We start from the raw sequence: 144,179 nt of genomic DNA on the forward strand, positions 1-144,179 counted from the left end.
CACCTGGACTATTATCAATTACCTCTCGCACCTGTGGTGGCAGGCCAATTAGTTCCCCTGTGGGCTTTAAATACCAGGGCTCTTCCCCTCGTTTCGGCGTGGGGTCGTGTTGTATTCATGCTGAGTCATATTCTCTAACATCTAGACTCTTTCGGGAGATCCTCTGGTCTACCAATGCTGTATATGGATTTCTCCAGCCTTGAGATGTTTTGCTCCAGCCTTCGTCTGCTGTCGCCGTAGCCTGTGGAGGAGACTGTTCTGCGCTCCCTGTACTTCCACGGGAGGCACCCCAGCGCTCCACTGCAGACCCCAGCGCAGCTGTTCGTCCTGACGCACATCTAGACCAACGCGCATCTCCCGGACCCTCGGGCTTGGCACGCTCTCCAGTCACCAGCGCGCAACGCGCATCTGCAAGGGCTTGGCACGCTCTCCAGTCACCAGCGCGCAACGCGCATCTTCAAGGGCTTGGCACGCTCTCCAGTCTCCAGCGCGCAACGCGCATCTTCCAAGGATCCTCGTGCTTGGCACGCTCTCCAGTCACCAGCGCGCAACGCGCATCTGCAAGGGCTTGGCACGCTCTCCAGTCACCAGCGCGCAACGCGCATCTTCAAGGGCTTGGCACGCTCTCCAGTCTCCAGCGCGCAACGCGCATCTTCCAAGGATCCTCGTGCTTGGCACACTCCTCCTCGCAGACGCACCCCGATGCGTCTCTCGGTTCCGACGCGCACACCAAGGTGTGGCGCGCCACTCTGTTCCTCGGCTCCGACAGCGGCTACCCGGTGGACGACACCCTCGCCACCGCCACTGTTCCAGCACTCTGTTCCTCGGCTCCGACAGCGGCTACCCGGTGGACGACACCCTCGCCACCGCCACTGTTCCAGCACTCTGTTCCTCGGCTCCGACAGCGGCTACCCGGTGGACGACACCCTCGCCACCGCCACTGTTCCAGCACTCTGTTCCTCGGCTCCGACAGCGGCTACCCGGTGGACGACACCTCGCCACCGCCGCTGTTCCAGCACTCTGTTCCTCGGCTCCGACAGCGGCTACCCGGTGGACGACACCCTCGCCACCGCCACTGTTCCAGCACTCTGTTCCTCGGCTCCGACAGCGGCTACCCGGTGGACGACACCCTCGCCACCGCCGCTGTTCCAGCACTCTGTTCCTCGGCTCGGACAGCCAGCCACCCGGTGGCGATGCCCTCGCCCCGCTGCTGTCCCTGTACCATTACGCATACGCCTGGGTGAGTTTTGATTGTGATGTCACTCATCCAGCGTAATGCCTCTTGCCCCCGTCCCGCTGCTGTCCCTGTACCATTACGCATACGCCTGGGTGAGTTTTGATTGTGATGTCACTCATCCAGCGTAATGCCTCTTGCCCCCGTCCCGCTGCTGTTTCCTGTACCATTACGCATACGCCTGGGTGAGTTTTGATTGTGATGTCACTCATCCAGCGTAATGCCTCTTGCCCCCGTTCCCGCTGCTGTTCCTGTACCATTACGCATACGCCTGGGTGAGTTTTGATTGTGATGTCACTCACCCAGCGTAATGCCTCCTTTAGTTCTCACTTAGTTAGTAGTTTGGACATTTCATCTCCCACTCTGTTTTTGTTCTCACTTAGATAGTATTTTTGGACATTACATCTCCCCCTGTGTGTTTGTCACACGAAGATATTATTACTTTGTTTACTTTGTTTATTTGGACTGTTCTGCATCTGCTCTGTTTGTTCCCTTTTGAATATTAACCCTCTCCTCTGTTCTGCAGAGCGGCCCAGATGTTTTCCCACCAGTCCCCAGTTCCTCCCTGTCCCCAGCCCGCCTCCGCGGGCCTCAGTCCCCTCTGTCCCTAGTTCTCCCCTTCTAGTTCCACCTAGTTCCTGGTCCCAAGTTCTCCCCTTCTAGTTCCACCTAGTTCCTTGTCCCTAGTTCTCCTAGTCCCCAGTTCTCCTGTTCCCTAGCTCTCCTTGTCCCGACATCTCCTAGTCTCTAGTTCCTCTGTTTCCTTAACCTTCCCCTAGCGTTCCTTTAATGTTTCCCCTAGCGTTCATTAACCTTCCCTTAGTGTACCCTTTTCCTGCCCGCCTCTTAAAGGCACCTAGTTTTTCCCCTCTTGTTATATTCCTGTATTTGTGTTCTCCCTTAAAGGGACAGTGCCCTTTTTTCCCTGTCTCTCAATAAATATCTGTTTCTTGGCAAACCATCATACCTGTCTTGTGTTGTGCGATTGGGGTCGGTTACAAACCATAACACCTTGTCCACCTGGCGCATATTTCTAGCTGAAACATGCTGGCAGTGCGCCCGGTAGAATGGGGCGGGGCGCATGCGGTGAGAAAAAGTTGAGAACGTTTCAACTCTCTAGGCTGTATGCGGCCGCATAGAAAACTGAAAGGCGGTGAAAAAAAAAGCCGACCGCAGCGCACTTCCTATAGGCGGCCGCATACGCTCCCTTCCCATTGGAATACATTGAAAAAAGACGCGTGCGGTCATAAATGTGAGGCAGGTGGACGCGAGCCCTTAGGCATTTATTGCGTGTTTGTTTGCTATCTGTTCCAGCTTCTTTGTTTGTGATGGAACCAGCTAGAGGAGATTTTCCCTGCCTGGGAACATTTTGATCCGATTTCTCATAATAAGGTATGCACATAGTAATAACTAACTGAGCTGATCTCTCCAAGTATGCACATAGTAATAACTAACTGAGCTGATCTCTCCAAGTATGCACATAGTAATAACTAACTGAGCTGATCTCTCCAAGTATGCACATAGTAATAACTAACTGAGCTGATCTCTCCAAGTATGCACATAGTAATAACTAACTGAGCTGATCTCTCTAAGTATGCACATAGTAATAACTAACTGAGCTGATCTCTCCAAGTATGCACATAGTAATAACTAACTGAGCTGATCTCTCCAAGTATGCACATAGTAATAACTAACTGAGCTGATCTCTCCAAGTATGCACATAGTAATAACTAACTGAGCTGATCTATCTCCTAAGTATTCATATAGTAATAACTAACTGAGCTGATCTCTCCAAGTATGCACATAGTAATAACTAACTGAGCTGATCTCTCTAAGTATTCATATAGTAATAACTAACTGAGCTGATCTATCTCCTAAGTATTCACATAGTAATATTAATAAAAGTACCAACACAGCGTATCCCTTGTTCTAATTTATGTTACTTTAAAAGGTGATGCGTCTGTTGTGTTAAAAATAACTTGGATACGACAATAACACCTCACCGATGCTGAGGCATTATAGAGCAGTGGTTCTCAACTGATGGGTCGCGTGGCCATTTTGAGTGGGTCGCGGATGTGTGCGTGGAGAAGAAATTGAAGGGGAAAGGGTTTTATTTCGCAGTCTACAGAATTTCTGATATGATATGATACATTTATTTATATTGCGCACCCTCAACCAATAGTTACATCGGCCAGGGGCGCATCCCGGGAAAGAGAAACAAAAAAGACAGAAAAAATACATGCAGGCCAACCAAGCCGATAGAGAACGGACCGACATAATACACCAGTCATACTACAATACAAAACGAGCTCATGGATTGTTTATGGCGAAAAGGTGGGTTTTGAGCATGGCCTTAAAAGGTCCATAGAGTGCTTGCAGATTTTGCTGCACTTTTATTTTGAAGCACATACGTTTCCCATGACGCAGTGTGCGTGCAGTAGCAGTTTGCTGCCAGCGTTGAACGTTGTCATGACAGTAACACTAATGTCATCACAACAGTTACCGCCCATTGATTCAAGCATTTGTAAACATGGCGAAACACAAATACAACACAGACTACATTAAATATGGGTTTTCTTACATTGAGGACAAAAGAGGGACAAAAACCTCAGTATGTTGTCAGGCCTGTACACTGCGATGATATGATCGCGAATTGCCCCTTTAATTGGCCGTTGCGATTGGTAAATATTATCTGGGGGCGGGCTTGCGAGTAGTGCTTTCAAGCCTTGCATTCGCATTTCACTCCTAAATTATCCAAGGCGTGTGATGACGCCACTCACGCGAGCTGTCAGTGCGACACAATGTCGTGGTGCTATGAAAGAATCTGTCTGCAATGAATGAACTTACTGCGATCACCGATAGCCTGAGTGAAAAAAAAGATTTGCGTGTGGAGTGAATCTAGGTCACGCTATATACTTGGTACTTGTAGTCTATCGTGCGATTAAAGACCATGTCCCTATCTGCGTAGTCTATACATCCAACACCAAATCCCATAATTCCTAGCAAAACGAAACTGAATGTGGCCTCTCTTCCTTTCAATATGGACTATTGCATCGCCAAAGAAGCACCTCATTTCAATACATTTAAGATACAAATTTTGCTCTGCAAGAACAACGGAGTGGATATCAGTCCATCTTATGACAACCACGTCCGATGTGGAGAGATGATAAAATGATGATGATTGACGTGATGATGTGATGATTGATTGACGGGGACACGGACACTTCTAACGTTCAGGTTCAGCGATGCATTAGGTGAGTAGTAGTAGCCCACTATTAGGACGTGAAATACTGTCTACTTAAATTTATAAAATATCAACCTATCTATCTATCTAATAATGAGACAATATGCAAATAAGATAATACTAATAATTGTCACAGTGTCCCCGTATATGAAATGAAAGTGGCTTGCAACTTTACTGGCTGTCACAAACTGTTTATTTCTCGTTTAGCATATTACATTCCACTTCTATAACAATCAAAGTCCTACCGTAAGAGCCTCATACGGGTCAATTAAACCTTTTTGATTAGTCTTTCCTTCGAGCTAAGTTGGACTGAACATTTCACTGTCAAAAGCGCAAATGTAAATAAGGTTGCGTCGCAACACGGTTTTCAAAATAAAGGTCACATATACAAATACCTCTCAATTCTTACTAAAAAAAGTCCCGGATATACATAAACATTAATTGGCATAGATCTCTATAAACGGCCCAACACATTGATCACTTTAGGCACACACTGAAACCAGTAACATCACAAATATGAAGCAGGTAATTACCCATACAAATAATAAACCTTTCATGGGGTTATTTACAATAATAATTCATTTGATTTCTAAAGTACTTTTCATTGTGAAACAAATGTATGCAGAGTTTCTTGTCCTCCTGATTAATGCAATGGTGTGTGTGTTGTGGTGATCTCATTCAAGGAGCACTACACAAGTGCGCGCACACACACACACACAGTTTGTTGTTTTTGTTCTATTAGTGATTTACACACTTTCTCGGTTGGTTCATTATAAAAGATACAAACCTGAAAACAAACGCACTTAAATGTTAAATAAAAGGACCACAGTAATGAGGCAGGAGGAACATATTTTTTTAATAATGGTAAAATTGTTATTTAAAAATGTGCCCCTAAAAAATATTTTTTGCCCCTAAATGTCTCATTTAGGGGCAAGTGTGCCCCTAGTGAAAAAGCTTAGCGTACAGCCCTGGTTGTGTGCAGTGCAGTGTGTTAGCACATGAAAGCATGAAGCCATCAAAAATGAAACGCCATTTAGAAACAAAACACACTTATAATTCTTCATAATACAATGCTGTTCAGTATCCCCTGATCGGGTCATCTCTGCTACAGTTCAATTCAGATTCTTGAAACTTGATGAGCATCACCAGTTTAAACTTGTTTAAAAGGCATATATGCCTGTAATTCAAGATAAGGCTGCCTTTTTATTTCATACAGTTCAATTTAGATTCTTGAATCATGATGAGCATCACCAGTTTAAACATATGCCTGTAATTCAAGATACATCTGCCTTCTGTAGTTCTCTGTAGCTCACTTGGTAAAGCATGGCACTATCAAAGCTGAGGTTGTGGGTTCGATCCCATGGGACTACATATACTGAAAATCTATGCACTTGTGTACTGTACGTTGCTATGGATAAAAGTGTCTGCTAAGAAGCTTTTTTTTTATTGGGTTTGTAGCCCTAGTTGCACTTGTTTATTTTTGTTTCATGTTTTAACATTGCATGAAGGATTGTGTATTACTGCACATTTTGGTTAAGAAATTTGGGTCGCAACTTAATGATAGTGATGCACGATATATCGGCCGCCGATATAATATCGGCCGATATGGCAGTTTTTTTACACATCTGTATCGGTCCGATATCAAGATAGGGCCGATATGGGCAGATATAAATCTTTTTTTATTTTATTTTTTACATGTTTTGACCTTATAGTTTCAAAATATCAGTAATTTCTGAAAATAAGTTACAAAAGAAAAAAAAATTATGCGTTTTGGAAAATAGCTCTTTATTTGATTATCATAAAAAAGTGTTTTCTATACAGAGATATCGACATCGGTAAATATCGGTATCGGCCAGAACAGCAATATTAATATCGGTTATCGGTTCGGTATCGGCCACAATTTTCACATCGGTGCATCACTGCTTAATGACTAAGGAAAAATGTGGGTCCTGAGGCTAGACCAGTTGAGAACCAGTGTATATAGAGCCTTGCATGAGAACAAGGAGACCAAGGCCTAAACAAATTAATTGTTTGGTTCCTGTTGGTTGTCAGTTAAGGCCATGGGTAGGTAGGGAATTTATTTTATTTCTTCCCACGGCGACTATGGATAGGGAATTTCTTTATTTAATTAAAATGTTCACGACAACATGGATGCATGTACTCTGCCAGCATGTTTAATATCCATAATACTAAAGGTTTGACTAAGATTTGTATGAAACTTTATTGTAAAACATTTTTTATATATATATATATATATATTTTTACTCATAAAATAAATTGGGTCGCACCTAAATCGGCATGGTCGGTTGGCAACCGGAACCAAACCATTTATTTTGATAAGCCCAACCAGGGTGGACCAAGCTCAGGTAAGCCATTTTAGGATGCAAATGTAACCGGTGTGTTACGTCTGGTTGTGTTCTGGTGTGTGTGGCGACATTAATCAGGCATGAGGCAGTACTGGGTATCAGGCTCATTTACTGGCAGTCTCTGTGTGACACACATCAGATGCACAATCATTAGGTTTGGTGTGCACTTCATAGGCATCTGAAAATACTGTTACAAATTACACTATTATATATATTCTGTTTGGCAAAAACTAAATTAAATTCCATAAACAATCTTAACAAAAATATTAAATATATGACCCATATTCACTTCTATAACAAATGTGAAAAGGCTTCAGTAAGATAAGAACAACATGTAACTCTTGTCAGACCTTGTTACTCAGCTGATAGAGTTGTACCCTTCCTGCTGTCTTGTAGTACAAAACTTGTAAGTCGCTTTGGATAAAAGCGTCAGCTAAATGACTAAATGTAAAAATGTACATGGGTATCTTTGTGGTGTAGTGTATCTTGTAAACCAGGCCGATTGCAAGTTGCTGTACTCTGTCGTCTAATCTAAGCCGTCCTAGATTGGTTTTTAAGAGTAAGGCCAAGCAGTAGCCTGACCAGTTTGTTTTGTGATGTTTGGAGCCTTGTTTTTAGGGTCTTTGAGGTGCTTTGGTACCATGAGGACGTGCAAGCATAGTCGTAGAAACCTTGAATGAGTGCTCCTGTTAGCCTTCAAGGTATTCTTATTTACCAGAGAGGAGATCCTGTACAAAAATCGTGTTTGTTGGTTGCCATTTTGTCACAGGAAAGATTTGCCTCTAGGATGGAACCCAGGTAGGTAATTTCATCTTTTCCTTGTGACAATATTGTCACCCACTGTATAGGGATGCCCCCCGGACTAGGGCTGCACGATTAATCGTTTTTTAATCGAAATCGCTATTTGGAATGATGCAATTATCAAATCGCCAAGCCTGCAATTAAAGAAAAAAAAGAAGAAATTTTATTTTTTTAGCCAGGAAGTCCCATTGAGATACAAGATCTCCTTTGCAAGGGATACCTGGCCAAGAACACAGCAATAAAATGTGCGATACATCACACAAGAACATAATAACTGTGCATGTATATACAATATACAATACATCACATGTAAACACAAAAACACAAAGCAAAATAGTCTACATGATAGTAAAAGTGTATAATACAGGGTAATACAGTAATTTTGCAGTTGGGACCCGACTACAGAAAGCAGCAACATTCTTCTTGTAGGAAGTTATGTAATACAGATTTAAATTCACCAAGAGAGACCGGGGTGTCTAAGTGGATAATGGTCCTGTAGCCCATTCCATGCCCAAGGTGCGAAGCTTGAGAAAGCTGTTCCTAGCTAACCCTGCTAAAGACAGAGAAAACATCTGAGCTGAGTAAGGAAAGGGTGGGGGGAGCGGGGCATCTCTCTACTGGTTCAATTAATGTAGAAAAGTAGAAAAACGTTGCACTATACAAACAAACTGGATAGTTGATGATAATAAACATTTAACTTCATTAGCTGAAGTATTCTAAAATCATTTAAGCCATTCTCCTTTTCTGTGTGTGTGTGCACGCGTCTCATATCTGGTCTGACATCAGGAGTTTGATAGTATTTACTGAGGATTGCCAGATAATGTTGATATTTAAACACAAAAAAAATTATAATACAAACTAAATATACATGATCATGCAACATAAAAAAATTGTTGTAGGAACAGTTTGGGAGAGGGAGGTAAGGGGTTTTAGATTGTGTGTTGTGAAGTTTACTTCAGAGAGGGAGAGTGAAGTACAGAAAAAAAGGTACCGTTGGGTACCGTACCGGTATCGATTCCCAGGTAAAAAGAAACATTTTCAGACTCGGTGTCCCGAACAGACTCACCGCGTAGGCCAGATGCAAGCCACATTTGACAATAAACCTCTGTGGGGCTGCTTCAAAAAAATTATAATCGCAAATGTAATCGCAATATCTGTCAGAAAAATCGCAATTAGATTATTTCCCAAAATCATGCAGCCCTACCCCGGACCCCGGTTCTAAATGGGAACCGTACAAAATTAGAAAAAAACTGAGTATTGATAAGCTCCGACGTTATCGGTACTGCTATCGATACTCTAGAAATTATTATGAGTTTTTTTTCGAGGAATTTAAACGTTGCGAACTATCTCTCCTCTCTCTGTCTCTGCACGAGAAGCGAGGCGCAGCGAGCCATTATTACACACACTCGTCGCGAGCCACTCACACTCACACATACACATACGGGTACTTAAGGGAGGTGCCTGTCCGTGGCTCCGTGCTGCTGAAGCGCGCTGCACACAGACAGCTCTGCATGCGCTCGTCATGGCAGAGAGAGCGAAGCGCTCGAAAGTATGGGTATACTTTACGAGAGTCGATGCCGACAACGCACGTTGCCACAAGTGCAACAAAATATTTGGCAGTAAGGGTGGCAATACGAGCAATTTATCAAAACATCTGTTGGCAAAACATAATATTAGTGTGCAGAAATGCACCGTTTTTGACTGCTTTGCTCACAGTGTTCCATCTGCATCCACATCCACTGCAGGTAAGCCAAGATACGGAGTTAGCTAGGCTAATAACGAATTATTACAAATAGGCTAATAAATAAAATATAATTGCTTAGCTAATTGTTTAGCTACAAATATATTTGAAAGAGGCCAACTTTTTATAGATAGTCAGCAGGGGAGGAAATTAGGCCACTTTACTCGCCAAATGTGAGTATTTTTTACGTTTGGCGAGTAATTCATGAAGAGCACTCGCCAGTCTGGCGAGTACTAGTAATCAGGGAACAAAATAAGTACCAGCCAACCGCCAATGGCTGGTAAAAAATCTGCCTGGCTGGTAGTTTTTAAAATCTACCAGCCAAATGGCTGGTAAGTCAAAAAGTTACGTTTGTTCCCTGAGAGCAGAGCTACACAGCAGTGCGCCTATTTTGCGAGCCGAAATAAGTCTGTGGTTTTTTCTTCTTCTCACAACGGGTCAAATGCATCTAACATGCATTGCATCGTCGCCATTCCTTTATGCCCACATCGCCCGAAATGAACGTTATGTTAGCGTAAGCTAACAAGCTAATCCTGATCAGCGGCAGAGCCATAGAGAACAGCAGACAGTGTGGACTGGGGAAAGGGAAATGGGGGGGGGGGGCACTCTCCCTTTCTCGGTGTGTGTACGTGCGTTTTGGAAAGACGATAAAGTCACTAGTCAGGACTCAGGAGAGGAGTATATTGTAGTAAACTGAGGATTACTGAGGATGCACAGATAATGTTGATATTCAAATATAAAAAGGTTTCGAGAGGAGTGGAAGTTTGAAGACAGACTAGACTACAATATGATGCGGGGGTGATGAGTTGAAACAGTGTATGTGTCCCCGACCCCACTTCTATGTTTCAATAAATTATTTGCATTTAAAACTATTAACGCTGACTCATTCCTTCAGTCCACTAAAAATTATGCTAATATTCCTTATGTTGTTTATGATATTAATTGAAAATAGCATATGAGAGTATTATATAGTAATAATAACACATGGCGATATACTAAAAAGCTATTTTTAATTTTTGGCTGGTAAAAAATCTGCCTGGCTGGTAGTTTTTAAAATCTCAAAAAGTAAATTTTGTTCCCTGCTAGTAATTACAAAACAAAACAAAAAAATCATTCTGCAATCTGCTGATTCGCTCACTGGCACAAGCCGAACTCTGACTCCCCCCTTGATTCCTCCCATTTGCGCCTCATAATAATCCAACCATAACCAATGAACATCATCGTTGTACAGATGCGCTCTAAGCTCCTCCAATGAACACTCATTTTCTAGAAGATGCCGGCCATCTAGGGGAAGTGGACAGATCACTGCGCGCGGACCTACAGACTCCTGCCACCGGCTTGACAACGTAGACAAACTTAGACAAAAACACATCAGTGGATGAAAATAATTGCATGTAGAGTCGTCGCTTTCGGATATCAGTGCGGTCTGACATGGGGGCGAACAACAGCATGCGACACGTCTCCTTCGAGTCGGATGAGAATGACAAGTCAACCAGCATTAGCCGGCTAGCTACCTAGCATGTAACAAGCTACCATAACGCACATTCAACATAGTGGATGACTATACTGAGCGGCTTTGCTTAAATGCAGCCGAGTGACATTTTATTATTACCGGGTTTCCCCCCATATCACCACTCGCCCATATGCCCTTCAGAACGGTGATCAGGGTTTCCGTTAGAATTTTTTTTTGCAGGTCTGAGTGTCCGGTAGATTTCAATCTACCGGACAAATGGGATAAATTCCGGTCAGAGTTTATTGAGCTTAAAAACAATTGATAGGCCTATATAAAGAATGACATCATCAAGGCATTTATAATATTTTAACTTAAAACTAGGCTACTTTTGCGTATATAGTCATTAATATATTCCAAATAAAATAAGTCCCGCAAGACTTCGTGCTGCTGCAGTCTGTTATAATCACATTTTTATGAGCTAACGAATTCCGTTATATTGGACATTTGTATTAATTATATCAAGCGAAGAACTGAGAAATTTGGCAGAGAGAGACGGCAACATTATCGTGGGTTTGCGCCGTGATGTATATCTCCACCTCCCAACGACTTGGTGCTGCTCATAATGTCCGGTGAAAATAATTCCCTCTAAGCACAATTTGATTATTTGAATTGTATTAAAATAGGCTAAAATTAAATAGCCTATGCGATGACCGAAACAATCATTACATTTGTCGTTGCTTCACCAAGCAGCCGGTCTAATAATGACATCCTGTTGTCAGCGCAAGCTGGCTGCTGATATATTTACGTGAAGCATGGAGCAGGCAGAGTGGTGTTTTTAGGTCCGGTCTGGAAACCGCTCAGCAGCGCCCCCACCCAACAGCTGAATTGCCAATGGCTGAATTGGAGTACTGCACCCTGCCAAGCCATGCTTCTCGCAAATATATCAGCAGCCAGCTCGCGCTGACAACAGGATGTCATTATTAGACCGGCTGCTTGGTGAAGCAACGACAAATGTAATGATTGTTTCGTTCATCGCATAGGCTATTTAATTTTAGCCTATTTTAATACAATTCAAATAATCTAATTGTGTTTAGAGGGAATTCCCATTCTGTACAATTGCTGCATAATAATAAATATTCTAAATGATATTTCTTTGTCACCGTGCCGTATTATTCTGAGTGTCTGCCATATTATAACTGTACTTTCTGGCAAGTAATAATAATAATTAGCAGTGGTTTAATCTATCACAATCTTTAATACAGTCAGGGTTTCGTAACCCCTCAGTTACAATACGTTTCGAACAACAGTTTGTTACAATCATTTTCATATAACGCTACTTGGGACAGCTCTGCTGTAAACACTGGTGTAGCTGGCTCTGCTCTCTCTACCCCGCGGTCTGCCGTGAACATGGGAAATAATTGCGACAGCGCTGCTGTAAACACTGGGAATAACCTCGGTTGCTATGCCCACACGCAACCGCAAAACTTCACCCTGGCCACCGGTTTTCAAGACCGCGGTTGTAGTGTAGCAAATCCCCGGTTGTGTGTGGCCGAACAGTGCAACTGCGCACATACAATCATGGTTATATTAAATCCAGCGCTCGTGTAGACAGCCCCTGAGTCATCTGAAAATGTGCATATCTGTGATGTCAGAGATTTCTCAGCTGCATACAGGGAGCGAAATTAACTTTTTGACTCACCGGCCAGTGGCGGGTAGATGGGAAGAATCTACCCGCCAAGCATATTTCTTACCCGCCAACTTTTCTTTGATAAATTTTTTTTTTATTATTATTTTATATAGATTTTTTTTTAATAAAATATATATATTATATAATCATACTTGTGATTGTGTTATCTGCGAGACATCGCCACCTCGCTGTCTGCAAACAGCTCCACTGTCTGTGTGTATACTTGAGTGGCCTCCAGCTCCAGCAAGGATTCTCCGGGGGTGCAGCTGGACCCTAAACGCTACATTCAGCATGCAAAAAAATTCTCCGGCGCTGCACCTGGACCCTAGTCAGCAGCCCTCACTCATGCGATGTAAACCAGGGACTCGAATACGCATGTTGTTGTTGTTGTAGGACTTTGATGCCAAGAGCTATCTGTAGCTACTGCTGGATGGCATTGGGACAACGCCTCAGTGAACTATTTAGTTTACTGCGACATTTCGTAGTGACTAGTTACCTAGCCAACGGAGGTATTATGCACTGGACTATTGCTGGAGGATTTGTTGATGTCGGGAGCTATCCGTAGCTAGCCGGCTGGATAACGTTACACAATGCCTCGTGTATTAAACTAAGTGAATAGTTGACTGGGTCATTTTGTAACGGTAGCTAACGTTATCTCACGAAGGTCCCACACTGACTAGACTAACGTCACGGTGAGGCAATAGCCTCTGTTTACATGCAGGCATACAGGGGTAGGAGCAGCAGTGCTAACTAACGTCACGGTGACTCGGAGGCAATAGCCTCTGTTTACATGCAGTCATACAGAAACAGGTGGGGAGGGGGTAGCAGCAGCAGTGTGCGGTGCGCGCTTCATGTCTGCTGAGACAGCGAGTGAGAACTCCGCTAAAGAATTGGATCATGATTTTCGGTTTTCACATGACTATTTGATTGCCCGTCACACGGCGCTCAGACGTCTCAGTGGGAGGCGCCAAACGTAAAAACTGAGCGCAAATGGCAGGTGGCGCTCTCTAGTTTCGGTCCCTGGCTGCATAATAATGTGGCAGTTGATGTGGCAGTTGGCACCAGGCCACACAGTGGTTGGAGCCCAGCCTCAAAACGGCTTAAGATCTTGAGGTCGAAAAATGCGTTTTTTTTAGTACTTGATTAGAAATACAAAACAATGCGTTTTTTTTTTTTAACCTATGTGTTCCATAGACTCACAGGAATTGTGTAAAAGTGCCCAAATAGTGAAAGAAATAGTAAAATAGTTCCCCTTTAACATTTTTTAAATAAACATTCTTTTTTTAAATGGCTAAAAGTGATTTTGTAATTTTGCAACCGTGGGTCTCACAGGGTACTTTTAACCCTGTGAGGCCCAAATAAAAAAGACATTAGCAACTTCAGAGGCCAGAGGGTGAGACCTACAGATGAAGCTTTTAGTATTCCTGGGCGCTTTGCCGCGACGTGCGCACGGTTATATCACGTCGTTTTAATTAATTGTGACCCAGGCTGCTGTTCTGTTTTATGCCGCCAGGAGGCGCAAAGTCGCCCGGCGCGGCGGCGGTCTATTGATTCCTCATTCAACACTGCCTTTGTTTCAATAACACGAGCCACTGTCAACGTTGGAACTGCGCGAGACAGAGAACGTTATTACTTTGGTAACGTTTATTTCTGACTACAGTACAGTATGTATTAATCTATTACTACCTACTATGGGCCAGCCGTGTATAGGTGTAACAGAGTTATAATAGTTCAATGGTTGTGATGTCGGAGTTACTGTACAGTAGCGATGCGTCAGGTACTACTTTGTATCACAAACAGTACTGTATTTGCAAAACTGATATGTCATAAATGTATAGATGTACAGTAGCAGTACTGTCTACCTGTATGTCATGTATGTCATTATGAATTGAAAATGGGGGACCCTGATGTAAACAAGACGAAAGTATTTTGCACTGTACAGTATGTCACAGGTGAGCTTGCTAGCCATTTGATTGTTAACGTGATATAAAAAAAATAATCAATACTTGATTGATTGATTGAAAAGTTTATTAACAGATTGCAGAATGGGTACATTACAGTACAGCTCAATACATACAATTGTTAAGGGGATGCAGACCAGAGAAAGACTTTCGTCTTGTTTACATCAGGGTCCCCCATTTTCAATTCATCATAACATATATGACATACATGACATACAGATAGACAGTACTGCTACATCTATGACATACCAGATTTGCAAATACAGTACTGTTTGTGATACGAAAAGAGTCCAGAAAAGAGAGTATATACATTTGACATAGAAACTGTACATTGGAGGATGTTGGGGGGAGGTTGGGTAGGAAGAGTGGGTGGGGGACACTGTACAACTGAACAAGCAAAACTGTACATTGGAATATCACCCCAAAGCACTTCAGAGATGGGAAGCCATCTCCCAAGAACGGAGAATGGATCTGACTGGAACGCTAGCTGGATTATACATTGCAACATGACAGTAAATACTATTGTAATAAAACGTTCAAAACTATGTTCAATTTGTGTATTGTTTTGTTACTATAAGATTGCATTTCGCACTGTACCGACGTCACAGATGAGCTCTATAAAAAAACGATTGAATTGCTCAGAATTTAAAATTGTGTCCCCAAAAGGACATAATAATATTAATATTATTCCCCAGTATGACACAATAAACACAGAATGAATGCTACCAAAGAGAATGCTATATGCAATTTGCTCATATACATAACATAGCCCACAGGAAGGCAAAGTTGACAAGGTTTGTACCAAAATGCTATTTATTTTAAACATAATGATACATGATTATGTGTATTAATCCTGTAACATGAGTCAAGGTCAGATCTAGCCTGGAATAGAGAACAGAATGTTGATTTTTTGATGTTCAAGTTTCTTTATTAGTTGTCATACAGAAGTACAGAATACTTTTATATAAAATGCTAATATTAAAAAAAGGCAGATGCCCTCTGCAGATGTCTGCCTAACAAAGAAAGCAGGCTACTCTCTCATGATTCCATCTGCTTCTATCATGAGAGAGTAGCTTGCTTCCATCATGAGAGTAGTAAATACTATTAGCATTTCAATGGTGTGTGGGGGTTGCAGCCAGCGCATTCCAACGGCAGCGTGTCAAAGTGTCCTTGAGCAAGACGCTTAACCCCCAATTGCTCCTGATGAGCAGGTTGGCACCTCTGCCGTCTGTGAGTGAATGTGAGGTGGCAGGGTATCTGCAGGTTTAGCCCAGTCATATTTAATGCTTTTTAAGACTTTTTAATGCCACTCGGAATTAAATTTAATACCAATTTCACAATAACAAAAATCATGCAACGACACCAATTAGTTTAAGTTTAGGGACACATTGGTCCAAAGATGTTTATTAAAACATAACTTGGAAACTTAAAAATCTTGAACTTAAAGGAGTAACTGGATTGGATGAATTTCAACAAAGGGGTGACCAAACATAAATAGCAAATATATCTATACAAAATATACCAGGGGCCAAGCAGCAAGTGCAACAGCCACTGTCAGAACACATAACTATTACCACCCTCCCCAGGGTATCAAAAAAGTCAACCAACAAACAAGATTCTTGTGCCGGATCTCCTCTGGTAAACAAGAATACCCTTAAGACTCTAACAGGAGCACTCATTCAAGGGTACTACGACTATGCTTGCACCTCATGGTACCAAAACACCTCAAAGGCCCTAAAAACAAGATTACAAACATCACAAAACAAACTGGTCAGACTACTGCTTAACCTCACTCCTAAAACCCACTTTACCCCTGCCCACATTCAAAACCGCTCTTAAAGAGCACCTACGGGAGGCTGCAATTAGAAACTGGGCACCGTAAATGTCCAAACCCCCCCCCTCCTAATGTACAATCTCCTCCCCATCATATGTATATATTTTCTGTTAGGATCTCTGGGTAACAGTACTGTATATTTGCATATCGTATATGTTACAATTGTAACACTACAGTACTATATAGTATACCTGTATGTCATGTATGTCCCTATGCCATAAATGTCATGATGTCATGTATGTTGAGTATGTCATAAATGTCATGTCACTATAATTGAAAATGGGGGACCCTGATGTAAACAAGACACACGTCTTTCTCTGGTCTGCATCCCCTTAACAATTGTGTGTATTGAGCCGTACTGTATTGTACCCATTCTGCAATCTGTTAAATAAAGTTTTCATTCATTCATCCAGTTGTTTTGTTTTTGTGGTTTTGGTTGAATGAATGAATACTTTGTTTAACAGATTGCAGAATGGGTACAATACAGTACGGCTCAATACACACAATTGTTAAGGGGATGCAGACCAGAGAAAGACGTTTGTCTTGTTTACATCAGGGTCCCCCATTTTCAATTCATAGTGACATTTATGACACTCAACATACATGACATTTATCAGGGGTGTAAAAAGTACCCAGAAATTATACTTAAGTGAAAGTATGGGTACCATCTCAAAATCTGACTCAAGTAAAAGTCAAAAGTATCTGGCTAAAAACACACTTGAGTAAAAGTCAAAAAGTCCTACTTTTAAATGTACTTAAGTACTAAAAAGTAAAAGTACATTTAAAAAAAAAGGGGATACACCAGGGGTCTCAAACTCAATCCATCGTGGGCCAAGTTTTCATTTTAACTATACATTGCACCAGGTGAGTTAGTTGAAGAGGTGAGCCAATTAGTGAAATCATCAGCTGGTGTTTAGGCAAGGCTGGAATGAAACCAAGCATACACTCTGCCCACAATGGAATGTGTTCTGCGATAGACAATGCTGAAATGAAAGAACAGAGGACACTTTTTTTGCATTAAAATTATTTAATGCACTTCTCCATTGAAGGTAAACTAACATGGACGGCATTCACATCACAGCATGAATATATCACAATATTAACCACAGCATACTGGATTATCCTGAATAAAATCACAATATTAAAGGCAGAATACTGGAGTACCATGAATAATATCACAATATTAAAGACAGAATCCTGGAGTACCCTGAATAATATCACAATATTAAAGACAGAATACTGGAGTACCCTGAATAATATCACAATATTAACCACAGCATAATGCGGATCTGACTGTCTATTCTTCTGATAGCAGGTGTTTAATCAAAGATCCCCGCTTTCTAGTGTTGCACAAGGACCAATCAGCATGGGTATGGGCGGGTTCATTTTCCATTGATGGGGATTTGATTGGCTGTTTACCTGTGGTAGCAGGATTAATAACGTTAATGTTAGTTCGGCCAGATAAACAATTAAAATGGTTGGACCTGTGAGATTTGTACTTTGTACTTTGTAGGTCTGCATTTTAAATGTAAGGAGTAAAAAGTATGTTTTTTCCCCCTGAAATGTAATGGAGTAAAAGTACAAAGTATACAAACCTAATAATACTCGAGTAAAGTACAAATCCCCCAAAACAGTACTTAAGTATTGTAACGAAGTACAATTACTCAAGTACTTTACACCCCTGCATTTATGGCATAGGGACATACAGGTATATAGTACTGTACCGTTACATTTGTGACATATACGATATGCAAATATACAGTACTGTTACCCATAGATCCTAACATACATGGGAGGATACTGTACGTCATTAGGAGGGGGTGGGTGGGAGGAAAAAATACATAGTGGGTGAAGCTCTCATCGAACATAAACACAAACGTGTCCTTGTTTACATCCGTGAATAGATTATTTTCAAGTTAAGACCTCAGCTTCAAGCTTTGGCGTGGAGCCGAATGTTATCCGGACTTCTGTTGGTGCAGATGTTATAGTCCTACCTGAGATGGCGCAGCTGGTGTGGAGGCAGGGGCCGAAAATAAATGCGAAATAGTCGTTTGCAGGCGGTTTTTGCAGAGCGCTGAGCATGTGCGACGCGACTGCTCTTTTTTTTTTGTTGCAGCGGGGCTTGTAATGGTCTTTGACTGGGACCAACCATCGCGCAAACAGTGGATTGTCAAGCCAGTTCTCGTTAAATTGGCACTTTCCCATATTAACAAGTGCAAATGCTAAACTAAACTAAACGTAACGTTAGTGTTGTGAAGGATCAGATTAAACCGAATATATATATTTATTTATGGATATATATTTAATAGTATTTGTATATCGTTTGATATCCCCTGTATATTCCTTGTACAATATGCACTGAATATCCCTTTAGTCTACTAACAGCCCATAATAGTTTCATTCTACCATTGGACGAGAACCTGGCGCCAGCAGCCATGCCCCTTGGTTCAAGTTCAATCGTGCCGACAAACATGTCGTTACAAGCCCGGTTCCGCGTAGGAATACGTCTGGCGAAATACGAATGGTACTATTTGTTCACAGCGCATATATATATGGCGCAAGTAAAGTAGAACTTTCTTTTAGTCCATTAGTCCTTTACCCTCCAACCTAGTAACAGACGCGAAGCCTCACCCACGACGCACGTGTGGTGCAGTAAGGCCTACTTGGCCTCAGAATAGGCATTGAGACATCGTGTGGATTAATAGTTGAATTGTCATAGTTTGGCACTATACCGTCGAGTTGGACGTATTTCTATTAAGTTAATAATAGTTTATTACGTATGGTGCATCGTTCGGTTAGAGTTATAAAGTGAGCAGTACCCCCATCGTTCCTGACGTTATCTGGAGTCTTAACCAGGCTGGGCAGACCACGTGTGGTGCTTGCATCCGAGGAGCTCCGGGCCAGGACGAGTGGACCTGTACATTGGATTACTTTACCCGGACGACGGCGAGCCTTCCACGGCTTGGATTATCTACATGCTTTGGGTGCTTTGATTATGCCATGGATAACGGCCAACACTGCTGAGTGTTGGAACTACCCCCCGGAGAGGAGTCCAGGTGAGACGGCGCTCTACCCCAAGTGAGGTCGCCTCACGTCTCTTCGTTGTGGACCGGCAGCTACCGTCCACCAGAGGGTCCAGCTGTATTCATCTGTGGACCGAGGTTCTGTGGGCACCGTGTTCAGCACTCTGAATTCTCCCAAGAAATCGTCGGCCAGATGGGATACCGCCAGCGGCTCTTCTAACCCCCCCCCCTTTAGTGTATCCAGCTATAATCATTTAAGTACCATCGCTATAGTTCCCTAAAGAACCAGGTTGTATACTTGCTCCCTGCGTAACCAGAGATTGGACATTCAATGTTGATTTACCTACGAATACTCATTTGCCTTACAAGTGCATTTCAAATCATAAATGTCATTAAGTGAACGTTGTATATACCCTTTGCTATATAAAATATTCGATTTATACATTTGTGTGGACTTCGTTTCATCAGGTGGGAAAGTGTTCATCATATCTATATCATGTACTGGATGGCCAGAAGTTAAAGTACAAGCGGTAGTGGTTTAATAATACCATACTTATCAATACAGTCAGGGAATTGTACCCCTCAGTTACAGTTAGCGTTATCGCTTCGCCTTGCTAACGTTAGCTAGACTCCGTTGTTGAAATGGTTCCCCGGCCAACACATTACACAAGGAGTTGTGTTGGTTCCGCCCCGTTCCGGTCTGCGTGATTCTACAATGAAAAGTCAAACTTTATCTCCCGTTAACCGTTTTCCCCCCAGATTTCATAATAAAACATAAGATGACATGGCATTTTATCTTTCCTTTCTATGGCATTTTTAAGACCTCTGAAAATGGATTTAAGACATTTTAAGACAAACTAAGGCCTTAATTATTGATAAACAAATTTAAGACCTTTTAAGACTTTTTAAGGATCCGCGGACACCCTGGGTGGGTTCTAGGGGTAAGGTCAAGTAGAAGTCTGACCAGTTTGTTTTGTGATGTTTGTAATCTTGTTTTTAGCGCCTTTGAGGTGCTTTGGTACCATGAGGTGCAAGCATAGTCGTAGTACAAATATACAGCACTGTTGGGGGGGGGGGGGCTCTCTCGCATATAGTAATAATAGAGTATATACATTTGAGGGGGAATAAACTGTACATATACAGCACTGTTTGTGATACAAAAATAGTAGAGTACATTAACCTGGCACACAACATACTTGTTCACATGTCATTTTCAAGTACAGTTTATTCCCCCTCAAATGTATATACTCTATTATTACTATATACTATTTTTGTATCACAAACAGTGCTGTATATTTGTAGACCTCTTCCAATGTACAGTTTATATGTCTGAGGAGAAGACTGGTACTCATCATCTTCGTCTCCACAAAGTAGGCTACTGGGGGGTCTACTGTATGTGAGACATATTTCCTTTAGAGTGGAAGAAAAATGACATGTGAACAAGTATGTTGTGTGCCAGGTTAATGTACTCTACTATTTTTGTATCACAAACAGTGCTGTATATGTACAGTTTATTCCCCCTCAAATGTATATACTCTATTATTACCAGTGATGCCGGTAACGCGTTACTAAGTAACGCGTTATTGTAATCTGATTACTTTCCCCCGAAAATAGTAATCTAACGCGTTAATCTTTAAAAGCCAGTAATCTGATTGCAGTTACTTGTCCAAGTGGCTGTGCATTACTATTTCGTTACTATCTCATCATAAATTCATAATGCAGGCGGAATGCAGTATTTTATTTCGTTTTCGACAGTCAAAAATACATTTTTGAGCTGTTTTTCTTATTTGGGAGTGACGTGGTGTGGCAGTGAAAGGGTTACACAAGAATGTGTCCTCGCGGCGTGACTGGACTCTGTCTGTGAGTGACTCTGCTTTGGCCCAATCACATTCCCCATCCACAGTCTGCGAATCAGAGGCAGAGTAGGGCGGGTCTTCACAGCACGTCATGTGACATATGCGCCAATCGTGTGACAGCAGTGCTCCGTTGCATTCGTCTGAGAATTCCACCCCAAAACGCTTGTCTAAACGAAGTGAAACCGCAAGAAGACTAGAGAGACATTTATAAAAACAATTTAATAGTTACAGTTGATATAATTGAATAGTTCAGCCTGCATTTGTTAGATGTGAATGGATACACTGGTTTTGTAAAACCACTGGCTGGCTGCTCTAATGCTTTCCCACAGTTCTCCAGGTGGGAGAACACGAGTGACAGAGGGAGGGGAGAGAGACACACACACACACACACACACACACACACACAAGCACAAGCACACGCACGCGCACACACACACACATACACACAGAGAGGGAGAGAAGGGATTATATTATAATAATAATAATAATAATTATTATTATTATTATTATTATTATTATTATTATTATTATTATTATATTAGAGATGTAGGCTGTCTGGGTGGGGTTGGAGAGAAAGAGGCATGGGGTGAGAGAGAGAGAGAGAGAGAGAGAGAGGGGTGAGAGAGAGAGAGAGAGAGAGAGAGAGAGAGAGAGGGTGAGAGAGAGAGAGAGAGAGAGAGAGGGGTGAGAGAGAGAGAGAGAGAGAGAGAGAGAGAGAGAGAGAAAAGCTCTTATTTGCCAGATTTACAGTTAATTTACATGTTAAAGAGAGACTGATTGTATGTTTATAGAGAGACATTTATAAAAACAATTTAATAGTTACAGTTGATATAATTGAATAGTTCAGCCTGCATTTGTTAGATGTGAATGGATACACTGGTTTTGTAAAACCACTGGCTGGCTGCTGTAATGCTGTGAGCATCATAGACTGTTGCTTTACCATACTTGATGGTACAGAAGCTGAAGCACTAGTTTAACAATTTACGTTATGTGCAGAGAAACAAGTTAAAAACAATTTATGCACTTTCAATAAAGCGTTTAAAAAAAACTGTTGGGGGAACGACGACGACTTCGTAACCTAGTTACTTTCAAAGTAACTAAGTTACTCTGATAATCAAGTAATCAGTAAAGTAACTTGGATTACTTTTTAAAGGAGTAATCAGTAATCGGATTACTTTTACAAGTAATCTGTGGCATCACTGATTATTACTATATGCGAGAGAGCCCCCCCCCCCCCAACAATGCTGTATATTTGTAGACCTCTTCCAATGTACAGTTTATATGTCCTTGATGCTGCTCTCCAGGACCGAGATCATGGCGTTCTTCTGCTCCAGGTCCCGCAGCAGCTCTGTGTTCTCCTTCAGCTCCTCGCACCTCTTGGCAGCCAGATATGGACACATGGAACGTAAACACTATTATTAGTACAATACATATGATAGGAGCTGGAGCACATAAGTACACACACACACACACAATCACATGCACAAGTACACAAACATAAACACAATGACCATCAGTCCATTAGTACATTAAAACCAGACACTGTCCGCAGACTCTTTACATCTTTACTACCGTAGGCTCCATCACCTTGGAACAGATAATACTTGTGCAGGCTCTATCACAACATTATAGAAAGATGTGTTTGTTATTAATCAAGCAGGCTTGGATCCCATACATGTAGGTTTAACAATAGAGATCAGACTCAAAACAGTTTTCTGCTCTGTTGTGAGTCCTGTTTGTTTAAACGGAGAAAGATTTTAACCTCACACCTAAGTTTGGTTTATATACTAAAATTGCTAACAGATTAGGGGAATAGCTACAATTTAAATCTTGTTCGGTCCCGGCGTGTGGCTCACAGCACCATCGGCCTCTGCAGGTTCAGCTTGGGCCTCTCCCTCATGAAGTACTGCCCGCCGAATATGATGGCGGCATACAGGCCGCAGAACATGAAGGACTTGCTCCTGAAGTGGGACAGAATACACACAGAACATGGAAGATTTACTACGGTACGGCTCAATACACACAATTGTTAAGGGGATGCAGACCTGAGAAAGACGTTTGTCTTGTTTACATCAGGGTCCCCTATTTTCAATTCATAGTGACATTTATGACACACAACATACATGACATTTATGACGTAGGGACATACATGACATACAGGTATATAGTACTGTTACATTTGTGACATATACGATATGCAATATGATATGATTGATCGATTGAAAACTTTATTAACAGATTGCAGAATGGGTACAATACAATAGCTTAAAGATGTGTTTTCACCATGTTAAGGCTAGACGAGGCATGATACAATACATACAATACAATACTATATATTTTAGCCAAAACATGTGGTCAGAACACAGTGCATTTAGTCCATTCGCTCTCATTCTCTCTCGGGACATCCCTATTGATTACCAATAACCGCGTTAGCCTCAGTAGCCACATACGCTGATCGGAGTGTCATTCATAGTGTAACACCCAACAAGAATGTGAAACAACTTATTAGTATTGGGTTAGAGTTGTTTGATTTCCACTAACGTAATGTTAGATTGCTATCTGAGAAAGTTACGTAACGTTACTCTACTGTATGTGAGCTGGCTGGCTACACCATTTGCGGCATTTGCCATGTATAATCTGTAGGCAAAACGGACTGCATATATAAACGGCTGATGACTCATAACTTCCTATCACGTTTGAATAATGCTGTAAAGTTAAGTAAAAATGCATTTCAATAGTAATGTATATAAATTAAGAGCTTACCGATTGCAATCCACTGCCGACAGAAGAGACGCAATATTTACTTCCTAGTCCATGACGGCACTCTCTCTCTGCCTCTCTCTCATTTTGCCGAGGGCGGAGCTCGTCCAGCACGTTGTCACCAGCTGTATGAGAGCGCCCCCGCTGGTCATTGTTAACATTAACCACACCAAAACGACTTCATAACGGCAGGCAAACAGCTGTTCCAGGACTTTTCCCAGCTGTATCTGTATAAACACATGAAGGGTGCCGTGACTGAAAAAAAAAAGGTTGAGAAACGCTGGTATATGGTGTGGCTCTTTGTGGTACCACAGTAATTTTTGTGGCTCTTAGGGGCCTTTCTCACTCACGTATTGGGATCGAATCAGTGCTCCCGGGAACGGGGGGGGAGTGTTCTCACTCAGACGGACACACCCCTTTTGGGATCGAACCGGCGCTGATTCGTTTTACCCCCCGCTGAACCTGGGACACCTGGATTAGGTGGTTTCGGTTGCGGGCCAGTGGGAGCGGGGGGCGTGACACACACAACGTCGTTACTGTCATGCTTGCTTGAAAAACTATATTTATGGGCAATTTGAGAGTTCAGACCTCAACCAAAAACAAGCATTGTGGAGCCTCACAGCTCAGTGGATGAAAACATGAAGCCACGTAACAAAGCACAGCACTTCTGGCTCGCATTAGGCATGGCAATTTTTGTTTGCCATGCTATTTCTATACATTGGTTTCTTGTTTGAATGCATTTATTTCTATTAGACAAGTGGTGCCCAACCAGTCGGCCGTGGTCGACCAGTAGATCAATGACATGTAATATAATTGCCAGGAGTGATGGGATAATGTTAGCTGCTGGACAGGCTAAGCTAACTAGCGTTAGCCATTAGCTTAGCGTTAGCCATTGCTGTATACTATACTTTCTTGTTTGAATGCATTTATTTCTATTAGACCAGTGGTGCCCAACCAGTCGGCCGTGGTCGACCAGTAGATCAATGACATTCAATATAATCGATGCAGCAATGTTACTAGTAAAAGGCTAAGATAACTAGCGTTAGCCGTTAGCTTAGCGTTATAGTTAACCCTGCAAAACGCTCAAAAGCGGACGCTACAACACCATCCATTCGTGATAAAATGGGGTGGGTTATATTGACAAGGCTTGACAACAGAGGTTCAAATATAACTTCATATTTATTGGTTATTTGTTCATTTTATATCAGCATCTCCGCCGTCGTGTTAAGACACTTCCTGTTTACATTTTCGAACGTGACATCATCGCCTACGGCAAGCGTAAACGCTCAAAAGGCAAACCGTAAACAGAACCCGGAGCGAACCAAGACTGCAGTGTGTACACAAACTAGAGGGGGGAGAGGGAGGGGGGAAGTTCGCATTAAATCTCGGAACGGACTAGAACGGAATGGAATGGAAACGAATAAAGTGAGTGAGAAAGGCCCCTTCTGACTGGTTGGCCACCCCTGAGCTAGAGGAAGGATGACAGAGGATTAGAGCTGCCGCGGTATTGATATTTTCCTTACCGCACGAATTTGCGAAATATTTCCTACCGCCGCGGTTATTACCGCACAGTGCGCACAAAAAAAAAAGGTTTGAATGCATTTTTTTTTTTTTTTAGTAGTCTACTCTTATAGCCTGCCTCTAGTCTAATGGCGCTTTTCCACTGCATAGTACCTACTCGACTCGACCCGCTTTAGGCACCTGGTACTTCGTTCCTTTTCCACTGCAGCCAGGTACTACTCCGTTTGTCTCCGTGTGGGGATGCAGGCGGGGCTGCTCGCTTGTGTACACTGAAAGCTCCGTGGGCATAGATGTCCGAGGGCTTGCAGCAAGCCAGAGTTTAACACAGTTTCAATCAATCTATCAATAACAACATTAACCCAGGGGTGTACAGTGCGACATATATCTCGCACGTGCTACAGCAACAGCTGTCTGTGCGATGGATGGATTTACTTCACTAGCACTGGTGCGATAGGGATTCGGTTCATATAGATACTCTTATTTTGAAAATCCTGTAGCGGGTCTCATTTCTGCCCACGCGCAGCTCCAGCTATAATAACTAGGATCGACAGCTAGCAACATTCAGGTGCATATGATACTCTTATTTTGAAAAAACTCCGTGACAACTCGACGAGTCATATCCGCCCTATCCGTGCTTGCAAGCAGAGCAGCGTGTTGGTGCGCACACAGCAGTGCGCCTACACGTCCCGAAATAAGTCCGGTGTGTTTTTTTTTTCTCGCAACGGGTCAAATGCATCTACATGCTTTGCACCGTCGCCATTCCTTTATGCGCACATCGCCCGAAATTAACGTTTATGTACCATTACAATCACTACAACGTTAGCAAGCTAACAAGCTAATCCTGATCAGGCAGAGCCAGCAGACACAGTGTGGAAAGGGAAATGGGGGGCACTCTCTCCCCTTCCCTGTGTGTGTGCGTGCGTGCGGAAAGACGATGAAGTCACTAGTCAGGACCAGGGGAGGAAACTAACTTTTTGGCTTACCAGCCAACTGGCGAGTATCTGATTTTTTTTACCAGACAAACTGATTTTTTACCAGCCCAAAAAAATCGCTAATTGTGATAATTACTTCTTTGTATGTCTTTGTCTAAATTGATTTTCAATCATAGTAAAAATCACACCGTGTCTCTACTCTTTAAAATATTTATTAGCATAAAACATTAATAACAGTCTCTACTCTTCACAATATTAGCATACAACATGTATTAATCACACTGTCTCTACTCTTCAAAATATTAGGATATCACATATTAACATGAAAGAGGGAACTATTCTGGACTGGGTTGGGCTGAACTAGGCAGTGAAAGATGCTGGGCTGGACTGGACTAGGTTGGACTGGTCTAGGTTGGACTGAGTTGGGCAGTGAAAGAACCAAGCATTTCACTGTAATGTAATAGCTAAATAAAACAACTTGACTTGTTACATTTGCACTCTGGTTGTATGCCAAATGTATTCTGGTTGTACTGTACTTGTGCTGTAAGATGACAATACATTGGAACCGAATCGACAACGCTAGGGGTTCAGCAGGTGTATTCTGAATGCCAAGTATGACAACATCACCGTTGTGAAGGGCATATAGGCGAGTGGTGATATTGGGGGAAACCCGGTAATAATAAAATGTCACTCGGCTGCATTTAAGCAAAGCCGCTCAGTATAGTCGTCCACTATGTTGAACGCGCGTTATGGTAGCTTGTTACATGCTAGGTAGCTAGCCGGCTAATGCTGGTGCCTGGTTGACTTGTCATTCTCATCCGACTCGAAGGAGACGCGTCGCATGCTATTGTTCGCCCCCATGTCAGACCGCACTGATATCCGAAAGCGACGACACTACATGCAATTATTTTCATCCACTGATGTGTTTTTGTCTAAGTTTGTCTACGTTGTCAAGCCGGTGGCAGGAGTCTGTAGGTCCGCGCGCAGTGATCTGTCCACTTCCCCTAGATGGGCGGCATCTTCTAGAAAATGAGTGTTCATTGGAGGAGCTTAGAGCGCATCTGTACAACGATGATGTTCATTGGTTATGGTTGGATTGAGGCGCAAATGGGAGGAATCAAGGGGGGAGTCAGAGTTCGGCTTGTGCCAGTGAGCGAATCAGCAGATTGCAGAATGATTTTTTGTTTGTTTTGTAATTACAAGTACTCGCCAGACTGGCGAGTGCTCTTCATGAATTACTCGCCAAACGTAAAAAATACTCGCATTTGGCGAGTAAAGTGGCCTAATTTCCTCCCCTGGTCAGGACTCAGGACAGGAGTATATTATAGTAAACTGAGGATCGACAGATAATGTTGATATTCAAATATAAAAAATTTCGAGAGGAGTGGAAGTTTGAAGACTAGACTACAATATGATGCGGGGGTGGTGAGTTGAAACAGTGTGTGTGAATGAATGAATGTAAACTTTATTTAACAGATTGCAGAATGGGTACAGTACAGTACGGCTCAATACACACAATTGTTAAGGGGATGCAGACCAGAGAAAGACGTTTGTCTTGTTTACATCAGGGTCCCCCATTGTGTGTGTGTCCCAACCGACCCCACTTCTATGTTTCAATAAATTATTTGCATTTAAAACTATTAACGCTGACTCATTCCTTCAGTCCACTCAAAATTATGCTAATATTCCTTATGTTGTTTATGATATTAATTGAAAATAGCATATGAGAGTATTACTATTATAGTAATAATAACACATGGCGATATACTAAATGACAGCCAAACATGGCACTGCAACTAAATAACACAAATACAATAGGCACATTTGTGACTGTTACAAATATAACACGTTTTATACTTGTGCTACAAGATTTTGGCCTGTGCTACAAAACTATCAACCTCTGTAGCACCAGTGCTATGTGCAAAAAAAGTTAACGTACAGCCCTGCATTAACCAGACTCTCGTTGCGTCTATTCTGCCAAAGCTAACGTTACCTCTCATTGTGTATTCTACCAAGCAAACCCGGGTTTAACGTTACCTAGAGCTGCCGCGATTACCGCATTACCGCAGTATCGCTGTTACATCACGGCCACCGCAGAGTAGGCTGAATACCGCGTCACCGCTGTTTTTTATAATAATAATAATAAATTACCCTCCTCTCGTTGGGCTTGCGGCTCTGCAGATATACCCTACTCCTCTATCGAGGTTCCAAGCGACCCTATTGGGTACCAGAAAAGTCACGTGAAACATTGCAGACCACTGATTGGTCAGAAGAGAGACACGTCACACGTTGTAGCGTCATGCAGTGTGTTACCACCAATCGGCAAGCGCGTATTAGTTTTTTACGTCCTGAATGTCAGCTCATCACAACACTGCTAATAACGTTAGCTTTAACTCTCCGCCGGAGTGGACTACCATCGCGCCTCAGGAGTACTAAACGAGACATAATGATTTTACTGTCTGCAACGAATGTTATAATAAAAGCCCTTCGTTCTATACACTTGTCTGATTGAAAACTTTATTAACAGACCGCAGAATGGGACAACTCAGCATGCTCTGAGCAAAGAAAGGAACTGAGATATGAATAGAGTATTGCTTGCTATGGTCCGGTAAATACGCTGATGTTATTGAACGTATAACTATATAATGTCAATGCCACAAAACGAATGCCTTTATAAAGTAGTAACTTTATAGTAATAATAATAAGAAAGGGTCGGGGGGGTTAGGGGTAACCACCCCTGCCCGCGACACCGAGTGAACTGCGCACGACCGGAGGGGAAACTTCGAATCCGTGTTTCACTTTCAATAACTAATGCGTGCTTGCCGAATCCCAAACAATATTCATGCTGCAAAGTCATCCTCTAAAGATAGACATTTAGACTAGAGGCAGGCTATAATTATGCTATAAAGAGTAGACTACTACTAAAAAAAAAAAATACATTCAAACTTTTTTTTTTTTTTTGTGTGCGGTAATAACCGCGGCGGTAGGAAATATTTTGCAAATTTGTGCGGTAAGGAAATAATCAATACCGCGGCAGCTCTAACGTTACCTCTCGTGTATATCGGCTGACGGTAGTATTAGGCTAATATTACAACAACAAACTTAACACATCAGCGATCTTGTTGTGACACTAAACTCTCCGCTCGGTGGTAAATTGGGTTGATGTCGGTTTTGTTTCATCAATAAATAAGGCAGAATACACAGTGAATCCATTCTTTTTTGTTTATTGCACTTGGTTCTGTCGCAAAGACGCAAACAAATCCTGAATGAAATGCATCCTTAGCGAGGCAGTAAAGATGGCGGCGCCGGCGTTCTGTTTTTGTTCAGAGGCTACAAAGTGTGACGCGTCTCTCTTCTGACCAGTCAGTGGTCTGCAATGTTTCACATGACTTTTCTGGTACCACTTCTACCCAATAGGGTCGCTTGGAACCGAGTAGGGTATATCTGCAGAGCCGCAAGCCAACTTTATTATTATGATAAAAAACAGCGGTGACGCGGTATTCAGCCTAACTCTGCGGTGAGCGTGATGCAACAGCGATACCGCGGTAATGCGGTTATCGCGGCAGCTCTACAGAAGATAGGGTGAAATAGTGTCACAGCCTCTACTAATAAAATGGAGTATTGAACCGTTTTTAACAGCTGGGTATTGGGTGGGACATTCTGATTCAAGTACTTTGTAAATAAAATAGAAAGTCCCAAAATAGTTAATTTATCTGACTGCTTGTATTAATTGATCAAAAAGTAGCCATGTGCAGTAATATCGAATATAGTTATATAAAAGAATAATAAAGCAATGTCGATTATGTTCTTAATAATTTTTGTGTGTGTGCAAAATACTCAAAAAGAACCGATAAGAGTATCGATAAATTCCCGAACCGTTAAGCAGTATCGATAAGAGTAGTAGTATCGATAAAATCCTACCACTGTAACAGATAAGACATTGGCCTTGCTGAGTTTGCAATTTGATCCAAAGAGAATGGATTCCGTTTTACCCAGGTGCAATGGAAGTTTGTTATCAGCGACGATGTACATGTCAAAATACTTCCAAAGGGTCAGTGAATACCACAAACACAACACAAGAGGGAGCTCCACAAATCATGTTAAACCCAGATTCGGCTCAAACAAGGCACTAAACACGTTTCGCAACTATGCAACAACAATGTGGAACGCCCTACCCACAGCTGTGAAGGAATGTGAATCTACCCACCTTCAAAACCTCAACCCCCTCCAATGTACAGTCCCCCCCCCCCCCCCCCACCTACCCAACCCCCTCCCCACCTACCCAACCTCCTCCAATGTACAGTTTCTTCCCCCTCAAATGTATATACTCTTTTTGTATCACAAACAGTACTGTATTTGTAAATCTGGTGTGTCATAAATGTATAGATGTAGCAGTACTGTCTATCTGTATGTCATGTAACCCCCCCTCCACCCCACCTACCCAACCTCCTCCAATGTACAGTTTCTTCATCAAATGTATATACTCTCTTTTTTAGACAATTTGTGTATCACAAACAGTACTGTATTTGTAAATCTGGTGTGTCATAAATGTATAGATGTAGCAGTACTGTCTATCTGTATGTCATACTATGAATTGAAAATGGGGGACCCTGATGTAAACAAGACGAAAGTCTTTCTCTGGTCTGCATCCCCTTAACAATTGTGTGTATTGAGCTGTACTGTACCCATTCTGCAATCTGTTAATAAAATGTCCAATCAATATATGCTGACATCTACCTTGTCTGCCTTTTTTTTACCCATATACCTGTACTAACAGTCAGTAAAAAAAAGTATAATGTTACTGACAACAATTAAAACCGATGTATTGATTCCTGCAGTTATTTTGTTACTATGTCTAAACCCTTAGGCTCTTGTTGATAGGATCAGCCGTTATTGGTTACGGCTCGAGGGTCAGTAATTTATCTCATAAGAGACAGGGTCGCAGGGCAGATGCCCTGATATAAAAAGCCTTGTATCTTTACCCTGAGGGCACTAACCCTGAGGGTTTATCAAAGCCAGCTGCAGATTCTGCCGAGTTCAAAGCCGAGGGCTTTTACTAGCAAGCTAGTAATATCCAACAGCTAGTAATATCCAACAGCTAGTAATATCCAACAGCTAGTAATATCCAACAGCTAGTAATATCCAACAGCTAGTAATAGCCAACAGCTAGTAATAGCCAACAGCTAGTAGCAAGCTATACAGGAGCTATGTAAGCTAGCAAGGAGCTAGCAAACAGGAGCTAGCAAACAGGCGGTCTCGTTGTTAGCATTAGCCTACTTTCTCCGAGACTAAACTAACACAAAGGTGGGTTAGTGATCTTGGATCCGAACAGAATGTACACAGGATGAGTGGAATATTTTACGGAACATGTAGCAACAAGTAGATAACGTTTAAAACACGAATTACAACTTTTATAAGCGTTTATCAGACGGAGTAACACAACGCAGCTCACCTGGCTCGTAGGCGTCCGGAAATACTGTGCAGACAGTGCAGCAGCCGCGCGCAAACTCGGTTTCACTGTGCTGGGCGCGTCTATACTTTCCGTAGCCGCATTTCTGGCAGACGCTCTCTGATTGGCCGACGCCAGTTTCTACACTGGTTAAGCTTAGGCAATCTTCGAAGTTGGTTATGGTTAGAGTTTGTCTTAGAGCATGGCGATAGAACGCCAGGTAGTTTGCAGGCTGTTTGACGTGGAAATGGGCAAAGACACAGCTCGAGTCGTCAGCGTCACGCTATTGGGCGCACATGTCACATGACCAGAAACGACTGCCAGAAATGCGGCTACCTTTGGTAATCACGCTCCTGGGCGGTACCAACCGATTTCCGCGTTCGCGACGCTGCTGGGCGTCGGGGCGTGTACCTTGTTTTGCACTACTGCGCATGCGGATGAGGGGGGGGCTCTCTCGCTCTCTCTGAATGAATGAAGAATGTAAACTTTATTTAACAGATTGCAGAATGGGTACAATACAGTACGGCTCAATACACACAATTGTTAAGGGGATGCAGACCAGAGAAAGACGTTTGTCTTGTTTCCATCAGGGTCCCCCATTTTCAATTCATATAGACATTTATGACATACACAACATACATGCCATTTATGGCATAGGGACATACAGCCAGGTATTTAGTACTGATACATTTGTGGCATAAACGGTATTCAAATATACAGTACTGTTACTCATAGATCCTGACAGAATATACATAGGAGGGGACTGTACATTAGGAGGGGGTGGGTGGGTGGGAGAGAAATATACATACTGTGGGGAGGAGACTGTACATTTGGAGGGGGTGGGTGGGTGGGAGAGAAATATACATACGGCGGGGAGAGTATATATATACATGCGTGGGGAGGAGACTGTCTATTAGAAGGGGGTGGGTGGTTTGGACATTTACGGTGGCCAGTTTAGAATTGCAGCCTCCCGTAGGTGCTCTTTAAGAGCGGTTTTGAATGTGGGTAGGGATTCACATTCCTTTACAGCTGTGGGTAGGGCGTTCCACATTGATGTGGCATAATTGCGAAACGTGTTTAGTCCCTTGTTTGAGCCGCATCTGGGTTTAACATGATTTGTTGAGCTTCCTCTGGTGTTGTGGTCGTGGTATTCACTGACCTTTGGGAAGTATTTTGACATGTACATGGGTACCTTAGTCGTATAGTGTATCTTGTAGACCAGGCCCATTGCAAGTTGCTGTACTCTGTCGTCTACTCTAAGCCATCCTAGGTTGTCAAAGTGGGCAGGGGTGAGGTGGGTTCTAGGGGTAAGGTCAAGTAGTAGTCTGACCAGTTTGTTTTGTGATGTTTGTAATCTTGTTTTTAGCGCATTTGAGGTGCTTTGGTACCATGAGGTGCAAGCATAGTCGTAGTACCCTTGAATGAGTGCTCCTGCCAGAGTCTTCAGGGTATTCTTGTTTAAAGATCCGGTACAAGAATCTAGTTCGTTGGTTGACTTTTTTTATTACATTGGATGCCATTTTGTCACAGGAAAGATTTGCCTCTAGGATGGAACCCAGGTAGGTAATTTCATCTTTCATCTCTCTCTCTCTCTCTCTCTCTCTCTCTCTCTCTCTCTCTCTCTCTCTCTCTCTCTCTCTCTCTCTCTCTCTCTCTCTCTCTCTCTCTCTCTCTCTCTCTCTCTCTCTATCTCTCCCTACGTGTTACTAGTGCAACAGACACGTGTTAGCCAATTGATTGTTTGGACATTTTATTAACAGATTGCAGAATGGGTACAATACAGTACAGCTCAATACACACAATTGGGGGATGCAGACCAGAGAAAGACTTTCGAAATACTTTCGTCTTGTTTACATCAGGGTCCCACATTTTCAATGCATCATAACAGACATACATGACATACAGATAGACAGTACTGTTACATCTAGACATTTATGACACACCAGATCTACAAATATACAGCACTGTTTGTGATACAAAAAGAGTCTAAAAAGAGAGTATATACATTTGAGGGGGAAGAAACTGTACATTGGAAGAGGTTGGGTCGGTGGGGAAAACTAGGGCGTTCCACATTGATGTGGCATAATTGTGAAACATGTTTAGTCCCTTGTTTGAGCCGAATCTGGGTTTAACATGATTTGTGGAGCTCCCTCTGGTGTTGTGGTATTTGTGGTATTCACTGACCTTTGGGAAGTATTTTGACATGTACATCGGTACCTTGGTCGTGTAGTGTATCTTGTAGACCAGGCCCATTGCAAGTTGCTGTACTCTGTCGTCTACTCTAAGCCATCCTAGGTTGTCAAAGTGGGCAGGGGTGAGGTGGGTTCTAGGAGTCAGGTCAAGCAGTAGTCTGACCAGTTTGTTTTGAGATGTTTGTAATTTTGTTTTTAGCGCCTTTGAGGTGCTTTGGTACCATGAGGTGCAAGCATAGTCGTAGTACCCTTGTGTGAGTGCTCCTGGATGCGTGTATGCTTTACCCAACGCAGTTGTGTTTCCGGGTTCCTCTGATTGGCCGCTGACCTATGCTATTACGCCCCCCTTTACACTCTTGCCTGGGACGCGCTGTGAAGCTCCAGCGGGGCGAGGCGGTGGTTTCTCCCCGGCTCCGTGTGCCGCGCTGCCGCCGGCTTGTCTCACATGACTCGGTCCAGCTCCAGCAGCAGCCGCCGTCTTCCGCCTGCGGTATCCTCCCTCCGAGCGTAGCGTAGGGGAGTGACACCGTGCCTATTGTATTTGGCATGCATAGAAACTGATGGCAAGAACACTCAGGGTTGCCACCTTTCATGCAGGACAATAAAGGATCCAAGGGGTGGGGTGGGGTGCCAGTGGTAGTAAATCAAGAAAACATTTTGAAGTGCTTTATTAAAGCAGGGTCCACACTTCAGAAATGGTCCTTTCAATTTAAGGTGTTCTATGCAGTTTTAGAAGAGACATATATATATATTCATAACTGGAAAATTGGGTCCCTGCAGCAGGTTTGAAACTAGAATACAATGTCATACAATATCAACCTTGATAGTCTCATTACTTGTGGAGTGTGTTATAAGTCTTGTCCACTAGATGTCGTCCTTTACACATCAAACAATCTCTTGGTGAAAACGTGAACAAAACACATTTCCCAAACCAGAGAAGTAAGACTCAAACCTGTGATGTCAATATCATTCAGAGGATAAAATCTACAGCCTCCTAGACTCCACTGCGTACCGACCCACCTGCGAAAGTGGAGGCTTTCCTTTGTCCTCTTTTTCTCTGTCTTCCAGCGCATGATTTATCATGCAGACTCCCTTCTTTGTTCTTTATTAAATCTCAGAGAGGTACATGAGGATGGGCACTCAGTGAGTGACACACATAGACACAGTTCTGTGATACTGCCTGCATAGACAATAAGAGCTAGTAGGCAATGCTGGAAACGAGAACCCATGTTTAAAACCCCAAAGTGAAAGGTTGGCTACAGTGACACAAGTAAGGACAATAGGGCACATCTGATTTTTTGGCTGTTCATGCATGTTCATGAGATTGAGAGAGAACTAAGTTATTCATATAGTCCTAAATGTAAATGTAAATGTAGTCCTCAACTCTTCTAATATTGACTAATAGCAAACCAACATTTATCATAAAGGAAAAGTTAAATGAGTTTCCTGGTGTAGCACAATGAAGGTATAAAAGACGTGTTGAAAGAACATTGCATGGTCTTTACTAGTGTGGGTGACCTGGTAGATGATATTATTCTTCTGCTTTATTCTGATGTTTCTTTTGTTTGGCTACTGCTCCCTGAGCTTTCTCACTACACACACGTGTCAGGTTTCAAAACGACCGGCCTGCTCCAACTTGAGTTGCTATTGCTTTGTGGAATGTTTCACCACATTGTTTGGGAAAAATAGACTTTAAACGAGCAATCTTGCTCCATAGGAATTAATGGTGGAATGTTGAAAACTGTCGACAACTGATTTAATTTTGTTTTTACAAGATGTTTTTTTAAATTGCGACATTGGCCTACATTTTGCACCTAGATATAAAAACAAGACATCAAAATGATGCCACGACTGTCCCCTCAGTCATAAAATAAATTCATGGAATTGGACATGTCAATAATTTTGTAGCCATTTGTTTGACAGTCACACTCCACCTACACACTAATGGACTCTCCACTCCTTTTTCACATGTATTTAGATCGCCACAGAGGCCACAATTGTTGAATGAATATAATTGCACATAAAGCTTCATCAACTCCCTCATATTAAATATCTAAGCTTTATCTCGTATGGTTTTGCTTTTATTGTACTCTAAAAAGTGAGAGAAGCGCCGCCTCATTGAAATGCATTGAGGATGGATGTGTGTCTTAAGATTTGAATCAATTAAGGCTGGCAGTGAGGTCACATGCACACAAAAAAAAATACTTAAAGGGACAGACACATGAATGAGCCTCTTACACTTTCACTGGAAAAAACACACACACACAAATAACTGTTTGTCGTAGAGTAGTATATAGTTCTACATTAATGGGTCTATATTAACCTCTTAAGCCTTATTTCACATTGCACAAATACATCAATACAGTCCGTATTAAGTGATGTTGTGTTTCTTTTTCAATTGTAGCCAAGAGTAAAGACCCTAAACCTATCAAAACAGCAGTCAAAGTGTATATTTTCAAAAAACAATTATTTAAAAAAAATTGATTGATTGGATACTTTATTGACACAACAGTAAAAAAACAACATTTGAAACAACAATGTCAAGCGCTGGTCAAATGGATAGGACAGATCAATTCCGTGCACATCAGATAATCCAACGCAGTTTTCAAAGCGGTTTATTAGAATGCTATGATCGAGTGTGTCGAATGCAGCGCTCAAGTCCAAAAGAAGAGACTCTGCCGGCATCAGTATTAACCCTGTCACTACCACACTACAGAATGTTAACCCTTTGTCGTGTGGCAGTGAAAGGGTTAACCTTCTGTATTGTCGCAGTGAAAGGGTTAACCCTTTGGTAGTGTGGTAGTGAAAGGGTTAATCCTGAGATAATTTGTTATTTTAACCAGAGCTGTCTCCGTCCTATCTAAAGCCAGACTGGAATTTCTCTAATATACCATTTTCATTAAAAAAAAGTATTCAATTGATTAAAAACAGTTTTTTCTAGTAATTTACTCATAAAAGGTCATTTGGAAATAGGCCTATAGTTGCTTAGGACATTTGATTTATTCAGTAATGGTTTTACAACAGCAGTTTTGTAAGCATTGGGAAAAACTCCAGTCTCAAGAGATGTATTAAAGGTGTCATGCAGTGCTATTCCTAGCACTATTTGGGCAACTTTACACACTTCCTGTGAGTCTATGTAACACATGTGTAATTTTTATTCCAAAAATAATCATTGTTTTATATTTCTAATCTTGTACTCAAAACCAGCATTTTTCAGCCTCATGAAATCAGGCTATTATTGGCTTGGCTACACCCACACTTTGAGTGACAGCCACCCACCAAATAGCTCCGCCCATCTCCCCGTCATTCCATCCAGGTAGAGGTCTGAGGTCTTAGGTTTCAGGTTTTTATTTCGACACGCAAAAACATATACCGATTTTACTAACTAATACAACATGGCTGTACATTATGTTTGGGATCCAGAGAGCGACCCACAGTTTGATCCCGAAGAAGAAGAAGAAGGCGATTTGCTACAGCGAGGCTTACATTACATCGTTTCCGATTGGTAAGTTGATTAATTGCACTATTAGTTACTTACTGTTATATAATAGTTGTGTACTTCTGTCGCGCGCGGCCCGTCGAAAACACACACTCACTAACGTTAGATTTGTACTGACACTAACCCCCAAACAACAGCGATCGAGGCTTACGTTACATCGTTTCCGATTGGTAAGTTGATTAATTGCACTATTAGTTACTTACTGTTATATAATAGTTGTGTACTTCTGTCGCGCGCGGTCCGTCGAAAACACACACTCACTAACGTTAGATTGTACTGACACTAACCCCCAAACAACAGCGATCGAGGCTTACGTTACATCGTTTCCGATTGGTAAGTTGATTAATTGCACTATTAGTTACTTACTGTTATATAATAGTTGTGTACTTCTGTCGCGCGCGGCCCGTCGAAAACACACACTCACTAACGTTAGATTGTACTGACTGACACTAACTGTACTTGACGATTGAAATTGGGGGACCCTGATGTAAACAAGACGAAAGTCTTTCTCTGGCCTCCATCATAACAGTTGTTGGTATTGAGCAATACTGTAGCAATAGAAATATAGTATGTCATAAATATAGAGATGTAGCAGTACTGTCTATCTATATGTTACCATGACGATTGAAATTGGGGGACCCTGATGTAAACAAGACGAAAGTCTTTCTCTGGCCTCCATCATAACAGTTGTTGGTATTGAGCAATACTGTAGCAATAGAAATATAGTATGTCATAAATATAGAGATGTAGCAGTACTGTCTATCTATATGTTACCATGACGATTGAAATTGGGGGACCCTGATGTAAACAAGACGAAAGTCTTTCTCTGGCCTCCATCATAACAGTTGTTGGTATTGAGCAATACTGTAGCAATAGAAATATAGTATGTCATAAATATAGAGATGTAGCAGTACTGTCTATCTATATGTTACCATGACGATTGAAATTGGGGGACCCTGATGTAAACAAGACGAAAGTCTTTCTCTGGCCTCCATCATAACAGTTGTTGGTATTGAGCAATACTGTAGCAATAGAAATATAGTATGTCATAAATATAGAGATGTAGCAGTACTGTCTATCTATATGTTACCATGACGATTGAAATTGGGGGACCCTGATGTAAACAAGACGAAAGTCTTTCTCTGGCCTCCATTGATTGATAATTTCATTCACCCTCAAATCTACTAGGTGCACGTGCGGAAATTGTGAACGGATGCCAACAGAGACTGAGAATGTATGCTGCATGGAAGTTCCACAGGTAAAGTAGTAACACAAACTTGCATCTTGGTAGCACTGAAAACCATGCATATGGCTAACGATTTAATTTTCTATATATATAGGTCAGACGTCGAATTAACCAGGAACCAACTGGACTACTGTGCATGGTTGATCATCCGGGATTGGATCCAGTGTGCTTCAACCCCTATACCATCCAAATGGCAACTAATATCTACAAGGCAGATTTTGGCCGGATACCAGAAAGCGGAATCAATAAGTAAATAATATTTATTACAGATTTATATATTTTTTTACAGGTGTTTCTCCATCTTGCATCTCTCAGACTATACTAATCTTTCTTGCAAACACAATCTAATCCTTATTGCACATCACATATAATCAATGCTTGCTACTGTCCAATGACATGACATGACAAATGGTTATTTCCCAGCTTTTTTTTTTATTTTATTTGTGCATAAATATAATACTTGATTTTCTTCAGCCGTTTCAGATATATCGCGTACAGATGCTTTGTCGCGTGGTGCTTCGGCTACTTAGGCCGCAGAGTGAGAGTAGTAATCCCATCCTGTGTCGTGGTTCGAATCCGCACAGAATTTCCGGATGTTGATGGTGTCTATACTGGCTTCAGACCGGTACAGGATTGAATCGTGACACATAGCCGGCAACCGCTTCTTCCATGGAAGGCCTGTCGAACTGTGCGCACAAAGGTTCTGGGATGGCAATCGCCTCTACCACCTGGATATATTGTTGGGGGTCACGAAGGACGAAGTCAAAGAGTAGCGCCATCAGCTGGTTGACATAGTCTGTAAATGAGAAATTGTTATTTGTTTTGTCATGTTAAAAAGGTTATTATTTATTCAATTTATTGTATTCCACTGTAAGTGGAAATATTTTTCTATTTATATAGGTCATGTGTGTGCAATAATAAATGTTGATATTTTTACTTACTGAATGTCGCTGGGATTTTCCTTGGTTTTATTGTGTGTCCACCTTTTTTGGCCTTTGGAAAACTCATCTTGTACGCCGGCTCTCCAGAAGCGTTTATGGCTTGCTGGCGATTTGAGTTTTCATTGAAATGCATGGCAGCTAGGTATAGTCTGAAAGGAAAATTTCAATAAGCACAAGCAATATATTTGTAGTTGATCTGAGGTTATCTAATGCAACATAATGAGTTATTTGACAAATCAGGAGTCCATAATTAGTCATTTGTACACAATATAAAATACCTGCAAAGCATTCCTATGTACGAAAAAACCACGTTTTTTGGGGCAAAACGTAAAATCACACTGTGATAGGACTCCAATGAAGACGTTTGATGGTGTGGACTCAATTTGGCGACATCTTTGATGATCCTTGTGTTTAGCAAAACCTTCTCGAGCTGGTGGGCCGGTTTTGAGTCTAAAGTAAAAAAGAAATTGCATTCAGATATTTCATTAGAGTATATTACAGTAGATTAGAATTATTCAAGCAAGTATACATTTGTAAATCACACCAATCTAGAATGAGGACATAAATAAATATGTTGAGTTAGGTTGATATAAATAAATAAATAATAAATAAATAAATAAATATAAATAAATATGTTGAGTCCATATGGTAGCTGCCTCCCACCTCATTGCTCTGGAACAAGGAAGGGAAGATCAATGAAATAGCCTTTTCAAAATTCCACAATTAACATTTCCTAACCCCCGCTCACACACACAGCCAGCCAGACCACTTCACACCCCGCTCACACACACAGCCAGCCAGACCACTTCACACCTACAGCGATTCAAGATTCAAGACCGAGAGCTTTGTGTTCGTTTGAGCACAATGAAGGGTGCAGTGTCTCTTCAGACTTGTTAATTACCTGAATTAGTTGGACGTCTATGACATGATTGGTGGCGAGTTCCATCACAGAGTAACTTCCGTACTTAGCACTGTGGCCTGTTGAAAATAATAATAACAATTTCAATCAATGTAGTGCAATATTAAAAATGTATTCATAAAGTAGGAATTTGTCATTGGGGAGCTTTTTCTAACCTGGACTATCGGCTCGCATGTCACCGCCGATTATCACGCTTTCTTTCTCGCTTAATCTGGCGAGGGTAACGTCTTGGTCCTTGGTCCACAAACTTAGAACAGCAGGTTCCAAGAACTTCTTGGCGTGTTCCCGAAACGCTCTGTACTTTATTGTGGAGACGTGTAACGCATTTAGGACCTAAAAGAATAAATGAATAACGCTTTGTTAATATGCACGTGTGAATCACAAACAAAAACATAATGTATATCTGACTTGTCAATCAAATCAATCAAATCAAATACCTTCTCCATTTGGGTGAAAGATGAGCCAGTGAAAAATACTGCTGCAGAAAGCTGAATATTTCCAGCTGGTGTGATGCCGATGAGAGGCTGACTCGCCCATTTACGGCTGTATTTACAACCGGGGCAAACTTGGGAGACAGCCAAGAAGGTCCCTCGCGTAGTTTTGGTGATATGACATTGAGCATTGCACACCGGACACTGTTGAAATAATTCCAGTAGACTGTCTTCGTAAACGATGTATTTCTGGACCTCATAGATTGGTTTTGACGGTTCCCTGCTCGAGAAAAACACAAATAAATAACACGGCACAACTATATAGCTTTTGTATTTTTACGGGCCATGGAGATGTTTGTAACAACTAACTTACGCTAGAATCGAGGGCTCGCTAATCAAAGAGTCAATGTTGAAAGTGGAATCCTGCGGCGGCTCTGGAACATCGATCGAGCTGTCGGTCACTCCATCGTCATCGTCATCAGACTCCAGTCGTGGTCTTTTACTGGGTCTAAACCCCTTCACAGGTGTTGACGTGGATGGTCCCTGTTGATTAGACCAGTATCCAGTATTTTGTGTCCCCACCGAGACCGACACGACTTTCGCCTGAACACCTATTTACAAAACATAGTTTAGTCAAACAAGGGATTTATTGATAACTTTGCTCACTCACTCACTCACTCACTCACACACTCACACATTGTGACCTGCTCTGGCGTAACAGCAACATGGTCACCACACTAGAGCTAAATTTGATTTGCAAATACAGTACTGTTTGTGATACTGAAGGAGTCAAGAAAAGGGAGTATATACATTTGACTGTATATACTGTATATATACTGTATATTGACAACCATACTGGGTAATTTACATTGGAGGTGGGGGGGGGGGGGGGACACTATACAAACAATCCACATTCCTTTACAGCTTTGGGTGAAAGCGGTGGGTGAAGGGGGCCAATCTAAACAATTCTGGGTCACATTATTACACATTATTACATTACATCACACTGAGTTACAAACCTACCTTGACTCTTGACATGCGAACGAAGTGTTTTCATAGAAAGCTGTGTACCAACAGAACGAATCTTTGGGTTGTCTGTCTGGCAACTGAAGTCCCTTGAAGCAGGAGAAAGGCGTACATTGCCGCTGGAACTTGTGGTGGCCTAAGAGTTACCAAATCGTAAATCAATTACAATATAATACAAGCCACTAAATATAACGTTACCTTGTTTACCTCTCACTAGTTGTGTTCTTTTATTTAGAAGTTATGACTAGCTTGCTTCAATAGTTTTCTATAACGTTACTTTATAAAGAGCAGCAGTTACTATAACGTTAGATGGTATTTATGATAACATATCTCACACGACATATCTACTTACTATTTCTTGTGTCGGGTCGCGTATTGAAGGCACAGCTCTTTTGGTTAGCACCAACATGGAGACCACTCCAGCATAAAAAATACCTTGATTGGTGACGTCGTCGGCGGAGAAATGTGCAGTACAAACCCGAGTATTAGACGTTGCAACGGAACTTGGAGGGTCACCAAAAAGGAACTTGTTCCATTGTTGGCGAAGTTCGGCATCAACGGGGAAACTGTGCAAAGACTTCTCGGTAGCTCTACAACCAGGAACATTACATCTGCGGGGTTTGCTGCTCATCGTGAAATTGAGGCGAGTGACGGCAATTTCTGTTTCCAGGTTGTATCGGCTCCAGGTACCAAGAATGGAGGCGGGCATTAGGTAAAACCACACAGCCAATCACATCACCTTGCGCTATAAACAGCGCCCTGTGACGTTGCCCAGCTCGTCAAATCAACATGACCTGATTTACTAGAGGCAAACAGGGGATGGGCTGTAGCTGAGGAATTCGTCAATATAGTATTTAGGCCCAAAAACACATTGATACGAACTCCTATTACTATAATACAATGCTAGAGACTGAAAAATGACATTTATAACGCATAGCCCCTTTAATTATTTTTCGAAATTATTCAGAGAGACATTGAAGACATTCTTAAAAAAGGTTGTGGGAACGTTGTCAAGATTGCAGGTTGAAGATTTATTCTGCATTACAATTTTATGAAGTTCCGCCTCAGAGATGTTGCAAACTGTCTTCAGAGTTGGCGGTTTGTTACTAGGTAAACTGTGTATATCATTGGTATGTCTGCCAATGCCAGCCCTAGTAGTTACTTTATTGGTAAAAAACTGAGCAAAGACCTCACATCAAAAGACACATGACACAGGTTCAAATTATATTAATTTTAATAGGCATCACATTGATTACTCTTGAAGCAGTTTCCACACCAATGATGTGTCTGATGTGAATGTATTTATCCAAGGCATGATTCACGTTCATTTATAGTATCCAAAAGCAGCCTCAACTGCAGCGACAGCTCCTACTTCTATTGCACCTACAACTACTCCTACTCCTGCACCCACTACTGCACCCTTTTGTTTTGCAATTACTCAAAGCTCCAAGCGCCTAAAAAATGCAGCTACTGCATCTACAGCTCCTCATACTCCTGCAGCTACTGCTCCTCCTACTACTGCGCCCACTTTTCTTTTCCATTTTTTTTCATTTTATTATCATTTTACCTACTAAAAGTGCTCCTGTTCCAACAACACTTGTAGTAATCACAATCCAATTGTTGCGTCTCTCAGCTCTTTCTCTGGCTTCTCTGACTTCATCTTCTCTCACCTTCTTCAATTCTGCCTCATGCTTCCTCTGCATCTCTTCTTTCCCCTCCTCCCGAGCGCCCCTTAGCTCTTCCACAAGCTATCTCTTAATTCTCTCCTCCTCTCTGCGTATCTGCTCCTCCCTCTCGTTCAGAATCCTCTGCTTCTCCTCCTCTATGGCTCTCTCAGCCTCTTGGAACATGTCATTGGTGTGTAGTGGCTTCCTCCATTCTCCGTCACCGTCTTCTTGATCTTCTCAAGCAGCTCAGTGACCTGAGAGCGGTCCTCCTCGTCTTTATTGTTGAAGACGTGATACCGGTTGTTACATTTGGAAACTAATCCATTGAGATCTGGACTGCCACACACAAACTCTTCAATTGACTGATCTTTATCAAGCTGGTCACGGTTAGTGAAGAGAACCATGGTGTACTTGTCTGCCTGATCACCATAGATCTTCTGAATCATCTCCACTGCGTTCTTCTCTTCTTCCGTGAATCTTCCCATCTTGATCACAACCAGGGACACATGAGGACCAGGAGAAGCTAAACAAATGGCCTTTTTGATCTCCTTCGTGTTTTCCTCCTCTCCAAATCTGTTGTCAAAGTTGCCTGGAGTGTCGACAACAGCAACATTTTGTCCATTCACCACTCCTCTATGCTTACCGCACCTTTCTGTCAAAGACGTAGCTGAAAACTTGGATAGGAAAGCTTTTCTTCCCAGGATGGTGTTTCCTGTGGCACTCTTCCCAGCTCCAGTCTTCCCCAATAAAATAATGCGGAGTTCTTCATTGTTTAGAATGGTCCTAATGGAAGAAAACAATACTGTTATTAGGGGTGGGAGTCGAAAATATAATCAAGATCAAGATTACATTATTCTAATATTATGTAACACTGAGACCATGATTATCATTCAACTTCCAAAAATCTATTTCTTGAGTTTTCAGTCTTGTGATACAGTTTCAACTTTCTCATTACCTTCTCTACAAACCCAGCAGATTGTCTAGATTATCCAAGCAGAAAGGCTCACAAGGTTTGTGAAGAGGAAAAATATGTATTAATAATTTTACTCTATAATCATCATTGTATGTAGCCTCCATGTTTTTGTACCTCAGCACAGGTGTGAAAGAGACAGAGCGAGACAGAGAGAAAGAGAGCGAGAGAGAGAGAGAGAGAGAGAGAGAGAGAGAGAGAGAGAGAGAGAGAGAGAGAGAGAGAGAGAGAGAGAGAGAGAGAGAGAGAGAGAGAGAGCCGTTGCCTAGGTCAGTGGTTCCCAAAGTCGGGGTCGCGACCCAAAGGTGGGCCGCGAGCAGCCACGGGTGGGCCGCGAGATGATTTAAAAAATATATAAAAAAAAAAAAAAATATAAAAAGATTTTATTTTTTTATTTTAATTTTTAATTTTTTAATTTTAATTTTTTTTGTCAGGCCACTGAACTTAGAAGCAGGCCAGGACAGTGTTTCTAGTTGTATTCTAAAATGTGACTATATGGTTTTATATTAACTTAATAAATAAACAAAAACGAAAAATCTACTTATTTCAACGAACATTTCAAACTAAATAACAGATTATGCACATAAAACGCTGAAAACAACCGAAGCAACAATAGTATTTTAATGAGGCTATTATTATTATCATTATTATTTTGCAACAAGTTAGCCCTCTCATAAATAGCACATATAAATGAATAACTAACTTGAACTAACTTAATAGGATTGAAGTGATATTTGGCTTAAAAAATCGGTCGCATGGCAAAAAAAAAAAAAAAAAAAAGCCAGACGATGTGCATTGGGCCGCGGCTCTCTGACGCCTTATTTTCTGGGCCCCGGCCTGAAAAGTTTGGGAACCCCTGGCCTAGGTGATGAGACGGTTAGATAGCAAATTACAGAAAGACAGTGGTAGATCGCTTATTAGACCAGTTGTGTTTCTGGAGAAGACAGAGAGAGAGAGCCAGCCTCTGAATGGAGGCTGGTGGAGGGGAGACCACAAGGAGAGAGAGAGAGCTAGCGAGCTAGATAGGCCGCACAACCAAGGAGAAATAGAATGTACTTAGGTTCTTAACCTTAAATACTTTCAATGTGTTTCATTCTGTACAAGATGCTATCATATGTTTAAGGAAATAAACACCATGCTGATAGGACGACGACAAGTACATTATTTTCCTGATGCCTGTCGGTACAAGTACAGTGTTTTAGCCTGTCGGTGCGTGGGACAGAATTCCACAGAACGATTGCAGCCATGGACGACAAAACAATACACAATGCAGATGCATCACGGAAGAGGAGATGGAGGCTAATTGGATCAACAACAGGCTAATTACCCTGAAATCTAACAGGTGGAAGTCATTACTTTGAAAACTCGTTCTCTGTACCTCTGTGGTTTAAAGGAACATGCCAACATTATGGGAAATGTGCTTTCCATCTGCAGAGTCAGACAAGAAGATTTATATCAATTTCCTCTCTGTGCATTCAGTAGAAAGCTAGCTGGCTGAAAGCCTAGCTTAGTACAAATGAAGGGAAGAGGATATGGACTAGCTAGCCTAGCTGTAGACCAACAATACCTCTCTCTTGAGTTCTAAGCTACACCGTAAGAAAAAAAGCTGCAAGAAAATGGTAAATATCTGGCATCAATGGTTTCCAAATACTTACTGTCAAATTACAGTAAAATCAAATACATTTACAGATTACAACCTTTATTTAATGGTTAATATTTTGATAAAAGGTCATTTACTGTATTTTTATGGTATTTACACTTGAAGTAGAAAAACAAAGGTAATCTGTAAAATAATACAGTGTAGGCTAGTGGTCCATATCTGCTGCCATTCAGTTGTGCTAAGCTAGGCTAGCTTGCAGTTTATTATCTATCTTCTTGTCTGACTCTAGAGAAGATGGTGAGCACATTTCCCATAATGTTGGTGTGTTCCTTTAGGATAAATCACTGCCCCGTGTTATGGTTTCACAAGAGAATGGAAACATCTTTCTTTTTATATATTTCATATTGTATCTATAGTGTATATAGATACTGGACTGCATAGGACTGTGAAGCTCTGTACCCCCCCCCCCCATGACACCTGGATCCAAGGGGATTAATAAAGGATCATCTTATCTTAATTGTATCTTCAAAGTAACTGGAAAAACATGAATAGAGTGAGACAGACACAGCTTCACTCTAGGAGACATGAACAGCATTCACTTGCTGGCAATGACCCACTGAATGTGAACCATTTGTAGAGGCTTGCGTCCACCCTCTCCTATAGACCACACCTTGTGGGTAGATTACTAAGTCTACTAACTACAATATGAGTTAACCTCAGGATGGCTCATTAACTAAGCATTTCGCTGTAATGTATGCACCATAATGTGACAAATACAACCCAACTTAAACTTGAACTTCAGGAATTGATCCTGAAACACCAAACACAATTGTTTATTTTGATCAAAGTTTACTGAAAATATAAAAAATAATTCCCAACAGTCATAGCAGTTACTGGTGCATCAGGGAGAATCTGTTCAAAAGTGCAACTATGCGTTCCTTGAGCAAATCTTATTCTACACGTTTATAAATGTTTATGATTTACTGACTTTTTCTGCATTTATTTCCACAAATGGCTATAGAACAGACAGAAACCGCATGACTGAACCCACTAGACCTCATTGTTCGTCGGGCCTGGGCAAGGTTGCAGTGCACTACTCTCAATGAGCGTTGGAATTTCAAAAAACTACAGTACCCAGTGATAGGGGTGGGAATCACCAGTTTTATCACGATACGATATCGATTCTTTGGACAATGATACGATATTTTCCGATATCACAAGGTCTGCCACGATACGATGCAATTCGATTCAGGTGCCTGCGATCGATATGAGACGATATTATATGCCCATTTAACACAATCGGTAACATTTAAATCAACAAAAAAAAAGACAATGGAAATATCATTTGACATTTTTATTTTTTAGCTCTTCCAGACATTTAAATGAAAAACAATCTATTGTTTTTAATACAAATAGACCTCCTGTTCACTGTTTTTGGTTCGTTTTTCTTTTTTTCCGATATTAATATCCTATTCACTGTAGCTGTATTTTGGCTGGAAAAGGCATATTGGCAGTACCGGCCAGATCCTGGTAGTGGCGCTGTCTTGAGAATGCACCCTCCTTCCCAGTCCCCACCTCTCTCTGCCTATGGCTCTGGGTTAGCTTGTTGTTAGCTTACGCTAACATAATGTTAATTTCGATCTTTAACGCGATGTGGGAATGGCGAGGATTGCAAAGCAGGTTAGATGCATTGGACCCGTTGCGGAATAAAACAGCAGGGACATGTTTTGGGTCGCAGAATAGGCACACTAGCCTTGCTCTAGTGACGCTTGTGCTGTGTGCTCTTGATCTGAGCCGAGCGGATATGACAATCCATGGGATTTTCAAAATAAGAGTATCGCAATATGGGATTTTCAAAATAAGTATCGCAATATGAATCGATCTTTTTACGTTGCATCGATCCTATTTGATTATTGATAATAGATCGATATATCGTCCCACCCCTACTCAGTGAATTCTAGCTTCCTGCAAGCAAAAAAATTATTTCTCTTATTTCTCAGGATACTCTATCACAAAATGGAATGTTATTGGCATAGAGCGCAGTTAGTGTGTCTACCTTCTGTTAACATTTAGCAACCATCTGTGTTGACATCCGATCCAAAATGGCGGAGCCATATCCATTCTAAGAATCGAACTGTACATACAGTAGATTTCATTCTTCATTCTCGATGCAGGCCTGGCGATACTAAATCCAAATTGAACTCTGCCATTTGAAAGAGGAGATTTGGCCCGATCCATAGATGTGCGAGTTGGCTATAATAAGGTAATTTATAGGCCTCATATTCTATATTCTATAATAATATTTCAAATTGCATGGGTCCCAATGGCAGAATTCAGTATTGTACAGATGAAGCTTTTAGTATTCCTGGGCGCTTTGCCGCGACGCGCGCACGTTTATATCACGTCGTTTTAATTAATTGGGAACCCAGGCTGCTGTTCTGTTTTATGCCGCCAGGAGGCGCAAAGTCGCCTGGCGCGGCGGCGGTCTATTGATTATTGACTTCCTCATTCAACACTGCCTTTGTGTCAATAACACGAGCCACTGTCAACGTTGGGACGGCGCGAGACAGAGAGACTTTATTGTGAATTTAAAATATGCTGGTAAAGTGGGGAGGGAGATTGTTCATTCAAGTAAGCTATAATATATTATGAAATTCGTATTATGAAACAGGAAACACCTCGACCATTGTCTTCAACTTATCTCACTACGATTCAACCTATTGCATGGCACAACAGAGAGACGTTGTAGTATCCGCGTCTGTGATTTGCCTAAACGTTATTATTTTGCTAACGTTTATTTCTGACTACAGTACAGTATGTATTACTATCTATTACTACCTACTATGGGCCAGCCGTGTATAGGTGTAACAGAGTTATAATAGTTCAATGGTTGTGATGGCGGAGTTACTGTACAGTAGCGACGCGTCAGGTTCCTTTGCATATCGTTTTATTTACTACTACCTACTACAGTATGCTGCTATGTCTATATACTACTATCTACTACTACTTTGTATCACAAACAGTACTGTATTTGCAAAACTGATATGTCATAAATGTATAGATGTACAGTAGCAGTACTGTCTACCTGTATGTCATGTATGTCATTATGAATTGAAAATGGGGGACCCTGATGTAAACAAGACGAAAGTATTTTGCACTGTACAGTATGTCACAGGTGAGCTTGCTAGCCATTTGATTGTTAACGTGATATAAAAAAAATAATCAATACTTGATTGATTGATTGAAACGTTTATTAACAGATTGCAGAATGGGTACAGTACAGTACAGCTCAATACATACAATTGTTAAGGGGATGCAGACCAGAGAAAGACTTTCGTCTTGTTTACATCAGGGTCCCCCATTTTCAATTCATCATAACATATATGACATACATGACATACAGATAGACAGTACTGCTACATCTATACATTTATGACATATCAGATTTGCAAATACAGTACTGTTTGTGATACAAAAGTGTCCAGAAAAGGAGTGTATATACATTTGGTTGGGTAGGGGACACACACACATTTTACACTGTACATTGGGATACTGACAAAGCCTTACTTGGTCATTTACTGTACAACTAGGTTAGGACATGTGTAGGGTTTGTACATTACAAAATGCAATGGGCCTGGTCTACAAGATACACTACACGACCAAAGTACCCATGTACATGTCAAAATACTTCCCACTTTCAAAAACACTCTCAAAAAACACCTACGGGAGACTGCAATTCTAAACTGGCCCCTGTAAATGTCCTAACACAACCCCCCCCCCAATGTACAGTAAATGACCAAGTATAATAATAATAATAATAATAACTTCGTTTTATATAGCGCCTTTCAGAGGACCCAAGGTCGCTTTACATAGGGGGGGGGGGGGGGGAGATGATAAATTAACAAACATAGTGGACAGACACAACATATACATATAAAGTGAGAAAGTTAGGGGTTGAAGGCCAAGTTGAAGAGGTGGGTTTTGAGCAGTTTTTTAAATTAGTCCAGAGTTGGGGTGGTGCGGAGTTCTGCTGGGAGGGAGTCAATATTCCAATGTACAGTTTTGCTTGTTCAGTTGTACAGTGTCCCCCACCCACTCTTCCTACCCAACCTCCCCCCCAACATCCTCCAATGTACAGTTTCTATGTCAAATGTATATACTCTCTTTTCTGGACTCTTTTCGTATCACAAACAGTACTGTATTTGCAAATCTGGTATGTCATAGATGTAGCAGTACTGTCTATCTGTATGTCATGTATGTCATATATGTTATGATGAATTGAAAATGGGGGACCCTGATGTAAACAAGACGAAAGTCTTTCTCTGGTCTGCATCCCCTTAACAATTGTATGTATTGAGCTGTACTGTACCCATTCTGCAATCTGTTAATAAAATGTTCAATCAATCAATCAATCTCCCCGTACTATGGTTTCTTCTCAACCTTGGGGGGAATGGAAATGCCCCAACAATTAGCATTTCAATGGTGTGTTTGTGTGTGTGGGGGCCGCATTCCATGTCACACCTACAATCAATCAATCAAATCCTTTATTTAACCAGAACCTACAGTACATACACAGTATAGTCACTCTACTACCCCCACCCCACTACCTCCACTCTACACTCTACTACCCCCCCCGATGGAGGGAGAGACGAGACAGACTGAATGAAAACTTGTTTTCAAGTTTAATGTACATTAAGTTGTAAAGCACTTTGGATAAAAGCTCTATATAAATGCTGTACTCTGTCGTCTACTCTAAGCCATCCTAGGTTGTCAAAGTGGGCAGGGGTGAGGTGGGTTCTAGGGGTAAGGTCAAGTAGAAGTTTGACCAGTTTGTTTTGTGATGTTTGTAATCTTGTTTTTAGCACCTTTGAGGTGCTTTGGTACCATGAGGTGCAAGCGTAGTTGTAGTACCCTTGAATGAGTGCTCCTGCCAGAGTCTTCAGGGTATTCTTGTTTACCAGAGAGGAGATCCGGTACAAGAATCTAGTTCATTGGTTGACTTTTTGTATTACCTTGGATGCCATTTTGTCACAGGAAAGACGACAAGCACAACACCAGCCTCTGCCACAGCGAGTTATGTTATGTAAATGAGAGATTATATTGTTGTTAATGCTGCTATTTATGCAATTTTTATTGGTGTGTTTTGTTATTGTTATTAAACACAACGTTACATACAAAACTGTCTCTTCTGTTATTCAAGTGTTCTGATGGGAATGGTGTATTGTACCACACATAAAAATAGGGAAACAATGTCCAGGCACGCACTCCAGGTTTTTCCAAATGTATTGGCAGCCTGAAATCATATCATGACGTAAAAAAAATTATTCTGATTGGACAAGAGATAACAATTATTTGCATCTTTATTGTAACAAATGTATGAACAGTCAGCAATAGATGTCAAATGATTTACAGTAATATCAAGTAACAAGTGACTTATATCTCGACCATTAGCCAATGGAAATGCATCTTCAGAAATAAGATCAGATAAACAAGACTGACACAAAACTGATGAATGATGAAATGAGCACATAAAGTGCAGACATACTATAAAATCCTATCTACATGGGTGTTCCAGGTTAGTGTGTTATCGACAAAAATCCCAAGATATTTATATGAAGAGACCTGTGAGATGGACTGTGTGTGGATGACCACAGGCCTGTGGTCCCCAACACCTCTGGGGTCAAACACCATCTCCCACAAACCTCTGGATTTCCAAATAATAGTCAGCTAGGTCACTGTCATTCTTAATTAGAGCTAAAATGGCAGTGTCATCAGAAAATGTAAATACTATTGTAATAAAACGTTCAAAACTATGTTCAATTTGTGTATTGTTTTGTTACTATAAGATTGTACAGTACAGTAACAGCAGTTGTCAGTCAAGTCAAGAGTTCAGAATTGTATTCAAACACACACACACAAATTACAAGGTTACACGTTAACTGGCTTATTTACCATCTTGACCTCCATTATTTGCTATGACTAGTGGCAACACTTTTGCCAAGCCAGCTATGAGATTGTTACATACATCCACTGTTAGTTTATTGCGCCAGAAAAACCTTATGGCCGCTACTAAAGCATCTTTCGTGAAAGGTTTCGCCTCTCTGCGAATATAGTCTTTCATCAGGTGCCACACAATTTCAATGGGGTTCAAATCGGGAGACTCAGCGGGGGTTTTGACCCAATTGATTCCCTCTGCTTCAATGCAAACTCTGGCAGCGCTGTGTTTCGGGTCGTTATCCTGGAAGAAACGATGGCTCTCCCCAAAAGTAGCTTGTATGTACGGACCAGCGGCTGCTTTGATGATCGATTCTTCAAAAAAGACACGGTCCATTATTCCATCGAAAATAACAAGCGGGCCTGGACCGAGCTTGGAAATCGCGCCCCCAAACATGCACTTTTAATGGGTGTTTAGGTGCCGGTTTACCTTGACGGTAGCCTTTTTTCGTAAAGCTTTGTCTTGCAAAGTGTTCGAGTGCGACAGTGCTTTCATCTGTAAATATGACGTCATGCCACGTTTCACATGTATCGATCCACTGGTGCGCCTGTAGATGAATGAATGAAAACTTTATTTAACAGATTGCAGAATGGGTACAATACAGTACGGCTCATAGATAGATAGATAGATAGATAGATAGATAGATAGATAGATAGATAGATAGATAGATAGATAGATAGATAGATAGATAGATAGATAGATAGATAGATAGATAGATAGATAGATAGATAGATAGAAGAAAAACAAACCTGTGCGAGTCTTAATTCTTTATTTTTGTCACGGATCATTGGCCAGAACTTAGTTTGACCATATTTCCAGCCGAGGCCCCTACGTGCTCTACGGATAGCAGTCAGGCTGAGATGAGATTTCAAAATAAAAGAGCGACGTCTATAGCAGCGGGAAACGTTTATTTTGTACATTATCTAACGTTAACACGAACCTAAACTAACTTTAGGTTAGTTATAACGTTAGTTTAGGTTCGTGTTAACGTTAGATAATGTACAAAACAAACGTTTCCCGCTGCTATAGACGTCGCTCTTTTATTTTGAAACCCCCCAGAAAGGTAGTCATTTCTCTCGTTATCTGCTTGATTGTCCGATTGCTGGTTAGCTCCGAGCGTTAGTAGTACTGTATATTATCAATACCAGCCATTGGATTACTGTTTTCTAAATTGGGGAGGCTTTTAATCGTCAAGGTAAGAGGATTTCAAGTCATGGTATCTATAAACTTCAATCGGTTCGGATCTTTTGAATGAATGAGAATGTAAACGCCGTCACGTTGAAATCACTGGCAGCGCTCATACAGTAGTGGTTGGGCAAGTATATTTGCTTATAAAACGTAATTGTCTAATTCAATTATTTTTTATTTCTCCACGTGGTGAATACACAGGTCACAACATGTTTACATGAACGTTTTGGAGTTGTATTTGGAGTGTATTCTGCAATCTGTTAATAAACTTTTCAATCAATCAATCAAACTATACACAGTAAGGGAACGTCGGGCTCCGGCCCCTACTCACTTCCAGTTACGGGAATACCTTTCTCCAGTTACCGGGAATGCTTTACAGATACCTCTCTCTCTCTCTCTCGATGTCCCCGACATTTGAATTATTTATTTATGCATAATTTTTCTATTCTAGACATCCATCCCGAGTGTTGATCGACCAGGAATAACTCAAGTAAAGGCACCTCAAAGTCGCAAAAGAACAGGAGGTCCCGTGATCCCCCCCAAAGCAAAACACCGTATGGTCAAAAAGAAAGCAGTAAGTAAAAAAAATTGTATTGCATTTTCCATTATTCAGACAATCTTTTTCCATGGGTCCTCCCCACCTCCAATGTACACCCCCACCCAACCTCCTCCAATGTACAGTTTCTATGTCAAATGTATGTCAGTATTCAAATGTACAGTGTGTCCCCCCTTGTTTACATCATGATCTAAACAAGACGAAAGTCTTTCTCTGGTCTGCATCCCCTTAACAATTGTATGTATTGAGCCGTACTGTTTTCCACATCACATCACTGTGACACAAATCTTATCTTAACTTTCCCTCCCTTATTGCAGGCCGCTGTTATTGTTATGGACATCATGCCACTCCCAGCAGTAACGACAGAGATGAGAGATGAGGAGACAGCGGAAACACCAACTCCAACCATTAATAACATTTGCAATACGATTATCATGACAACGGTGGCTATTGTTATTGAACAAAAAATAAACAAGCATGTTGCCAGGCTGCTTAAACAATTGGCGGAGACTGAGAAACGCCTGGGGGACCGTCTGGAGGCGAGTGAGAATCGACACAAGGCGAGTGAGAATCTATTGAAGGCGACTGAGAAACGCCTGGGGGACCTTCTGGAGGCGAGTGAGTACACCCTCCTCTCCACAACCTGCGGCTCAGCCATTCAATAGGCAGCTTTTGTTTTACACACCAACGAGAGATGAGAATGTACCATGGCGGGCTCTATCACCCTCTCTGTCCAGTCCCTACCCATCCCAAGTGGGCGATGAGAATGTACGACCATGGTTGGCTCTATCACCCTCTCTGTCCCAAACGCCCCAGAATGATGATAATGATGATGATGAAGATGATGCATGTTTTTCGCCGCAACCACTTTCTCCTCAAACGTCACCCTTCCGAACGCCTCTGCCAGTACCTGCAGTTCCAGTGGCAAAACCACAGAAAAAAGCACAGCGACAGCGTCCAGCCCTACCCAACATAGAACTGGAAAGTATTTCAGCAGACGACGAGCAAAAGGCGTTCGATCATGCTCATGACGCACAAGGCAAACCACGGCCTGACGACTACGCAGGGCGAATGTTCATGCTGCTAGTGGACTTTGAAACCTACCAAAAGTGGGCTCACAAAATCAATTGGAATGGCAAACGGGGGAAACATGCTTTACCTAAGAACCTCAGATTGATGTTGATTGCTAAAGTTAAAGAACGCTATAGTGTAGTCCCCTGGGAGAAAGTTCGTGATCGAGTGAATGTACATTTGCGGAACCCACGATCAGAGGATCCAAGGAAAAGGCTACCATACAGTTTGAGTGAGTTTTGTATCTGAACCAGCATTCAGATACAAACCCTGATGTAAACAAGACGAAAGTCTTTCTCTGGTCTGCATCCCCTTAACAATTGTATGTATTGAGCTGTACTGTACCCATTCTGCAATCTGTTAATAAAGTTTTCAATCAATCAATTCAAAACCATGTATTATTTTGGCCATATAGTGGCGCTGTCAACATTCTAACCGTCATGCAACGCGCTATGTGTCGCTCTGTTTAGCTGGGGGTGTTTCCCCCCGGGAGATATAGGAGGACGGACCGCCGGCCGGGACCGGACGTTAGTTTGTCGTGAAGCGAGCGTATATATAATTAGCAGGTCTGTGTTGTGCGTTACGAGAGAGTATTAACCTGTAAAACCCATATTGAGCTGGAATTAAACCATCATATACGAATACAACCTCTCCTCATTCTTCCTGACATTACTGCATGCCTGATCGCTACGATACGTTCACTACCACCGATTGGACAAGTTGAAATGCATTTTTACTTAACTTTACAGCATTATTCAAACGTGATAGGAAGTTTCACATTCTTGTACAAAATAAATATACTGTCTCATAAATATACTCTTACAATATATAAATAAAATGATAAAAAAAAAGAACCAGTCTGTTTTAGAAGGAGAATGAGTTTTGTATCTGAACCAGCAACCCTGATGTAAACAAGACGAAAGTCTTTCTCTGGTCTGCATCCCCTTAACAATTGTGTGTATTGAGCTGTACTGTACCCATTCTGCAATCTGTTAATAACGTTTTCAATCAATCAATCAACATTTATAACACAATAACAAGTGTGAAAATAACATGTTACAAACTGTAAAAACAGTAATACACAAGAACAAAGTGGGGCTCGCAACTCACTTGTGTCCACGGTGATTTTAATAAACAAAAAAGGCAGTAGATGCAACGTTTCGACCTTACCGGTCTTCCTCAAGCATGAATGAATGAATGAAAACTTTATTTAACAGATTGCAGAATGGGTACAATACAGTACGGCTCAATACACACAATTGTTAAGGGGATGCAGACCTGAGAAAGACGTTTGTCTTGTTTCCATCAGGGTCCCCCATTTTCATTTCATATAGACATTTATGACATACACAACATACATGACATTTATAGCATAGGGACATGTAGGTATTTAGTACTGATACATTTGTGACATAAGCGGTATTCAAATATACAGTACTGTTACCCCTAGCATGCCATTGACTGTCCCTTTGAACCTAAACATCTTCTCTTCTGCACTTCTTCACTCAGCTCCTGTGGGCAGGATGGGAAGGCAGAGGAAGAGGGTGGTGAAGGAGACCGCAAGGAGAAGAAGAAGAAGAAGGTTGACATGGGCAAAGTGTTCATCAACATCTCCATCGGCCTGTGCATCTTCAGCCTCATCTGGTTCTTCTATGCCCTCTACATGCGCTCTGCCCTAGCTAAACAGGTGGTGACAATCCACCCCTCACCTCCTGTGCTTGATGCCAACAGCACCATGTTTGGGAAAATGTATGCCGCAATTCATACAGTATCTTACAAGAGATGCATTGATGTATGTGCAGGCTATTCTGCCTCCGTCTGATCAGTATGTAAAAATCACAAAGTTGGGGATATGGATGGGAATATATTTCACTGATTAAAAGAAAAACCAAAAAAAGAAGCAAAACTCATTATTTGTTCACGCCAACTGTTTTGGAGATGAGGGTGGAAGGGAAGAAAAACAAAAAATGGTAAAGAGCAAGAATAGTTTGGTTTTCCATTATTGTTGATTAATCATCAATTGTAATGCATAATCTTTACATCTCTTACTTAATTTCTCCATTCAATCCCCAAGTTCCTCCTTTCTGTAGTGTTCACTGTCTTTCTCAACACCTTTTTTGTTTGTTCATGGTCCAAGTGGATGTAAGCGTGAGGCTGAAGTTGCATTTTCTTTTTCTCAATTCCTGACTTGTGGTGGTACAGTGCCTTCAACACCCATGGGGGTAATTTGGCAGTATGTTTTATCATACTGTCATACTGGGGAATAATATTAATATTATTATGTCCTATTGGGGACATAATTAAAAATTCTGAGCAATTCAATCGTTTTTTTATGGCTCTGCCATTAATTGAAAACTGTATTAACAGATTGCAGAATGGGTACAATACAGTACAGCTCAATACACACAATTGTTAAGGGGATGCAGACCAGAGAAAGACTTTTATCTTGTTTACATCAGGGTCCCCCATTTTCAATTCATCATAACATACAGTATATGACATACAGATAGACAGTACTGCTACATCTATACATTTAATGACATACCAGATTTGCAAATACAGTACTGTTTATGATACAAAGAGTCCAGAAAAGTATCAAACAATTTTATATCCTTTATTGACAACCATACTGGGTAATCTACATTGGAGGTGGTTGGGGGGGGCGGGGCACACTGTATAAACAAACAAAATTGTACATTGGACTATTGACAAAACCATACTACAGTAGGTAAATGACTGTACATTGGAGGGGGTTGGTTACATGCTGCTCTCCAGTGTTCTCCAGCTCCTCGCACCTCAGGATATGGACACATGGAACGTAAACACTATTATTAGTACAATTAGTACAACACATAAGTACACACACACACAGATTGCTATTTGAGAAAGTAACGTGAAATATGTGAGCCGGCTACACCATTTGCCATGTACTGTATAATCTGTAGGCAAAAACGTAGTGCATATAAACGGCTGATGACTCATAACTTCCTATCACGTTTGAATAATGCTGTAAAGTTAAGTAAAAATGCATTTCAATAGTAATGTATATTAAGAGTTTACCGATTGAGAGCTAAATCCACTGCCAACAGACGAGACGCGATATTTACTTCCTCTGCTTCTCTCTCAGTTTGCCGAGGGAGGGCGGAGCTCGTCCAGCACGTTGTCACCAGCTGTATGAGAGCGCCCCCGCTGGTCATTGTTAACATTAACCACACCAAAACGACGTCAAACCGGCCGGCAAACAGCTGTACCGGGACTTTTCCCGGCTGTATCTGTAATAACACCAACATCAAACAGTGGTTAACGTCTTTATTAGTGTTTGCGCTGCCCAGGCAGCAATGGTCTTTAGGAAGTTAATAGATATCATATCCGACATCACCGTGTACACGTCTGTCAGCCTGTCGCGTATTTCTCCCATAACACGCGTTCGCTCGGTTTAGTCCATTTTTCCACATTTCATGGGGGTGTTTCATTACCGTATATGGTTAATTACGGGCGGTTCTATATGCAAATACTTAAAATCGTGCACGAGCGCGAAGCATAGAACAAGTGGCGTAGGACCTGTGTACGCACGTGTGATAAATCCCAATTTTTCTGTGCGTACACACATTCTAAATTCCGTGCGTAGGAACGGAAATAGAACACTTTCTAAGCATTGTTGATAAATGAGGGCCCTGGACCGGACTTCTTAGATCGATGCACAGCCCCAGCCAGAGGGATTCCAATGATGTGCAATACCGGCCGCAAGGCGTTAGGTGGCGGTATTGGCGAGCTCAGACCCATTCCCAATGATAACGTGAGGCTGGATGGATGAAAAATGAATGGATATGTGACTCGCCGTGACCAAACCCGATTTGATCCGCAAAGGGGGAGGTGCTCTGAAATGAACAAATGTCTTGCTGTCCAGAAAATCCCAAAAATCGAAATCTTGATTTTTTTTACATATTTGAATTGTCATTAATCTGTTCCATTATTTGCCCTTAGTTGCAAACTTAAATACAACTTGTAAATGAGGTAATTATTGCTATAATAGTTCCACAAATTTTCTTTCAATTGAGGATAAAAAACTACACGAGCGGGCTGTGGGCCTGTTCACAGGTAGCAAGTACATGTACTTAATAGGTGTTAACACACAGACGTCATTATTTAGCTCTCCTTTCTCAGAGAGAGAATAACACACTATTAATACACTATCTTAATGTTATAAGTTATAAGCAACATAACGCAGTGTCTAAAAAAAAAGATAAAAAAAAGAGAGGCCTTGACCCGTTATAAAACGCATGTTTTAACTTAATTAAAAACCATTAAAACACAGTTAGAATTTTATGAGCGAACGAATTTCGTAAATACATCTAAATAACACTGTTGAAAGCTTGGCTGTGTCGACGTTAATGTCCAATCGCGCGGCTGCTGGTACTGGTGCTGCTGCTTGGTGCAGCGCGAGGGGAGATGAGTCGAGCAGGGGAGACGAGGCGCGCGTTAACCCTTTCACTGCCACACTACAGAAGTGCTTAGTAACGCGGATTTCTTTGTGCAGAATAAAAATCCAAAAAGAAACTCAGATTCTGGTTCAGAAGAAGAAGACAACGCAGACGTTATGCGGGCTATAATCACTGACAGCAACGCTGAAGAGCTGCTGCTGCTGCTGCAACCCTTTGTTGTAACCCTTTCACTGCCACACTACAGAAGCGCTTAGTAACGCTTCGCCTCAAAGCTGTTTCTGGCCGAATTAGTCATCGAATCTTTAATTTTTTTTTAATTCTTATTCAGAGGTATTTCGTCGAGATTTCATAATTTGTAATGTGGCAGCGAAATGTGTAGAAATATGGTAAAAAAAACTATTTATCCGTTTTTTTATCCGTCACTACCACACTACAGAAGGTTAACCTTTCACTACCACACTACAGAAGGTTAACCTAGTTGTTGTGTCTTTCACTACCACACTACATGTATTTACATCTAAATGCTTCTGGAGAGGCCATCAGAACATTGAACATTGACTTTAGCATGTCTATTTTTATCTCGTGTTATTTTAAATGCTAATAAAATCTTGAAACTTGATTTGTCTCTTGTTTATTATCAGGGTCCCTTTCACTACCACACTACAGAAGGTTAACCCTTTCACTACCACACTACAGAAGGTTAACCTTTCACTACAACACCACAGAAGGTTAACCTTTCACTACCACACTACAGGTTAACCTTTCACTACCACACTACAGAAGGTTAACCCTTTCACTACCACACTACAGAAGGTTAACCCTTTCACTACCACACTACAGAAGGTTAACCTTTCACTACCACACTACAGAAGGTTAACCCTTTCACTACCACACTAATGAAGGTTAACCTTTCACTACCACACTACAGAAGGTTAACCTTTCACTACCACACTACAGAAGGTTAACCCTTTCACTACCACACTACTGAAGGTTAACCTTTCACTACCACACTACAGAAGGTTAACCTTTCACTACCACACAAATTTTTTAATAAACTATCATGACTTTTCCTTTTTCCTCTGGGTGTTGTGTTTGCAGTCACCAGACTCATTGTAATAACAAAGAGCCTCAGACTGGAAAGCTGCCAGGTGTTAATTGCCCTAGAGAGAGGGGGGCCATGGATTACAATGACTTCTGGGTAGTGTTGTAGTTGTTTCACTATTGTCACCGAATAGCCTGCTCGTCTCTTGAAGGCTATTATCTCTGAATACGTTTTGTGATAATCACCATGAATCATAGGAAGTAGCTTGCAAAGTATCCCACCAAAATGTTCAAGTGATGGCTTATTTTGAAGGTATGAATCTGTACTTTCATAATATGTAAAAAAAAAAAAAAAAATGAAGATCCCTCAACATGACCCTGAAGTCCATACCTGGTCACATATAGCAAATAAAAGAAATAACGATTAAAACTCAACATTTCTCGTGATTGGCGCTCAAGCGATGGCGAGTTAACCCGACTTTTTTCGTGCTTGGCGCTGAAACAGTTAGTGACGTTTTTGTCTTTGAAATGTGTTGTAATTTTCCGTGGAGATCCGCCATTTTGAATTAGCGGTGTAGTCATTATGAGAAGAGGACATCCAGAGCTCTCAATGAGCTTTGGAATTTCGAAAAACTACACTACCCAACGGATTCTAGCTTCCTGCAAGCAATTACTTGTGTATGAATAAAAATAAATGTTAGGATTATACACCACACAACGTAAAGTTATTGGCATATATTGGAGCGCAGTTAGTTATTATCCCGAGTAACAAGATATATTCAAAAAAAATTCCAATGCTCATTGATAGCTCTCGATGTCCTCTTCAAAATGGCATAAAAAAACTACAATTCCGGACGGTAAATTTTTCAAACTGGCTGACTTTTGCTAACTAAAAAACAAAAAATACGAAAATCTGTCTAATAACACTTTAACCTATTTGTAAACTAACGTATTGATGATAATATACATTATAACTGCTGTTGTGGCATGGTTATGTTTATACTTGAATACGTTTGAGGGAAAAAAAACGATACTTTTGTCAGACAGTCTGGAGAGGTTGATTTATGAGGTGATGTCATTTTGGGGAGCCACATATCTTTACCCAAACGGTGCGTGCTTCCGCGTTTAGCGCTCTGATTGGCCACTGCTGTTTCTGGTCGCACCAATCGTGTGACGGCAAGTTCTTCACCGGTTAAGCTTAGGCACTCTTTCGAAGTTGGTTAAGGTTAGAGTTTGTGTTAGAGCAGGGCGATAGAACGCCAGCCCTGATTCCAAACTCTAACCATAACCAACTTCGAAAGAGTCGCCTATGCATAACCAGTAATAAACTAGGCGTTAGGTAGTTTGCAGGCTGTTAGAGCCGGAAATGGCTGCGTCCCGCGATTGGGCGCACATGTCTCATGACCAAGAAACGTCAGTGGCCAATCAGATTCGCAAAACGCACGCACCGTTTGGGTAAAAAAATAGACGCTTTTGGGACCGGTACCGGTCTCGTCGGGCTTAAGAGGTTAAGGCTTCTCTCCTGTATGAATGCGATGGTGAATCTTTAAGTGTCCAGAGGTCCTGAAGCTCTTCTCACACTGGTCACAGTGGTAGGGCTTCTCTCCTGTATGAATGCGCTGGTGAATCTGTAAGTGTTCAGATCGACTGAAGCTCTTCTCACACTGGTCACAGTGGTAGGGCTTCTCTCCTGTATGAATGCGCTGGTGAATCTTTAAGTCTCCAGATCGACTGAAGCGCGTTCCACACTGGTCACAGTGGTAAGGCTTCTCTCCTGTATGAATGCGCTGGTGTATCTGTAAGTCTCCAGATTGCCTGAAGCTCTTCTCACACTGGTCACAGTGGTAGGGCTTCTCTCCTGTATGAATGCGCTGGTGTATCTTTAATTCTGCAGAGGTCTTGAAGCTCTTCCCACACTCACACTGGTCACAGTGGTAGGGCTTCTCTCCTGTATGAATGCGCTGGTGTTTCTTTAGGCCTCCAGAGGTACTGAAGCTCTTCTCACACTGGTCACAGTGGTAGAGCTTCTCTCCTGTATGAATGCGCTGGTGTATCTTTAATTCTGCAGCGGTCTTGAAGCTCTTCCCACACTCACACTGGTCACAGTGGTAGGGCTTCTCACCTGTATGAATGCGCTGGTGTTTCTTTAAGCCTCCAGAGGTACTGAAGCTCTTCTCACACTGGTCACAGTGGTAGAGCTTCTCTCCTGTATGAATGCGCTGGTGTATCTTTAATTCTGCAGCGGTCTTGAAGCTCTTCCCACACTCACACTGGTCACAGTGGTAGGGCTTCTCTCCTGTATGAATGCGCTGGTGTTTCTTTAAGCCTCCAGAGGTACTGAAGCTCTTCTCACACTGGTCACAGTGGTAGGGCTTCTCTCCTGTATGAATGCGCTGGTGTATCTTTAATTCTGCAGAGGTCTTGAAGCTCTTCCCACACTGGTCACAGTGGTAGGGCGTCTCTCCTGTATGAATGCGCTGGTGTATCTTTAATTCTGCAGAGGCCTTGAAGCTCTTCCCACACTGGTCACAGTGGTAGGGCTTCTCTCCTGTATGAATGCGCTGGTGTTCCTTTAAGGCTCCAGATTGACTGAAGCTCTTCTTACACTGGTCACAGTGGTAGGGCTTCTCTCCTGTATGAATGCGCTGGTGAATCTTTAAGTCCCAAGATCGACTGAAGCGCGTTCCACACTGGTCACAGTGGTAGGGCTTCTCTCCTGTATGAATGCGCTGGTGAATCTTTATGTGTCCAGAGTTACTGAAGCGCATTCCACACTGGACACAGTGGTAGGGCTTCTCGCCTGTATGAATGCGCTGGTGAATCTTTAATTCTCCAGAGGTCTTGACGCTCTTCCCACACTGGTCACAGTGGTAGGGCTTCTCTCCTGTATGAATGCGCTGGTGTATTAGAAAAGCTGACTTTCTGATGAAGCTCTTTCCACACTGGTCACAGCAGTGAGGCCTTGACTCATTCATATCTCTGCTTGTTGTTGGGGAGCAATGCAGCAATTGTACCTGGAGAGAGAGAAGTACACCAATTAAGGAAGGACGTAGTGGAACGGGCTCCTACACAAAACGAGCTCCTACACAAAACTCTAAGGTATCGTTTAACGTAAGTATATGATAACTCATATTGCTGGTGAATATTATTAACCACATCTCTAACAAAGAAATGCCACCCAAAAAACCTGAAGTGAAGGAAGATAAATGCAAGAAGCCGACTGCATCGCCCAACGGTGGTGCTAGCATTAGCGTGAAACCACAAGAAGCGAACTCTCTGGCTAATACGTTAGCTAACACCGAGGCCAGCAGTGAAACCCCGCCGGCATGGTTTCTTGGGGAACTGGAAAAAGTATTCGAAAGAATACAAACCATGATGGAACTCAAGTTGAACTCTCTAAATGTCTCGGTGGAAAGTCTCATCAGTGACAACCGGGCGCTAGGGCACCGTGTTAAGGAAATAGAATAAGTGCATGCTAGCTATAGTGCTAGCCTCAACTCCCTACACCAAGACCTCAGCGAACATAATAAAATACAGAGGAAGTCGTCAGCGGTCTGAAAGAAAAGCATGACGATTTGGAAAACAGAGAGAGAAGACGGAACCTTTATTATCCCGAGGGAAATTTGACACTGCAAATTGCTCAACATTAAACATTTAGACAGAACAGGTCACGAATAAGAATAACAAAACAAGTCAAATTGCCTAAGATAAGAGTAGAATAAAATAGAATAAAATGGAATAAAATATACAGTAAAAATATACTGTATCCATTGAGATCGAACGGGCTCACGATACACTCCAACGCCGACCAGATGAAGGCAGCCTCCCCCTGAGCCATAGTGATCCACATACTCCGTTTTACTGATGTGTCCAGAATCCTTAAAACGCGTCTTCATCTCGCATTTGTATTCCTGTGCGTCGCGACTTTTATCCTTTTGTATCATGTATTGATCGTGTGTTTTAAATGGAAGAAAGGACCTTTTCGTTTACATTCCTTGGAGAGCGCAACAAGGTATGCTTTGTTGATTATTTGATTATGGTTGTAACTTTGTATAATGTAATTTGTGAATGAATGATTTTATGTCTTGTGTAAGAATGTAATCCTTGTCGTTTTGATACCAATGTTATTTAGTTTAGTGTTTGTACTGTGCTGTGGAAACAGTTATGTGAAATGTTTGTTTGTCTGTTTATGTACGTTTCCAATGCAGTTTTCACGGTGCTATAAGATGACGTCACGGATGGACAAATAAATAAAGATCATCTTATGCATCAGTCGAGACTCTGTCGTTTGGATCCAAGGGCTGTAACACTAACGTTAACATTACCTCTTGTGTCTATTCTGCTAACGTTAATGTTACCTCTCGTTGGGTCTGTTCTAATGTTAGCATTACCTCTCGTTGTGTCTATTCTGCTAACGTTAACATTACCTCTCGTTGTGTCTATTCTGCTAACGTTAACATTAGGTAATAACCGGTTTAAAATGGATGAGGATTACCTCACGTTGTGTCTATTCTACTAGCATTAACGTTACTAGTACAAACAATCAATAGCGAGTTATATTGATCATGCTATGTACGCTAGCCATGGTAAAACGCAAGCTAACAACAAGCTTAACAAATCAGTGAGACAAATTGTGAGACTAAACTCTCCGCTCTTGGTGGTAAATTGTATTGATGTTGGTTTTGTTTCTTCAATAAATGAGGCAGAATACACAGTGAATGTATCCTTTTGTTTATTGCACTTGTTCCTGCTGCAAACAAATAAGAAATAAATTTAGCGAGGCTAAATAAAGATGGCGGTGTTGTGTTTTGTGCAGGACGCTCCAACGTGTGACGCTTCTCTCTTCTGACCAATCAGTGGTCTGCAGTGTTTCACGTCACTTTTCTGGTACCAGTTCTACCCGCTTGGAACCTCAACAGAGCAGGGACTAAAAAATTACCCAAAAAAGTACCTGGTACCAGGTATTTTGGCAATGGAAAACCGAAAAGGCAGAGTAGAGTAGAGTAGGTACCATGCAGTGGAAAAGGGGCATTAGAGTCAGTTTTTTTTTCTAGCTCTTGTTTAATTAACCTATATAGTATTACTTTAAGCATTCATTATTCTTCGTTGAAAAAGAACCAAAGATGTAAGTACCTATTAGGGCTGGACGGTATGGTCTAAAATATATATCACGGTATAATTTGAAGCATAGACGTAGCGGTATATATCACGGTATATTAACTTATCTTTAAATGTCTATATAAATGTGTCACCTCACAGCGCTTTGTGCCAGATCTCTACATTTTCATTTTTCAGATTATTCCAGATTGCTAAAGTACAGAATCTAAGCTTTCAAATGATGTGTCATATGTTGAAATCTGAGATTTTTTTTAACACGATGTGCTCAATTATAACTTGTAAACCTGGTTGTGTTCTAGAATACTTAAGGGGGTGAAAGCTCTCTCAAAGGAAGGCCACTTTTCACACTTCAGACAAAGTGAGCTGGGGCGTCAACAAAAACCCCTCCAGCAACGCCCATCTCCTGCATAGCATTAACATAATTAAGTGCTGCCATGAGAGTTCTCTCTCCTCAGGACCCCTGTCTCCCCAGGACCCCCTATCTGGACTGTATAGGACTGTGAAGCTATGTACCCCCCTCCCCCCATGCTGCTTTGACACCAGAATTTCCCCAAGGGGATTAATAAAGGATCATCTTATCTTAGTAGGTAACATCACAATAAAAAATAAACAATTTAAGAAGATAAAATAAAAGTCAATTTCTACAGAGTGTATGGATGCAGGGTCCATGTGTGTGTGTGTGTAATAACAACAAGTTTATAATCTCAGCACTGTATCTGTATCTCTGTGTGTGTGTTGGGTCTTGAGGGGGTAGATTGAAAATGTTATTAACAGATTGCAGAATGGGTACAGTACAGTACAGCTCAATACATACACATTGAAATAAAGTCTGTGAACAGCCTATTTTTAAACAAAGGATTGATACTATTTTAGATATTCTAACTGTTCGTTTTTATAGTAAACATGTACTTATACATTCAATTTATAATAATATGAAGGAAAAAAAAACAAAAAAATAAAAAAAAAATCTATAAAGTCTAGACGAGAAGGGGGCGGGCCGAGTTCTGGTCAGTAGCGCTGCGAGGTGACACAAATGCTTCTGAAGGGGTAAAACACTGGTATGGCAGCTATTACTGTACTCTTGTATTACTAGGACATATTTCACATAGTACAGAGGTATTTTTAGGGGTGGGACGATACATCGATCCAGATCGATATATCGATCTATTATCAATTATCAAATAGGATCGATGCAACGTAAAAAGATCGATTCATATTGCGATACTCTTATTTTGAAAATCCCCTCGTGAGCATATCCGCCCGGCTGGCTGCAACAACAACAGTAGCTCAGCGCAGCTCAGCGTGTGTAGACGTTAGACTGCATTGCTTCAGAATCCGCCTATTTTGCCCGAAATAAGTGCCTGTTGTTTTTTCCCCCACAAGGGATCAAATGCATCGAATGTGCTTTCCATCCTCGCCATTCCTTTATGCCCACGTCGCGTTAAATACCGAAATTAGCGTGAGCTAACTAAGCTAAGCTGATAGAGAGAGCAGCAGAGGTCCACTAGGGACTGGGAAGGAGGGGGGGTTACTGCATTCTGCAGGAGGTCTATTTGTATTAAAAACAATAGATTGTTTTTCATTTAAATGTCTGGAAGAGCTCAAAAATAAAAATGTCAAGTGATATTTCCATTGCCTTTTTTTTTGTTGATTTAAATGTTACTGATTGTGTTAAATGGGCATATAATATCGTCTCATATCGATCGCAGGCACCTGAATCGAATCGTATCGTATCGTGGCAGACTTTGTGATATCGGAAAATATCGTATCGTTGTCCAAAGAATCAATATCGTATCGTATCGTGATGAAACTGGTGATTCCCACGACTAGGTATTTTAAGAACATTTATTGTGCAAAACTGCAATAGAAGAATACAAAACCTTTTCTCAAGTGTCTGCGGGCAGGTAACGCGTATCTTGGATCCAGTGCTTTGACCATGTCTTTAAAGCCCTTTCGATCAACAGTTTGAAAAGGAACAATGTCCTTACACAAGTAAACAGTGTTTACAGTGTTACTGTAATGCTTTCATGCTTGCTTGAATTTTGGGCAGATAATAACATACAGCAAGAACTGGACAATACCCACAAAAACGATATTTATGGGCAATTTGGTAAGTTCAGACCTCAACCAAACAAGCATGTTGAGCCTCACGGCTCAGTGGATGATGAAAACTTCAAGATGAAGCCTCGTTACAAGCCCCTGGCTCGCATTAGGCCTGGCAATTTTTTTGCCATTGCTATATACATTGGTTTCTTGTTCTAATGCATTTATTTTCTATAGACTGATGTATTTTTCTGCCACGAAAAATGGAGCCTCTAATAATTGCCCAAAACGTAAGCTGTAAAAGATAAGCTAAAACGCTACAAAGCCACTTATTCTGAGATGATAATTCATGTATCTGGATAACCAATGCACGGATTTTGTCAAGGCCTGTAGCGTTATTTCGGGGAAATTGATATCTATAGTCTGGTGTAGTTTTCATCCACGAAAAATGGAGGCTGTAATAATTATTAATTTATTATTGCTCGAGAGTCTATGAATAATAATAATTAGAGCCTTCATTTTTCATGGATGAAAAATTAGGTCCTATTTTCCGTATGTTACTTTATGTTTCTAGTGTCTTATATATCAGTATTTCCCTTCAGCAGCGGGACTGCCGCTGCTATGAACTAGACCATTAAAAAAAAAATTATTAAAAAAAATGTATACTTATTTTTATTTTTGTATCATTTCATTTGGGCTGCGAAGGGCTGGGCGATATATCGAGTATACTCGATGTATCGTGGCTTGTTCTACATGAGATGTAGTAAATTACTATAGCGTGAACATCGAGTATATATGTTGTAACGTCAGTTAGCCACCGCGGCTAGGCTAAAAACAAACTTATCAACACGAACCGACTTGCTTTAGCACTTTCCTCTCATTTCATTATAGACACAGACTAGCACAGACCTTCAATGACGAGCAATTGTCATTTCATTAGACACAGACCAGCTCGGACCTTCAATGAGCTGGTGTAGATATCAGCAAACTGTTAAGGCTGAAAAAACAAAGCATTTTTCTGATATCATTTTAAACAACTGCCACAAGCCTTGTGTTCTTTTTAAAACGATTAATTATATTCTTGATGTCCCCCAGCCTGTTTGTTTTGAAGCTTCCACTGAAACATTAGGGGTGGGACGATACATCGATCCAGATCGATACATCGATGTAATTATCAACGATCGAATCGGATCGATGCGATGTAATAAGATCGATTCATATCGATACTCTTATTTTGAAAATCCTGTGGCGAGTCTCATAACTGATTGTGTTAAATGGGCATATGATATCATCTCATATCGATCGCAGGCACCTGAATCTAATCGTATCGTATTGTATCGTGAGAGACTGTGATATCGGCAAATATCGTATCGTTGTCCAAAGAATCGATATCGTATCGTATCATGATGAAACTGGTGATTCCCACCCCTATGAAACATGTGAGCTTTTTATTCAGTTTTTTATTGAAAAAGTTGCCAACATTAGAGCTAGCACGTCCACCCCTACTTGTGACCATTCTACTACTACTGCCACCTGCCCTGCCACCTTTAGCCAGTTTGAGCCTGTGTCCCTTGCTCAGCTAGAGGGAATTATTAGGGCTGACCTTTTTTTTTTATCTTATGTTGTGGGACTTGTACAGCACTTTTGTAAACGTTGTTGTTTTTAAATGTGCTCTATAAATAAAGTGGGTTGGATTAATTAATTAAGTAGCCCCTTTCGTGACTGACGCATCCAACAAGGTTTCACTCGGCTGTGTGATTTAATTCAAGGTGGATCGCTGTTGTCGTTTGAACAACTTCAGATTTCATGGGAACTACCAATCCCCCAAATCAAGAATGTTTAAGATGAATGAAGTAAGATTTAGATTATTTGAAATATGGCCTGTGTAGACTAAACTATGCACAGAATTATGTCAGTCTACAAGGTCCGGATTCTACATGGTCCGGCAATGTAGACCTTGTAGACTCCACTACAGACCAATTATCAGTGAATGTTCATGCATTTTTAAGAAGGGCAACTTCCACAAAAAAACAAAGAACTCACCAAAACATCTCAGTAGCACCTTATCTAAATGTTATATTTCATATATGGAGATTCATATTTATTTATGTATTGCATGCATTTCTACATTTTATTTCCTATTTTGTTTATTCATCCCAGTATCTTTCTTTCTTATGTGTGGAATTCTACAAGGTGCGCGCACACACACACACACACACACACACACACACACACCTACACACACACCTACACACACACACACTTACATTTAGTCATTTAGCTGACGCTTTTATCCAAAGCGACTTACAAGTTCTGTACGACAAGACAGCAAGAAGGGTACAACTCTATCAGCTGAGTAACAATGTTCATCAAAGTGTTGCGTGTTACAGTGTAGGTTAGTTTATTAGGACAAGTGCATGACAGTAAGGTTAGTCACGGTTAGATTTTTTTTTTTTTTTTTTATCATTTCAGATAATGGTTGAAGAAGTGAGTCTTTAGTCGACGGCGAAAGATTGGACAGGATTCGGCTGTCCTAACTGGGATGGGTAGTTCACACACCCACACACACACACAAATCGAAGTAAAAAAAAAAAAAAAAAAATGAAAAAAAAAATTTGAATTTTTTATTTATTTTTTTTAAACTTCGATTTTTTTTTTAATGTTCGAAGCTTGTGCCATCGAATCGAACGTTCGAAGCTTCGAAGCATTTAAGACAGCCCTAATTATTACCCATATGAAGCCCTCAGGCTCCCCCCTAGACGTCCTCCCCCCTCACCTTATCAAAGAGGTCAGCAGGGTCATAGGACCAAATGTCCCAACAATTATGAACAACAGCCTTACAGGTGATATACCTGTACATTTTAAACATGCTGTGGTGCAACCGCTTATTAAAAAGCCTAGCCTGGACGCCTCTGTCCTCTCTAATTTTAGGCCCATCTCCAAGCTCCCGTTTTTATCAAAAATCTTGGAAAAAATTGTACTTGTCCAACTAATGTCTTTCCTTGACACGCATGGCATTCTGGAGGTCTTCCAATCTGGTTTTAGAGCACTGCACAGTACAGAGACTGCACTTTTAAGAGTTTTTAATGATATCCTTCTCGCCACTGACTCTGGTGACTCCCTTATTCTCGTACTTTTAGATCTCACTGCTGCCTTCGACACAGTGGATCACAATATTCTGCTCTCCCGTTTGGAGCACTGGGTTGGCATTAAAGGCCAAGCCCTGGAGTTTTTTAGATCATATTTGTCTGAGAGAAGTTTTTGTGTTAGCCTGGGCGACGCTGTATCCTCCACAGCACCTCTGCCCTGCGGGGTTCCCCAAGGCTCAATTCTCGGGCCAATTTTATTTGTGTTGTACCTGCTCCCCTTAGGGCCTATACTCCGAAAGCATGGCGTCTCCTTTCACTGCTACGCAGATGACAGCCAGATTTACATGCCATTAAAAAGAAACACTATCAACCCGGTAAAACCACTATTAGCATGCCTTGATGATGTTAAGGCATGGCTGGCATCAAACTGTCTTTGTCTCAATGACAGTAAAACAGAGGTCATGGTGTTTGGTCCCAGCAATGGTCATGTGCCTCCTCCTGGTGATTTGGGCCCTGTGCCTCCTCCTGGTGATTTGGGCCCTCTTGGGCTTTTTGTGAAGCCAACAGTCACCAACCTAGGGGTGAAATTCGATTGTGACCTAAAGCTGGACAAGCAGATCAATACTGTGGTGGGAAGGAGCTTTTTCCAGCTTAGGAGGCTGTCCAAGGTCAAACCTTTTTTATCCCGTTCCGTCTTTGAAACGGTTATCCATGCTTTTATGACCTCTCGCCTTGATTATTGTAATGCCCTGTACGTGGGCGTCAGTCAGGCCTCCCTCTCTCGTTTGCAGTTGGTGCAAAACGCCGCTGCCCGTCTGCTGACGGGAACGCGAAAGAGGGAGCACATTTCCCCTGTGCTGGCTGCCCTCCACTGGCTTCCTGTGCGTTTTAGGATTGATTTTAAGGTTTTACTGTTTGTTTTTAAATGTTTGAACGGCTTGGCACCGGGTTACCTCTCAGACCTGCTGGAACCCTATGTTCCTCTAAGGTCCCTCAGGTCCTCTGACCAGCTCCTCTTGGCCGTTCCAAACTCCAAGCTGAAGCTTAGGGGGGACCGTGCTTTTGCAGTCAGTGGCAGCCCCAAAGCTCTGGAATGAGCTGCCACTGCATGTTAGGCAGGCCCCCACTCTGCAGGTGTTTAAATCACGCCTCAAAACACACTTATTTGCTCTGGCTTTTGTTTTTTAAACAGTTTTTGAGAGATTGGCCTTTTTATGTGACACATTGTACTGTTTTATTATGTGTTTTATTACATTTTTATGTTTTATGTTTTATCCTATGTTTGTGGACTTGTACAGCACTTTGGTCAACTTTGTTGTTTTAAATGTGCTATATAAATAAAGTGGATTGGATTGGAATGACATGCAATCTAATTGAATTTACCAACGGGTTAACGTTAGCCGCTGTTAGCCACTCAGATAACGCTAAACTATCTAACTAACTAACGTGATTCCGCGATACCAGTTCCATTAGTGAGGAAAGGGGGGGTTGAGGAGGCTTGACAACAGAGGTTGATAACTTCACATGTATTGGCAATTTGTTTCTTTATATCGCTTCCAGGTTCCAACTGTGTTGACAAAATCCCGGTGTGGTCAACTACGGGCTACGGCACATCAGAACGCTCAAACTCAAACGCGCTCTCTCTCTCATTATATCTCTCTCTCTACATTCAATGATTGAAAGTGGCCAAAGGTTACAATATAAATACTAACTGGATAGTTGATGATAAACATTTAATTTCATCATCTGAAATATTATAAAATCATTAAGTCTGCTATAAGCCATTATCCCTTTGTGTGTGATTATTATTGTCTCACAGTAGTGTGTATATATAAAGTGTGTGTGTTTTTAGCTAAAGTGGATAGAAAACACTACTGTACAAAAGTCTTAGGCACCCAAGAGTTTTTATATAAATTGTCTTACAGTAGATTATTTTATTTTTAATTAAAATAAAAAGTATTAGTGTGTCAGTAGACTACTCTTAGTAAAACATTTTAAACTTTTCATTTAATTATTTAATTACCATGCAGTGGAAAAGGGGCATTAAAGTTTTTTTCTAGCTCTGGTTTAATTAACCTATATAGTAGGGATGTCCCGATCCGATCACGTGCGAAGCAGTTGCCGAAACCGCTATTCGGATTCAAAACATGTTTAGTAGTAACGCTAACTAACTTGAGCTGTTCGGATCATGACGCCCTTAGGTCCTCGTAGCATTTGCGACTAGGGATGCACGATAATTATCGGGCCGATATCAGCAATTATGATGTCATCCCGGTAAACCCGATAAAATGATTGATAGCTCTGATAAAATATATATATATATTTTTTTTTATGTCAACGTTCACACGCACAATATATGCTTACTTAGGATTTGACTTGATTCAACAACAAATGTGAATGGTACCCATCCCTACTGACAAAGCACAATACCCGTTGGTTTTTAGTTCACTCATTGTTCAGGGAAACACATTGTTAATGACATTGACGGATTGTGAATTTTGTGATTGACTCAAATTATATTTATTTGGAAAAATAAATAGTCACTTTATTTGAAGAGTCAAAACTGTTCTCTTGGCTTTGTTTTGTTCATAGTAGTAACGCTCATGTCATGATAAATCTGGTTAGGTCAACACTACAGGAATATACATAATAAAAATAAAGTATAATACAATAAATATATATCGGTTATCGGTATCGACCTTGAGGAGCAGAAAGTTATCGATATTGGGGTCAAAAAATCACTATCGTGCACCCCTATTTGCGACACACTTCAACAGATTTATAAATGTATGTTTTTTTTTTATCCACTTTCTCCCATTTCTATTTGTCTCCCATCCCAATTTTCGTATCGTCCAATTCAACCCTCCCCTGTCTTTGAACGCTGTTTCTTGCCTCCCACAAGCCGGCTGCAATGTGGACTAAGTCATACATAGCACGAGTCCCCTCCGATACTCGAGGTAACAGCAGTCGCATCTTTCCACCTGCGCGGCTCGATCTTTCAGCGTCGGGGGTCTGGGCTTTGGAGGGGCCCCGCCCCGTCGCTTCCTGATTCTACTGCGCAGGCGCACCAACCGACCTGTAGGAGTCGCTGTCCACAACGCCCGATCCCCACCCATCAGTTTTCCTCCCCCTAATACGGCCAATGTGTATTAGTGTGGACGACCAGCTAAACTGAAAGCAATGTGAAGAGCTGGGCTCGAACAGGGAGGCATACCTGTTCGAGCCCAGTCTCCAGTATTCGTGGTGAGCGCCTTGCCCACTGCACCACGTAGCCACCATTTATAAATGTATGTTAACTAAAGTTGCATATCAGTGCCAACTAGATATTTTCTTTTTAACCTCAACCAGTTTTCCTAGTGAGTGTTCCTAGTGTTATGTAACTTGTGTGAATAAAAAAAAGAGAAATACAGGAAAGGGGTAGTATAGGCATTGGATGCGTCAGTGTTGTATCTGTTATTTAGTTAAATGTCAACTAACTTTTACATGTTTGCTTACCTTGTTAGATTGGCCCACCTCGTGAGTTGACTGACGTGGAGGTGACATGAGGCCCTTCAGATTTTGATGCAAGGTAATGTTGGCGGTTGGTGTCAGATTGAGTCGCCTATGGTGCTCTTAATTCTTGTTTGTTGCGTCAGCATTGCTCTAACTTGCTGTAAAACTATGTGTCTACTTTACGGTTTTGCTTTTCCACAATATTTGAAATGTCTATTAGACATTTAGACATAAATAACTATTAGATCTAATCTAACTAATTACATCTGTCAGAATCGTTTGATACCGTCTACCATTAAACACCACCTTGTCATGAAATCCTGTGGGAAACCTGTATTGAATTACCTAGTTGCCTATTGTCGTGGCAATGTGTTGTTTGGTGTACACACACCAGCTCTAAGTCAGCTGTCCAGACACTGTGTCTGGTCGGTGTTACAGAGCTGGTAGAGGAAGATTCTGGAGCAGGGTTAGAAATAAAAAAAAAATTCCCATGGCTTTTTTGCCCCCCTTAATTGATTTTCGGGGGCTTTTTTTTTATTTATTTCGGGGGCACCGAATTTTTATGATGAAAATGTACATAAAGATTATAAAACATTGTCGACACTTTTTTTACAGTCTTCGTCCCTATGTTTGATAACCTAATGTTAATGTCTCCATATATAGGTATCTACGCTAACCTTTTTCCCAAGGAGCACATGTGCTCCTAAATAAAATTTAAATAAATAAAATCTAAATAAAAATTTAGGAGCACAGGAAGAAATTTAGGAGCACAGTGAAAATTGTTAAAGTAACAGAGTTTATTAACACTTTCAGGGCCCAAGCTTAATCTTGAATTACTGCTTGAATGCCCACCATCCACTTCAATGTTAGCGTTAAAAACGCCTAATCTATGTTTTAAATTATGGCTATGTGTCTAATCTGCCCGTCGCTTATCAATGACTCATTTTCCAGTCAACATTGTCGAAGCGGATTGTTTTTTTATTGGTTCATTTTCGTTTTATAGCATTTTGAAAAGCCCTCGTTTTCAAGGGAAATAAAAAGATTCCATGATAAACGGAATATTCTAGAATACACAAAATCTGTCATTTTTCTGCCTATTTATGAATCGTTTTCAAATAAACGCTAGATTATCGATAGTATATGTGTACGTATGCACGCTGGGGCTGCGAGCTGAAAATCGATTATCTGATTTCCTCAACATCACACACACACATGGGGGACACGTTGATATCTCAGCGAATACAACTCTGATTATCCCAAGACTGGTAAAATAGATTCCTTACCTCAGATCAGATGTTCTCCAAAAAGATCATTCCAATTCCTGATCGCCATTCCAAAAATCGATCACTACTGTCTAGAGATGTTCCGATACCATTTTTTCCTTTCCGATCCGATTCCGATACCTAAGCTTTGGGTATCGGCCGATACCGATACTTATCCGATACCAGTGCATACATTAAAAAAATAAAAAAATATTATATAAATTATAAAACGTTTTTTTTTTAATACAGCTACTGTTTTATATATACTGTTTTTTAGTAATAACTATAAAGTAATGGTATTTATTCAACAACAGGTGATTGTATAGATTAGTATTAGTATCAGTAATTGAAAACTATCTCCAATGAGTTCACCCACGGAAAGGTTGTTGGCACATTAGTTCCACACGGACATTATTCGTTGCTGCACTTGCTTCCACAAGAAGGCTCCGTTTAGTACCAGAGGCTCTGTTGTTGTGATTTTTGCACAATAAATATTCAACATTCTCTTTTGAGACTCCGCCTCAGACTCTTATCATTTGGCACTAAAAGCTAAACATTGTCGCCGATATGGCTGTCCGCAACATGTCATTAATTGTGTACGCGACGTGCAATTGTGCAATGACAACGTTACCGTGAGCTATGTTAGCTAGCATGAGCTACCGCTATATGGAAAGACTGTAACGTTACTGCCGGTGACATTGTGATTTAACTTGGAATACTGCTTTGCCAACTTGCTGTACTTTGCTTGCAGATCTGCAGCCATTATTGCTGGATTATGTGAATACCCCCAACTTTAGCCAAGGTAACGTCAAAGCTAGCTTTCGGTTAGCTGTTCAATGCTAATAACACCAGCCACCAAGCGAACTCATCAGAGCTCCCGTCAACAGCGCTGTCGGGACAATGGCATTTTAAGAAAGTATCTGCTCTGCTGTTAATGGCAATTGACACTTTAATTCACGGTCGATTAAGCACACGTTTGTTTTATAATGCTCACCCAGCGAAGTATGAGTATATAAAGTATCTACAGAGCCCAACGTCCGCAGTGTTGTTGATAAATTACGTCATGGTATCGGAGCGCAACATTAGAGGGTACTCGCCGATACCGATACCAGCATTTTAGGCAGTATCGGCGGCATTTCCGATACTGGTATCGGTATCGGAACAACTCTACTACTGTCTACTATCGATTGGCTACTGTGAATATATGTTCCAGACATTTTCCCGTCCCGCGATGACTTCCATGTTGAACAGCCGGCTTGCCGGCTCAGGGAGCCAGCTGGCCCTGCCTCTACATATCACTGATCCCAGGTCAGTCTAAGCGACTGACGTGCAATTTTCAGGGATTGACGATAGGGGGCGCTTTTTTCCATTCTGAGCTGCTGATGGGGCTGGTTTACCAACGGGAGACTCGGTTGATGAAATATGAATTCAGATCGCTAATAAAAAAATAAAACGATAATTGTCGTCGTGGGCATTCAGGCATTGGGCTGATAAAACATCTTATCATGTTTTGGGCATTGAAAGTGTTAACAAACTATTTATTACATGCATATTATACTGTGTGTGTGCATACTAGGGATGGGCGTGAGTAATCGTTACTCGTAGCTATGAGAAACACCGGGATTTAATTTTTTTTTATATAAAGAAGATTTTACATATTTTTTCACATGTATGTGTACGATTATAACTGTTTGTTGGTTGCCTTAAACATATATACGTGAATCAAATCAAATAGAATTTTGTATTTTTATTTCTTAATTTTTTTTCCCTTTTCGAGTAATACACGATCACTCGAGTATAGCATGCGATCAATCGATCGAGATTTTTCTTTTAAAATGCCCATCCCTAGTGCATACTAAGGGCTAAACATCTGTGCAAAGTGTCTGGGGCTTTTCTTGCCCCCCTTAACTGATTTTCGAGGGCATTTGGTAAATTTTCGAGGGCATTTTGCCCCAAGCCCCCCTTAATTTCGAACCCTGTTCTGGAGTGATGCGAGGCCCAGCGGGTTCTGTTCTAGAGTCTGCTGTGGCTGAGCTGCTCCAGATCCCGGCCCAACAAGAGTGGACTGTCCTGCTGCTACTGACGGGATGGTCCTAGTACAGGGCCTAACATGCTGAACTACCACCCAGGGGGTACATGAATTTTTCTCTCTTTTTTTTTAATAAAAAAAAATTACCAGCGTTGAATTAAGTTCAGAGGAAAGAGACATTCACATCAGCATTTCATATGAATTCACAGTGGCATAAAAAAGTGTATTTTCAGTATATAGATTGTCCGTCAGTATAGTCATATACTGTGTAGCCTGCCTGCTTGCAGTTGTGATTTTTAGAGATGAATCATCGTTTAATAATATAATGTGTGGCAAACAAAGGTATGTTTATCTCCGTTAACCATCAACCTTAGCCCAAAAAGCTAGTACTCCTGGACATTCCCACATCATGTATGCATGTTCCTATGACTTTTTGCGGACATAAAGCACATAGGGGACTTTGTAAAATTTTGATGACAGAGTTTCCTGGGTGACAGATAAAATCTTTGTATCAGTTTGTAATGAGTTAATTGATTATTATAATTACGAGAGGTTAACGGAATATTATCCCATACATTCTGCCAATTAGGGATGCCCCGATCGATCGGCCACCGATCGTTATCGGCCGATATTCAGTATAAATATGTGATCGGTGATCAGTGATAATGTTTTATTTTCACCGATCGTCAAACCCGATCTCAGTCGCCGTCGCTGAGTTCTGTCTCAGACACCGGTGGTGCAGCGTCTGCTCTCGAGTCCAGCCCCTCCCGCACGCATGTAAACACGGGTCTAGTCTAGTGAGACACGGGAGGGCGGCGTGTTAGCTAACGTTAGCTTAGCTACCGTTACAAAATGACCCAGTCAACTATTCACTTTTAGTTTAATACATGATGAGGCATTGTCTAACCGAACGGTATCTAGCCGGCCAGCTACCGATAGCTCCTGACATCAACAAACGCTCTAGCAAGTATAGTAGGTAGGTATGATACCCGTTAGCTGTTAGCTCACGTTAGCGCAAGTTAGTTCACTGTTAAAAACGAAATGTCCCATTGAACTAAATAATTCACTGAGGCGTTGTATTAACGTTATATATCCGGCTAGCAGTAGCTACAGATAGCTCCTGATATCAATGTCTTATAACACTGATTCGATGCGTATTCGAGCTGAGGGCTTGCTGAGCACAGTTAAGTAACGTTATACCAATAGGGTCCAGGTGCAGCGCCGGAGAATCCTGGCCGTAGCTCGAGGCTACTCGAGTATAGGTCCAGCTGCAGCTCCGGAGAATCCTGGCTGTAGCTGGAGGCTACTAGAGTACACACAGACAGTGGAGCTTGTTGCGTGGTGGCGATGTCTCGCAGATAATACAAGTACAAGTCTAATTATATAATATATATATTTTATAAAAAAATATATATATATAAAATAAAATTAAATTTATTTTAATCAAAAACGATCGGTATCGGATCGGTATCGGCCGATATGGCTCACGACGATCGGTGATCGGTATCGGTGGCAAAAAACGTGATCGGGGCATCCCTACTGCCAATTTATGCAGGCATTGTAATCCTTTAAATCTATGTTCCAGACAGTGGTATTACCTGTAGTTCCGTTTAGTTTTCCTTGTATTTTATTATATAACCCAGAAACAAAACCATTTTTAACATTTATGCCACTCACTATAATCATTAAAGGATGAACTGGTAAAGGCTGATTCCATGGGACACCATAAGTGCACATTGCAGTGCGCAACTGTAAATAAAAAAAGAAGGATGTACTAGGGACATTATAGATTTGTTTGAGCTCTTGAAAGGATCTGAGACCGTATTCACTGTATATGTCAGATGGTTTGTGAATACCTTGTCTTTTCCAATTGGGAAATGTAGCTGGTTTCCCTCCCAACAGTAAGAAGTTGTTATAAAAAATAGGGGTATCTAGGTGCCATTTTGTGTCCCACTGTCCCATTTCGGCAATATATTTCCAAACGTAAATTGAATGTGCTATAATTGGGCCGAATTTAGTACAGCAAAAGCTTTGGGATAGACCAGAAAAGAGGATATATTTGAGTGTATATGGAGATACAATGTGCTTCTCCATATTCACCCATGGTATGTCAGAATCATTATTGAACCATCTTAGCAACAGCCTGAGCATAAAGAGAAATGGTACTGTTTGAAATGATGAACCGATAGCCCTCCTGCTTTCCTACTGTAAAAAAAATATATATATGTACAGGAAAACTGTACCCAAATAAAGAATAATGCATGCCAAAATTGGGGGAATTCAAATTAGGTAATAATTTGATGGATATAATATTATTATTGGCTATACTTGTAACGTTCAGCTTCCCACCGGTCAGGTGTTACACCAAGCATCATCATTGTAGCTAGTTAGCAAAATATCAAGCCTCTTTCAAAATGTCTGTTAACATTATGGATCAATGGCTGAGTCGAGCTGGTTCATCCAGCAACAACAGCACAGGTGATACTGCTGAATCAGGAGAACTCATTCAGACGAAAAACAAAACGGCGAAAGTGAAGAATCATCAGTTTGGTGAACATTATGTGCTTTCTGGATTTACTGTCACAACTACAGAGCAACCACAGCCAATGTGTTTCCTCTGTGGCGACATGCTTTCGAATAATAGCATGAAAACATCCCATTTACATCTTTTTATATTCAGATCTAATTCTATTGCCTATATTTATGTCTTTCTGCTATTACCCTGCCCATACCTATACCTCCCCTCCCCCATGCTGCTATGACACCCACATTTACCCAAGGGGATCAATAAAGGAATATTTCATCTGATTGTATCATATCATATCGCATCGTATCTCATCTTATGTAGAGCCATATGAAATCTGTTTTATTATTTTCCAAATTCCATTTTATTTTTTCCCAAATTCCATTTTTTCCGTTTTAATATTTCAGAATTCTGTATTTTGCCTTTTATGCTCATTTTACCATCAGAAATAGTGTCTAATAAGTGGGAATGAATAAATGTCCACAATTGAATAAGATATAACAGTCCATTTAATGTTTTTAAGTGCTGCAACTCAGAAATACAGTTCAATTTTACACAATATTTTTCAATTAATATTGTGACAAAATAAAAATACATATTTCAAGTGTAAACAATAGATACAGCTAGCTACTACTGACATTATCACAATGACAATGTCAGTAACCTAGCTATATCTATTATATTGTGATGAAATTTAGTAATGCATAATTTAGGCACCTTTAGTTTAGTTTATTTCGTTTATAAAGGACAGTGTATAATGGCAATCGTTTGCATTAAACAAATGGATGGGTGCACTAGATTTAGCAAGAAGCTATCATTTCCATCTATAGTCCTATGTACTGTAACGTTTCATAGCTATTTAAGTTTATTTAGATTATAAAGGGCAGTGTATAATGACAATCGTTTGCATTAAACAAATATGGGTGCACCAGATTTAGCTAGAACTTCTAGAAGCTATCATTTCCATAGATAGTCCTATAACGTTACATAGCTATTTAAGTGTATTTAGTTTATAAAGGGCAGTGTATAATGACAATCGTTTGCATTAAACAAATGGATGGGTGCACTAGATTTAGCTAGACGCTAAACATCCTAACGTTATAGCTATTTAATCACAATAGTGTTGCAAGTGTTTTTGCGGGTCCAGTCCACGGAACGTTGACAGAATTAGCAAAACACCTTATCACCGGAGGCATAAAAGTCATTAGGATACTGTTCTGCTCTGAATTGAGGGCTTATTGTGGAATTGTTTAGCTTCTTGACGATGTTAACACTGAAGCAGCCAGACGCTTGAGCACCGCGGCTGTGTTGTGTGTAACACGCTGTAGAGTCCCCGCCTCCCCGGTCGCGTGTGCACCAAACGTTCCACCCAAAAACGAAATTTCAGTCCAGATTAGGCCAAATTCTGCAATATTCCACGTTTTGCAGTTGATTCCATTTTTATTGGTTAATTCCGCGATTCCGTCCGCGATTCCGTGAACGCGGATTTCATATGGCTCTAATCTTATGTTATCTTAGTTTTGAGTCTTCAGTGCTTTGTTAACTTAATGTTACAATGGGAATCAGGTGATGATGTCAGACCTCAGAACTAAAACTTTACTTCAATAAACTGCCAACCTGTGTGACCATGTGACTTTATCCATGGGTCATCCATCCATCCACCCACCCACACCCACACACAATATAGAGACTATTAATTATATATCCTGGGGATCACCACGATTGATTGCGTAGTAGGGGGTACTTTAGGTTGGCCTGAAATGCTTTGGGGGTACAGTACTCAAAAAAGGTTGGGAACCACTGCCCTACCAAGTCAAGTCAAGAGTTTTATTTGTCACGGCATACGGGTATACAATGAAATGCGGGTGGTCTTGCCCGCAACGATGTGCATAATACAATAGTAATAACATATAATAGAATCCAATAGAACGACATTGTGCAATAAAAACAAGTAACAGAGTAAGGCATATCGCAGGGTTAGAAATTAACTTTTTTTTCAGGGCTTTTTTTGCCCCCCTTAATTGATTTTCGGGGGCTTTTTTTTATTTTCGGGGGCACATCATTTTTATGATGAAGATTAACATAAAGATTATAAAACATTGTCGACACTTTTTTTTACAGTCTTCGTCCCTATGTTTGATAACGTAATGTTAATGTCTCCATATATAGGGCTCTACGCTAACCTTTTTCCCAAGGAGCACATGTGCTCCTAAATAAAATGTTAATAAATAAAATCTAAATAAAAATTTAGGAGCACACAAAGAAATTTAGGAGCACAGTGAAAATTGTTCAAGTAACAAAGTTTATTAACAAACTATTTATCACATGCATATTATACTGTGCATGTGCACACTATGAATTGAAAATGGGGGACCCTGATGTAAACAAGACGAAAGTCTTTCTCTTGTCTGCATCCCCTTAACAATTGTGTGTATTGAGCCGTACTGTATTGTACCCATTCTGCAATCTGTTAAATAAAGTTTTCATTCATTCATTCATTCAAGGGCTAAACATCTGTGCAAATAGCACATACCACCAAAATCACAAATTGGCCCATGCCTACTAGACGCAAAGGATATCGGTTGTCAAGCTGCTTTTGTATGTTGTAGTGTTGTTACGATACCAACATTTTGACTTTGATACAGATAGGAAAGGCAATGGAATATATAAGATGACAGAACATTGAAAATTCTTTATACAATTATTTAATTCATTATAATTGAAACACTATTGAATAATAGTTCATTAATAGTTAATACAATTATTCTGTTACAGCTACAACTGAGCTATAATTTATACTATAGCTACTGTCCATCAATGTCTTCCTTTTGAATTAAATAGGTTCAGGAGAGAGAGATGTAGAGAGGGAGAGAGAGCGAGACACACACACACAGATAGTAGAGCCATATGAAATCCATTTTTATTATTTTCCAAATTACATTATATTTTTTCCCAAATTCAGTTTTTTCCATTTAAATTTTTCAGAATTCTGTATTTTGCCTTTTACGCCCATTTTACCATCAGAAATAGTGTCTAATAAGTGGGAATGAATAAATGTCCACAATTTAATAAGATATAACAGTCCATTTAATGTTTTTAAGTGCTGCAACTCAGAAATACAGTTCAATTTTACACAATATTTTTCAAATAATAGTGACAAAGTTAAAATACACATTTCAAGTGATAACAATGTCAGTAGCCTAGCTATATTATATTCTATTGTCATGGAATATAGTAATGCATAATTTATGCACCTTTAGTTTATTTCATTTATAAAGGACAGTGTAGGCCTACTGACAATAATTAGCAAATACTGTAGATGGGTGCACCAGATTTAGCAAGAAGCTATCATTTCCATCTATAGTCCTATGTACTGTAACGTTACATAGCTATTTAAATCACAATAGTGTCAGTGATTAGCCTCGCCCTCTAGCTGTATCTATTGTGATCACCAGAGATCATCGTTAGAGAGCTGGTGTGTTTTGGGAAGCACAGTCCTTGTTCCATCCTTAGTGACATGGCTTTTGAAGTGATATTCGCACGTGTTTTTGCTGGTCCAGTCCACGGGGTATGTTGACAGAATTTGCAAAACACCTTATCGACTGAAGCATAAAAGTCATTAGGATACTGCTCTGCTCTGAATTTAGGGATTAGTGGGGAATTTCTTCCGAAGTTAACGTTAACGACGCACCGAAGCAGCTAGACGCTTGGACATTTCTCCGTGTTGTGTGTAATACGCAGTGGTCCCCGCCTCCCTCCTTCAAGCTCCTTGCAACAAACGTTCCACCCAAAAACGGAATTTCAGTCCCGATTAGGGCAAATTCTGCAATATTCCATGTTTTACAGCTGCTTCCATTTTTATTGGTAAATTCCGTGATTCCGTCCGCGATTCCGTGAACGCGGATTTCATATGGCTCTAACAGATAGACACAGATATAATTAGTAAACTGTCTGGGGCTTTTCTTGCCCCCCATAACTGATTTTCAAGGGCATTTGGTAAATTTTCTAGGGCATTTTGCCCCAAGCCCCCGTTAATTTCGAACCCTGGCATATCGGTATATGTACATAAGTTATTTACAGAGCATATTAGGACATGCTAGGTCCTGTGGTAGTTAGGGATGGGAATTTATATGATTTTATGGATGATTCCATTATTGATTCTGCTTATCGATCCGATTCTTTATCAATTCACTTATCGATTCCTGATACATTTATAATTTAAATAAATAAATTGGAAATGCAACAGAACTAAGCTGGTTAGAATAACAACATGCAACTTGACATTTCTGATTGTCATTTATCATTTATTGTTGAGCCCCCATGTCAGAAAAATACAAAAACTGTAAAAAAAAAATTAACTATACACTTAAATAAAATAATGTATTTGAGAACTAATTTAATCTATTGAACTGTAGTTGCATTCAACAGATGGTCATTGCAAAAGAGAATTTGTTAGCAATAACCTACCTGTATAAATAAAGGTTAAAAGTAAAAACATAACTGACAGATAAGTAACATCTAGGAAAGCAATTCACCTACCGAAATTCTGAGGCTTCTACCTCCTCTGATGTTGCGCGCGCGCACACACACACACACACACAGAGAGACGGCTCCCTCCCCCCCGAGCCCCCACCCGTGCCAGCTCAGTGTTCTCTCTCTGCAATGAGCATGGCTATTTAGCTAGCTAGCGGCTAACGTTAATTTACCATGTAAATGAATGACTAGGATGCAAAGCACTTTCAGTTTTCACTGCACACACAAAACGGTCGCAATATCGAGCCCTTTAGGTTTTCCTAGCCATTTCACTGAAGAAGGACATTGTCCGAAACATGTCTGCTTTTTATTCAGGCTGCCATTAAAAAAACATTGAACCTGTGAGTGCTGGTGCGGCTACCCTGATTTTTGATATACCTAGTCAAGGAATCAAATAGTTCGCTATGGCTGCATGCGTGGCGATAACGTTATCGTTTTTAAATACGCAACCGTCGGAAAAACATGGCATCGATAAGAGGTATCGATAGTCACGGAGGCATGCGATTCCAGGAATCTGACAATTAGGAACCGGTTCCCAATCGATTCCGATTCTCGATTCCCATCCCTAGTGGTAGTGCAATACACTGTTAGCTACGGATGAGGCACTGGGTCTTATATGTACATGCTATATTATACAATCTCAAGTTATACTATACTATTCTTAAAGTGACCTTTCCTTAGTGGCTATAAGTGTGGGCGTGTGCAGCATGAGTGTGTGCTTGCTCATGTTAAAGTGGCTGCTAGTGTGTGAGCGTACAGTGTGTGTGTCGTGTGTGTGCTCATGTGTGCTTGTGTGTGGAGAGTTCAGTGTTCAAGGCTCTGATGGCCTGGGGGAAGAAGCTGAGTCGAAGTCTCTCTGTCCTAGTAGCTGGAGTTCGCAGGTGTCTGCCTGACCTCAGCAGCATGAACAGGCTGTTGTTGGGGTGGTGAGGGTCTTTCATTATTCTGCAGGCTCTGGATTTGCACCTCTTGTTGTATAGAACCTGCAGGGGTGGTAGTGCAATACCTGTGGTACGCGCGGCTGAGCGCACCACTCTCTGTAGGGCCTTCTTGTCCTGTGCCGTGCTGTTTCCATACCAGGCAGTGATGTTTCCAGTCAAGATGCTCTCTACAGCTCCGGAGTAGAAGGACTGGAGTATCTTCCCAGATACTCTGAACTTCCTTAACTGTCTCAGGTGGTAGAGGCGCTGCTTCGCCTTTTTTACGACTGAGTCTATGTGTGTTGTCCATGTCAGATCCTCTGAGATGTGGATCCCCAGGTACTTAAAGCTGCTCACCCTGTCCACGGTATCCCTGTTTATCCTCAGTGGTGTGTGTGTCTCCTGCTGTCCTCTCCTATAATCCACGATCAGCTCCTTGGTTTTACCAATGTTCAGGAGCAGGCTGTTGTCCTGGCACCAGCGTTCCAGTACCTCAACCTCCTCCCGGTAGGCCTTCTCGTCGTTGTCCGAGATCAGCCCCACCACCACTGTGTCGTCCGCAAACTTCACTGGAGTTGGAGCTGAACTTGGCCACACAGTCGTGTGTGTATAGTGAGTACAGCAGGGGGCTCAGAACACAGCCCTGGGGGGACCCGATGCTCAGGGTGATGGTGTTGGAGGTCTGACCCCCCACCCTGACCGCCTGGGGCCTTTCGCTCAGAAAGTCCAGTATCCAGGCGCTCAGAGCGGAGCTCAGACCCAGCTCGATCAGCTTGTCCACCAGTCTGGTGGGGACTATGGTGTTGAACGCTGAGCTGTAGTCAATGAACAACAGTCTCACATAGCCCACAGGCCACAGCCGTAAAATAATGTGAACAAATGAATGAAAACTTTATTTAACAGATTGCAGAATGGGTACAATACAGTACGGCTCAATACACACAATTGTTAACACAATGGCGCCCGACCACGGATAAATCCGTGTTTCGAATCCAACGGTTGAGGTTGTTTTGGCTTTTATTCCATTGTAATAACCTACTCGATGTCACCGAGCAGCACTGCAGAAGTACCCTACTCTTTGAATTCGAAAAAGTGCATTACCGGCCAGATCCTCTTAGGGGCGCTATCTCGATAATGCAGTGTTCCCTGTGGCAGAAGTGGTCTTGTTTTTTCTGGACCTCCAATGTAGTTTTCTGCTAACATGAAGCGATGCCTATAGCCTGTAGCTTGGAATATGTTTTGGGACGTGGATTTCAGTGTGCAGTAAAGGAATATATCATCAGCCAATGGACATATCGATCTACCAGATGGCGATCGATAACTGGGAAATCCTTTGGGGGATCCAACCGGCCCACGGTAAGATCTTTTTCACGTAAATTACATGCTGATCACGGCTTGTTGTGATAGCCATCCACCCAATCAGCGAATGTGGCTACTGAGGCTAACGCGGTTATTGGTAATCAATAATCAGAAACGACGTCGTCGTCCCCCCCCCCTTTTCATGCATTCATGGTGGACCATCATACCGATCATATGCAGTTTGAGTTTTAACTGTAGCTTCTGTAGTGCCGAAATGCTATTGGATTTAACGTTAGTAGCTTAGCGGCCTGTATCTCGCCTTCCAGGAAATATACTAGTCCAAATCCCTTATAACGCTTATATTCAAGACGCTATAAAATGAGAACGTATTGATAAAAAAATTATTTCTTTAAGCCATTTTGAAGGGACGGTTTATGGTGTCAATTGACAATGAGAATAGACAGATAGCAATACTATAAAGTATAGATTTAGATTTAGTCTTTTTTTTGGCCAAATGTTTTTTATTTTCCCCCTTTTTACATAAAACAAGACAAACAATACAATAACAGTAATAATCAACGATAAATCACAGGACAATAACAGAAATAATAACAACAATAATGACAGTCCAGTAATTAAATCAGAATGAAAGTAGATTAAAAGATTAAAAGATATTAAAATAATAAATACAATACATGGGCTCTTGTTCGCTCTCCCCCCCCCCCCCCCCCCCCCCCTCAGGACCCCCACTTGGACTATACATCCACTACTTCATTTAACATCAGAAAATTACAAATTTATATGCGTTCCTTTATCTTCTCCACCACAGCTAACCAGATTGCTATGCTGGCTTCATTAACACCTAAAATTCGTGCAGTAGATATCTCTAGATAAATCACATCGAGATACATAAGAACCCATTCCTTCCGGCACATTTTATCCGGTTGAATCCAGCGTGACGCTATCAACTTTTTGGCAGCCGTAAGACCCGCCAAAATGAGTCTCTTTACATGTACAGAGGTCGATAACTGAGAAACATCATTCAACAACAATACAGAAGGCAGTGTAGGTATGGTCAGAGACAAAAATTCTGATAATTGATTGGTTACATTTTCCCAGAAAGTCTTGACAGGAGGGCAATCCCAATACATATGGGACACCCTGACATCTTTTAAATCAGCCCTCAAAACTCACCTTTTTTCAATCTTGCTTTTGACCTCCAATTCTGTCGGTTTTATTTAATTTTGTCATGTATTATTTTGTTCTGTTTTGTTCTGCCATAGTTTGTCTCTCCTGCCCATGTAAAGCGACTTTGAGCACCTGGAAAAGCGCTATATAAGATAGATGTATTATTATTATATGCATATATGTACCAATAGCAACGTTTGAACACAAGGAGCATCGATAGTCCAGACTATGCAAGTCTGTTTAGAAATGCTGGCCGTCTAGAGTGATTTTAGACGGATCCAAGTGGCCGCGAAAGTGTTAAGGGGATGCAGACCAGAGAAAGACTTTCGTCTTGTTTACATCAGGGTCTCCCATTTTCAATTCATAGTGCATTCAAAGAGCACAGGTGAAAGACGGCTCACTTGACCGCAGTTACGGAGGGAGACTGCTATTCGAAACCTGCCCCCGTACATTTCAATCAAACTAACGTTAATATCACGTTGACTTTAGCTTCCGAATGGCAGCAGCTCCCCGTAACGTCGGTCTGGCTGAACACAGTGAACAAAGAACACAATGAAAGTCAACAAGATGGCGTCGCGGCACAAGAGAGGAACACAATGTGAACATAATTGTACTTACAGATGTTGTGGTGTCCACAGTCTGAAGTTTGTTTTCTCAGGAAGAACGTTTGATCCAGAAGTGAAGTCTTGGTCCAGTAGAGTTCTGCTATAAGAGAATATTTACACTGTAAACACACAAAGCGTTTGTGGAGGAATCCAGGAAGACGTTGAACGCGCCGACGGTACGAAACGCAATAGACCACTGACTGCACTTCCGCGTTACATTGAGCTCACGGCAATAGGGTCCAGCTGCAGCGCCGGAGAATCCTCTCACTGGGCAAGCCTGTGGGCGTGTAGCTTAATGCCAGCGGAAGAGTGCAAGAGCGCTTCCGCATTCTTCGCCGCGCATGCGCATGAGGTCCTCGCTTAGTTCAGACGCCCCATTCAACACAGTGAATCCCAAACTCGAAACTCCGTTAAGCTCCAGAGAGAGAGGCTGAAAACCGCCAGTTCTTGCCCGACGGATGGGAGCCGAATCGCGGATCCGAGTTTTCTGATGAATAGCCCCAAAACATGGAGGTCGCGATGCGAACGGCGCCGGCTTCGCTGACCAGAGCTCTCTCAGATTCAAAGTTTTAATCGCAGGCTGCCTGGAACATACATGTTTCGGAACCAATGTGTAACTAGACAGTTACAATATAACATTTATATTAATTAACCCAGTTAATGCCTTAAGAGAAAGAGTCTGGTGGTCAATTACTACGGAAATGTTGTGTCTTACTAATAATAACTAATTCCGCGGTCAATATAAGTCTTCTATTGACCGCGGAATTAGTTATTATTAGTAAGACACAACATTTCCGTAGTAATTGACCACCAGACTCTTTCTCTTAAGGCATTAACTGTTTTAATTAATATAAATGTTATATTGTAACTGTCTAGTTACACATTTTATTGACCGCGGAATTAGTTATTATTAGTAAGATTAGTCCAGGACACAGCCATGAGCGGTCGCAAATTCCTGAGCTCCCGGAGCCCTCGTCAATACAGCAAGCAAAAGAGATTTTGCGCACATTTTCTCCTCGTTATGTTTTGGATAACAGATTCGTACCTCTACTCAACTGATCCGTTGTGGCTGGTTGGCTGGTTGGCTGGTTGGTTGGCTGGTTGGCTGGTTGGCTGGTTGGCTGGTTGGCTGGTTGGCTGGTTGGCTGGTTGGCTGCTGCTCCCTGACCCGTTCTCTCCTCCTGCTGTAGGCAGGACACTGTGGCTCCACCAGGCTCTGTACAGCAGGTGGTAATGTACACAGGCCTGCAGACTTCCAGCAGCAGCTTTGGCCTTTTCTCCATTAAGACACAACGTTTTGGGATATTGAAGGAAACAAACGCTGACATTACCTGAGATTTAAAAAAAATACCACAGTTCATACCATTTAATTACTACTGGTAAAAAGAGCATAGTTCTACCATTTAATTACTACTGATAAAAAAGCACAGTTCATAACATTTAATTACTACTGATAAAAAAGCACAGTTCATAACATTGAATTACTACTGGTAAAGTGAGCACAGTTCATAACATTGAATTACTACTGGTTATGCATTAATTTATTATTTAATTGAATGATTATTTCAGTGAATGTGTCTCCATCCCAAATGACCACAGTTCTTGTGCTGCGAGGCTTCTGTAGTAATGCATCAGTGAATAATCAAAACCACTTTTTTTTGGAACTGTACATAGCCATCTTTGTTATTTAAAATGTATATAGTATAATATCTACATCCTGATCTGCACTGCACACTTTTAGAACTGTATATAGTCATCTTTATTTTGGTCATCTTATTTTATTCTATGCAAAATGTATTGTATTTTTATCTTATTTTATTATTAAGAATCTATCTTATTATTAAGATAGAAGCTGCTATGGTCGAGGGACCACAATAAATAGAATTTCACTGTTCTTGCTGTAAAGTACTGAAATAAGTGACAATAAAGGAATCTGAATCTGTATAATGACAATGCATTTGAATCTAATCTAATTTATAAAAATGGTTAAGTTATTGTATGCCAAAGCATAGGTACAATTAAATATAAATGGCATTTTAACAGATTCATTTTAATTTTCACGTTGGGCCTTTTAATTACAGCCCTGTGTTTTAGCCATTAGTCCCTTGATCAAGAGAATAAATCATGATGGACGGTGTAAGTATAGAACGCTGACACTAGGTGGCAGCACTTACCTTTGCAGATGATGTCATCGTTTTAAGGAACCAGCTAGAGATGGATGTCTGGTAGGAGGAGGCTGCAGCCGGTGCTCTTTCAGTGCCACTCACGAGATTTCTCGTGTTTTTTTATAGGTGGTTGCTAGCCACTCACGAGATTTCTCGGAATTTTTTTTTTTTTTTTTTTTTTGCGATCTGAAAAATTATTGCATCACCCGAGCCTACCCGAGTATTGCCGAGCTGCGCCGGTGATCACTGTGGAAAAAAGCGCCCCCTGTCGTCTCCCAGATGACATAAGTGATTTTGGAATGGACTCAATGAAAATGAATGGGGAAAAAAATCCGGTACTCCACATTTTCCAGTTCACTGATCCAGCCGGGGTTACTAGAGTTCATTCTGGAGCCTCAGATCTCCGCGGATCATGGAGAACCACTGTGTCGCGTTGGATCCATACACGTATCGATTTTTTCGAATGGTGATCAGGAATTGGAATATACCAGTTGGATACCATCTGATGTCAGGTAAGGACTCTATGTTATCAGTGGTAGGATAATCAGAGTAATTTTGATGAAGTTATAAGCTGTTTTGTGAAATCTCTTCTTTCGTTTTCACTGTAAAAGTCCGAGAGGAAATCAACAAGGCGATTGTCCGCGCGCGGCCGTAATGTGCGTGCGTGCACGTATAATATTGATCATCTAGCGTTTATTTGAAAACGATTCATAAAAAGGCAGACGAATATCAACGTTGTGGAATATTCCACTAAAAGACGATTTTCATAGAATGCTCCAGAATGAGTTGTTTTTTATATCAAAACGGGGGCTTTTCTAACTGCTCTGAAACGGCAACGACGCGATAAAAAAACAATCTGCCTTCACAGCACTGTCTGGAACATAGTCTTTGATAATGCGATGGGCAGATTAGACACATAGCCATAATTTAAAACATAGATTAGGCGATATTAACGTTAACATTGGCGCGGATGGTGGCATTCAAGCGGTAAAATGGAAAACCAGGCATGGCATTTAAAGAGTTTTAATGAAACTTAATCTAATTAAAACGGAAGGAGTTTGGATTGGCCCATATAACATGAGAAATTAAGTTAAATATGACATTTTGATGATGGGTCTGTGATTGCAGTGAATAAATTTGAATAAAAAATAAATCAAAGAGGAGATTGACAAGTGGAGTATAAAGATACAAATGACAAATCAAAGGCGGTTAGGTGGCGTAGCGGAGAATGCGTTCGTCACCAGCCCCGGAGCAGCTCACAGCTCCGGGGTTGTCACCAGCTTGGCTGGCTGTTCACACTAATACAATTGGCTGTATTAGAGGGTGGGAGAAGCTGGCGGTGTGGGTCCGGGTCGTTGTAAACAGCGACTCCTACAGTTTGGTCGGGGCGCCTGCTAAGCGCGGATAGGACCTGAGTGGGATAGTGTGATCCTCCCACACGCTACGCCCTCTCAATGAGAATCCGCGCTGCCAGGTGAAAAGAAGCGGTGATTGGCTGGACGTGTGTCGGAGGAAGCACGTGGTAGCCTCCACTCTCCCAGATGATCTGACTGTGGGGGGTAAGTGCGCAGCGACCAGGAAGGGATTGGGAATTGGCATACGACTAACATTGGGATGGGAGAAAAATCGGAGGAAAAATGGAGGGGGAAAAAGATAAAAAAATAAATAAAAAATTACAAATCAAGAGTTAACAAAGTCAAAACCTATATTTTCTCCAATTTGTTGTTTTTATCAACTGTTCCCTCCTAACAGGGAGGTGACTAAAATAATGTGATATATAACAGCAAACTGAATGGGAGCGTGGGAGCCTCTGATCTGGGTAGGCTGATAACTCAGTGTGTTACACATTTATTTATAGCAATCAGTAGGTCAGCTTTTTGGGTTGAGAACCAGAAACAATGTCTGAAATGACGGTAAAGTAAGAACACTTGTTCCTTATTACAAATTAATTCATTTGTGATTTTGTTTAGATTGGTGTGGACTGCCATCTGAAATGATCTATAACCAAATAAATGACCAGGTAAATGGAAATATGATAGAATACAGAGACCTAACACATAATGAATGCTTAAATGTAATCCATAACAATCACAATAAAACAATATCAAAGATAATGCGCGGTACAGTTTACTGATCTCTGTACTTTGTTTGTCTGTGAGAGTTGTGGACTGTGGTGCATTGGAGCTGTTCTGTGAAAACCAAACAATGTTCAAAGGTACATTGTAGACATGATGCGACGCTAGAGATTAGATTAAAATGTAGTGTCATTGAGTAACCAGAGTGCAAGGTAAGTGCAAAACAATTATAAATGCAGTCCATTTACCATTTAAAAATAAAAAGGCTTTGTGAAACAGACGACAAAAACCCTTGCCTGTGCATTTTGGATGTGGACTTAGTTTCTATTTATTTCTGTGACAACACTGACTTGCCCCTCCATCCAGTACTTTGTCACGTTGACAGGAAACAACAGAGCTGTGTTTGTGAGGAGTCCTGTCTCCCACAACCCAGTGTTAGTGTCAAAGGAGAGAGAGCTGCACGTCACATCTGTGGCTCACAGTCAGCAACACAGTGTTAGTGTCAAAGGAGAGAGAGCTGCACGTCACATCTGTGGCTCACAGTCAGCAACACAGTGTTAGTGTCAAAGGAGAGAGAGCTGCACGTCACATCTGTGGCTCACAATCAGCAACAGCTGTTCTGTCCTTCAGTGAGACTTGTGTATCAATAGAATTTATATTGTATAAATCAGTCTAATTGTGTAAGTCTATGTGTGGCAGGATAAATTGGTTCTCGGCATATGCCTGGGGAGATGATGTGTTTGGTCGCACACGTATGTGTTTGTGTCTGTGTGTGTGTCTTTGTGTGTGTCTTTCTGTGTCTGTTTCTGTTTCTGTGTGTGTGTGTGTGTGTGTGTGTGTGTGTGTGTGTGTGTGTGTGTGTGTGTGTGTGTGTGTGTGTGTGTGTGTGTGTGTGTGTGTGTGTGTGTGTGTGTGTGTGTGTGTGTGTGTGTGTGTGTGTGTGTGTATCCGCAGCTAATCTCGCAAACTACAGGGTCGGTTTGGATGAAACGTTGCACATAAACAGACAGCAGGTCAAGTATCTGAATCCTCAAATATTCTTTGGACCAGTATTTTATTGTCCTATTATTAGGTTCTCATGCTCTATTGTGAAGCAGCTGCACAGGAGATTTAATATGAAGGGGTTTTCTTTTCCATCTAGTCCCATCTGTCTGCGTCACGTATGTAATATACATGTGTGGGGGGTGGGGGAGGCACGGTGTGCGCTCAAGGAAAATGTGTTCTTTCACAATCTAACAGATCTTCATCATATAAATGACAGAGATATATCATGCCGCCTGGCAGAGATTTGTAGTTGACTTGTGATCTACTGCACCTGTATGTAGGTGGATCTGACTCACACTTCCCAGTTGAAGAGCTGACTAAGAACCTGGGGCTGATGAGTGTGAGCTGCTCACAGCGGTACTCAACCACATCTCTGTGATCATATAACTCTTTAGGAGTTACGGTGGGACCTCCCTAGGCGATAACAAATGCTTCACATTTCACCTCTATCACATCAGACAGAAGAAAAACGTCTTGTCTAATGAAGTGGTGATACAATAGAGTCTAATGAAGTGGTGATATAATAGAGTCTAATGAAGTGGTGATATAATAGAGTCTAATGAAGTGGTGATACAATAGAGTCTAATGAAGTGGTGATATAATATAGTCTAATGAAGTGGTGATATAATAGAGTCTAATGAAGTGGTGATACAATAGAGTCTAATGAAGTGGTGATATAATATAGTCTAATGAAGTGGTGATATAATAGAGTCTAATGAAGTGGTGATACAATAAAGTCTAATGAAGTGGTGATACAATAGAGTCTAATGAAGTGATGATATAATAGAGTCTAATGAAGTGGTGATATAATAGAGTCTAATGAAGTGGTGATACAATATAGTCTAATGAAGTGGTGATACAATAGAGTCTAATGAAGTGGTGATACAATAGAGTCTAATGAAGTGGTGATACAATAGAGTCTAATGAAGTGGTGATATAATAGAGTCTAATGAAGTGGTGATACAATAGAGTCTAATGAAGTGGTGATACAATAGAGTCTAATGAAGTGGTGATACAATAGAGTCTAATGAAGTGGTGATACAATAGAGTCTAATGAAGTGGTGATACAATAGAGTCTAATGAAGTGGTGATACAATAGAGTCTAATAAAGTGGTGATACAATAGAGTCTAATGAAGTGGTGATACAATAGAGTCTAATGAAGTGGTGATACAATAGAGTATAATGACGTGGTGATACAATAGAGTCTAATGAAGTGGTGATACAATAGAGTCTAATGAAGTGGTGATACACTGGAGCAGACCTGGGCATTGTACGGCCCGCGGGCCGTATCCGGCCCGCCGGATGATTCTGACCGGCCCGCGAAAGATTACATGATAATAAAAAAAAAAAAAAAAAAAAAATTACTTTTTTCTTTTCATGTCAACGTTCACACGCACAGTATACGCTTAGGAGACATGCTCAGAAGATGTTGGTTCTCTTTGGATCCACCTACATATGTGAACAGACATTCTCAGTCATGACGTTTACCAAGTCCAGGTACAGATCCTCTCTCACTGATGAACATCTGGCAGCTGTGCTTCGCATCTCCACCTCAGACATGCAACCTGACTTTGATGGACTTGTTAAAGCTCAACAGAGACTGGATTTCTCACACTGAATGAAAAAAAAAACTGAAGAACACTAACATGTGGAAATATAACAAGTGAAATGGGACACTTGATATTTTTTTTCTTTTTTTTGCACAGTTCTGAAAACATTAAATGTTTAATATAGGCATGTAAAGTAAAAAAGGCTACAAAACTGGGACACTTTTCTTTACACAGTTCAGTGACATGTCTATTTTTTCTATAAGATGATGTGATGTCTTTAGAAAGCTAAGAAAATCCTTGTTTCAATAGTATATGAAACTCAAAATGCCCTTTGTTATTAATGTTTCACATTTTGTTTATCATTTTGGAAATAAATTCTATTTGAATAAATGATATTTTTGAAAGCTAACCTCACCTTTTAATTGCCAAATAATAACATACACTCTTACCAGGGGTCAAAACAATGCCATTTACTGCTTTTTATATAGAAATAAAATGTATATTATGCATAATTGAGTTTGGAATTTTGGCCCGGCCCCCCAACATATTTTAAGTTGCTCATTCGGCCCCCTGGGAAAAATAATTGCCCACCCCTGCACTGGAGGAAAGTCGTTGCGGGTTCTGTGTCTCACTTAACAACATGAACACATGAAACTGAGGTTCACACAGGGATTACTTTGGCTAAGCTAGGTTAGCTTGCAGCCGGATAGCTTCCTACTGAACGCACAGAGGAAATTGGTATCTATCTTCTTTCTATTTTCTGCATTTCCCATAATGTTGGCATGTTCCTTTACATTGAAAATGATCCTAACGTGAATGGTGTTGATGACAAAGGTTAAGATAAACAATGTTATTATGTTACTCATATTTTCTTTGATTTCAGGGATATGTTTCATGGAATGAGTATTCAAAAAACGCGGTCTAAAAAGGTCTGATACAGTCTTCTTGAGATGTCCAACCAGTCTGTGCTGCTCTGTGCTGCTCTGTGCTGTGCTGTGCTGCTCTGTGCTGCTCTGTGCTGCTCTGTGCTGCTCTGTGCTGCTCTGCTCTGCTCTGTGCTGCTCTGTGCTGCTCTGTGCTGCTCTGTGCTGCTCTGTGCTGCTCTGTGCTGCTCTGTGCTGCTCTGTGCTGTGTGGGGTGTGTTGTGGCCAAACGTCACAGGAAAAGGGATCAATAACAAAACTAGGCAGAAGGGTGATGTGAGGACACTGACGTGATTTTACCATAATATATGTAATAGAATCACAGAGGGCGATTTACTACTCATCTGTAGGGTTATTACAGATTATAGGATGACTGCACACAGTGCCATCTAGGGGCATGCATGGCTACTGCATCTCTCTTTTAATTTCTTTTAAGCATCTATTTTTAGTGGTTAGGAAATGTGGTGGAACCGTATTAATCATTTACGCTTGTGGACAGATCTTCATGATCAATGTAGATTTATTAGTGCAACACATGGACCAAAGTACATGTAGGTCAATGAGCTTGGCTAGGAGGAGTGTGTTCTCATGGTGGCACTGAAACCACACTGAGAGGTCGAGGCACCCAGCTCCCTTGTGGTCTGAGAAGGGTGGGGGCTAGTGAGGGGGAAGCGGGTGAAGTGTGAGATTTAAGCTATTGTCTAAAAACAACAAAAAGTGATTCTTCCACAGAGATATTTTTTAAATAACAGTTCCAGGAGTCTGTCACCCCTTTGGTAAGTCTGGTAGTTTAGTAGGTAATCAAATAGAATAGAAATGCAAATAGTAAAAAATAAATAAAATTAAATAATCAAAGAATATATACTGTCTCAATAAGAATGTTCATTAGATTAGATTAGATTCAAATGTATTGTCATTATACAGCACATGTAAAGCATCCTTTACAGATCTATGTAGTGTCGTAGAAAATATCATCACGTCATTATAGATCTGTGTTGAGATATCATTTTATCTTTGTACAGCTTGACTGGTTATGGCCAGCTAGTATAATGTGTGTGTGTGTCTCTTTAAAAGGTCCAAAGTACCCAGCTAGCCAAAGCAAGGTTGTGTTATTACTCCCCTACTGAGAACCCAGTTTGTTTATGCTTTCATCATCATATCTGATGTACTGTATAATGTTACGTCTTGCAAGTGTGTATAAACTATGTTCTGCCCAGACCTCTTGGTCACTTTGCTGGTCAGACTCTCGAACATGAGGTCTCTGATTGTAAACTGAACTTTCATTTGTGGCCACAGATGAAATAAACTATGTTTCCTATTTTTAATAACGACTCAGGATGATTTATACAAACGGCTCATCTTTTTGTCCTTTGACATTTTCCATAACAGTACTCCTTTACAGATCTATGTACTCCTTTACAGATCTATGTACTCCTTTACAGATCTATGTACTCCTTTACAGATCTATGTACTCCTTTACAGATCTATGTACTCCTTTACAGATCTATGTACTCCTTTACAGATCTATGTACTCCTTTACAGATCTATGTACTCCTTTACATATCTATGTACTCCTTTACAGATCTATGTACTCCTTTACAGATCTATGTACTCCTTTACAGATCTATGTACTCCTTTACAGATCTATGTACTCCTTTACAGATATAATGTACTCCTTTACAGATCTATGTACTCCTTTACAGATCTATGTACTCCTTTACAGATCTATGTACTCCTTTACAGATCTATGTACTCCTTTACATATCTATGTACTCCTTTACAGATCTATGTACTCCTTTACAGATATATGTACAGATTTACATATCTACAGTATGTACAGATTTACAGATCTATGTACATAATAATGTACAGATTTACATATCTACAGTATGTACAGATTTACAGATCTATGTACATAATAATGTACAGATTTACATATCTACAGTATGTACAGATTTACAGATCTATGCGGGCGGCTAGGTGGTGTAGTGGTCTAAGGCACTCGCCACCAGTGTGGAGACGCTAGGATTCGCGTGTTCGAATCCAGCTCTCCACATTGTTTTTCAGTTTGGCTGGTCGTCCGCAGTAATACACATTGGCCGTATTACGGGGAGGGAAAAACTGAAGGGTGGGGATCGAACGTTGTGAACAAGCGACTCCTACAAGTCGGTTGGTGCGCCTGCGCAGTAGAATCAGGAAGTGTCGGGGGCAGCGTGAGCCTCCCACGCGTTACTCCTCGACACTGAGAGGTCGAGCTGCGCAGGTGAAAAGATGCGACTGCTGTTACCTCAAGTACCGGAGGGGACTTGTGCTATGTATGACTTAGTCCTCACTGCAGCCGGCTTGTGGGAGGCAAGAAACAGCGTTCGTGACAGGGGAGGGTTGAATTGGATGATACGAAATTGGGATGGGAGAAAATATAGAAAATGGGAGAAAAAGTGGATCAAAAAAAAAGATTTACAGATCTATGTACTGTTAGGGTGACGTCTAGGTTGAACCCAAGAGCAGAACACAAGGTACAGGAGAATGAGGCGGTTTAGGGTATTTAATTAGGTACCAGGCATTTGACAAGGTTGAATATTGAAATGTACAGAAGCAGGTCTCTCCATGAGATCCCAGTCAGCGTCCAAGCTGGAGACGTCCACGGGTGAGAATCTGTCAACTATGGTTAGTATGACTGTGTTACCGTGTGAGGGGGGAAGTCCGGTGATGAAGTCCTGAGCGATGTGAGACCATGGTCGCCCTGGGACTGGCAGCGGGCGGAGTAGCCGGCCAATCTTTCGCCGTCGACTAAAGACGCAGTTCTTCAACCATTATCTGAAATAAATCTTTAAATAAATATAAAAGAAAAGTCTAACCCTAACTAACCTTACTGTCATGCACTTGTCCTAATAAACTAACCTACACTGTAGCACTCAACACTTTGATGAACATTGTTACTCAGCTGATAGAGTTGTGCCCTTCCTGATGACTTGTCGTACAGAACTTGTAAGTCACTTTGGATAAAAGCGTCAGCTAAATGACTAAATGTAAATGTAATGTAGCCCGGCAGGAGGTGGTGGGAGGACTTCCCACGAGCACAGACAGTGCAGGCCAGGACGAAGGCGCGGTATCCTCCCTCATGGTGGGCCACCAGAAATGACGCTTCAGCAGGGACAGGGTTCGGTCAATCCCAGGATGACAGGCGAACCGGGAGGTGTGGATCCACTGGAGGACCTGAGAGCGGACACTGTCGGGGACAGAAAGCCGGTTAGGAGGACCGTTACCTGGGTCAGGCTGGATAAGGTGGGCCTCCCTGACGACAGACTGGATCTCCCAGGTAGCGGAGGCCACCACGTGGGACGCACAGGGCTGAACAAAGAAAACTCTGCTCTTACGGCTCACAAATATCTTTTTATAAAGATAAATTATTACAAAAAAAGAAAAGACAGTTACTATTATTTAAGATTTTAATCAAACTTTTAATAAACAATTGAACACAGAACCACAGCATATTTTCACTTAGCAAGTTCTGCACTCAGCTTTGCAGACTCCAATATTGTTGAAGTGCAGCCAGATCAGTCCCGGTGGCATGGGGGGGCATGGGGGGTCCGGGCCCGCCCACTGAGTCAGCGGTGCCCGCCCTGGCTCTGTTCCTAGAATGATGACGGAATGACCCGTCCTACTCTGCCTCTGATATACACTGATATTCCTAGTTTCCTACTACTCTATAACTCTCATGTTTATATGAGGTTATTAACATGTTAGTCCTACTGTAGTGTTTATATGAGGTTATTAAAAGGTTTGTCCTACTGTAGTGTTTATATGAGGTTAGTCCTACTGTAGTGTTTATATGAGGTTATTAACAGGTTAGTCCTACTGTAGTGTTTATATGAGGTTATTAACAGGTTAGTCCTACTGTAGTGTTTATATGAGGTTATTAACATGTTAGTCCTACTGTAGTGTTTATATGAGGTTATTAACAGGTTAGTCCTACTGTAGTGTTTATATGAGGTTATTAACAGGTTAGTCCTACTGTAGTGTTTATATGAGGTTATTACCAGGTTTGTCCTACTGTATTGTTTATATGAGGTTATTATTTAACAGGTTAGTCCTACTGTAGTGTTTATATGAGGTTGTTATTAACAGGTTAGTCCTATTGTAGTGTTTATATGAGGTTATTACCAGGTTGCTCTGAGAGACAAAACAATACAACGACGGCCTAGTGGCAGGCAACATGAATGACCACAAGGTGGCGCGATACAACGTAAGGAGGACAGTGTCAGAGGCCAAACGGCGCTACAGAGATAAAATTGAACTCCAGTTTGAACAAGCTGACTCTAGAGCTATGTGGCAGGGGCTCAAAACGATGACAGACTACAAAGGCGCCTCCCTCAAACTGAACAGTGACATCTCCTTAGCAAATGACCTCAATACCTTCTATGCAAGGTTTGATGCTGGTAATAACAACACCAGCTCACAAGCCACGGCAATGGGGGGGGGGGGGGGGTCGGCTGCTGATGGAGGCGCAGTGTTCAGGGTAACAGAGCATGAGGTGAGGCGGACCTTTAAAAAAGTGAATATCAGGAAGGCAGCAGGTCCGGACGGCATCCCCGGCCGCGTCCTAAAAGTCTGTGCCGACCAACTGGCCCCAGTATTCACTGACATATTTAACCTGTCCTTAGAACAGGCTGTCATCCCCACCTGTCTGAAGAAGTCCACTATTATCCCTGTACCCAAGAAAGCCAAGCCTGCTTGCCTCAACGACTACCGCCCTGTAGCTCTCACCTCCATAGCCATGAAGTGCTTTGAGAAGCTAGTAAAGGGCTACATCTGCTCCTCCCTCCCCATCAACATGGACCCCCTGCAATTTGCATACCGCCCCAACAGGTCCACGGAGGACGCCATAGCCCATGTGCTGCACACAGCAGCATCACACCTGGACAAGAGGCAGGGGAACTATGTGAGAATGCTATTCATCGACTACAGCTCGGCATTCAATACCATAGTCCCCTCCATACTCATAGCCAAGCTCAGGGACCTGGGCTTGAACTGTGACCTCTGCCAGTGGGTCTTGGACTTCCTGACTGGCAGACCCCAGGTGGTGAGAGCAGGCAACTGCACCTCCTCATCCATCACCCTCAACATAGGGGCCCCCCAGGGCTGTGTTCTGAGTCCCCTCCTCTACTCCCTGTACACACACGACTGTGTGGCTCAGCGGAGTAGCAATACAATCATCAAATTTGCTGACGACACAGTGGTGGTGGGCCTGATCTCTGCCAACGATGAGAGGGCCTACCTGGAAGAGGTCAAGGTCCTGGCGGGATGGTGCCAGGAAAACAGCCTCTCCCTGAACGTCAGCAAAACAAAGGAGATGATTGTGGACTTCAGGAGGTCGGGGGTCAAGGACTACAGCCCCCTCAGCATCGACGGGGCACCGGTTGAGAGAGTCAACAGCTTTAAGTACCTCGGAGCCCACATATCCGAGGACTTGACATGGACCACACACATTGACAGTGTTGTGAAGAAGGCACGACAACGCCTCTACTTCCTCAGGCGCCTAAGGAAGTTCCAAGTCAGTCAGAAGATCCTTAAGAACTTCTACTCATGTACAATAGAGAGCATCTTGACCGGCAACATCACCTCCTGGTTTGGGAATAGCACTGCACAAGACCGAAGCAGACTACAAAGAGTGACACGTTCAGCCGAACGCACAATTGGAGGGGGGCTCCCCACCCTCCAGAACATTTACAACAAGCGTTGCAAGGGCAAGGCTAAGAGAATCATTAAAGACTCCAGTCACCCGAACAACTGCCTCTTTGAACTGCTGCGGTCAGGCAAGCGATACCGGAGTCTCAAGGCGAGCACAGAAAGACTCAGAAGAAGCTTCTATCCCCAGGCCATCAGGCTGCTAAACGAACAATGAATGAACACTACACAACAACAACCACCAAACGCACATAGCACACACATCCACACGCACACACTCACTTTAAACAAACACACTGTAGCACCCACTCCACACACTTTATAGCACACACCCACTTTAAACAAACACACTGTAGCACCCACTCCCCACACTTTATATTTATTGATGAAGGATTGCACTACAACTCGTACACCTTACTATAAATTGTACCTAAATTGTACCTCATCCCATTTGTGCTTTGCACTATATAGTACTGTACATTAGTACACTGCATAGTATTGTATATTATATGGTAACTCAGAACATTGTACATATGTCTATACCGAACACTGTGACCTCATTTTCTTCTTCTAAATTACATGCTATACTATGTTATTTGATACTATCTTGTCTAGCACAGTCTCTGGAGCGTAACAGTAAGAAGCATTTTGTATGAAAGTATTCTGTACTTCTGTATGACAACTATTAAAGAAACTTGAAACTTGGTGGTCTACTGAACCTGCAGCGATGGTTCTAGTGAACTTCTAACCACATGTACTTACCACTGGACAGAGTGTTTCAAACCTTTTATGGAGAAAGCAAAAACAGCCCGTCTATAATAATGTTTTGGGACTAAAGGGAATAACTCACCTGTCTCAGCGGTGTGTTCTGGGTAAGCCTCTCAGACGCAGCAGGAGAGTTTGGATGGTGTCGAGTGCGGTTGACCTTTCGGAGATGTCAAACTCTTCCTCCCAGACCTGTCTGATTGTGTCCTGGATGGCGGCGTGACAGGGAGAGCCCCAGGGGTGAGCGGAGACACAGGACCACGTCACGACTCTGGACTCGGCCAGGGTCACCGTGAGAAGCTCAGTGACGCAGAGATGCAACCTGTGAGCCTGCAGGACAACAATACAGCACAGAGAAGTTAAAGGGGGCGACAGTGGCTCGGGAGGTAGAGCAGTCGTCTGGTAATCCAGAGGTTCCAGGTTCGATTCCCGCTCCTCCCGGGTAGCGTGTCGAAGTGTCCTTGAGCAAGACACTTAACCCCTAATTGCTCCTGATGAGCAGGTTGGCACCTTGCACAGTTGCCTCCGCCGTCGATGTGTGAGTGAAAGGAGAAAATGTAAGGAACAAATTGTAAAGCGCTTTGGATAAAAGCTGTTATAAAAATGCAGCCATTTACAATTTAAAGGGATAGTTCAGATTTATGGACCCGTAGCCCTGTTTCTTACTGACCATGATGATGCTGATAGAGTCCTCTCACCTGTTTCTTACTGACCATGATGATGCTGATAGAGTCCTCTCACCTGTTTCTTACTGACCATGATGATGCTGATAGAGTCCTCTCACCTGTTTCTTACTGACCATGATGATGCTGATAGAGTCCTCTCACCTGTTTCTTACTGACCATGATGATGCTGATAGAGTCCTCTCACCTGTTTCTTACTGACCATGATGATGCTGATAGAGTCCTCTCACCTGTTTCTTACTGACCATGATGATGCTGATAGAGTCCTCTCACCTGTTTCTTACTGACCATGATGATGCTGATAGAGTCCTCTCAGCACAATCCATTCTGTTTCCTCATACGAGCTACAAACCAATGCAAAGTCAATGGGGTCAAACTCCTGTCTGTACCAGCTGACTGAAGACAACTGAACTCTACTTTGATGTATGAGGAACAGCATGGATGATAGAAGGAGCACGTCCAGTGTTAGACTAAGACTCCCAAGATGCAACACTGAGCGGCACAGGAAGTCCTTCATTCCGACAGCCGTCAGACTATACAACGCATCACTGTGCCTCCCTGCCTCACTGAGCACAGAGTGACAGTACAAACTGTGGTCATCTTCCTGGACTTTTTACTTTTGACCCGTGACTTTTTACTCTCACATCGACACTTTACATTTTCTTTTCTACATTTATTACTGTACATTTACTGTATATTTTAGAATGTATATACATATTTAGAATGTATATCCCAGACTGTATTGTTATTCTTATTTGTGATTTGTGATTGTGACGACCTAAAGGTTTACAGTGAGCGATCTGTAGCTGCATTTCCCTCAGGATCAATAAAGTACTTCTGTTCTATTCTATGGATCGTGCTGTGAAAGGATTCTATTGATCATCATCATGATTGGTAAGTAAGGAATAGCGCTAACAGTCCAGATCATGGTGATCATGGTGTTTACATAATTTCTTAGTCTGTTTCTTTGAATTTTTAGTTCAACCACGTGGGCTTGGAGTTCACTGTTTGAGCTTTTGGTAAGCTTTGCCTGACTTTTATTATTTTTTTGATCCACTTTTTCTCCTTCTTTTTTCTATTTTTCTCCCAATCCAATTTCATATTTCCAATTCTTCCCTCCCCTGTCTTGAACGTTGCTAGACTATGCCTCCCACTGGTCAGCTGTAGTGAGGATAGAAGCCTTGCATCACGTGTCCCCTCCGGTACGGGAGGAGGCAGCCTGTCGCATCTTTTCACCGCAGCAGCTCGAACTCTCAGTGGCGAGGAGTAACGCGTGGGAGGCTCACGCTGCCCCCGATACTTCCTGTTTCCGCCGTACCGGCGTCACCAAACCAACCTGTAGGAGTCGCTGTCCACAACGTCCAATCTCCACCCACCGGCTTTCCCACCCTATAACACTGCCAATTGTGTTAGTATGACGGCCGGCCAAGCCGGTAGCAACGCCGAGAGCTGGGCTCGATACCAGCATCTCCTGCGTTAGTGGCGATCGCCTTGCCCACTGCGCCACTCAGCCGCCTAGCTTTGCCTGACTTATATGAAGTTCTGAGCATTTTTTGTCTCTTTTTTCATAGCGGTTAGTATTTCAGTGTGCATCCATGGCTCAGCACAATGTTTAACCCTGGTGGTTCTTAGGGGGGCCATGTTGTTAAGTATTGTTGAGAATTTGGTTTTGAATCCAAGCCATGTTTCTTCAATAGTGTACCACTGAGCTCATCTGACCAGTCCATGCTCTCCAGTTCTAGGTTAAAGGCCTCTCTAGAGTAGGTTTTGAGGTCCCTAGATGTGACTGTTTTGTGACAGCCGGCCTTTTGTCTTGTCTTTTTTCAGGTACAGAATATCATATAATGATCATGTAATGTCTCCAGTCAGTCGTAGCTATAAACTGTCAAGGCTCTCGTCTACATTAATTCCTTTTCTCCCCCTGCACCTCCTCCATGAGCTCAGAATATCGGAAGTGTTGTGGTGGTCGTTTCGTTCATAGATATATATAGAACACTAGATAGCTTAAGGTCGCTGAACCGCCGCCATCTTGCCCCAGTCAGCCTTTCTGTTACGTTCTATGGTAGCTGTTGGAGGGTGAGTGATCTGCACAGACAAAAATACTCATAACTCGCTGAAATATTGACGGATCTACAAACGGTTTGGTTATTACAAGCATTATTAACGTGGCTATGATTCAAGCGGTTTGTAAAAAAACATCTTTAGATACATTTATGATGCAGGACATTGCTGGCTTTGTGTTTACAGAAGTACGCAACCTACCAGTGGAACATGCCTGACTTTTGTGCAGCTTATGGATGCTCTACTCGCCGTAGTGTAGAATCAAGAAGACGTGGGATCACCTTTCACCTGTAAGATATGACAATATCACGTCTATAATTAGGAGAATCGCTAGTTACTTAGTGGATGTATGTACTATACAAGTCCTGCTACAAAGGAATAGTGGGGTTATGTGAGATAGCCTAATAGTATTGCAAGATTGTTGTTGACCCAGCCTTTTTAGAATGTTGCTAACATTGTTTACAAAAATCATTGAATGCTTCTTTTGGACACCTTTTTATAAATCTTAATGTGGTTGTCTTATTCTTAAAATTTGCATAAATGCATACAATTACCCCCAAAATATCATAATTCAGGTGTGTATTTTTGTCCATACCCTTAATGCTAAAGTAAAGTACTGTAAGGTGGAAAATGTTGACAATAATTTCTATATTTGGCTACCTTTCTCATGTTCTGAAGGTTTCCCAAAGCCGGAGAGAGGAGGAGACAGTGGGAACTGGCATTAAGGAGGGACGGTTTTGTTGCGACTGGCACGACACTGCTCTGCAGTGACCACTTTACCAGTGAGCAATTTGACAGGACGGGGCAGACTGTCCGCCTTAAAGATGGTGTTGTGCCAACAATGTTCAGCTTCCCTGCTCGCCTTCAAAGGGTATGTGTTTGGCCAATAGGTATTCAAGGTGTATGAGATTGGTATATCAATGTCACACTGTAGTTTTTCTTTCTGCAAGTAAATAATGTGTTTTTTATTACAGCACATTTTAGACACTCAACTTCTTTAATTATGTTTATTTCAGCCGGCTGCAACTAGAAGCACACACAATTCTAGAAGAGCGGAAGACAACCTTCCAATGGCCTTGCCTCAGGATGAACCTCAGCCTGATGTTGTGAGTATTTGCATGTAGAACTTTTTTTTTACCACTATGCCCTGATCATATGGCTTGCCATATTAAATCCTTCATCTCTGTGGTACGCATGAACATAGATATCTATAGAACACTAGATAGCTTAAGGCGGAGTCACCAGCGTCACTGAACCGCCGCCATCTTGCTCCAGTTAGCCTTGAGTGAGAGTGAGTGAGCTGCACAGACAAAAATACTCATAACTCGCTGAAATATTGACGGATTTACAAACGGGTTGGTTTGCTATAAACATCAAAGATGTAGTTATGATGCTGCATACATAAAAAAAGTGTTTTAAAGATGTTTTTTTTTACAAACTGCTTGAATCATAGCCACGTTAATAATGCTTGTAATAAACCAAACCGTTTGTAAATCCGTCAATATTTCAGCGAGTTATGAGTATTTTTGTCTGTGCAGCTCACTCACTCTCACTCAAGGCTAACTGGAGCAAGATGGCGGCGGTTCAGTGACGTCGCTCTCCATTGGCCGGCAGCGCGGGCAAGCTATCTAGTGTTCTATATATATCTATGCGCAGGAAGGTCTATGATGGTGTTACTAGAAGAGCCTAATATTATTTAAGGTGGTACTGTTTGTCACTCATACACTTTGATAAATAAACATGTGCGAACATTGAAACTACAGGGTTAGGCAACCCTTACAATCAAAACAGCCATTTTCATCCAGAGCCACAAAACATATTTTTGCCTTCTAAGGGGACAAGCCTAGTTTTCCGTTTTACCGGCTGAATGCCACCATCGGCGCCAATGTTAACGTTAATATCGCCTAATCTATGTTTTAAATTATGGCTATGTGTCTAATCTGCCCATCGCATTATCAAAGACTATTTTCCAGTCAGTGCTGTCGAGGCAGATTGTTTTTTTATCGCGTCGTTTCCGTTTCAGAGCAGTTAGAAAAGCCCCCGTTTTGATATAAAAAACAGCTCATTCTGGAGCATTCTATGAAAATCGTCTTTTAGTGGAATATTCCACAACGTTGATATTCGTCGGCCTTTTTATGAATCGTTTTCAAATAAACGCTAGATGATCAATATTATACGTGCACGCAAGCACATTACGGCCGCGCACGGATAATCGCTCCGTTGATTTCCTCACGGACTTTTACAGTGAAACCGAAAGAAGACATTTCACAAAACAGCTTATAACTTCATCAAACTTACTCTGATTATCCTAACACTGATAACATAGAGTCCTTACCTGACATCAGATGGTATCCAACTGGTATATTCCAATTCCTGATCACCATTCGAAAAAATCGATACGTGTATGGATCCAACGCGATACTGTAGATCTCCATGATCAGCGGGGATCTGAGGTTCCAGAATGAACTGTGGTAACCCCGGCTGGATCAGTGAACTGGAAAATGTGGAGTACCGGATTTTTTTCCCCATTCATTTTCATTGAGTCCATTCCAAAATCACTTATGTCATCTGGGAGACGACAGGGGGCGCATTTTTCCACAGTGATCGCCGGCGCCCCTCGGCTATACTCGGGTAGGCTCGGGTGATGCAATAATCTTTTCAGATCGCTAAAAAAAAAAAAAAATCCGAGAAATCTCGTGAGTGGCTAGCAACCACCTATAAAAAAACCAGAGAAATCTCGTGAGTGGCACGGAAAGTGTTAAGATCAATTTCTTAAAAGTATGCTGAGTTGGAGAATTGGAGAATGTAAAAATGAATTTAGGGTCACAGCATTGATAAGTGAACATTGAAATGTTTTAAAAAAGTAACTGTTATTAATTCTTACTATTATTTATGTATTCATATATTTTGCCAAAGGAACAGGGAACCACTGGAGGGAGGGGAAAGAGCCGCAAGGGGCAGGCCACTGACCACCTTTACTCATTGCCTGTTATGTTATCAGTAGCTGAGCTGCCTGGGGCAAGATGGCCGCCCTACGATGACGTCGCTCTCCATTGGCCGGCCGGCAGCGCGGGTAAGCTATCGTACAGTTCTATATATATCTATGGTTTCGTTGGCCCATATAATTTCCTGATACGTGGAACCGTCGGTGCGTGAAGCTTACTCCAATAGAGTCCAGCTGCAATGCCGGAGCGATCCTCACACGGGGCAAGCCTGTGGCAGCCACAGAGACCGTGCGCTGATTGCAGAGAGGGGACGTCACTCCACATTGGTTCTAGCCCCTCCCCCTTGACCAGGCTCGGGTGGGACGCGTCTATATTAATCCCAGCCGAAGAGTGCAAGAGCGCTTCCGCATTTTGCCCTGATTGGCCCCGGTAACGCCCTCCAAATGCGCATTTTCTTTTCCCCCGCTCAGACGCCGAAATGGAATACATGTATTGTATATTATCGCGACGCGATTCACTCACAACGCCATAACGTTTTCCCTGTACAGCGCAACGTTAACACAACGCAGCTGTCAACTGTACTTTACATATTATCCAAACGAGGACCACATGTACTTTACATATTATGGAATACATGTCAATCAATCAATCGCGTACCTCTTAGTTAGCTCAGTTAGCTGCATGTTAGCTCAGTTAGCTCAGCAGTTAGCTCATGTTAGCTCAGCAGTTAGCTCATGTTAGCTCAGTAGTTAGCTTCATGTTAGCTCCATGTTAGCTCAGCAGTTAGCTCAGTTAGCTCAGTAGTTAGCTCCATGTTAGCTCAGTAGTTAGCTCAGCAGTTAGCTTCATGTTAGCTCAGTAGTTAGCTTCATGTTAGCTCAGTAGTTATCAATCAATCAATTGTAGCGCCGGGATAAAGGAGTCGGAGGCGGTGTATCGAAGTTGAACCTAATTCCTTTATTCAACAGCAGCATAACAACAATGTCAACGTAGTCGAATCGATAGGTAGAATGATGTATCGAAGTTGAACCTAATTCCTTTATTCAACAGCAGCATAACAACAATGTCAACGTAGTCGAATCGATAGGTAGAATGAATGCTCGAGGCAGGAAGTGCTACACACAATATCGTCCGGGGGGAACTACTATTCCCAACAACAGTTCTGTGTGAATTATGTACAGTCACTACACAATCAATCAATCATGTACCTCTTGCACGGCGCGGCGGCTGGCGTGGCTGAATAACAGTAGCAGTGATCGCCTGCTGCGTCCATCGCGTGTATATATATACCGTATTAGTATTAATAGCATATAGCAATAGCAATATATAGCAATAGCAATAGCATATAGTATTAATGTGATTGACCAGCGTTAATGTGTGCTAATATGGCCGTTCTGGCATCTGTGATTAGTGTTGAATGGGGGGTCGCATCGAACCAAGCGGCGACCTGCATGCGCATGCGCGGCGAGCACCTGGGCGAAGGAAAAGCGCATTACCGTACTGGCGTATGGCGAAGAATGCGGAAGCGCTCTTGCACTTTTCGGCTGGGATTAATATAGACGCGGGTGGGACGTGCGGCTGGAGAGAGTGCGAGAGAGAGAGAGAGAGAGAGAGAGAGAGAGAGAGAGAGAGAGAGAGAGAGAGAGAGAGAGAGAGAGAGAGAGAGAGAGAGAGAGAGAGAGAGAGAGAGAGAGAGAGAGCGAGAGAGAGAGGGTCACGGCCGTGTTGATCTGACAGATGAAATAGTGAATAGAAAAGAGAGAAGGTGGGCAGGAATTGATTGATTGATTGATTGAAAACTTTAACACTTTGAATAATACAGTAAAAGACTTTCGTCTTGTTTACCAATGTACAGTTTCCTCTCTGGTCCTGTTTACGATTGCAGGTAAGAATAGGGAGGTGTAGTGGTTACGTCATTGCCGTTTTTCGTGTTCCACCCTCTGTCCAATACAATGTATTTCCCCATTGCCCATTTCTAAATCGTCTCGTTTAAAACAAATAAAGGATTAACATTGGCATGGTGTACCTTTCTGTGATTATTCATCCACAATCTATAGCTCAACGTGGAAATATTCGCAATGAATCATTAAAAAAAATCGCCGAATATTATTTCAACCAAAAATGCTTAAACAATAATGTTAGTGATAGAAGGGAACTTGTTTGCAGTGGCGGCCCGTGGGTGCTTCGCCACTAGGGGCGCTATACCAAACATTTTGCAAACATTTTATATACCTGCTACATACAGTACCACGCAACAGACTCATGGCAAGACGTGAGCGATTCGACTCACGCTCACGGCAATGAATCGGCTCTTATGAACGAGTCGCTCAGCTGTTACTACAACAACACACAACCAGTCAAATAAAGTATAGTCTAATTCACAACGTGAAACACAATATATAAATAGAAAAGTTAGAAACAAAACTCGCTCCGTCTCCAAACACACGCAGATCTCTCCCTCTCTCCTTCTCTCTCTCACACACAGCGCGACGTGGAATCTATTCGTTACACAATCAGACCTATTATATACCAAGAATAACTTCAGTATGAGTACAGGGCTGTACACATATTTTGCATATTGTTAAACGAGCCAAGGCTAGCTATTAAACTATCGATATGAATCGAAAAGAGAGAGAGAGAGAGAGAGAGAGAGAGAGAGAGAGAGAGAGAGAGAGAGAGAGAGAGAGAGAGAGAGAGAGAGAGAGACTCACTGTTTAGTTGACACGTCCAGGGCAGGACACAGGGCTTGCCTTGATAAAGTGTATAATCCACTGTTGATGTATTCCAGACCACTGTCCACTGTGTCCAGACTGCATCCGCCATATAGCTTGTTAGCCAAGTGTTAGCTTGTTAGCAGAAGCACCACACAACACAAGTACTTCATTCCTTTGTCCATTTCCGCTCAAACAGACTGCAAACTACCTGGCGTTATATCGCCATGCTCTAAGACAAACTCTAACCTTAACCAACTTTGAAAGAGTGCCTAAGCTTAACAGTCTAAAGAACTTGCAGTCACGGCACGCTCTAAGACAAACAGCTGCCTGCATCATTCTCACAACAACACAACTATCTCCACCAACGGACCAACCTAGGAATAACCTAGAATTGGAACATTAGAAATTGGATTCGGCCAATCAGAGATCGTCTCTGTGAAATTCTGCTACGGAAAAAAATACTGGCGTCGGCCAATCAGAGAGCGTCTCCGCGAAATGCGGCTACAGAAATTCTTGACGCTACTGGCTAGACCGCTTCAAATCGCGCCCGGATTCCAACATAATAGTCATATTTCAACGCACACCGCGTTATGCACTGATTGGCTGTGACGGATACAGCGATCAAACTGTGACGCGCACTCAGAGCGCTATCGCGTCTAGCCCGGGCCGAGAAATACGGAAAAAAAATTAAAATAAAAAAAACGTCACTTCCTGCTCAGGAAAACGAGTGTTTTTTTATTTTAGATAATAACGTTATATTGTGCATTGGAAATACAAACATACTTAAAATGAGTAAATATTATTCATTTTAAACATGTTTATATTATTTATAGGGCTATAAAACAAAAAACAAAAAGATACTGAAGGGGGGGCGGCGCCCGTGCGCCCCTAGTGGCAGAGCCGCCACTGCTTGTTTGGTGGAAAAATGGAAAGTTTTTCAATTTCCATGCGGCAGAATTGTTACAATAGCCGATAATCCATTTTCCCAATGATGAATCCCTATACGGGTGGAACAACCAGTGACGTCAGACTACACCTCCTATAGAGAATGTACATTTTTCACACATTGCAATACAATATTTCTGTTTACCCAACAGTGATATGTTTTGGTTTTTAATTAACCAGCGGCACGGTGGTGTAGTGTTAACACTGTCACCTCACAGCAAGAAAGTCCAGGGTTTGATTCCCGCTTGGGGACCAGGTTTGCATGATGCCAGGTACTCAGGTGGGGTATCTCCCAGGCCTTTCTGTGTGGAGTTTGCATGTTCTTCCCGTGCTCGCAAGGGTTTCCCCCCGATAAGATAAACCCAATGGAAAAACATGCACAACAGATCACTAACGCTGTGGTGTCCTTGACGAAGACGGACAGGAGCACTTGGATTGGTCCCCGGGGGCGCGGCTCACGTTGACGCCCTATCTGCTCCCGGCTGCCCATGGGGGGAAGGACAACGGGATGGGAAAAGTGCAGAGAGACATTTCATCGGCGACACAGTGCATGTGTGTGTGTGTGTGTACCTGTGGGTCGCCCATCTCGCGTGTGTGTGTTAAACTCAGGGGCGGAGCTTCCTACAGGCAATATAGGCGATTGCCTATAGGGCGCCACCCAGAGGGGGGCGCCAAAATAAAAAAAAAATAAAAGAAATAAAAATTTAAAAATTTAAAATATTTTTTTTTTGCTCTGCGCAGTTTTGGCACCCTCCTCTATATCTGCAACCATTATTTTTACATAAAAAAAATCGAACATAAGGGAAAATGAGCCAAAAATCTAAAACGGTCGGTCGGTCTGAGCCTCAACTTTAGGTGTTCACAGTCAGAACATGCTAGAGCGCTGTGCATTGATGGGTATCGGTCAAGTGTTTATAGAATTGAGCGTTGAGGAAAGAAAGACTAACGTTAGAGAACTATGAAGAGGCAAAAGCCATCCGGCCATCCAGTATAAAAAGAGAAGAAAAGAAGAAGACGAGAAACGTGCCAAGGTGAAAGGTACAGTGGCGAATCCTCCTGGAAGCCAACGGAAGCCAGGCTTCCCCATTATTAAAATATGAATTAATATGAAATATGAAATATGAAGAGAATTTTTTATTTATTTTTTTTATAATTTTTTAAACAAACACATAAACAAACATGACAACACACGATTAGATATACAAGCATTGTAAAACAGTGTACATCAGTTAACTCACCGTTTGGATAAATGTCTTATACAAGATATACCCCTAATACCTGCTATCTATTCCCCTACACACATATGCTCTTGCTCGCACCCCCCGCCCTGGACCCCCCAATGGATAATCCATCCATTATCCTTCGCTCCTAACCAGACACTACCATTAAATGCTAGCTTTTATTCTCTCCACCACTTCTAACCACATTGTCAATTTGGATTCATTGAGACCCAAAATTCTTGCTGTAGATATTTCTAGATAAATCACATCGAGATATGTAAGAATCCAGACCTTTCGGCAAATTTTTTCCGGTTGAAACCATCGTGATGCTATCAGTTTTTTAGCCACTGTAATACCAGATAAAACCAATCTCTTTTGCTGTATAGGTACTGCATATTCAAAAACATCATTCAGCAGTAATATAGAGGGGTGTACAGGTATATTCAGAATTAAGAGATTTGATAATTGCTGGGTCACTTCTTCCCAGAATATCTTAACTGGTGGGCAGTCCCAATACATGTGCATAAATGTCCCCTTGTCCCCATTTGTACATAAGGAGCATTTGGAGTCTTGTTTAAGACCCATTCTGTTCAGTCTTATAGGAGTCAAGTATGTCCTATGAATATAGTTAAGATTGATTTGTTGATGGTCCGGGTTCCTTGATGCAAGTCGAACATTTGCCCAGGCTTCTTGCCAATCAAAATCTTTTTCTAGGTCTGGTATATCCCTCCTCCAAACACAGTCTAGGTGGAGGGTTTCATACGAAGCCGTTAGTAATTGATGATAAAAATCTGATACAAAACCTCTCGATGTCTCTCTTTCATAGAAAAATTTGTGGTATCTGTGGTGTGCAATTGGTATGTCTAATGGAACACCGTGAGTCGTTTGTTGAAAACATCTCCTAATGTATGTATGCCTTGCTTTTCCCATCTAGGGAATCTTATAGGTCGTTTTCTAATCAGGAGTGCATTGTTATTGAATAAGGGAGTATGATTATGCCATTTATGTGGATTAGAATATTTTCTTTGTGTTTCACGCTATATCCGGATCGCATGTGTAATTATGGGGCCAAATTTCAGTTCGCATTGCTTAATTGATATTTTGGTGTATACTATGTCCTGCAGTCTCTGTGGTGCTACTATATTTACTTCTAAATTTCTCCAGGATACTGATGCTTGGGGTTCAAACCAGGTTGTCAGTGAATAAGTAAATAATGTAGAGTAGAGCGTTTCTAATTCCGCCAGTTTTGAGCATCGATTCTTGCGAATTTTGGATGAAAAGCTATCCGTGAAATCCTTGATCATTCCCTTTACCGACATCCATGATATTCTAGTGTCCGGCACCGAGTTCACATTCTCTGGTAGGAATACTGAAAGAGCTTCTTTGAGTTGTGTAATGAATTCCTTGTTATTCAGCAGTGTTGTGTTAAAGCGCCATCTTGGGGCTCGGGATGATAGTACACCAAATGATCCTTTTAGGAGTAAATAACAATGATCTGATAATGCATTGGGTACCATCTCCACTTCATAGTTATCAAATAGTCTCTGTGTTGCGAAAACATAATCTATTCTGGAGAGTGTTTTATGTCTTGCTGATCGACAAAAGTACTTCCGGGTCGTGGGGTTGAGTGATCGCCATAGATCATTTACACCTGTATTCTTTGCCCAATCCTTTAACGCATTAGATGACTTTTTTTGTTCGTTGGAAAAGTTGGGATAAGATTTATCCAACCCACGGTCCTCACAGGTTCAATGTTTTTTTATTGGCAGCCTGAATATGGCTAGCTATACCACTGATGAAGGACATTGTCCGAAACATGTCTGCTTTGATTCAGGCTGCCAATAAAAAAACATTGAACCTGTGAGTGCTGGTCCGGCTACCCTGCTTTGATATACTGAACTTTATGGGATTACAGCACCCAGTGTGAGTACTTGTGAGTGCGGTCTAACTTGACTATATCCAACCCACGGTCCCAAATGGCATTAAAATCTGCACCAATTATAAATGAGTATTCTGGAAGGTTTAACATTTCCCTAGTGAGTGCAGTGTAGAAATTATTTTCGTATAGATTTGGGGCATATACCGCTACCAACGCTATTTTCCTATTCTTGTGTATAATCTTAGCTATGGTTATCCGACCATCTGCATCAGACCATACTCCCTTCAATTCAATATTCAATTTCCGTTACACGACTATAGCAACTCCACGGGTTCTCGTTCCAAAGGAAGAGTGACTAATGTTATGGTATGTGTTGTCCGCTAACGTAGCTTTGTCTCCCACTAAAATGTGCGTTTCGCTTAATAGAGCCACATCAACCTGTGTGTTTTTCATCAATGTGAGCACGCTTTTGCGTTTATGTTGATTATTTATTCTCCCAGTGTTCCAGATCATTATATTCAAACTAGCCATAATCTATACATATTGATTTGTATTTGTTGGTAATATTTCTGGAGTGCAAATTCACAATGGATTTATATCCCACTGTTGAGGTCCTGTTGAGAGCCGAGCATAAAAACATACATATATACAAAAAAAAACCTGAACCCCCTCCCTTACAGTGTCGTACAAGGTACCTATTTGATACCTCCTTCGCGTACAACCTCTTCCTTTCCTGCACCTCCGGTCTGCCCAAAATGAGCAATTTATCCTAATCTTTCCTATGTATACCATAGGATCTATGCTTTAATTCTAATTTAATAGAATGTCACCTGTGACCAAGCCTCTCTCCCCTTAATGTAATTATAACAGAATGAAAATTATACCTCGATTGGTATACTCATTTAAACCTCCTTTTTAAACCTTCTATTAACATTGATTGGTTAGAACATTTCAGAATAACGAAATAAAGAATAAGAAATAGTGATGTTTAGAATTAGATATCGAAAACCCATCTAATCCGGGAATATCTACTTACATTTTTTAAATACCTTTGTATGTTTACACATCTAAACAACAAGGAGATTTTAAATACTTGTATGCAGATCGTCCACCGTCATGCGTGATCATTAATCTGTTATGGTGGTCGTTGTTCTTCGCGTCTATTTCATGACCAAGACTCATATCATTGTTATTTCACGGGGCCATCATTGAAAAAGGTATTGTATTCCATAGTGCTGTCAGCCGCTCGTTACTTGCAGTTTGATGCTTTGAATGAATGAATGAAAACTTTATTAACAGATTGCAGAATGGGTACAGTACAGTACAGCTCAATACATACAATTGTTAAGGGGATGCAGACCAGAGAAAGAATTTCGTCTTGTTTACATCAGGGTCCCCCATTTTCAATTCATCGTAACATATATGACATACATGACATACAGATAGACAGTACTGCTCCATCTATACATTTATGACATACCAGATTTGCAATTACAGTACTGTTTGTGATACAAAAAGAGTCCAGAAAGAAAAGAGTATATACATTAGGCGTGGAAACTGTACATTGGATTGGGTAGGTGGGGGTGGGGGGGGACTGTACATTGGAGGTGGTTGGGTGGGTGGGGGGGGGGGGTTGGTTAGGAGTGGGGGGGGGGGGTTGGGTAGGAGGGGTGGGTGGGGGACACTGTACAACTGTACAAACAACACTGTACATTGGATTATTGACAAGACCATACTTGGTAATTTACTGTACATTGGAGGGGGTTGTGTTCGGACATTTACAGGGGCCAGTTTCGGGTTGCAGTCTCCCTTAGGTGTTTTTTGAGAGTGTTTTTGAAAGTGGGTAGTGATTCACATTCCTTTACAGCTTTGGGTAGGGCGTTCCACATTGATGTGGCATAATTGCGAAATGTGTTTAGTCCCTTGTTTGAGCCGAATCTGGGTTTAACATGATTTGTGGAGCTCCCTCTGGTGTTGTGATCGTGGTATTCACTGACCTTTGGGAAGTATTTTGTCATGTACATGGGTACCTTGGTTGTGTAGTGTATCTTGTAGACCAGGCCCATTGCAAGTTGCTGTACTCTGTCGTCTACTCTAAGCCATCCTAGGTTGTCAAAGTGGGCAGGGGTGAGGTGGGTTCTAGGAGTAAGGTCAAGCAGTAGTCTGACCAGTTTGTTTTGAGATGTTTGTAATTTTGTTTTTAGCGCCTTTGAGGTGCTTTGGTACCATGAGGTGCAAGCATAGTCGTAGTACCCTTGAATGAGTGCTCCTGCTAGAGTCTTCAGGAGGGTATTCTTGTTTACCAGTGAGGAGATCCGGTACAAGAATCGAGTTCGTTGGTTGACTTTTTTTATTACATTGGATGCCATTTTGTCACAGGAAAGATTTGCCTCTAGGATGGAACCCAGGTAGGTAATATCTTCTTTCCTTGTGACAATATTGTCACCCACTGTAACTGAGAAGCCGTCGGTCTTGCTGAGTTTGTTATTTGAACCGAAGAGAATGGACTCTGTTTTGCCCATGTGTAATGATAGTTTGTTATCAGCGAGCCATATGCAGATTTTGCCTAGTTCTGAGCTGAGGGTTTTTTCAACCTGTAACTTGTTCTTGTCAGAGACCAGCAGGGCTGAGTCGTCCGCAAACAGGAACAAGTTGCAGTCACAAGCTGACGACATGTCATTTGCATAAATTAGGAACAGTAGCGGACCTAGTATGCTTCCTTGTGGAACACCACAGTTTACTGTGAGGGGGGGGGATAGGGTACCGTTTACCTCCACCATCTGCTCTCTCCCCTCCAGGTAGGATTGCATCCAGCTCACTGATAGACTATCAAAACCAATTGCTTTTAGCTTGTCAATCAGAATGGTGTGATTGACAGTGTCGAAGGCCTTTTGTAGGTCCAGCATGACCATGCCGCAGTATTTGCCCGCGTCCACCTCTTGTTTGATGTGGTCGTTTAAATAGAGAAGGCATGTGTCAGTGGAGTGGGACGTTCTGAAGCCAGATTGGAATTCGTAGATTAGATTTTTTTCCGCAAGGTATTTTTCGACCTGTTCGTATACAATTTTTTCCATGACTTTCGAGATGGAGGTAAGGATAGAAACAGGGCGGTAGTTGCCTGGGTCTAATTTACTGCCTTTTTTGTGCAGAGGGGTCACTCTCGCAATTTTGAAGTCCTTGGGGACGTGTCCCTGTTTTATGGAGAGGTTTATTATGTGTGTGATGACTGGGGTGATGGCGGCTGCTGAGTCTCTGAGGAATTTGGAGGGGATGTTGTCATGGCCAGTGGCCTTGTTGGGTTGGAGGGCGCTCAGTTTTTTGAGTACCTCATCTGTTGTTACCATTTCCAGTTTGAAGTCGTCTTTGTGGACCCCTAGGTTCTTGTAGTATGCTACTATGTGTTCTACCCCATAATGCCCTGAGTGGGAGGGTAGTTTGTTTACCAGTGTTGTGGCTATGTTTGTGAAGAAACTATTTAAGTAATTGGCTACATCCAGCTTTTCTGTGATGAGCGTGTTGTCCGTCTTTATGTTTATGTTTGAGAATCTGGTTTTAAGTTTTTTACTGCAGCCTAGTTGGTTATTGAGTAATTTCCAAAGTTCACGCGGTTTGTTTTTGTTTTCCTCGGTTTTGTCATTGATGAATTTTTTCTTTGCTGTTTTGATCATGGAGTTTACATCATTTCTTAGTCTGTTTCTTTCCAGTTTGAGTTCAGTCACGTGGGCTTGGAGTTCACTGCTCGTGCTTATGTTAAGCTTTGACTGACTTTTACGAAACTCAGAGCATTTTTTGTCTCTGGTTTTCATAGCGGTCAGTATTTCAGTGTGCATCCACGGCTCAGCGCGATTTTTTACCCTAGTGGTTCTTAGGGGGGCCATGTTGTTTAGTATCGTTGAAAATTTGGTTTTGAAGCCAAGCCATGTTTCTTCAACCAGTGTACCATTGAGCTCATCTGACCAGTCCAGACTCTCCAGTTCAAGGTTAAAGGCCTCGCTAGAGTAGGTTTTTAGGTCTCTAGATGTGACTGTTTTGTGACAGCCAGCCTTTTGTTTTAGCTTTTTGCGCGTACAGAATATCATATAATGATCACTTAACCCGCATGCTATAACCCCTTTATTGGCGATCTTGGACTTGTCAGAGGTCAGGATGAGGTCAATGGTAGTCTGAGTTGACTCACACACACGTGTGGGTTGTGTGATTAGTTGGCTGAGGCCGTGCAGATCACAAAACCTATTGTAGGATTTGAAGACGGGTGCATCTTTTTGTTGCATATCCGTGTTCCAATCCCCAATAAGAATCATTTCTGTATCCTCAACTCCAGCTAAGCACGCATCCAACACGTCATAAAAGCCATTTTGGTCTGGCGGTCTGTAAATTGTGCCGACTAGAACAGATTTAGCCCTTTCAAATAGAATTTCTACAAAAACAGTTTCAATAGCCTCATGATCTAGGTCTGTACGGTTAATAAATTTGGTGTCTTGATGGATGTACATACAGACACCTCCTCCATGCCTGTTCCTGTCATTGCGGACTTTAATGTTCCAGAACATTCCTCGTGCCCTAAAACAATAACCATCCAGTGTATTCCAGAATATTCCGTTATGACTCATAGCCTTCAAGTAAGAAAAATAGAGTAGAAAAATCTAGAATGTTCCAAAATGGTCGGTATCAAATCAAGATCTGCATATTACCGTGAATCTATATTTATATGGTGTTTAGCGTTTTATATCAAATTACTTATTTCTCAATGTTGTCAAAAGTTTGTATGTTGTCGTTTTTTGATGTCCATGCAATTGTAGAGTTATCCGTGAAAGATGAAACTTCTCATCCACTTTTTACATTCTTCATGTATTCTTCTGCCGCCTTAAGCGAACGTAGCATGAATCTCTTTCCTTCTCCCTCAACTATGGAAAGATTTGCAGGGTACCGTAGGATGGGGTGGAGACCTTTCTCATATAGCTGGTTTACTACAACCTTGTAGTGGGCCCGCAGAGTTATGGCTTCCTTGCACATATCTTCATAAAACCACACTCTTTTCCCTTTGTACATCAGTTTTCCCCATCTCTTGCGTGATTCCCTGATAATCGTGTCTCTTGTTGCAGTTTCCCGTAGACTAGCAATTATCACTCTTTCCTTGTTGTTTTTATTGTAGTTTTCAGATCCAATTCTGTAGCGTTTGTCCACTATAGGTTCTGTAGATAGGATTTCAGAACCTAGGATTTCGAATAGTACTGCAGCAAACTTGTCATCTGTGCAGTCGACTGATTCATCCAGACCCACTATACGGAGATTGAATCTGCGGGCGTGCCGTTCTATTTCTAGCAGATGGATCAAGTTTTCCTCCTTGTTGTCTTGGATCAACTGCCGGAGCTGTTTGTTTTCCAGTTGCATTTCCTTCGATACTTCAGCGATATCTTCAGATAGTTCCTTATTCTTCTCCTCTTGCTTCCGTGAGTATTCGATCCCAGTATTTGCAACGTCCGTAATGCGATCGGATTGTGCTACAAACTGTGTGTTGATATATTCAAATGTAGCCTCTATGGCTATCTTAAATGCGGTAGCATTAGCCTCGACTCTAGCCACAGCTTTAGCCATATCAGTAACCTTGTCGGTTAGGATTTTCATCATATCTGTCATCCGCGTTTTGAAGTCGGGTGGAATACTCTCCATGACTGTCTCTGAGGTCGTTTGAATGTTAGAATCCATGCTATTGTCTGGTTTTTTATTCTCAATAGCGTCCGCTCTTCCCTTCCCTGAACGTGTCACCGCGCCGTCTGCCGTTGGAGAATCTGCTTCACGTCTTTTTGAGCTATCTTTCTTTGGTCGCATGCTGCGTTTCACTGTTGATATAGTTAGTTGAAGGTCTTAGTTAATATATAAGTCGAGGTTTAAACACATTAGTGTTGTATAAAGTAGGTATTTAAGCGAAATTAACAAAAAATGGAGCGGAGCTTGTGACAGATGCGTCCGTCACATACTGTCGTCAAACCGGAAGTCTTTATTATTATTTTATATAGTTTACAATAATAATAAAAAATCATTCTTTTTCCTCCTTCTCACTCTCTCTAACACACTGTCAGACTCAGTGTGCTCACTGCAGGAGAGGAGAGGGGAGGGGTGTCTTTCTCCAGCCTCCCATTATGTGGAGTCAAAAACCAATACTAGCGAATCAGATTCGAGTTGACTAAAGACCTGCCCACACCTTAAAACGGACTAAAAGAGGACTAAGTAGTCTGGCTTCCCCTCTGCGTGCCATTTGCTAACGTGAGTCACGTGACAACGTCTGAACCAACCATAGGTCTGAACGTCATCCCCTCGCGGGATTGATTGATTGATTGATTGATTGAACATTTTATTAACAGAGCAGGCACTTTAGAAGAGAGAAAGACTTTCGTCTTGTTTACATCAGGGTCCCCCATTTTCAATTCATAACATTCAAAGGGGCTATCTCTCTCTCTGATTCATAATCAAACCAGACCTGCAGGCAACCTCCTATACACACTGTGTGTGTGTGTGTGTGTGTGTATATATATTTGTGTTGTGTGTGTGTAATATTCAGAAAGAGAGGGAGAGAGAGAGCGAGAGAGGGAGAAATATATTATATATATTATTTGGCTTAAATATGAAAAAAATTCTACAGTCCCTCCCCTCCCCATCATATGTATATCTGTCAGGTTCTATGGGTAACAGTACTGTATATTTGAATATCGTATATGTCACAAATGTAACAGTACTAAATACCTGATTGATTGATTGAACATTTTATTAACAGATTGCAGAATGGGTACAGTACAGTACAGCTCAATTCATACAATTGTTAAGTGGATGCAGACCAGAGAAAGACTTTCGTCTTGTTTACATCAGGGTCCCCCATCAGGGTCCCCCCTGTATGTCATGCATGTCCCTATGCCATAAATGTCATGATGTCTTGTGTGTCATAAATGTCACTATGAATTGAAAATGGGGGACATAAAGTTTGACTGGCCGCCGAGCCATACTGTAGTGTACATGGTGACTGCTTGACTTAAATATATAAAAATATATATATATATATTAATAAAAATATTTAATAATTTTTTTTTTAATAATTTTTTTTTGGCATCCCCTGTTATTTTACCCAGGCGACTGGAAAGGTATGCAATTTTGTACAACTTCCAAGACCTGCCACACCAAGAGCTGATGAAGCAAGCAGAGGCACTTGTACACACCTTAAACCATGGAGGGCAATCTGATTTGGATGGGAAGGAGCTGGCTCAGGAGTTGGAAAATCTGATGTGATTGATGACTTTGCAGCGAGGAAGGCCAGATGGATTGCACTGTAAATGGAAACCAGTAGGAGCTACAGCTGGGCTAACCTTGAAGTGTGATGATAGGGAGTGGAATGTAAATAGTTCTTTAGACAAAGTGAATTTGTAATTTTTATGTATTTGTTTGTTTATTTAGCATATTATATTTTGATTATATATGTGTAACATATTTTACAATACATAATTTTCTTTTAAAGCAAATTTGCACGTTATTTTATTGTTTGTTGTTGTTATTATTATTATTGATTGTTAGCTAAGTTGTTTGTTTAAATTCTTTAGTGTGCACTTTACATTTCTTCTTAATTTTCTTTGAAAGCAAATTTGCACATTCTTTTTTTGTTTGTTATTGTTATTATTATTATTGTGTGTTAGCTAAGTTGTTTATTTGTTTTAATTCTTTAGTGTGCACTTTACATTTATTCTTAGCTCTTGTTCTTGCTTGTAAAAAATAAAGGTGCAATACTTTACTGTATAACTGTTAACCCTTTCACTGCCACACGACGGAGGGTTAACCCTTTACTATCACACAACCAACGGTCGTGAAAGGGTTAACCTTCTGTGTATTGTCGCAGTGAAAAGGGTTATGTTTAGATTTGGGGGGGGGGGGGGGCGGAGTGGTGAACCTCGCCTAGGGCGCCAAATGTGCTAGGTCCGCCCCTGGTTAAACTGCATGACAAATAAAGACTTCTAGTCTAACAATTACATTATCTTACTGCTAATTCTATGATATTTTTTGTATTTTATTACTATTTATTTTTCTATTTTACTAATAATATTTATATAATTATGTTTGTATTGTATTCATTATTATATTATTTAGGGATGTCCGATATTATCGGCCTACCGATATTGACATTAAAATGTGATATCGAAAAATATTTTTTCAATTTTTTTTTTACATTTCTATAATCTTTATTTACCCAGGCAAGCAAGTAAGAACAAATTCTGATTTTATTTATTGTCAAAAGTATGCATAATGTTGTGTTAATTCCACAACAAGAGATATGTAATGTTAATTACCTGAAATTATAAAAAGAAATTGGGGGGGAAACCCTGCATATATCGGTATCGGTTGATATCGGTATCGGAAATTAAGAGTTGGACAATATCGGTATATCGGTATCAGTAAAAATACCGGACAAGAGCTGTACTGGCCTAACATAAATTATGTTTGTGCTTTCTTCTAGATAACGCCATTCAACCATCATTTGGCCATGGGACTGGTTCTCAACAATGAAGAATGAAAATTAAAAAAAATTCACAAATAACTGAAAACAATGGTGTCGACTGATTTCTTCTGCAGTTTATTATTGCATTTACATGTTGAAATAACTATCGCTTAGAGCAATAACATTTGTGTTACCTAAACGCTTTAAATAGTTATGTAATTCCATTAGATTTTAAACACATTTTAGCATTACAACCCAATAACTGACCTACAGTATGTCTGTATTTGTTACACAGTGTCTCAAAATACTGAGGATAAGATGTAACACCATTAACCTCTTATATAGGGACATCTATGGATCTCAGGGAATATGTTCCCAGTGTCAGAAATATTGTGTCTGTTATAGGCTTGAGTAAATTGTAATGAACCAAAGAAGAATATCAATTCTATTTTATTTATTTTTTTAATGTTGTCATCTTTGATGGTGAATAACACCATGCTAAAATTGACCAGACATGGAAAATCATTCAACACCTTCTTGAGATCACGTGTACAAAAAATCTAAGTAAATGAATAAAGGGAAAAGATGATTAAACAGAAGGTTTTGTAGATACAGTATACTGAATTCTGCCATCCGGACATATGCAATTTGAAATATGATTATAGAATATCAGAAATGTTTCATCAGATTGCAACGCCGTTTTTTGCTAGACGGTCACAGAAAGGTAGAGAAACTAACCGCGTTGTTTTATGGCAATAACGTTAAAAAATTATTCTAAAGTAAATTGATTGATTGATTGAAAACTTACATATTGCAGAATGGGTAGAATACAGTACGGCTCAATACAAAACAACTGCTAAGAGGATGCAGACCAGAAAAATACTTTTGTCTTGTTTACATCGGGGTCCCCCGGCCATTTTCAATTCATCAGGACATTTATGACGTACAGATATAATGAATGAATGAATGAAAACTTTATTTAACAGATTGCAGAATGGGTACAATACAGTATGGCTCAATACACACAATTGTTAAGGGGATGCAGACCAGAGAAAGATGTTTGTCTTGTTTACATCAGGGTCCCCCATTTTCAATTCATATTGACATTTATGACATACACAACATACATGACATTTATGGCATAGGGACATACAGGTATTTAGTACTGATATGTGTGACATTTACGGTATTCAAATATACAGTACTGTTACCCATAGATCCTGACAGAGTATATATGATGGGGAGGGGACTGTACATTAGGAGGGGGTGGGTGGGTGGGAGAGAAATATATATATGGCGGGGAGAGAATATATACATAAGATAAGATATTCCTTTATTGATCCCCTTGGGATCACATGCGGTGGGGAGGAGACTGTCTATTAGGAGGGGGTGGGGGGTTTGGACATTTACGGTGGCCAGTTTCGAATTGCAACCTCCCGTAGGTGCTCTTTAAGACCGGTTTTGAATGTGGGTAGGGATTCACATTCCTTTACAGCTTTGGGTAGGGCGTTCCACATTGTTGTGGCATAACCATAATTGCGAAACGTGTTTAGTCCCTTGTTTGATCCGAATCTAGGTTTAACATGATTTGTTGAGCTTCCTCTGGTGTTGTGGTCGTGTATATATCACGTATAGTGTATCTTGTAGACCAGGCCCATTGCAAGTTGCTGTACTCTGTCGTCTACTCTAAGCCATCCTAGGTTGTCAAAGTGTGCAGGGGTGAGGTGGATTCTAGGGGTAAGGTCAAGTAGTAGTCTGACTAGTTTGTTTTGTGATGTTTGTAATCTTGTTTTTAGCTTTGGTACCATGAGGTGCAAGCATAGTCGTAGTACCCTTGAATGAGTGCTCCTGCCAGAGTCTTCAGGGTATTCTTGTTTACCAGTGAGGAGATCCGGTACAAGAATATAGTTCGTTGGTTGACTTTTTTTTTTATTACATGCCGTTTTGTCACAGGAAAGATTTGCCTCTAGGATGGAACTCAGGTAGGTAATTTCATCTTTCCTTGTGACAATATTGTCACCCACTGTAACTGAGAAGTGAGAAGCGATAGACTACGGAAAAAAATCACGCGCCTTGTATCTCTCTCTCTCTCTCTCTCTCTCTCTCTCTCTCTCTCTCTCTCTCTCCCCGCACGTCTCAACCGAGCCTGGTCAATGGGGAGGGGCTATGCCCAATGTGGAGTGAGGTCCCCTCTCCGCCAATCAGCGCGCGGTCTCTGTGGCTGCCTCCATGAGCTCAACGCGGAAGTGCCGACAGTTATGAATGAATGAATGAAAACTTTATTTAACAGATTGCAGAATGGGTACAATACAGTACGGCTCAATACATACAATTGTTAAGGGGATGCAGACCTGAGAAAGACGTTTGTCTTGTTTCCATTAGGGTCCCCCATTTTCAATTCATATAGACATTTATGACATACATAACATACATGACATTTATGGCATAGGGACATATAGGTATTTAGTACTGATACATTTGTGACATAGGCGGTATTCAAATATACAGTACTGTTACCCCTAGATCCTGACAGAGTATATACATATGATGGGGAGGGGACTGTACATTAGGAGGGGGTGGGTGGGTGGGAGGGGAATATACATACGGCGGGGAGGGAATATATACATGCGGTGGGGAGGAGACTGTCTATTAGGAGGTGGTGGGGGTTTTGGGCATTTACGGTGGCCAGTTTCGAATTGCAGCCTCCCGTAGGTGCTCTTTAAGGGCGGTTTTGAATGTGGGCAGGGATTCACATTCCTTTACAGCTTTGGGTAGGGCGTTCCACATTGTTGTGGCATAATTGCGAAACGTGTTTAGTCCCTTGTTTGAGCCGAATCTGGGTTTAACATGATTTGTTGAGCTTCCTCTGGTGTAGTGGTTGTGGTATTCACTGACCTTTGGGAAGTATTTTGACATGTACATGGGCACCCCGGTCGTATAGTGTATCTTGTAGACCAGGCCCATTGCAAGTTGCTGTACTCTGTCGTCTACTCTAAGCCATCCTAGGTTGGCAAAGTGGGCAGGGGTGAGGTGGGTTCTGGGGTTCAGGTCAAGTAGTAGTCTGACCAGTTTGTTTTGTGATGTTTGTAATTTTGTTTTAAGCGCCTTTGAGGTGCTTTGGTACCATGAGGTGCACGCATAGTCATAGTACCCTTGAATGAGTGCTCCTGCCAGAGTCCTCAGGGTATTCTTGTTTACCAGAGAGGAGATCCGGTACAAGAATCTAGTTCGTTGGTTGACTTTTTTTATTACATTGGATGCCATTTTGTCACAGGAAAGATTTGCCTCTAGGATGGAACCCAGGTAGGTAATTTCGTCATTCCTTGTGACAATATTGTCACCCACTGTAACTGAGAAGCCGTCGGTCTTGCTGAGTTTGTTATTTGAACCGAAGAGAATGGACTCTGTTTTGCCCATGTGTAATGATAGTTTGTTATCAGCGAGCCATATGCAGATTTTGCCTAGTTCCGTGCTGAGGGTTTTTTCAACCTGCAATTTGTTCTTGTCAGAGACCAGCAGGGCTGAGTCGTCCGCAAACAGGAACAAGTTGCAGTCACAGGCTGACGACATGTCATTTGCATAAATTAGGAACAGTAGCGGACCTAGTATGCTTCCTTGTGGAACACCACAGCTCACTGTGAGGGGGGGGGGATAGAGTACCGTTTACCTCTACCATCTGTTCTCTCCCCTCCAGGTAGGATTGCATCCAGCTCACTGATAGGCTATCAAAACCAATTGCTTTTAGCTTGTCCATTAGAATGGAGTGATTGACAGTGTCGAAGGCCTTAGCAGAACTCTACTGGAGCAAGACTTCACATCTGGAGCAAAACGTTCTTCCTGAGAAAACACACATCACACTGTGGACACCACAACATCTGTAAGTACCATTATGTTCACATTGTGTTCCTCTCTTGTGCTGCTCAATGCAGCAGCGGCTCGAAAGGAGCCTTGAAGTTGTACAATCCCAGTAACTGCTAGCTACTATTCCTAATTTATGCAAATGACATGTCGTCAGCTTGTGACTGCAACTTGTTCCTGTTTGCGGACGACTCAGCCCTGCTGGTCTCTGACAAGAACAAGTTACAGGTTGAAAAAGCCCTCAGCTCGGAACTAGGCAAAATCTGCATATGGCTCGCCGACAACAAACTATCATTACACATGGGCAAAACAGAGTCCATTCTCTTCGGTTCAAATAACAAACTCAGCAAGACCGACGGCTTCTCGGTTACAGTGGGTGACAATATTATCACAAGGAAAGATGAAATTACCTACCTGGGTTCCATCCTAGAGGCTAATCTTTCCTGTGACAAAATGGCATCCAATGTAATAAAAAAAAGTCAACCAACGAACGCGATTCTTGTACCGGATCTCCTCTCTGGTAAACAAGAATACCCTGAAGACTCTAGCAGGAGCACTCATTCAAGGGTACTATGACTATGCTTGCACCTCATGGTACCAAAGCACCTCAAAGGCACTAAAAAACAAATTACAAACATCTCAAAACAAGCTAGTCAGACTACTGCTTGACCTGACTCCTAGAACCCACCTCACCCCTGCCCACTTTGACAACCTAGGATGGCTTAGAGTAGACGACAGAGTACAGCAACTTGCAATTAGAGTTGTTCCGATACCGATACGAGTATCGGAAAAGCTGCCGATACTGGCTAAAATGCTGGTATCGGTATCGGCGAGTACCCTCTAATGCTGCGCTCCGATACCATATGACGTAATTTATCAACAACACTGGTCTGTTGAGTAAGCATTTGTAGTAAATTCCCACAGACTTTCTACAATAATTTGAGGTTATTGTAGCACAATACAATGAGATTGACTATCTGGAAGGAGGAGGAAAGATTCATACTGATAGAATGGTTGGTCTCCTCATCTGGCTTAATGCAGATGAAGAATAAAACGTGTACGCCAGACAAACCAGAATTGTAGTTCAACTCAACTGATTTATTTGAGTCAGGGCCAGGAGTGAATAAAAGGTTGACTTTTACATACAAAAGATGATCAGATAACCTTAACAGCTGTCTGTTGTACAGAAATATCACAATCAGGTTTGCATCTCAAACCTCAATACTGCACATCAAACAGTCACCTGGTTAACATAATTTGAACATACATGGTTTACTGTACACATTATACATGAGTAAATCTGGTCTACAGATCAGGGATCTGTACATCTGGTCTACAGATCAGGGATCTGTACATTACTCTAATCTATAAACAACCATTGGTGTTTCCCATGATTTACTCACGTAAAATGCAATCAGCTCACAGTAGTTTCTGGGTGGACGAAGCGGTGGAGGAGCCCCCAGACCCCCTTTGGGTGGGTCCGGCCTGAGAGCTCCCGAATTATCATTTAGGGCCCTCCTATATACTATAATTTCTAGCCAATCATACATATGGCTGGTCCAATCCAGCGTCTTCTTGTGGGGGTTGATCTCTTGTGGGGGGTGTCCTTGTGGGCGCTGGCAGCCCCTCCCTCTGGGTTTCTCTGGGGGGAGGCCGGCTGCCCCTCCCTCTGGGTTTCTCTGGGGGGAGGCCGGCTGCCAACTTTAACATTCCTTCTATATGGCTATAGATGTCTAATATCATCCCAGTACAGTCAGTGCTTTCTTAGACTGATACCAGACATCATATGAGACCTTTTGATACTAAACAGTTGATTAATAGATTACTTTGTTTGTGAGTTAGTGTCCATGCTTCAACAAGTCTAAACTGGTCTGCCCTGTGTTCAACCCAGCTGTCTCTGCTGTAATCTGGTCACAGTAGGTGTGACTTTTGTCTCTTTGTTCTGAGCACATTTGTTAGTGGGGGTTTATTGACTATTTCTGTAACACCAGTATCACTTAAAACACCCTCTACGGTTGAAAGGGCACACATTCCTTTTTGCAGTATGGTTCTCTAATTTATTCACACATATTAATTATGAAATTCCAAGGCAATATTACCACACATTATAAAACAAACGTGTGCTTAATCGATTAAAGTGTCAATGCCATTTGTCATTTTAACAGCAGATACTTTCTTAAATGTCATCGTCCCGACAGAGCGGTGTTGACGGAGAGCTCATGGGTTCGCTTGGTGGCTGGTGTTATTACTATTAGCATTGAACAGCTAACCGAAAGCTAGCTTTAACATTACCTTGGCTAAAGTTGGGGCTATTCATATAATCCAGCAATAATGGCTGCAGACCTGCAAGCAAAGTACAGCAAGTTGGCAAAGGAGTATTCCAAGTTAAATCACAATGTCACCAGTAACGTTACAGTCTTCTATGGTCTTCCCATATACCGGTAGCTCATGCTAGCTAACGGTAACGTTGTCATTGCACGTCGCATACACAATTAATGACATGTTGCGGACAGCCATATCGGCGACAATGTTTAGCTTTTAGTGCCAAATGATAAGAGTCTGAGGCGGAGTCTCAAAAGAGAATGTTGAATATTTATTGTGCAAAAATCACAACAGATCCGACTGCTACTGAACGGAGCCTTGTAGACAGACTGAGTAGGGTATATCTGCAGAGCCAGTGGGTAGCGAGTGCAGCAACGTATAATGTCCGTGTGGATCATTGGAGTAGGGTATATCTGCAGTGCTGAAGCCCCATACTCATTGATTAATGATACTAATACAAATCTATACAATCACCTGTTGTTGAATAAATACCATTACTTTCTAGTTATGACTAAAAAACAGTATATATAAAACAGTATTTGTTAAAAAAAAATATATATATATATATTTATAAAAAATTTATATAATATCGTTTTTTTTTTTTTTATGTATGCACTGGTATCGGATAAATATCGGTATCGGCCGATACCCAAAGCTTAGGTATCGGAATCGGATCGGAAAGGAAAAAATGGTATCGGAACATCTCTACTTGCAATGGGCCTGGTCTACAAGATACACTACGCGACCAAGGTACCCATGTACATGTCAAAATACTTCCCAAAGGTCAGTGAATACCACGATCACAACACCAGAGGGAGCTCCACAAATCATGTAAAACCCAGATTCGGCTCAAACAAGGGACTAAACACGTTTCGCAATTATGCCACATCAATGTGGAACGCCCTACCTAAAGCAATGTGAATCACTACCCACTTTCAAAAACACTCTCAAAAAACACCTACGTGAGACTGCAATTCGAAACTGGCCCCTACAAATGTCCTAACCTAGTTGTACAGTAAATGACCAGGTAAGGCTTTGTCAATATTCCAATGTACAGTGTAAAATGTGTGTGTGTCCCCTACCCAACCCCCCCCCCCCCCCCCCAACCTCCAATGTACAGCCCTCACCCAACCCACCCAACCCCACCCCACCCCACCCAACCAACCTCCTCCAATGTACAGTTTCTACGCCAAATGTATATACACTCCTTTTCTGGACACTTTTGTATCACAAACAGTACTGTATTTGCAAATCTGGTATGTCATAAATGTATAGATGTAGCAGTACTGTCTATCTGTATGTCATGTATGTCATATATGTTATGATGAATTGAAAATGGGGGACCCTGATGTAAACAAGACGAAAGTCTTTCTCTGGTCTGCATCCCCATTAACAATTGTATGTATTGAGCTGTACTGTACTGTACCCATTCTGCAATCTGTTAATAAACTTTTCAATCAATCAATCAAGCATCTGCAGAGACATAATTCTCTTCACAATAACTATTACATTTCTCCCGATTATACCGTTAGCTCTATCGTAGCTGTAGTTTCAAGTTTATTGTATTTGTCACATATAAGGTACTTGTACATTACAGTGAAATGCTTGGTTCTGTGTGGCCCCTGAGATTGTGCTTCATACAGTAAAAATGAACCAAATCCAGCAACATTTGGACGGAGCCCCAGAGAGACAGAACACTGCGGCTCCATCTGGTTGACTTGTTGTTGTTCACTGTTCACTGTGTTCAGCCAGACCGACGTTACGGGGAGCTGCTGCCATTAGATGTTAACTTTAACGTGATATTAACGGTAGTTCTATCCGACCTTTCAAAGTGTATTACATGCCTCACCGGGTTGTATTGGTATTCAAACAGCGAGGCATCGAGCTAACGCGGCTAACAACAATGGACCCCCTCCCCATGCACCTACCGTCACGAGACCTCCGCCATCTTAGCGCCACCCACCCAATGGCTGATTTGGGTCACGAGACCTCCGCCATCTTAGCGCCACCCACCCAATGGCTGATTAGCCTGATTTGGGTCAAAGAGTAATCTATAAAGTATATATTTTACTCATACAGTATGTACATCCTCTGGCCTGTTTGTAGAACTTCCCTGTGTTGTTGACAAAGCTAACCCTATTGATATGAAGTCTAAATAACATGAGAGGATGCTGTCATTATTGCACTACTGTACTGAGTTATTTGCTGCTATGTTTCAATATTATAAGAAGAATTATAATACTACTTTTGAGTTGTATATTGTTTAAAACTTCAACAGCAGAAGCTTATATATATGCTAACCATCAAAACATTAACGAATATTTGGAGCAATTCCATAAACCTTTCAATATCATAGCAATACCCGAAACTTGGTTTAGCTCTGAGAAAATAGTTGATTGATTGATTGATTGAAAACTTTATTAACAGATTGCAGAATGGGTACAGTACAGTACAGCTTACAATTGTTAAGGGGATGCAGACCAGAGAGACTTTCGTCTTGTTTACATCAGGGTCCCCCATTTTCAATTCATCATAGTTGACATTGAGTTAAATGGATATGAACTCAATTATATTAACAGGATTGGGAAAAGAGGTGGGGGTGTAGCCCTTTATATAAAAAATAGCCTCAAATATAAGGTTGTAGAATGCATGTCAACTACCATTGACAACTTGATGGATTGTATCTCAGTAGAGATCTGAGAAACGTGTCAGTTGTGTATACAGAGCTCCAGATTCCAGCATTGAAGCATTCAAAGACTGCATGGAGGTGTTATTTGCCAAGACTCAGAAGGTTACATTCATCTGCAGGGATAAATCGCTGTACATTCTATATTGCTCACTAGTATACCATATCTGAACTACTGTGTGGAGATTTGGGGTAACACTTATAAAAGTAAAACCATTTGCTATACTATACACTACAGTACGAAATAAATAAACTCATTCATTCAAGATATTGTGTGAGCAAAAGTATAGTTACTGGCTGTACAATACTGCTGTAGGCCTTTAATACTTATGTAAATAAGTAAGGCAATTGAAATATAACAGAACTTGCGGCATCATATTGTTATATTTTGTTGTAAAAATCTGCAGTACAGCTCAATACACACAATTGTTAAGGGGATGCAGACCAGAGAAAGACTTCGGTCTTGTTTACATCAGGGTCCCCCATTTTCAATTCATCATAAATGTACAGTTCCCTTCCCCTTGTATATATTTACTGTATGTCACAAATGTAACAGTACTGCATTGAGTGTCATAAATGTCATTATGAATAAAAAATGGGGGACCCTGATGTAAATGTAAACAAGACGAAAGTCTTTCTCTGGTCTGCATCCCCTTAACAATTGTGTGTATTGAGCTGTACTGTATTGTACCCATTCTGCAATCTGTTAAATAAAGTTTAAATAAAAGCCCGCACAGTGCAATACTCCAATTCAGCCATTGGGTGGGTGGCGCTGCTGAGCGGGCCTGAAAGCGCGGGGCCTGAGAGCGCTGCTCTGCGGCTCTGCAGTTGCATACTATTGCGTTTCGTTGCCCCATATAATTTCCTGATCAGTCACGTGGTACCGCCTGCGTGTGAGGCTTCCAATGTCTTCCTGGATTACTCTACAAACGCTTTGTGTGTTTACAGTGTAAAGATTCTCTGTAGCAGAACTCTACTGGACCAAGACTTCACATCTGGATCAAAACGTTCTTCCTGAGAAAACAGACACCAGACTGTGGACACCACAACATCTGTAAGTACAATTATGTTGACATTGTTTTCCTCTCTTGTGCTCAGGGTTCCCACGGTACCTGGAAAACATGGAATCTATTTTTTCATTTTCCAGTATGGAAAAGTCATGGAAACTGAGCAAAAGTGAACACTTACATGGAAATTGAAACAGTTGTCCTGGAAAATGTTATTGGATGATGTGTAAAATAGTAATCAAATTAAACTATTGAGCACATAATTAAGATGAGTTTATAAAAACCCTTTACATGTGAACAGCTTTTAGAGCATGCTCTTAGCATCATATCTGGTATATTGGATGTTGGAATTGATGCAGGCAACCTGGTGATATGGACTTTAAAAGTATAGTTTCGGATTGGTGGACTTCCGGAATAATAACTGAAACGGAGGGCTAGGGCCTCCACAGGTTGCGTTTAATAGAGCTGGCGGACACTATGGCGTTGTAACTCTGATTAGAGAGTCACACAGAGGCGTGCTGCAGGTATTGGTTTTATTGGGAACAGAAAGGTGTGTGTGGTTGTCTACAGAGGAATACAATACAGTATACATTAGTAACACAGTAGTGATGTACATAAACAAGAATATCCATTAGTAGTATAGTGCAACTAGTAACTAGGGCATTCACTTAACCAGAGTTAGTATATATAACCTACATAACCTATGCAGGGAATTACTCCTTCAGTGCATGTAAACAGTATAGGTAGGTGGACTGTAAACCAGGTGTATACATTCAATTCACTAGGGGTAATGAGTGGGTTATAGTTATAGCTTAGGCTAGCTAACGTGCGTCTAAGCTAGCCACGCACGCAGCAGCATATCATAGCAGGGGCAACGTAGGTTGGCTAACGTGTAGCTAAGCTAACGGCGCGGTGTTTCAGTAACAGAGGGAATGACGTCAACAGGAATGGATCAGCGGAGACGCACTAAGTACGGAGTAAACTGAATGAACGAACTAAACGCAGGTACAGTACTCACGTTCATTGACGCACACGTTATCCCAAGGGGACAAGAGTAAACTACTACAGCACGTCGTTAGACGGTAACACGGAGACCAGCTTGCTCACGTTAAAGGGGAGGAACTCTTAAAGGGGCGGTACAGGACAAAGTAGTCGTCAGACAGTAACACTGAGACCGGCTTGCTCACGTTAAAGGGAGGAACTCTTAAAGGGGGCTAGTACAGAACAAAGTAGTCTATTAACAGGCTTTCCTACACAGCCGCACCCAAAAGTCTACTTAGACCTTTTGAACTAAACAGGAAAGTCTCAGTGGTCCTCTGTATCCGGGAGACTCGGGAGCTGCACCGGCCGGGACACAGGGCGCAGGTATGTTCTGTCCTTCACCTGGACAGCTGCGGTGTGGATGCGCCCGTCAGTTCCAGGGTACGTCTGAGTGACCTTCCCTGGCTGCCAGAGTGCCCGAGGAAGCCGCGGGTCAACGATGAGGGCCACCTGGCCGAGCGACTTTCTTGCCGTCCTTCCTCCACTTCTGCCTCTCCGGAGCCCTATGTAGAGAAGCTGGCGACAGGGCGGAAGGGCGGCCATTTTAGGCATGTCAGGCTTTGCTCGCCTGGCGTGACGTTCTCGGCAGGTGTGCTGATGCTTGCGGATTGCTCCTCTTCCACGTAGGACCCAGAGTCGGGATCGAAGATCAGCGAATACCCTCTCAGGCCCGGGGTGGAGAAGAGTTTGATCATAATCTTGGACGATTGGGTGAATGTCATTCATCTCCAAGTTCTCGGCCCTGTGCAGCCTACCGCCTACTCTGAGGAGACATGTAGCCTTGTCGTACTCCGGAGATAGAGAGCCCAAACGACTGTCTGGGGGAAGAGGTCGGTCAGACTTGAGGGCCTTGATCTCCTCTGGGAATAAGTCCAGCTGGGTTCGTTTAAGGAGGACCTTCTCAGCGTTGAGGAAGTCGGCCGCTTCATAAGGCTGATCAGTGGTCTGGGCATCAGGCATCAGCCGCACCGTGAAGGGACCTGACTGTTGCTTGGACGAGATCTTTCCATGAAGAGAGGTCTTCAACGGCAGGGAGCGGAGGACTGGGAGAGTTCCTAGGTTGAGTTAGTAGAGTACTGGGTTGAGTACTAGGCTGGGTGCTAGGTTGAGTACTAGGCTGAGTACTAGGTTGAGTACTAGGCTGAGTACTAGGTTGAGTACTAGGTTGAGTACTAGGTTGAGTACTAGGTTGGGTGCTAGATCGAGTACTAGGCTGAGTACTAGGTTGAGTACTAGGCTGGGTGCTAGGCTGAGTACTGGGTTGAGTACTAGGCTGAGTACTAGGTTGAGTACTAGGTTGAGTACTAGGTTGAGTACTAGGCTGAGTACTAGGCTGAGTACTGGGTTGAGTACTAGGTTGAGTACTAGGTTGGGTGCTAGATCGAGTACTAGGCTGAGTACTAGGTTGAGTACTAGGCTGGGTGCTAGGCTGAGTACTAGGTTGAGTACTAGGTTGAGTACTAGGTTGAGTACTAGGTTGAGTACTAGGCTGAGTACTAGGCTGAGTACTGGGTTGAGTACTAGGTTGAGTACTAGGTTGAGTACTAGGTTGAGTACTAGGTTGAGTACTAGGCTGAGTACTAGGTTGGGTACTGAGTTGAGTACTAGGTTGGGTACTGAGTTGAGTACTGAGTTGAGTACTAGGTTGTGTACTGAGTTGAGTACTAGGTTGGGTACTGAGTTGAGTACTAGGTTGGGTACTGAGTTGAGTACTAGGTTGGGTACTGAGTTGAGTACTAGGTTGGGTACTGAGTTGAGTACTAGGTTGGGTACTGAGTTGAGTACTAGGTTGGGTACTGAGTTGAGTACTGGGTTGGGTACTGAGTTGAGTACTAGGTTGGGTACTGAGTTGAGTACTAGGTTGGGTACTGAGTTGAGTACTAGGTTGGGTACTGAGTTGAGTACTAGGTTGGGTACTGAGTTGAGTACTAGGTTGGGTACTGAGTTGAGTACTGAGTTGAGTACTGGGTTGAGTACTAGGTTGGGTACTGAGTTGAGTACTGAGTTGAGTACTGAGTTGAGTACTAGGTTGGGTACTGAGTTGAGTACTAGGTTGGGTACTGAGTTGAGTACTAGGTTGGGTACTGAGTTGAGTACTGGGTTGAGTACTAGGTTGGGTACTGAGTTGAGTACTAGGTTGGGTACTGAGTTGAGTACTAGGTTGGGTACTGAGTTGAGTACTAGGTTGGGTACTGAGTTGAGTACTAGGTTGGGTACTGAGTTGAGTACTGGGTTGGGTACTGAGTTGAGTACTAGGTTGGGTACTGAGTTGAGTACTGAGTTGAGTACTGGGTTGAGTACTAGGGATGGTCGCACCATAGGTAGGACTCTGGGTACTGTGTGTAGCTACAGGGGGCCCTGTGTGAGATTGTAGGTTGCTCAATTGAACCAGGCATGTTGGGAGCTGGGTTGGCGACACAGGGGGAGCAGCCGGGCGAGGCGTCGCCTGTGCTGGATGGTGTATCACTGGAGTGATGGCGGCTGGGTTAGCCGGCATGGGATGCATGTACTGTGGTACGGTAGGAAGGGCTAGAGGCACAGGTGCCACTACGTGGTGCTGTTGTCCAGGTGGTGGATAGGTCGGCTCAGATGCTGCTGCACGTACAAGAGCCCTCATCTTTGACTCTTGAAGTGAGGTGACCAGTTTGGCTACTTGAAGTTCCTTCTCCTTCTTCTTAAGCCGCCTCTGCCTGTCCAGGCGTTTAACGCTAGCTTCCCGTGCATCTTGTGCTTCCTGCTCTAGGCGTTCCCGTGCATCTTGTGCTTCCTGCTCTAGGCGTTCCCGTGCATCTTGTGCTTCCTGCTCTATGCGTTGTAAACGTTTACACTCCAGGTTGGCGTCGTAGTCTTCTTGTACCTGGCGCTGTAGCTCCTCAAGCTCCAGGGAGTGGATGTACTCCTGGAGGATAGCTTCCTGGGCTGGTGAGAGAGCATGTTGTCGGTGTACACTCCCAGATGAACGATGGGAGCCAACACCTGACCTTATGGTGGGTCTAGGAATTGACAGAAAGGTGTGTGTGGTTGTCTACAGAGGAATACAATACAGTATACATTAGTAACACAGTAGTGATGTACATAAACAAAAATATCCATTAGTAGTATAGTGCAACTAGTAACTAGGGCATTCACTTAACCAGAGTTAGTATATATAACCTACATAACCTATGCAGGGAATTACTCCTTCAGTGCATGTAAACAGTATAGGTAGGTGGACTGTAAACCAGGTGTAAGATACATTCAATTCACTAGGGGTAATGAGTGGGTTATAGTTATAGTTTAGGCTAGCTAACGTGCGTCTAAGCTAGCCACGCACGCAGCAGCATATCATAGCAGGGGCAACGTAGGTTGGCTAACGTGTAGCTAAGCTAACGGCGCGGTGTTTCAGTAACAGAGGGAATGACGTCAACAGGAATGGATCAGCGGAGACGCACTAAGTACGGAGTAAACTGAATGAACGAACTAAACGCAGGTACAGTACTCACGTTCATTGACGCACACGTTATCCCAAGGGGACAAGAGTAAACTACTACAGCACGTCGTTAGATGGTAACACGGAGACCAGCTTGCTCACGTTAAAGGGGAGGAACTCTTAAAGGGGCGGTACAGGACAAAGTAGTCGTCAGACAGTAACACTGAGACCGGCTTGCTCACGTTAAAGGGAGGAACTCTTAAAGGGGGCTAGTACAGAACAAAGTAGTCTATTAACGGGCTTTCCTACAATAACCGAGAACCATTACTCGCGATCTCAATAGAACGGTCAAATACATGCATTTCCCAGCCAACACAGGAGCCTTGACATCTACAGTGAAACTTCTTATGCAAGTAGCTGTGTTTTAACTGTGGTAAACCTGGGTGTATCAACGTTAGTTAGTAAGCAGTGCAATCTTGCTAGCTAGCAGCTTACACTAGAATTGTTGAGGTAATTTTTACCTTGCTTTTAAAATACTAGAACTATGTTTGATCCCCATATGTACTATTTCACTCATTGACTTTTCCTAAAACCGTGTTATTCACCACATTTAGGGGTGTTTGTTTTGAATTTGGATTAATTAATGATGGTTAGCAAACACATGCAGTACAATCTTGCTGGCCAACATTCAGCTTGCTAACTAACTAGCTAGTGTTGGCTAGCTTGCATTGCTAGCTAACTACCAATACATTTTCACATTAGGCTGTGATATTACTTCTATACTAGTTGACATGACCAGTCTAGTCTTGTTCTACTTTTAACTATTTTGTGATTTTTCACGGAGGGTTAACCCTTTACTATCACACAACCGACGGTCGTGAAAGGGTTAACCTTCTGTGTATTGTCGCAGTGAAAAGGGTTATGTTTTGATTTTTTTTGGGGGGGGGGGGGCGCAGTGGTGAACCTCACCTAGGGCGCCAAATGTGCTAGGTCCGCCCCTGGTTAAACTGCATGACAAATAAAGACTTCTAGTCTAACAATTACATTATCTTACTGCTAATTCTATGATATTTTTGTATTTTATTACTATTTATTTTTCTATTTTACTAATAATATTTATATAATTATGTTTGTATTGTATTCATTATTATATTATTTAGGGATGTCCGATATTATCGGCCTACCGATATTATCGGCCGATATCGGCATTAAAATGTGATATCGAAAAATATTAATTTTTTTTTTTTACATTTCTATAACCTTTATTTACCCAGTGTAAGATCCTGATCAAACCGGCCAGTATCACTTCTTCGTCTGTTTGGCCCTCCATCCAATTCCTCTGCGTTGTGTACTTTTAATGGTCCTGACGTCTCCGATACCGGTTGATAAGATCCTTATCTCCCCCGTTAGTGCAATCCATAAACCATCCTAATTCTCCACCTCCGTAAGAATTCGACACTTCGACACCGTGAGATACCTTATGAGGAAAAGCGTTGTTTTATTGCTATAAACAGAACCTCATAATCAGATGTTATCAGATGTTATCAAATTGTATCGTCCTTGAAGAGTCTATTCTAATGATCTTTCGGTGTGTTCGTCTATCGTCCTTTTGTTATTCAGTCCAATAGTGTTCAGGCCTGGTCGTTAGCCGAGACCATCCTCGTGGTAGCCGAAGCTAATGCTGATGTGGCATTCTTCCTCCCCCCCCCCCCCCCCCCCTCTCAATGAGAGGAGAGAGTGTCTTCGTGTGATCTCAGTCCTACTCGCTCTTGGTCAGATTCTAGTCTGGTTTACACCCGGAAACACCGTTCGACTTATAGATGTTCGTCGTCGCAACGACGCCCCCGCCTTCTGGTTGTCATGCGACGTGTTGTCATGACAACTGCATAACCTTTAACACTAATAAACTTTCATTAAGATGAACCTCTCTCCCTCCTGCTCTGGGCCTACACTTGCTCTTATCTCAGATGTTCTCACAAGGAATGTCAACAAACATTCTCTCGCTGGCAGTGTGGTGCTCTGCTAAGCCAAACACATTTCTGCCCTCTCTGACCTGGCACCGTTAGATGCTACCATCTTCCCCCAATCTATACATCACATACATTGAAAAAGCACCCCAAATCTCTCATTCCCCCCTTTGATTCTTAATCAACCTTCAGAATCATAAGACTACTTGGTTTTTCAATTAATTATACACAAAAATAGACTCATAACAATTAGGGCCCCGCCGTCTGCTGTTTTTCCTTTTGTTTTCCATTACCCGCATCACACCCAAACCAGAAAGGATAAACAACGGTCATGGAGGAGAGAGAGAGAGAGAGACAGAGAAAAACACAGATTGCAACTTTTCAGACGACACACCTAAAACCCTTCGGCCCCCCTATTAGGTACCCCACGTCCAAATCAGAGCGCTCCCTTCCCTCTTACAGTACACCTCCCATCTTGGGCCGGTCCCGTCTTCTAGGGCAAGGGCCCCTTTCAGTGACGGCTCCTTTCCTGAGCTGGTCCCCCCTCCAGGGCGCGGTCCCCTAGGCAAAAATGTCTCCCCTGGTCTGCTACTGCTCAGTGTCTCTGGCTGTCCTCTCCACATCTGCTCCTCCACCGCCGCCGTCTCCTCTCTCTCGTCGTGGATGATCTGTGTACCAGGCGTCGGTGCCTGGCCCCTGCGGCTTCCTCCTCCTCCAGTCTGTCTCCTGGTCATCTCCATCGCTGTCGGTGTCATTCCCCCCTTGAAAGCAGAAACACAACACCGGCAGTCGTCTGTACATTCGACTTCCCTTGTTTTGCTATTAGTCTACCACCTTCTCCACACCTATTCTCTATCTTACAGGGCGGTTCCCTGTTTGTTGTCTTCCGGCGTGACACTTGCAGTTTCCGATACCCACTCCGCGCAACTCTTCATCCCAGTTTGACCCCCAGCGCGCGCCAGTTCTTCTGGTGACGTGTCTTCTGAAGACCCTGCCTATCTATTAGGTGTGAGAAGGCCCCACTGGAATTCAAACTCCCTCTTTATTCCATAGTTAACCCATTCAAATAACTGCACCATCTTTCTGTGCAATTCTTATTTAATCCATTGTATAATTAAACTCTATATCTAATATTATTATTATAATAATAATCCACTCTCTGTGCTCATTAGATTCACTATTGAATCACTCCCCCACTCCGCCACTAGATGGTAGTACAGGCCTATATCTAAATATTCCCCTATGGGTAATGAAAACTCCCCAGCACTACCCCCTCTCCGCCACTAGGTGGCGACCTACTCCTCCTCTATGGTGGTTTAGTTGACGTGTCACTTCCTGGTTCTTTATCTGTTGTTATCTCCTCGTGGTCCCTTTTGCGGCCATCTTGTCTCGCTCATAATGGCTACTCTGTAAGGTTCGCCTTTCCCTTGACCTTTAATTCCCTGTCTCCTCACCTCACTAGCCCCCACCCTCGCGTTCGTTTGCTCTCGTTTGCTCTTCAGCAGCCACACCCTTGGACTACCTGTCATTATGTGTTTGATTGGTCTGGTGCCGAACACACACTTCTAGTTCTAGTATCAATTACCTTCACGCACCTGATGTGTATTCTAATTAGTTCCCCTGTGGGCTTTAAGTACCTCGCTCTTCCCCTCTGGCCTTGTCGGGTCGTTCCGTATCATATCGCTATCACCAAACTCCTTCGGGAGGTTCTCTGTCTGTAGGCTCCTACGGGAGTTTCTGTCTAGATGCTGTTTTATCTCCGGCGTGAGATGCGCTCAAGCCTTCGCCTCCTGTCGCCGTTTGCCTGGAGGGAGACACTGGACTGCGCTCTCTAAACCTCCTCGGGAGGTATTCCAGTGTTCCACCCCAGACCCCCGAGCCCAGACGCGCATCCAGACGCGCATCCAGACCTCCGCGCAGCAGACGCGCTTTTCACTCCAGACGCGCATCCAGACGCGCATCCAGACCTCCGCGCAGCAGACGCGCTCTTCACTCCAGACGCGCATCCAGACCTCCGCGCAGCAGACGCGCTCTTCACTCCAGACGCGCATCCAGACGCGCATCCAGACCTCCGCGCAGCAGACGCGCTCTTCACTCCAGACGCGCATCCAGACGCGCATCCAGACCTCCGCGCAGCAGACGCGCTCTTCACTCCAGACGCGCATCCAGACGCGCATCCAGACCTCCGCGCAGCAGACGCGCTCTTCACTCCAGACGCGCATCCAGACGCGCATCCAGACCTCCGCGCAGCAGACGCGCTCTTCACTCCAGACGCGCATCCAGACCTCCGCGCATCCAGACCTCCGCGCAGCAGACGCGCTCTTCACTCCAGACGCGCATCCAGACGCGCATCCAGACCTCCGCGCAGCAGACGCGCTCTTCACTCCAGACGCGCATCCAGACGCGCATCCTGACCTCCGCGCCAGATGCGCTCTCCGAGCCTGCGCCCTCCTACTCCTCCCTGTAAGCAGCTCCAGCCCTCGCCCTGTCCAAGGCCTTGACTCTGTTTCTCTCTGTCCCTGTCCAGTTCCTCCTAGTTCCTCCTAGTCCTCCCTGTCCAGTCCGTCCAGTCCTTCCAGTCCTCCTAGTCACCCTAGTCCTCCCTGTCTAGTCCTCCTAGTCCTCCCTGTCCCCAGCCCGCCTCCGCGAGCCTCTGTCCCTGTTTCCCCTCTGGTCCTCCTAGTCCTCCCTGTCCAGTCCGTCCAGTCCGTCTAGTCCTCCTAGTCCTCCCTGTCCAGTCCTTCCAGTCCTCCTAGTCCTCCTAGTCCTCCCTGTCTAGTCCTCCTAGTCCTCCCTGTCCCCAGCCCGCCTCCGCGAGCCTCTGTCCCTGTTTCCCCTCTCTAGTCCTCCTAGTCCTCCCTGTCTAGTCCTCCTAGTCATCCCTTCCAGTCCTCCTAGTCCTCCCTGTTCCTGTCCTGTTCCCTTGCCCTGGCCCTGTTCCCTTAGCCTTCCCCTTAGCCAGCTCGCCTCTTAAAGACACTGTGCCTATTTTCCCATTTCTTGTTTTCCAGTATTTTGTGTTCTCCCTTAAAGGGACAGTGCCGTTTTCTGTTGTATACAATAAATGCCCAGTTCTTGGCTTACTCTCATACCTGTCTTGTGTTGTGCGATTGGGGTCGGTTACAAACCATAACATACTCTCTCAAACAAACAAACGCTGCCCTTCCTTCCAAGGCCTAAAAACACTGCTGTTTTCCTCCATATCAGGGGACGCTTCTCCCGGACTAAACTCTTGCTTATCGGACATAATACACAGTTTAAGGTAAACACCCGATCGACTTTCCTCCCGCTACGACAAATTCCGGCCGTCTTGAGACCACAGCGACCAGTTTAAGGTGGGCCGTCTCAGGCGACAGTCTTGTCATAACAATCCCGCCATAACAGATTTCAGTCTGGTTCAGCATTCCCCCCCCCCCCTTTCTCCTCCTGCATTTACACTCCCAACACCAGAAACCGTGCAGCCTGCCCCGTTTGTTTTTCATTCTATCCTGTTGATAACACCCTCGATTTTCAAAACACCATGGCTCTCTGTTCATATTATTACAGCTGGCTTCTCTGTCGCTCCTTATTTACGGATGCACTATCTATTCGTTTTTATTTGGCTTAAAAGATCAAAACAACCATGTGTGCACAGTGAACTCACATCTTTCTCCGGAGCGCTGTTTCTCCTACAGCGCTGGTCCGCCTCATGACCGCTCGACTCGACGCTCTCTCCCAGGGCTGGCCGGCCTTGCTTCGATCATGATTCTCCCACACATTGATGACTGTTGTCCACTGTCGCCCCATTATTGAAAAAGTCTTTATCCGTTGTTCTTATCTCTTGCAAATCCGGCTGTCATCAACAACCAACTGTTCCCGTTGTTTTAATCTCTTGCAAATCCGGCTGTCATCGGCACCAACTGTAAGATCCTGATCAAACCGGCCAGTATCACGTCTTCGTCTGTTTGGCCCTCCATCCAATTCCTCTGCGTTGTGTACTTTTAATGGTCCTGACGTCTCCGATACCG

At 42.0% G+C, this 144,179-nt stretch overlaps 1 protein-coding gene across 1 annotated transcript; it reads right to left on the reverse strand.

Moving 5' to 3' along the window:
- Nucleotides 1-43,864: 43,864 nt before the first annotated feature.
- On the reverse strand, nt 43,865-103,761 carry LOC311248429 (GTPase IMAP family member 9-like; the record flags this gene model as incomplete). The annotated part of the gene is given in 4 exon segments (XM_084339307.1): nt 43,865-43,975; nt 43,978-44,566; nt 103,120-103,289; nt 103,744-103,761. Coding segments are annotated over 4 exon segments (888 nt in total).
- Nucleotides 103,762-144,179: the final 40,418 nt, after the last annotated feature.

This window comes from Notolepis coatsorum (genome assembly GCF_963971535.1).
Source record: "Notolepis coatsorum genome assembly, contig: SCAFFOLD_240, whole genome shotgun sequence".
NCBI classification, from domain to species: domain Eukaryota; kingdom Metazoa; phylum Chordata; class Actinopteri; order Aulopiformes; family Paralepididae; genus Notolepis; species Notolepis coatsorum.